This window comes from Gadus chalcogrammus, chromosome 1 (genome assembly GCF_026213295.1).
Source record: "Gadus chalcogrammus isolate NIFS_2021 chromosome 1, NIFS_Gcha_1.0, whole genome shotgun sequence".
Classification (NCBI taxonomy): domain Eukaryota; kingdom Metazoa; phylum Chordata; class Actinopteri; order Gadiformes; family Gadidae; genus Gadus; species Gadus chalcogrammus.
In genome coordinates, this window is record NC_079412.1 from 1984708 (window position 1) to 2128886 (window position 144179).

Sequence of the window (144179 nt, forward strand, 5' to 3'; positions counted from 1 at the left end):
AGGTAGTCATGTCACACGGCTTTTGAGCCATCGTTTCGATCAGACGGTTGACTTTCCCAACAACCCTGCCAACACGTGTCCTGACCACACCGTCTTCCTGCATAGGTGGTGCCTGGCCTACTCTGCCCCATTCCCCAACCGGTGACATTGCGTCAGGGATAACTGTTGGGACATGGCCTGCGGCAACCATCGGCACTGTGTCTGATGTGTCAACTGCTGGCACTGTGACTGGGTGAAACGACTGGACACTACTCGCGTCAATCACTGACGCTGTATCTGGTGCAGCCGACTGCTCCGACCCCGCATCAGACGGATCATGCCCCGCATCAGACTGATCTTCATCCGCATCAGCTTCGCCACAGGACCGGAGGCTGGCAGCTTCCTCCGCCCCACTCAGGACCCATGCGCTTGCCCTATCCATCGAACCCTCCTCATTCAAAGAGTCGATGAGATCCTCCATGTGGGACTCGTCCTCTGAATCACCAAGACTGTCCTCCGATCCTGCCAATCCTCCATCAGCAGACTCCACAGGTAGGAAGCTGATATCCATGATAAGGTTGCGATGTACCACCTTTGCGTTCCCTTTGTCATCTACCAACTTGTAGATATGAGTCTGCGGTTTGCTGTCCATGACAGTATAAACAGTCGGTTCCCACTTATCCGCAAGTTTCTTCTTTCCCCTTTCGCCTTTATTGGCGAGCAGTACTCTATCTCCCACGTTCAGGTAAGTCCCCTTGACCCTTCGATTGTAACCTCTCGCTTGCTTGTCTTGCTCCTTGATGGCATGCCTTTGAGCGATGCCTGCTGCCTCATGGAGGTGAGACATAAGCGATGTCACATAGCTGCCGTAGTCAACAACCACTGGGTCGTGCAGGACCTGTTTGAACATCACATCAACAGGGAGTCTTGGAACCCGACCAAACATGAGGTAAAAAGGTGCGTACCCAGTTGTCTCATGCACCGTCGCATTGTATGCAAATGTCAGGGTCTGGATTTGCTGGGGCCACTTGGCCTTCTCTCTCAGCGGCAGCGAACGGAGCATATTCCCCAGAGTCCTGTTAAATCTCTCAGTTCCTCCGTTCCCCATGGGGTGATAAGCTGTAGTGTGCGACTTGGAGACTCCCGATAGCCGAAGCAACTCTGCAATGAGCTCACTCTCAAAGTTGGCTCCTTGATCTGTGTGGATGCGCTCTGGAAACCCATACACACACAAAACATTGTCCCATAACTTTTTAGCAACCTGCTTCGCCTGTTGGTTTGTGCAGGGAAAGGCGTGGGCCAACTTTGTGAAATGATCTGTCAAGAAAAGAACATCCACGGAGCGCTGTTTGCTATCTTCTGCACTCCAGAAATCCAAACACACCAGTTCCATAGGATTAGATGTCCTGATACTTTCAAGCGGAGCTCTGGCAGAAGGATCTGGTGTCTTGGCCAGGATGCACCTCTGACAGCACTTGACATAGCCTTTAATCTGACGCTCCATTCCAGGCCAAAAGAAGCGCTGTCTCGCGAGGTGAATTGTTCTCGCCTGCCCCTGATGACCGGCCAAGTCGTGCACACCACGCAAGGCCTTCTCCACCAGGCTCCGGGGCAAGACAAACTGGTGTCTCTTCTGCTTGCTCATGGAATCCTTAGCGACTCTGTAGAGCACTCCATCAACGACTTTAAGTCTCTCCCACTGTCTGATAAGGACCAAGGCACTTGAGTCCAAACCATCCCTCTCCCGCCTTGAGGGCCTCCTCCGCCGATTCAGAAATGGCATAACCGTAGAGATGCCAGGATCAAGCTCTTGGTTTCGCTGGAGCTCTTCTACGGAGAAGGCAGGCAGCAGGTCTTGCCCTGGTGGAAGGAAGTGCTGAACAGACTGGATCAACCCTGTCGCCCTGGACTCCACAGCCGCATCCCAGTTGTTGTGAGAATCAAGGACAGCTTCTACAATGCTGTCACAGAGAGGTGGGGGACAACAGGACCGAGTCGCAGTATCTTGTTCCGTCCCCATCGCCTGATACTGGACTTTTAAACGAAAGACATCCTGAACTCCATCTTCTCCAACCCCATCAGATTCGGCAAGCAGATCTTTGTAGGACTCTGAGACAAGTCTACGCCCAGCAGTCTTCGCAAACGGGTCCCGGCTGAGAGCGTCAGCCACTATGTTCTTGGTTCCCGCAATGTGCTTTAGACTAAATGTGTAGGGAGCGAGCTTCGCAACCCATCGCTGTTCGCAGGCGTCGAGTTTTGGCTTGGTCATTATATATGTGAGTGGATTGTTGTCCGTCCATACTGTGAAGGAATTGCCCTTCAGCCAGTGGCTGAATTTGTCACAGACACTCCACTTCAATGCCAGAAACTCGAGCCGATGAGCTGGGTAGTTCTTCTGAGAGCTGCTGAGGGTCTTACTCGCAAACGCTATGGGTCGTGCTTTACTTTCACCAGCAGGGACTTGTGACAACACTGCACCGAGCCCATCCAAGGAGGCATCAGTCGACAGGATCAGAGGACGTGAAAAGTCAGGATGTGCAAGGACCGCACAGTCCAGCAGACGTACTTTAAGACCGGCAAAGGCAATATCACACTCTGGGGTCCAGTCATCAGGCTTGGGTTTCCTGAATGTTCCTGCCTTCACATTTATTTTTTTCCTTCCTCTTCTCTTCTGCCCAGCAGTCAGAGCAAAGAGTGGCTTGGCAATGGAAGAGCAGTTGGGGATGAAGTGCTGGTAGAAGAAAACCATGCCCAAAAAGGATTTGATCCTCCGCACTGAAGGTGTACATCCGTCATCCTCCATAAGATCAGACCTCGACATACTGGATATGACATCCACCTTCGCAGGATCCACAGCCACCCCGTTTCCATCTATGATGTGACCCAGAAACTTGACAGACGATCGCATCAGATGACACTTCTTAGGACTCAACTTCAGGTTGTTCTCTCGCAGGCGCTGGAACACGCCCTCCAGTCTCCGTAGAGCCTCCTCTTCAGTTGATGCGAAGACGAGCAAATCGTCTAAATAGCATAAAAGGCTGCTGAAGTTCAAATCCCCAAATATACTGAGCATCATGCGCATAAATGAGGCCGGACTATTGCACAGTCCCTGCGGCATCCTATTATACTCATGCAGGCCTAGCGGTGTGGTGAAGGCAGTGTATTTTTTGTCCTCTTCTGCCATGGGAATGTTGTACTAACCGGACGTTAAATCCATTGTGCTGAAGTAGGTGTTCCCTCCCAAGGCAGCCAAGCAGTCCGACTGGTGTGGAAGGGGATGGGCGTCCTTGAGTGTTCTCGCATTCAACCACCGAAAGTCGGTGCAGATCCTCAAGTTTCCATCCTTTTTCCATACCATCACTAGCGGTGATGCATAATCACTCACTGACTTCCGAATTATCCCTTGCTCCTCCATATCTGTCAACACTTGACGTAGCTTCTGGTAGTGAGCAGGCGGTACTCTCCGGTAGGGGAGGCGGAATGGACGATCATCTGTTAGTCGAATGCGGTGGACAAAGCCCTTTGCCTCACCGCAATCCATTTCGTGCTTGGAAAATACATCGTTGTAGCATTCGAGCAGCTGGACTAACTTCACAGTTCCTGCGGGGCTAGTCTGACAAGGCTGTATGTCAAGTTTGTCAAGGCCAACATCTCGCAATCTCTGTTCGAGACCTGAAGGACTGAGTGGTGTATGACGCTTGCCTGGAACAGCTGTGTCGATCTGGCTATAGCCTTGGAGGAGTTCAAAATCTTCCAGAGCTAGACAAGGGGACACATCTGCCAACTTACAGTTCCTCTTCAGTGTGACTGGTCTATCAGACAGATTGGTGACCTTCATGGGGACCCACCTATCACCCCACAGAGGTGTCACGACACGGCCAACCATGATGTTACGTGGCATGGACTTGGATGAGGTTGGTTCAACCAGCACAGTGCTTCCCGGTGACATGGGCGCATTGTTAGGCAGCTTACCCCAGACCAGGTGCTCTTGCATCGCTAGAAGAGTAACTGACTGTTGGAGCTTGACTGTGCCAATCTTGTCCGGTAGCTCCTCACCCCTCCAACGAGACGTGTTCGCCATGAGATCCAAGAACTGCTCACACTCAGGGGATGAAGAAAGACTGCGAACAGAGATAAGCCGCCAGTAATCATCACTGTTCTTCAACTGGCGCATGAGAAACTTGATCACATTCGTGCCAATGATGAGATCATCTCGCTGGCCTGGCACCACCAAAACTGGAACGATACAGCTCAACCCATACACCTTCAGTTCAACCTCATGCATACACTTTGGTTTGGTGAGCTTCCTTCCACAGCCCACTAAAACCACTTCCTGTGTCATCGGTCTTGGATCTGACAGCACTTTCTCACTCAGCATCCTCTCCTCTGCTTCTACACTGAAAGTACAGGCCATGGAACCTGAATCAAGCATTCCTTGCATCTGGAACACATTATTCACATCGACTGGAGCATAGAATAGCTCATCATATGGCTCAACTCTCTGTTTGTTCTGTGCTATTATCTTCACACCAGCCGGTGCTGCACTGCACACTTTCACATAACAGTTCAAATTCACTCCCACTTCTGAAGGTTTGATTGTCCTCACCCGCACATCCCCTCTCCCAATGCGGGCCAATCAGTTTAAATGCTGTTGCTCTTGAGGTAGATGTGTGGCCTGGTCCTCCCGTCCGGGAGTGTAACTTGAGCATTCTCTCTTGATATGACCCGGCTTGAAGCAAGACAAACACAGGCGATCTCGCCGGCAGTGCATTAGGGTAGTGTGTTCTGCAGACTTGCAAACCTTGCAGTATCTTCTCTGTGACTGGTCAGACGGGTGCTGTCTATACATCGGCCTGTTATTCTGAGCCATCACCTGGCTGTTCTGAGAAAGTGTGCGGTCAAGCAGGCCAATCAGGGTCTTTAGGCAGTTTTCATCAAACTGAGTGGTAGACGTGGCACTCACTTCGGCCTGCACAGGGAGTACCTCCGGATGGCTGGCCAACAACACCTCCTCAGACACAGGTGTTTGAATATGAACTGCCACATGTCTTGCTGGGACATGACGGTTTGGTCTGGTATTCAGCTGTTCTCTCATGTCAATCTGATAACGGTCAACGTGCTCCTGTATTTCACCAGCTGTCCATTTCTCTGGCGCCTTGAACCGTAGCACTGCAGCAAGGGAGGGATCGGGACAGTACTTGACAAACATCATGGTTACCTCTCGACTGAGATCATCAATATGCCGCCCCTGTCTGCTCAAACCCTCCTCAGCTGCATCAACAGCCTTGTTAAGGCTGATCCAGTACTCGACTGGGTTCTCTCTTGCTACAGGCACAGTGCTATAGAAGTCTGCAAGAGGCATACTGGAACACGCCACACCACTGAAATGCTGTTTCAGTATGTTGATAATTACTTTTGGGTTCTCATGAGGCTTCAGTGAAGGATTGCTACGGAGTGTTATCTTCACAATGTCCCTGGCTTTCCCCATTAATCTAGACAACATCTCCTGGTGCTGCTCTCCCAGCTCCACATGTCTTCTTCTCAAGTAGGTGAACATGAGCTCTTCCCACTCATGTACCGAAAGCTTGTCGGACCCATCCCCTCTGTACACAGGAGCCTCTCTCACATCGGACTGCATGACTAACTTCACACCAGTCAGGTTAAGTGTGGAGTCAACGAACGACTGGCCTGCACCTGAGTTCTCAACTCGTGCTTGAGCACCTTCATTCGCCTGACTCACTCCCTTCAACTGAGCTGATATAGACTGTCCTACTTGCTGGGCGATATGCGTGATGAGATCACTCAAAGCTGGGTCACTCCTGTCTGGGATGGCCGAAAGTGAAAGAGTAGGTCTGTGAGTAAGTGGTGTGTGACTAGGTAGACGGATGGAGCTGAACGCTGGTGACCTCACGTCACCTGGACTTGCAACTGGAGAGTTAAACAACTGTACCCCCCTCCCAAAAGAGTTCAATAGCTGTGTTCCCCTCCCAAAAGAGCTCAATAGCTGTGTTCCCCTCCCCGAATCAGCAACTGGAGAGGTGAACATCTGTGCCCCCCTCCCGGAAATAGAATCAACAGTACGAATAGCAGTCCCATTATCAACATTGGAATCCAAGTAAAAAAACAATGAAAATACTGACTCAATAAACCACGGAAAGTACTGTATTCCTTTCCTTCATTTGACACTGTACATTTCTTTTCTTTATAAGAAAATGAAACAAAAAAATAAATAAACCAAATCCCCCTAATGTCCTTGAACCGTGACAAAGTCACTCCAATGTAACCCTCTTAAGGAAACCTTTTTTTTCGTTCGTCGTTGTTCTGTCGTCCAACAACCTCCGGTGACCAAGCTGGTGTTGGTCCATGACGTCAATCCGGGTCACGGCACCAATGTAACCGGTCTGGCTCTGCGTTGTGTGTTGTGAAATGGAGTAGGACACAGGGACTTGGTGTGTCTCTTTGGCCGAACTGTAGCGACAGTGGCGTATTTATTTCTGAATGAAATAAATGCACAAATAATGCAGCAGCATTAGTACACAGGACACTGCAGCACGTCAATCTCCTCACAGCATTAAAACAACAAGTGAGCCTGGCCAGAAGTGCCTTACAATACATATATTCAAATATATGAAGTCACAAAAGTTCACAATACAGACACACAAATTCAAATCCACCTGAAAACTATACACCACCATCTAATTAATATTTTATATTAAAATAAAGTACAACACGGGAGCAACATTATCATACCTGAATGAAATAAATGCACAAATAATGCAGCAGCATTACTACACAGGACACTGCAGCACGTCAATCTGAAATGGCGGGAAACGAACAATGAACAGGCTGCCGTCACTGTGTGTGTATCCTCAAGTGCTGCTAAACAGTGCGCTAGCTAAATAGTTCGCTAAAACACTCAAAACTCTTGCAAAACAAATACACAGGAACACATGAACAACACCAACAAGCACAGAATCACACCATAACTCTATCTCACCGTTTAGACTGGTTATTTTCTCATTAACAATTTTAGAACAGAAAGCCGCACAGAGCAGAGGAAAAACACTCACCTCCTCACAGCATTAAAACAACAAGTGAGGAATGGCGAGCGCAACGGAAGAAAATGACGTCACGATCGAAACTTCAAAATAAAATAACAAAAGCTCCCGAACGATCTATTTACAGAATATATCACGAAATACAAGTAATAAATAAAACATGAGGGAATTTTGGTGGAATGCATACATACATCTTATGTACCTGCTACACAAGCTATAAGAAATGTTTCAAATGTGTACATAATATCTTGGAATCATTTTCTATTTAGATTTAGTACAAGCTATAAGAAATGTTTCAAATGTGTACATAATATCTTGGAATCATTTTCTATTTAGATTTAGTACAAGCTATAAGAAATGATTCAAATGTGTACATAATATCTTGGAATCATTTTCTATTTAGATTTAGTACAAGCTATAAGAAATGTTTCAAATGTGTACATACTATCTTGGAATCATTTTCTAATGAATCAGTTAATTAAACATTTTAATGCTAAGACAATGTTGTTTTGTTTTCATTACAAGATACATAATGAATGCTCTGATGATGATGAAGGTGTTAAAGGTGTGTTTTTGTCTTCAGAAGTAATCCAGCATACAACATGAATGTTAGATTGATTTAAGAAATTTTATTATCAGTTTTGGTTTTTCGCCTTTTTTGATTTAAATATATACAAAATGATAAAAAATATATCATTATATATACAAAATGATAAACTAAATTCCATCCTGCCATGTCACTCGACCAGGCAGAGATGAAAAATAGCAGTTGAAGGTCTCCCTCACTGCGACCGCTTCCCTGGAGGCGTTGTTGCTGCCGACCCTGGGGATGCTCTGCACTGCACCCTGTGATGGCACAGTTGGAGTGCGGGGGCCATCCTCTCCCTCACCATCCCAACGCATGTAGTTGTGGAGGATACAGGTGGCTTTCACGGCGCTCTCTGCCACCTCTGGAGACACGCCGAGAACCCTCCTGTAGAGCCTCCACTGGTTGGCGAGGATGCCAAAGGCGCACTCCACAATCCTCCGGGCATGGGACAGCCAAAAATTGAAAATCCTCCGCTCTCCCCCCAGGTTTTGGCCAGGGTAGGGCCGCAGGAGGTTCCTCCGCAGAAGAAAAGCCTCATCCCCAATGAATACATGCGGCTGGGGTCCCAGATGGTCTGCTTCAGGTAGGGGTCGATCAGGTGGAAGGTCCAGGTTCCCCAGCCGCAGAGCAGTGCCAAAGGCCGAAGACGAGAGCGTGCCTCCATCACTGCTCCTGCCGTAGGCCCCCACATCCACGACCCTAAAGCGATAGCGGGCATCCACCACCGCCAGAAGGACGATGGAGAATGCCCCCTTATAATTAAAATACTGGCTGCCAGTAGACGGTGGGGCCTGTATAACCACATGTTTGCCGTCTATGGCGCCGAGGCAGTTGGGGAAGTCCGCCAGCTTCTCGTAGTCCCCAGCTATCTTCCTCCAGTCCTCTGCCCCTGGCACAGGCATGTATGTGGAGACCATACACTGCCATATGGCCTCACACACACTCTTCACGATCCTCGCCACAGGGCAGAACCCCACCCTGTAGCTGAAGGCTATGGACCTGTAGGAGTCTCCAGTTGACAGGTACCTGCAACATAAACAAAGATAGCCTACATTATCTTCAGTTAATTAGAAAACAAAAAAGAACTGCACAGCTGCTAATAAAGGTTTGCCTTCTTATTAATTAAATATGAAAACTTTTAATTAATTTAATTTATTGAATTAATAAGAAGCCAAACCGTTAACTCCTATAGACCTAACGTCAGTTGGTATTTAACGTTAGGTCTATATAGACCTAACGTTAAATACCAACTGTTGTGTTAATTTACAAAGACACATTTCAGTTTATGCTACTCACCTCAGACAAATGCAAAGCCGTTGGGCGGGACTGATGCTCTCCCTATAATTGGTGTTCATCTTGGCGATGGTCGGCCCAATAAACGTTAACACTCCTTCAAACTGCTGCCGGTTGAGTCTAAAATAGACCTTGAAGCGATCCTCGTCCAGGCGGAGCTCTTGGCACAGCCGGTGATATTCCCCGTACTGCCCCCTGCCACGATTAATACTGTGGACCAGGGATGGAAATTAACACCCGCCACACGCCATTTGCGGGTGGATTTGTATGGTGGCGGGTGAATTGTGTCACTTCACCCGCCACTGTGGCGGGTAATACTTTCCAGTCAGGTCCGATCAAATTTGCAGATCTCATACATTCGTTATATACGGCGCTGCACAGTTCCACAACCATTACTGTCAACATCCGGGCCCCTTCTTCCTCTACGCCTCTTTTGCTGAACTGCGACTGTCAATATCCGGGATAATATCGGTAACAGGGCTCTCAAGTCTCACGCCCCGTGCCCACTACCTCCGTCAGTTGTCCGTTGCCCATTGACTTTGAATGGGGACGGTCGCGCAATGCATTGTGGATCCGTCCGTTGACTTGGAGCGTTCGCCACCGTCAGAAAGTTGAAAAATGTTCAACTTTTTCGGCAGCGACGGTTCCGTCATCCAATCAGATCGCGTATGCAAATTTAAGCACTGTGACGCGACTCGGGCTCTGACGATACTGGAAAGGGGGAAAGCGGGTCTTCTTGCCTCGCAACAAGCAGGAAGAAGCGGGAAGAACCCGGCGAAGCGATTTGATTGGCTGACGGTTGCCTCTGCAAAGACTACTCCCCCATCCGTCAGCCACGCCTTCCCACGTCCGTTGACTGACGGTGCAGTGGGCACGAGGCGTCACGCGTTCGGCGTGAGACACACGCAATTCAACCCATGCACACGCTCACACGCCACACGGTAGGGTAACCAGACGTCCTCTTTTGCCCGGACATGCCCTCTTTTTGACACACTTTTAAAAAATGTGTGTCGGAATTTCAAAATCGTCCGGGATTTTATTAAAGCCTCATATATGCTCACATTGAATTTGAGTTGCGTTTCTCTGGGTCGTTCACAAACTAGTTAGGCTACGCCCTCCCCTACTCAGTTCTGTTCGCTTCGCATTGGTGGAAGTGAGTAGGGGGAGTGGTTAAGTAGAGCCTTCAGATTGGACGGTTTGACCTACTCAGTTACCGTCGTGTTTTGTATTTATTATTTTACCATTATTGTTTTATAGGGAGAAACATTAACAAATTTCTCCTACAGGGGATTGATAAAGTTCTATCTATTGAACAGAAAGAAACACTTGGTCATACTTTACACACTTTACCACAGCATTGGCCTACTGAATGCCACAGATATATTTTCAGCATTGGACTGAATGCCACACATATTTTCTTCTGAATATTAGTGTTAAGGGCATATAATGCTTCCTATCATACGTTAGTTACCATGTCTGTGTGGACACATTTGTATGCAGTCACATGTAAATACAAAAAAACAAATGTTCCTATTGACTTATGATGGTGTAGCCATGCATGTTGTTTTATTATTAATATGTCAATTCGTTTTTTAATGAAAATACTTTGTATAGATGAATTATCCCCAAACTTGTCATCGTAACACCAACTGATGTGTATGAAAAACACTTTTCTTATCTATTGTTACTATTATATTGTTTAAAATGTACGCATATATTGAAAAATATATAGCGTATAAAAAGTGGCTGGTAAAAAAGATGAGTGGCTGGTAGATTTTTAAATCTACCTGCCACAGTGGCTGGTGGGCAAAAAAGTTAATTTCCATCTCTGCTGTGGACCCACACTCTCCTCCGGGCAACCACAACAGGCGCAGGGGGATCGTCCGCAACCTCCGCTGCCACGGCAAGAAGCGCTATTACTCTCGGATTCATTTCGCAAATTGTAGGAGTAACCAGGACGTTGGGGTGTCAGATGCCATATGATGGAGCCAACAGATAGAAGCTGTGTATCTATGGATACAAGCGATGACGCGTATTTAATGACGTAAACGAAAAACGCTTTGTGCGTCTTTTTTGAGCTGCGCGCACAAACGCGTTGAAAGCAGTGCACGGAGCGCTCCGCCTTTTAAAAACGCTTTTGGTGGACACAGGCCCTCACACGGGTCTTCTCAATGCCGTGGAACGCTCCGTTCTCTTGCATAGATAGTCCGGTAACTTGTCAACCCCAGCGTCTTCGTTTGCTAAGCAACGTCAACGTCTTTGAAGGACTATTTCTCTGCTGATCAACACTACGAATGCTGCTAACGAATACATTGTAAAAAGACACACCATGTGAAGTTATTTTTTCGTCTTGGCTAGTAGCCTTGTAATAAGCGGGATGATGTAGTATAGAACGTCGCCAGTCATTATCTAAAATAAGCCCCTTCAGGGTGAAGCAAGACACCTCCGCTGCGCGTCGGTCGCCTGTTCGCCCTGTCTGGGCTTATTTTCCCGATAGTGACCGGCGTTCTATGCATACTATATATTTATATATATTATATATATTTAGCAGGGTAGGCCTAAGTAACAAATGTCGGGTTGAAATCGGGCTCCGGCTCATAATTACAGGGCACAACGAGTAAACCCCCTCGTCAAGTGTCAGTAGCCGCGTTGACATGGACACATCTGTTCCGCATAGATTTCTATGCGGAACAGAAAATGATCATGTATACGCCTCATTCGGAATACAATTATCTGTTCGGCATAGATTCTATGCCGAATAGAAGGTGGTGTAGGTGGTGTAGTCCGTTTTAATCGCCATGTATGCACTTATTCCGAATAGATTGAAGTTTAACTTGGAGCAGCCGCAGTAGTTCGCAATTGGTCCACTGAGCTCCGTCTGTACTTTTAAGCACACCGAACTTCACCGCTGTCAAGGAAAGTGGATTTATTGCCTGATTCACGTCTTTGTTATCACTCCGTAAAAGTAGTCCGGTAAGCGTGTCCGGTTGCTAAGCGACGGGACATGGGTGTTTATTAATAATAATAATAATAATAATACATTTATTTTAGAGGCGCCTTTCAAGACACCCAAGGTCACCTTACAGAGCATATAGCAAGACAGAATAACACTCAAAAGAAGGGGGGGGACCTCACTAACCACCGCCAATATGTAGCACCCACTTGGATTAATGACGTGTTCGCGTATCGTAGTGTCCGCGCGCGTCCGAGGTAACTGTACATGAGTAGGCTACTAGTAGTACTTTTGCAGGCTGAACGTTAAAATACTTCTTAACTTAGAGAGATGGCAGCATTAGTGTTGAAATCTTTTTACGTTTTTTCTTTTAACGGTTCTTTATCGATAGTATGGAACTTACACCAGCTAGAGGGGAGGTGTAAAAGATAAGTTATAACTTAGTGTTGAAACTATCTGCTTGGTGCAACTGCTATTTTTTTAGTAGAGTGTAAAGTCGAACGTTTGGGTGATTTACGTTCAACGTAGCCTAAGTGGGACCTTACATTCTGCTGGTGCAACCAGCTGCAGCAGTCGGTTGCACCAGCAGAACGTAAAGCCGATCGTAAGTCGGGTGTAAAGTCCGCCGTAACCCTACGCTCGACGTAGCTAGTGTCAAACTAAAGGTGTTCTAAATTTTGGTTGCACCACCATAACTTAAGTTATAACGTTACTGGTAGTGCGTAAATTGTACTAGTGTCGCTTTTAATGACGTTTAGATAATTTCAAGCCAATCATTGACAGGTAACAATGTAAACAGGAAATACCGGCTTCCACCTTATCCGAGTGAAGACGCGTTAGCACCCAAATGAGAGGGCAAACAAAACAGTTTCAGTCATTTATTCTCTAAAATTTGCTTGGACGGTATAGGCGTGAGGTTAAGCTATTTGATGGCGGATTTTATAATAAATAAATAAATATAATATTCCGCCCGGCCAAACCGAAATCGTGCATATAATTCAACATCATCATAATAAAGAAATGGATCGATAGGGTCACGGACAATCCGTTCCCCGCGTTGAAACTCCTCTTCCCATAGCTCAAAACGAATAGCCATCTTTACCCTGCATTAGTGTTGAAATCTTTTTACGTTTTTTCTTTTAACGGTTCTTTATCGTTAGTATGGAACTTACACCAGCTAGAGGGGAGGTGTAAAAGATAAGTTGTAACTTAGTGTTACGTTGAAACTATCTGCTTGGTGCAACTGCTATTTTTTTAGTAGAGTGTAAAGTCGAACGTTTGGGTGATTTACGTTCAACGTAGCCTAAGTGGGACCTTACGTTCTGCTGGTGCAACCAGCTGCAGGTCACTAAATTCCTGTAAGACCACTCTCTCCCACCGGGACTCTCTAAATCGACGCCACTTCGACCTGGGCGGGACTTTACGTCCCACGTCACTCGCTATGGGTGTGCATGTGAGAAAGGTTTTGGCTTTAGTGTCTATGGGTTGGTAATAACGGTTCTGATGATTTTTCTGATGGAAAAGTGGTCTTTTATTTCCATAATCTTTGTTCAGTGAACGCATAAACCCGTTTGTTAGTTAGCAGTTAAACAAAATGCGATCTCTTTGTTTACAGTTACCAACGACCAACTGATGATTGGGGGTTCGATTCCCTAGTGATGCAAGGTTTTTTCTTTCATTTTGGACTGCACACACATCGCGAGTGACGGATACTCGCACAATGTACACACATCACTGTCTTTACAATTTCTAGGCAACCGAAGTTTAAAGATTGTCAAGTGGTTAACTCTTGAATCACACGTACTAAGACCTGATGGGTTAGTGGTCAGAGAACAACTCATTAACGCTGGGATAAGGGGTTCGATTCCTTAATGAAGCTAGCTTTTTTCTTTCATATTGGACTGGATGTTTGTATGCCATTTTGCGTAACTTGTAGTTTATGATGAAGAAATGTTACTGGGGTTAAGGTTAGGGTAACGCTAAGGGTAAGACACAAAGTGTTTTTGCAACACAATATTTCTTACAATAACAAAGTCCAAAGTTTTGATGACTCCAGTAGGAAACTTAAGATACCTAGAGAAATGCGCGAGTGCTCACAAAACATCAACAAGTCAGCAATGTGGTACAGGGTGATCATTTCTGATATACAGTACAAAAGCTGAAACTAGCAAAACCTCTTTTCAGCCACATGTTCTGCTCATAGACACCAGCTTTCTCCTGCATGCGGACAATGTCGTCCTCAGTAGGTGCGGCTTCAGGCATGGATAATACTGACTGGATTGCCCTGCAGCTGTCCGAAGCTACTTTTGCAGCCTCATCTGCAGCGTTATTACCTTTCGTGATATTATCAATGCCCTTTCTGTGCGCTCGACATTTGATTATCGCCACTTGTTTTGGCAGCATCAACGCCGACATCAATTCCACAATCTGATTACAATGCAATATGGGGGATCCATCAGTTTTCTTAAACCCCCTCATTTTCCACACTGCCCCAAACAAATGACATACGCCGTGCGCATATGCAGAGTCTGTGTAGATGTTCACCGATCTACCCGCTCCCTCTTGACAAGCCGCTGTAAGAGCCTTCAACTCAGCCAACTGTGCTGAGCATGGCTGTGCGCACTGCGAACTATGAACAACAGCGAATGTGTGGTCCGGATTCTGTCTAACCCCTGCAAAACCTGCATGGTTACCCAAATGATCTATCCACAAAGAAATCCTCTTCTGCCCCAACCATGGGCTCAGACAATAGATCGGGCCTTAGTTTAGTAAGAGTGAGAGAAATCCGCCACACAGTCATGTGGTGTCCCTTCAAAATCATGTGGAATTCTGTCTGCTGGATTCACCGTGAAACATTTTTCTATCGTTACATCTGGAAATGTTAGTAATGCCAAATAATCCAACAACCTAGCGTCCGTTAACACAAACTTTCCTTTCTCAATCAACTCTGTGATTTTGTGATGTGTCCGAATCGTCACCGGATACCCCATTGTGATGGATGAGGCCTTGTCATAGGCATATTGTACTGCAGCCAATCCTTGGTAACATGGTGGGTAGCCCTGTGCTACCGCATCCAACTTTGTGCTGTAGTATGCTATTGGTTGACTCCGCCTACCAACACACAAGTCCTGCATTAACACTGCCGATGCATAGCCCTGACTCCTATTCGCTACATACAACAGGAACGGCTTGGTGTAATCTGGAATTGCCAATGTGCTTGCCCCTTGCATTTCACGTTTTATGCTTTCGAATGCCGCTGATGCATCTATATTCCATGTTAACCGAGCTTGTAGGTTAGTTGTTCCTGCCTCCTTCATGATGTCTCGCAATGACGCAGTTTTTAAAGCATAGTTCTCTATCCAATCTGAACTAAACCCTGTCATCCCCAAAAAGGTCATCATGTGTCTGACTGTTTCCGGTTTGGGTGCTTTACCAATCCCTTCCAGCTGACTAGGAGCTATGGTTTTAGTTTGATGTGCTACCAACCTGCCTAGATATTCAACCTCTGTCTGACAATATTGTAATTTCTTCTCTGACACCTTGTGTCCGCCTTTTTCCAATTTTCTTAATACAGACATGGAGTCTTCGTGACATTGTTCCATTGTGGGGGAACATATCAGAAGATCATCCACATACTGTATCAGAGTTCCATGCAATTCTAATTCCTCCAAATCATTTTTCAGCACTTGATTAAACAAATGTGGGGAATGTTTGAATCCTTGTGGCATCCTTGTGTATGTGTATTGTTTACCTTTATACGTGAATGCAAATAGATATCTGCTTTCCTCCGCAAGCGGCACACTGAAAAATGCTCCACATAAGTCAATTACTGTAAAGTATTTAGCATCTGGAGGGATGTTGGTCAGCAGCGTGTGTGGATTTGGAACTTCTGCATGCATATCTTCAACAACATCATTTACAGCTCGTAGATCATGCACCAACCGCCACTTTTCTTTGTCAGCTTTTAACACTGGAAGCAGAGGAGTGTCACAGTTGCTTTTGGTCTCTATTAGTACTCCCGCTGTTATAAGACCTTCTATGGTAGAGGCTATTCCTATCTCTGCCGCTGGTTTCATGTAATACTGCCTTCGCCATGGTAGCTTAACATTTTGTCTAGTCCGGACTACCACTGGGTTAGCTGAATGTACTAAACCCACATCTGTATCGAACCTTGACCACACCTTTCCGGGCATGGCTGCCAACATTTCTTTTCTCATCTCATTCCGCCTATCACATGGTTCTTCTACTGTCATCTGCCGTTGTTTTTTCTGAACCACCTCCACTTCCTGTAAGATTCCTGTCATATGCGCATAACACAGAATCTTCAAAAACTTCCCGCAACATGACATGAGAACCAACGGATTCTCTGTGTTTTCCCAAGTTTGTTGTTTTTCATTAAACATAATTTCCCCCAGATCTTTTGCTTCAAATCCCCTGTTTATCAACAACGTTACATGGGCAGCTTTGTTAGTGTCTTTAAACCAATCCTTTATCGCTGATGATTGATCTGCATCTTGTATCATCATGGCTGCTCCTTGCGGCCCAATTACCATGTACTGAGACTCTATTTCTGCTGCTTTTCCTGTCGCTTTCTCCTGCCATTCGTTTTCCAAATCTGGGTCCTGTGTTGAGTCATACATTAGAGTGCAATGATATCCTATCCTTGACTCCCTTGCATTTGGGATCTGAGCCTTGATGTAGCTACCCCATTTCCCCACTGTCTCTTTTACCTGGTCTTGAATTCTCCCTATCCAATATACATTTGCAGTGTCAGGCTTTGATAGAGTCATTTGAGATGCTGTTCCTGCGGTTCTCTTTCAAGCAATCGTGAGGTATCTCACATATGGGTACGCCTCCCCGCGTATCCCTCAGAAGCACTTTATCACTACGCCAGCCGTGATTGGCTGGCCACGTCTGACGCACCCCGGGTCAGCCCCCTATATAAGTATCTGACCGTGCGTACAGCGTCATTCAATTACCTCTTCTCGCTCAGAAGTAATTGTTGACGATACTGCTAAGTGCCGAGGTTCTATGCTACTGTCCACAGAGTGAGCTTACCACTCGCTCGCCGGGCGCTAGTGCCTACTAAGCGGTTGTCGACGGATAGGCTTGTCACCAAACATCTATCTTTAACCAGTCTGTCTCCAAACAGTGGTTACTCGCTTCTACAGTGACTAGCTTGTATCCAAACATTAGTCACCGGGAACGTCTAGCTGCAAAGCTAACTCCGTCTAGCTGGAAAGCTAAACCGAATCAGCTGCAAAGCTGCAATAATAAATACAACTGGCCAGTCTCCAAACTGCAGTTAAGCCATGGCTTCTCCCCCTCCTGACACGGTGGATGGGAAGCCTGGACGGGTGTGCGTTTGTGGGAACCATATCTCGGAGAGAGATACACACCTCACCTGCAATGAGTGCCTCGGGCTGAGACATGCCCGAGAAGCACTGGCTCCCATGGGTACCTGCGACCACTGCGCACGGCTCCCTATGAAAAGTCTCCGACGTCGGCTAGCTCGCCATGTTAGCCTGACAGACGATGACCCGTTGCTGTCGGGGGCCCCCCTTCCTAGCGACCATATCCAAGTAGCCACAGCGGGCGCGAGCACCGACTGGGGTGAAAGGATGGAGCAAGAAGACCTAAGGGTGATGACCGAGTCCGAATGCCTGGGGGGCTGCGAGGCCCACGAGGAACTGGACTCGGTCGATGGCTCGGACGAAGCGATCCTATTTGAAGAGGACGGCGCCGACCCGTTCGAACCGGTCGAAGAGGCTGGATTGCGAGGAACCCTGCTTGACCTGCACCCAGAGGGTGCGAGAGGCGATGACAGCGGTTCCCCGACTATCGGCACGAGCCTACATGATGTGTGCAGGCGCGCTGCCGCCAAGCTGGAAATTCCATGGCCCAACGCTCCGCCCGAAAAGACCGGTTCCCGGTACGAAGACAAGCGTTTACCTCGGGTGAAAAGCGCGGAGAGGCAACTTCTCCCCTTGTTCCCCGAGTGTGTGGAAGAGGCTACCCGCACCTGGTCGCAGCCTTTCTCATCGAAGAGCCCGATCCAGGGGGGAGCCGCGCTGGAATGCGTGGACATGGAGGAAAGAGGTCTGTTCAAGTTACCACTTGTGGAACCGCTGGTCGCTCAACATCTCCACCCGGGTCAGAAGGCCCTGTCCACATCGTCCGCACCGAGCTTCCCGTCGAAGACGGACGGTTTCCAGTCTTCTATGACCGACAAGGCATACAAGTCTGTTGCTCTTGGTGTGCGGGCCCTCAATGCGTCGTCCATGCTGATGGCGTATCAGGCGGAGCTACAAGACGAGATGTCAGGATCGGGTGTCATGGACCGCAAACTCTGGGACGAGATGTGCGTCGTGACCGACCTATGCCTCCGTCTTCACCGGTGCACCGTGCAGGCTTCTGGAAGGGCTATGGGCACCATGGTGGCGCAGGAGAGAGCACGCTGGCTCAATTTATCCAGCCTCTCTCACCGCGAGAAAGTACAGCTCCTCGATGTCGCGGTGGATCCAAAGGGCTTGTTCGGCCCCGCTATGACCACCATGCAACGCCGCTGTGAGGAAAAGAAACGGGAGGGGGAGGCTCTGCAGACCTGCATGCCCAGGAAGACGCAGCCTCCTCCCGCTCCGACTTCTCGGCCATCCTTTGCACAGGCGGTGGCGAGGCCGCCGCCGACCTACAGGATTGCGAGACGCCCTGGTTCGCACCCCAGACCTCCACCTCAACCCAAGACTGAGGCTGGGGCTGCGTGGGCCAACAAACCAGCTGCACCAGTGGATCAGCGTGGAGGCAAGCCAGCGCCACTTCGCCCACGCCCGGGCAAGAGGCCTAAGCAGTCCGCCTAGCTCGCTGCCGGGAGAGGGAAAACGTGTCTGCCAGACGCACGCTCCTCTCCCACAGCAAAGGGGTATGTCCGAAGGGTCTGCCGTTGCGACTCAGGACAGTTTAAAGTTCCAGAACCCCTCCACTGTCGAAAACACACACATGTTTTCAGCAATAAAATTGTACCCCCTAGTGCATCCAGGCCGAGGGCCGAGGGCACTGCTTTTGAAAAAAAGACAAAAAATAAGCCATATGAGCTCTTTGTCGGAGCAGGCTATAAACAGGGGGACGCAACGCTCCCTGCCACAAGCGGGCGGCGTTGCTCCACCTGTGGCGCCGGTGCCGGCAGTGGGCTCACTCGCACAGCGAATGCAGCACTGGCGGCCAATTGTGAAATCAGAATGGATTCTGAAAACCATAGAAAAAGGGTACAGAATCCAGTTTATGCATTCCCCTCCGAGTTTCTCGAGAATAATACACTCGCAGGCAGTGGGGGAAGCGGCTCACTTTCTTGCAGCAGAGATAAAGTCTCTACTGGAGAAACGCGCCATTCAAGTGGTTCCACCAGCTCAAGCAATGAGCGGGTTCTACTCAAGATATTTCATAATAAAGAAAAAGGGAGGGGGCATGAGACCTATATTGGATCTGAGGGCGTTGAATACGCATCTCAGACGATACAGATTTCGGATGTTGACCCATTCAGCACTGCTGAGGTTCGTACGTCCAGGCGATTGGTTCACCACCCTGGACCTGGCCGACGCATATTACCATATCCGAATCTACCCCCCGCACAGAAAGTTTCTCAGATTTGCCTTTCAAGGGGTGATTTACGAGTTTTCGGTTCTTCCTTTCGGACTGTCACTAAGCCCGCGAGTCTTTGTGAAATGCACAGAGGCCGCGTTAGGTCCACTCAGTACGAAAGGGATTCGTCTGGCAACCTTTATAGACGACTTCCTCCTGGCTGCGAGTTCAGCACAGGAGGCAATTGCTCATACGGAACACACGATGGCACACTTGTCATCGCTGGGGTTCAGGTTCAACTTGAAGAAAAGTGTACTGACCCCTTCCCAGTCAATAACTTTCATCGGGCTGTCTCTGGACTCAGTCACAATGAGTGCTCAACTAACTCCGGACAGAGTGAAGGCGATACATGCATGTCTCGCTTTGTTTCGCAGGGGAAATTATGTCACACTGAGGGATTGCCACAGATTATTGGGTCTGATGGCGTCAGCTCTGATGGCGGTTCCCCTTGGCAGGCTGTATATGAGGGGTTTTCAACGCTGGGTGTCGAGTCTCGGTCTGGACCCACGAGTTCATGCACACCGACGCATATGTGTTCCAGTAGACTGCACGCTGGCGCTTCGTCAGTGGAAACATCCGTATTTCCTTACACAAGGCGTGCAACTTGGCACGATATGTGCGAGGAAGGTGGTTACCACCGACGCGTCTCTATGGGGGTGGGGTGCCACCCACGAAGGGCGATCGGTGAACGGCCGATGGAGATCGGAACTGCGCTCTGTTCACATCAATGTTCTCGAACTTATGGCAGTGTTCCTGGCGCTGAGACATTTTCTGCCGTATGTAACAGGCGCTCATGTTCTGGTAAGGACAGACAATACGACGGTAGTGGCCTACATCAACAAGCAGGGAGGCTTGCGCTCCCCTCAACTACACAGACTGGCACACAAACTGATCCTCTGGAGCAGCGCCAATCTACTCTCACTCAGGGCAACGCATGTGCCTGGAGTGATGAACCACGGCGCGGATTTACTCTCACGAGGGCACCCTCGTTATGGAGAGTGGAGACTTCACCGGGAGGTGATGGAACTGATTCGGAACCGCTACGGGTGCCCGTCAGTAGACCTGTTTGCCTCCAGGGAGAACACACAATGTCCCCTGTTCTTCTCTCTGAACGATCCAGAGGCTCCGCTCGGGGTGGACGCATTGGCGCATGCGTGGCCGCGCACACTCCTTTACGCATTTCCCCCGTTGGCTCTGATAACCCCGACATTAGACAGAGTAAGGACCGAGGGTCTAATTGCTATTCTGGTAGCGCCGAATTGGCCTCAGAAACAGTGGTTGGCGGAGATAACGCAAATGCTTTATTCACAACCGCTGCAACTCCCGCTGCGCAGGGATCTGTTGTCCCAGGCTCGGGGGGAAAATTTTCATCCCCACCCAGAACGTCTGGCTCTCTGGGCTTGGCCCGTGAAAGGATGAATCTTACGTCATGTGGCCTGCCACAGAATGTTATAATGACCATCCAAAGCGCGAGGGCGCCTTCGACGCGTACTGTGTATGAGGCTAAATGGCGTGTCTTTGAGGATTGGTGTACTTCTACTGATGAAGTCCCCTTCCAGTGTTCTGTTGATACTGTGTTGATATTTCTACAGTCTCTCTTTGACAAGGGGAGGGCGTTTTCTACGCTGAAGGTGTATCTCGCTGCCATATCAGCATGTCACGTGGGTATTAACGGCAAGACGGTGGGACAGCATCCCTTGGTCTGTCGTTTCCTACGGGGAGCACGTCGTTTGCGCCCTGTGTCAAAGCCTCTATCACCTGGGTGGGATTTACCACTGGTGTTGGGGGCTTTATCTGGGCCTCCTTTTGAACCATTGTCGGAAGTGGACGCGAAAACGCTTTCCCTTAAGACGGCGTTGCTCATGGCGTTAGTTTCAACAAAACGAGTTGGTGATCTACACGCTTTATCAGTGCATTCGTCGGGTATGCAGTTTGGCTCTGGAGACTCTAAGGTGTCGCTGCGGCCGAATCCGGCGTATGTTCCTAAAGTCATGGACACGTCTTACTCGTGCCTTTCCATGGAGTTTAGTGCTTTCTACCCTCCACCGTTCACCTCTGAGGAGCAACGGCGGATGCACACGTTGTGTCCTGTACGCGCTCTGAGAGCTTATGTGTCAAGGACTCTATCGTTTAGGAAGGAATCAATTGTTCGTTTCATGGTCTGGCCCTCACAAGGGTAAACCTATCACAAAACAGCGTTTATCACGCTGGGTTGTTGAGGCTATAGCTTTGGCTTATTCAGCAAAAGGGCTGGAGGCGCCTGTTGGTTTGCATGCGCATTCAACAAGGGGCGTTGCCACGTCGTGGGCCTTGTTTAAAGGGGTTTCGTTGCAGGAGGTGTGCGAATCCGCTTCTTGGGCTTCACCCACTACGTTCATGAGGTTTTACCGACTTGACGTTACTGCGCCTCGCTTGGCTCACGCTGTTTTGAGTGTGACCTCAGGGGGAGCGCAGGGCGCTCTGTCATGATTGGAATGGTCACGTATCGTTGAGGTTGGCTTGTCCGGCAATACGGGAGTAAACATATCCCATATGTGAGATACCTCACGATTGCTTGAAAGAGAACTTAAGGTTACGACCGTAACCCCGGTTCTCTGATAGCATGAGTGAGGTATCTCACCGGATTGCCCTTCTTGCGGTGAGCGAGAAGAGGTTGCTACCTTGAATGACGCTGTACGCACGGTCAGATACTTATATAGGGGGCTGACCCGGGGTGCATCAGACGTGGCCAGCCAATCACGGCTGGCGTAGTGATAAAGTGCTTCTGAGGGATACGCGGGGAGGCGTACCCATATGTGAGATACCTCACTCATGCTATCAGAGAACCGGGGTTACGGTCGTAACCTTAAGTTTCAATCATTATGCCCTGTGGTGTACATAATATCTGCAATCCTAATTTACACAATGCATCTCTTCCAATCAAATTAACCGGTGTAGTGTCTGATACCAAGATAGGTAGCTTGGCTGTACGTCCGTACAGTTTTAGCATTACTGGAGCTGTCATAGGTATTAACTGCGTGTGTCCCGAGAATCCTACAGTTTTGGCGAATTTTCCTGCCATGGGGAGGTGAGAGGCATATTTTGAACCTACGCAAGTGTAAGTGGCTCCAGTATCAGCCATCATTGGCGTGTCTCTATCATTTATCAGAACCTGCAGTATTGGTTCCTCATCAGCTTGTTTTGTGATTGCTACAAGCTGACCCTCCCCCTGTGGATTCTCTGGGCACCCCTAGTATCCCTGACCCATGAAGGGGCCCTGCTGTCCCCGGTTGTAGCTCCCTTGATCTTGCCTCCCCTGATAACCGTTACCCTGTCCTTGCTGGGATGGAAAAGGGTTAATCAAACAATGTTTCTTAATATGTCCTTCCTGGTTGCATCCAAAACATATTAAAGGACCTCTGCGTTGTCCTTGGAATCCCTGCTGTTGATTATTTTTATACTGTCCTTGGGACCCCTGCTGCTGATTATTTTTATACTGTCCCTGGGGCCCCTTGTTGTGATTCTGCTTGTTCCCACCCATTGGATTCCCATTGTTATGTGTGTGTATATTTATGGCAGGTGGAGTGGGTGACCATTGGCTCTGAGGCTGTTGTACTGGGGGGGAGAATGCCTGTTGAGGAGGTTGGGTTTGTGGTGCGCCCTGCTGGACGGCTTGCAATATTGTATCAACAGGTTCTGAAACAACCGCCTGTTTCTTCTTCTCTTTCTCTCTTCTTGTGAGTTCTTCCAACTGAAGCTGAGATAGCTTCCTCTGCACCTCTTTGCTTTGTTCCTGTATTTTATGTTCATTTTGCCGATATTTGTCCACTGCATGAACCACATGATCGCAAAAGTCTCTGTGAGATTTATTTGTAACCAGTCCAACCACATCATCCAGCTTAACTTTGACTGGGCTAGGTAGAATCTCTATCACAGAGTTTCTGAACATGACCGAAAACACAGGATGGATCTCAGGATCCTCATTCGTCTCCAAGCGCCATCTGTCCACTTGGGTCTGGAGGTAGGATGCAGGATTCTCTGTGTCATTGATGGGGAGGCCTCTCATGTTTTTATGATCGATATGGGTAGGGAACTCCCTTCTGAGTGTGTTCCACATCGCTACTCTGTAGCGATCAAGTGTAATCCCATCATGCATTACGTCCATTATATCCAACCCTCCATTCCTCAGTACAGACTCCAATTTAGATAACCCCAATACTCTTGCCAACAGAGCTTTCAGGTCCCCCACTGCCGTTAGCTTTCCCACTGTGAGTTCCTCAAATGTTCTAATCCATTTAGACGCCCCGTTGTGTATGTTAGGGAGTTTAGAAATGACTCCCTCCAAGTCCTGTGAGCCCCACGGTTGATAGTGGACCTGATGTCCTTTGACTAAAATAGGAAAAATTCCTGGGACGGTGTCGGGTGCCTTTTTTCCTCTTTGTGATTTCCTTAGTTTCTCATCTAACTCGAGTGGTGTGAGGCTTGGTAATGATGTACTGCAGCCAGGCTCCTCTGCCCCTTGTGTCCCACTAGACCACTCCTCCTTCTTTTCGTTCTGCTTCTTTAATTTCCTTTTAGCATTCTTAGTCATGTGTTTTACACATGGTTGTGCTGACCCTTCCCCAAAATGCTCAATGACATCCTCCTCCTCTCCTTCATTCTCGTTTTCACCCTCACTACAGCAAATGTCAGCATTGTTACACTCTTCCCTTTCTTTCCTAAGGCCCTCATAACAATCCATGTGTATGGGTGCAGCCCTCCTCTCCTGTGTGTTACATTTATTATCTCCTTCATCTAGTGTGACTTCCCCTTTAATTTCTACGTTGCCAGTTAACAGTGGATACATTTTAGTTGGTTTGTACGGCGGTGGCTCAAGCTTCAGAGGCAAAGGTTGAGCCTCCTCTTTCTTTGTGATTATTTTCCTGGCCACTCGTTGCAATGCGCGCCACCTCTCTCCCTCCTCTTCGAACAAAGCTAACACTAACTTTTCCCTGTCTCTCTTCTCCAAAGCCTTTTTACCACTTCTGTTTGGTTTGTAGTTCCTTATTACTACCTCCATGTCGCCACACATTGTTGGATCAAAAGTCCCTCCCGCGGGCCATATTGTGCCTGATTTAACAGTCCGCTTCTCCCACTTCTCAGAAATTCGTTTTATCTCATTTCTGAGGAGTGGGTTGTCTCTACTCAAAACTTCTACCGCTGTTGGTGCCATTTTTAATTAATACAATTACCTTGAGTTTATTCTACTAGTTAGTTTAAATACTTTATCTCTAAGCTACAAACGTGAACTCCCCCCCGGCGCTCGTCTCCCTTCCTGCTTTGCAGGCTCCTGCTCGTCCCCTGTGTGTTTGCTCGTGCACGTGCAGTTAGAGTCAGCGAGAAGATGTTTAAGTCAAAGAAGATTTACACATTTATTTAGTACTTCAACAAATTAACTATTCTCTATCCGTCTAATTTATTTATGATTATCAACTATTTTAAACAAATTAACTATTCTCTGTCCGCCTAATTTATTTATGACAGAATCAACAACAAAAAATGAACCGGGTCGTAAAAACCTCCGAGGTAACTTAATCCTAACACGACTTAAATACAGACAATAAGCCGGTTCATACAATTTCTTTATCTTATATTGAAAAATGTCTGAATTGTTTGTAATTAATTACAAATAAAAGGTTGACCAAGTGTAAAAACCGGCCTTTTGGTTAACACATGAACAGTCGGATGAAATAATGAATCAACCAGAATTTCAAACAAGAATGATTGCCACAAAGCACCAAGATCAGAATTAAAGACTGGCCCCACCTCCAGATCCAATATCTGCAGCTTAATTGAATCACGTTTAGGGCATTGAACTCATACAAACGATGCTTCGCACAACTATCGATAGAAAACTGTCTATTCCTTCAAAATAATGGCTGAACACAAACACTCGACCAGATCACGAACAAACAAGAGACTCCTCAAAATACCAACTCAAACGGTACTCCAATCAAGAAACTTATCTATTCAAAAGCGCGAGAGTCTGCTTTCTCAAAAATGCCAACATCGGAACTAGAAATTCACCAGTCGACATCCCAAGCAAACCTCTAAAATAAAAATGAATTCATCAACGGCAATGAATTCCAACTCAACTCTCTGTGATACTCTCAAACATCCAACAGGCACTTCAATCGACCTGCGGACCTGTTACTGTCCTATTGGAACTTTCCCACTAATTCGATCCTCTAGAATACAGCCACAGGACTTTATAATAGGTCTATTTGACCAAAACCTCAAAACTCAAAATAACAACAACTCGTATCAAAAATAGGGAGCCACACAGCGTCTTGGTCATTTAGAACCACAGCGCCTAGGGCTTATGTGCGCGCGCACGTCAATCTCTTCCGGAGCTCCCGTCTCTCTCTCTCTCTCTCTTTAGGTTCGTTTGACTGAAGAGACACTTTTACCCGTTCACCAAGCGTTCAGACGGGGCAAAAACAGATCCACCAACCATTAAATTAGTGGTAAGCCAACTTACCGGGAATAGTTTTGTGCGCTTGGTTGTGTGATTCGTCCGCGCCCCGCCTTGCAGCCCGGCAGTTGGGCTGTCTCTTTCCAGTCCTGGTCGCGACGCCAATATATAGAAGATTAACCGAGATATAAAACACTTAGACTAATTTAGGAGAGAGAGAGTAAAATAAAACGAGGGGTCCGGAGCAAGAATTGACAAAAGACTTTATCGTGCAGAAAAACAACAACGATAACAGCCGAGTAGAACTGCAGAGTCACTGGCCCAACATTGGGCTGCAGCCTCACTTTATACACATATAGGAATTTCTTTGTTTACAATGGAGTCACAACGGGGTTTCCGCCCGTCAATCTTCGTCCCAGCATGTTATCAACTGCCCAGTTCTGTGGTCTGCATGGATCAACCTCATTAGCCAAGATGACCCAAAGCTGAAAAGGCTGAGGTCAACTTTAGCTTGACCCAAGGCTGAAAAGGCTTGAGACCAACTTAGCTTCCCCCCAGTTCCCTATACATTCCTGTGCACCATCTGTACCCAGATTCTGCAAGCACAGTGCTTTCCACCATTTAAAATATAAAACCTATTAATAATCATGGTTTACCATAGAATATACTCACTAATTTCTACCACACCGTCCATTGTGTTGTTTTTGTTGTAAACTAGGGTCCGATGGTTAAAAAATAGACAGATATTCCAAGGTATCCTTAAAAGGCAGCTTGGATGTTTTTATTTTCTGCAGTTTAGACTTCTTCTATAACCTATTTTTGAAAGCAAAACACCAAGCTCAATGATTTAACGAGGCAGGGTTATTTGAAACAATTTATTAAATATATATTTGTGAGAGGTCATTCCTTCTCCTGAGTTTGCTTCCTATTTATGTATAGTGTACAACCCTACTGTCCACAAGCATCAACCCCCCCTCCCCATATGGATTTGGAAAATTGTTGCCACGTCCCAGTGGTGGAGGTATCATATATATGAAAGAGGGCATTCAATTATACTACAATGATCAATTAGGAGGCCGAAGCCCTAAAGGAAGTGATGCAATAGGTGACTGCAGGTCGACAACATTTAAGTAAGCTGTACTTTGAGGTCTCTTATATATCAAAGGGGGTCTCAAAGGACACATACGCTTCAACCTGTGGCTCCAGCCCTACAGGAAATGACTCAGCAAGTGCTCCATCTCGTTGCACCTGCACCCAGCGGCTCGCTTGCAAGATTTTGGCCTGAAGTTCTTCCCAGACCTACACCGTAGCCATCCAACCTGCATATCTGAGAATCAGGCCTCTCTTTAATAATGACAAAAAGTTATGAGAGAAATACACATTAACTTTTGTCTCATTAGCGGCGTGGTGCCGGCTCCTTTCAACCTTTTGACCCGAGACTTCTGGGCGAATAGCTGAATCAATTCATTAGTCAATCAGAAGCATGTAAATATCTTCCCGGTGGCGTGACGTGTCCTTCAACATCTACGCTTCCAGGCGATTACAACGATGCCACACATGAGCATATTCGAACATGTTTAATGGTAGTAATTAGCTGTCGAAATTGGAGGCCTTAATCAATAATGAGCAGCTATTGATTTGCTTCCCGATAGAAATTTGTGAAAAATGACATGTTATTTAGCATCTACACGTTGAGCTGAGTCCAATGACACCAAGAACGACACTCTAGCTAATGGTAACATGTATTTTACATGGTACACCTAGGTCTAGGACATGATCTCGGTGTAGCAAGAGGCCGAGCTTGATCTCATTGGACTCAGCTTAACGTGGATGCTAATTAACATGTAATTTGTCAAAAATCTCCATCGGGAAGCAAATCTATAGCTGGTCATTATTGATAAAGGCCTCCAAAATCGACAGCTAATTACTACCCCGAAACATATTCAAATATGATCATGTGTGGCACTGTTGCAATCGTCTCGAAACGTAGATGTCAAAGGACACCTTGTTTGCTCTGTTGCACCACCGGGAAGATATTTTCATACTTCTAATGGATTGATTCATATTTTAAGGTTCTCGGAGTGAGACTTTAAGTGGCTGCAGCAGAAGTGTTGGGACGAAAGATGATATCAAGAGATTTATAGAATATTCCCATTCACATTATGATTCTTCGTCGTAACATCCGACCAAACATCCTTTACATTCACAGAGAGAAGATTATGAAAGTCCAGGCTCAGCAAGTGCTCCATCTCGTTGCACCAGCGGCTCGCTTGCAAGATTTTGGCCTGAAGTTCTTCCCAGACCTACACCCATAGCCATCCAACATGCATATCTGAGAATCAGGCCTCTCTTTAATAATGACAAAAAGTTATGAGAGAAACACACATTAACTTTTTGTTATCTCATAAGCGGCGTGGTGCCGGCTCCTTTTGACCCCCGACTTCAAAAACGTGGCCACAGGCCAGCTGTGTCTACACACCTTTAGCCACAAATGTACACCTCCATCCCACAAAAACTGGGGACTATAAACTAACCTCTGTCTTACGTACATTTACTGTACTGTTGGAGGTCACGCCCCTTTGCCTACCTTTTCGAGATAGCTAGGGATGCTAAAATGTTTACACACATTTCCCGGGGCCCCGTGTACGACATATCCGAGATTTGGAGTTCTAGCCCTTAGAGAAAAAAAGTTTTCCCAAATGGAGTGTCATTTGGACAAAGCCCCTCAGAAGTGTAGCCTGCAAGACCTAATGGTTCAGAATGTGGTGGAAAAACAGTTTTTGAGATAGGAAGGTCCTAGTTAGTCCTAAGTTTCGGAGCGGAGGTCCAAGTTAGGCCCTAGAATAAGGTATTAAAATTTCAGGGCGGTAGGACCTTCCTATCTCAAAAACTGTTTTTCCACCAAAGAAAAGGGAGGATGAGCGACGGTATTCACCGCGCTATATACACGATACCGTGGGAAATGTGGGCGGTGCCCACGCTGATAGGTGCATAGTTTGAATTTTCAGCGCGCGCAGGCGCGCGCACGGGACAAGCCCATAAGGCGAAGCCTAGACGTTTTTAGAAATGATCGTTTTCTGTGATAAGACAGGGCCTCGGACAGGGGGTGTTGCAGCACCCCCAAAACCCCTACTTCCCGCGGTACTGGGTGCAATTTACAGCTGAATGTAGTGCCATGTTGTTAAACGAAAACCTACGCTAGCCTGGCTCGCTCTCGCGCATTGGCGTTTCGCAAATCGCGTACCTAACCTTTAAAGGTTGGGTACGCGATTTGCGAAACGCCAGCAGATTTTGAAAATACACAACTCAAATGGTCCTACCCCCTCTCCTTCAACGCTGACTCTGACTCCACCCATTCCAAGTACCTGGACGCGCAATCATGCACGAGCGCGAACAGAGATGCACGAGAGCGAGCCAGGCTAGCGTAGGTTTTCGTTTAACAACATGGCACTACATTCATCTGTAAATTGCACCCAGTACCGCGGGAAGTAGGGGTTTTGGGGGTGCTGCAACACCCCCTGTCCGAGGCCCTGTCTTATCACAGAAAACGATCATTTCTAAAAACTCTGGCCAAAGTGGAGATTTCTGAAAACGCCGGTTCTATTTCATGTGGGCTACGCCGTCTAGGCTTCGCCTTATGGGCTTGTCCCGTGCGCGCGCCTGCGCGTGCTGAAAATTCAAACTATGCACCTATCAGCGTGGGCACCGCCCACATTTCCCACGGTATCGTGTATATAGCACGGTGAATACCGTCGCTCATCCTCCCTTTTCTTTCAGCACTTGTGCTTATCAGCGAGAAATTGAGAACTACTATTAAGAAGAAGATGAAGACTTAAACACGGATCTCCCTAGCCGGTGGCAGCGGCTCGGGCGAGGCCGCGGTCAAACGGCCCCTTTTCAGGGCCACCTGAGAGCGCTCCTGGAGCTAGGTCCTTTTCAGGACTCCTATGCGCCTCCTGTCCCGCCTCCCTGGCACCGGGTGACGGGCACTTGGCGTGCTCTGTGTGCCTCGGCACCGACCACGCCGAGGCTGCTATGGCGGCCCCCGTCTCCTGTGTCGCCTGCCGGGAGCTGCCTGAAGAGGGGATCCTCTCCAGGCATCTCTTCTTTTCCCCTGCGGTGGACCTGACGCGATGGCATCATCGACGCCGACGACGACGCCTCCATGGACGGCGACTCGGCGTCCGGTTTTACCCGCTCTCGGGTTACAACCGTCGCGGGGAGATCATGGGTGAGGCGGCGGCCATCAAAGGGTTTCCCATGCCGGCCCCGCCTCTCGCCCCCGTATCTGACGATATGCAGGGCGAGTGCTTTCGCACCCCATCTGCTTCCCGGCGGGTTACCCCTTGTTCCCGCCTGTGCAGCACTTGTTTACTGCTGCAGGTGGGGACCCTTCTACCCTGAAGGCTCCGGTAAGCGAGGGGGATCCCTCGCCTGGAGCCTCCACTGGCAGCGCTTCTCTGTCCGGGCGCCGGATGGCGCCCTAACGAAAAGCCGCTGCCCCCCGACCGCCTCCAGAAGCAGATTGTCGGCCTAACGGACGTTAGGCCGACAATCCGCGGCGGCGGTCAACAACATCGCCCTGCTCTCCTCTGCCATGGTCTCCTTGTTTGCTGACAGGGAGGCCTACGGCCCGGAGGAAGCCGCGAGATGGCTGGCGGTTTCCCGCTTTTTCCAGCGCCATCCTCCAGCTATGCCAGCCGATAGCCGTTTCGGCCGGCCGGCATATGGCGTGGGCTACCATGATTCAAAGGGTCATATGGCTCTCCCACACTGCGGTGCAGGAACGAGAGCGGGCCAGCCTCGTCCAGGGTCCACTAGCGCCTGATGGCCTATTTGGTCCCCGGTTCTCCGAGGTGCTCGCGCACCAGCAGTCAGTCCGTGAGAATCGTTCCCGGTTCGGGGCGATTCTCACGTGCTCCTCCCACCAGCAGGCTGGGAGGAGGCGGGGTCCAGACCGGTCCCAGCGTTCCAGGGGGCCGCCTCCGACTCCAGCCCCGGTGCCGCAGCAGCCGGGTAGAGCAGCGCCACGGACCGGTAAGTTCCGGAAGCTTGCTCCTATTTTTTCTTTCCCTATTAAAAAAAAAGAAAAAGTAAAGACCGTTCGGCCGAACAGCGGTAGGCTACATGGTACCTAAAGAGCGATATTCCTCAGGCCACCTGCGTCCTACGCTTGTGGTGCGTTCCTCCATGTTGCCTCTTCCCCCCTCTCAGCCCTGTGGCTGTAGGGTGGCGGTCGGACGGCGTGTTCACATGGCCTCTGGTTCACCTGCTTCTAAGAAGCGGCGTCCCTTGGAGCCTTGTGGACGGATCAGAGACTCGTTGCACGAGCCCGTGGATACGGCCGCTTGTACCGGTCTCCCAGTTCCCCACATTATAGGTGAGGAGACGGGTCCGCGCGCTGTGGCTACAGCCTGCGGACAGCGCATGCGCACAGGTGCGGCGGCCGGACGGCTCGCTCCCTGTTGAGCGGGCACGAGCGCGATGTCTAGACAGCTCGTTGTTTTTACAGCGGCTGGATCTGGTACGTCTCCTACGCTCGCTGAGCCTCCTCCCTTTCATGGGAAGCCCCCCTTGGCTCACACGCAGTGTGGAGGCGGTAGGGGCAGAGGAATACGGGTTATTCCTGGACGGTCTTCCTCAGCTGTCGGCTCGCCCTCTCTCCGACCGCTATGCGTGTTGGCAAGAGCGGTGCGTTCTGCCATCGTGGTTGGACACCACGTTGAGATGGGGCCATCCCATACAGTTCAAGCGTCGTCCCCCACCCTTTATGGGGTTGGTGGAGACCACGCTACGGGACCCGGCTGCGAGCAGGGCTCTGGCAGCAGAGGTGACACGTCTCTTGGTAAAGGGGGCCATCACTGTCGTTCCCCCCCACGAGTCTCACCTAGGGTTTTATTCCCGTTTCCAAGAAGCCAGGGGAAAAGAGACCTATTCTGGATCTTCGCGTGTTCAACAGATCCGTTGCCACGAGGAAGTTCAGAATGCTCACTGTCGGAGCGTTGTTCCGGTGTGTGAGAGAGGGCGATTGGTTCACATCCCTGGATCGAAGGGTGATTACTTCCACGTCCGTGTTCGGCAGGCGCACAGGAAGTTTCTCCGCTTTGCCTTTATGGGGATGGCATACGAGTACCAGTGTCTGCCGTTCGGCTATTCCCTGGCTCCGCGCACCTTCTCGAAGTGTGTGGAGACGGCGTTGGAACCGCTCAGGCGTCAGGAAAAGAGGATTCTCTTCTACCTAGATGACCTGCTTCTTCTGAGCAACTCAGAAGAGACCGCGAGAAGGGACACCGTGTTGGTGATAAACCATCTCGCCTTCCTGGGTTTTGCCATCAACTGGGAGAAGAGCTCCCCGCTCCCCAGCCGGCAGACAGTCTACTTGGGGCTTTGCCTAGACTCAGCCACCATGACTGCGATGCTTTCGCCTCCTCGGCGAGACGCCATCCTGTCGACGCTCTCTCGTTTTCGCGTTCGCAGAAACGTGACCGCACTGTCCACCATGCGCCTGTTAGGGCTGATGGCAGCTGCCCACCCCGTGGTCCCCCTGGGTCTGCTTTTTATGCGCAGACTCCAGCGGTGGTTTGCTCGCCAACGGTTAGACTCCAGGCGACACAAGCTCAGGGGGCTCCTTGTTTCCCGTTCGGTGTCGCCAGACCTGGAATATTGGAAAAGACCCTCCGCCCTTCTCAGGGGTGTTCCCCTGGGCAGGGTGGCGTCCTACGTAGTGGTCTTCACGGACGCCTCATTGACGGGTTGGGGAGGAACGTGCCTCTCTCACTCGGTCGGGGACGAGTGGCGTACGCCCACTACAGCACACTTAAATGTGTTGGAGCTCGACGCTGTGAGGAAAATGCTGTTGCATTTCTTTCACCTGGTGCGCGGCCGCTCCCCTGCTCTCCACCGAAAGGCGGTCGAGCTCTGGCTTTGGGCTCATCAGTATCTCCTCAGTCTGAGAGCCCTGCATATCGCGGGCGCTCAGAACTTTGGGGCGGACCTCATGTCTCGAGGCGGTCCCCGCCGAGACGAGTGGCGGTTACATCCCGACATTGTCAGACTGATCTGGCAGAAGTTCGGGACAGCACAGGTGGACCTCTTCGCGTCCATGGGAGAACACGCACTGCAGGTGGTGGTTCTCCCTCAGCCCTCGGGATCTTCCCCCGTTGGGGGTAGATGCGTTGGCACACACACCTTGGCCGCGGGCTCTCTTGTATGCGTTTCCCCCGCTCCAGCTGATCCTTCCTCTTCTGGAACGGGTCAGACAGGAGAGTCTGTCCCTGATATTAGTGGCCCCGGAGAACCGTTCAGCTCTGTGATTTCCATAGCTGCATGGCCGCGCTCTTGCGGTCAGCGCCGTGGCCAGTACCGTTCAGGCCGGATGCGCTCTCACATGCCCACGGGACGGTACACAACCCGCCCGATGTCTCGGGACGGCTGTTGGTTTGGCTCCTGAGAGGTTGATTCTGCAGGGCAAAGGTTTGCCTGAGACGGTTATCAACACTATTCAGAGTGCTCGTGCGCCTTCTACTTCTTCCCTCTATGCGGCGAAGTGGTGCGCCTTTCTCTAATTGGTGTGAGAGGAACCACGCTGTCCCATCTCAATGCGAGGTGGGAAGCGTGCTTTCGTTTCTGCAAAACTTATTGGAAAAAGGTTTGGCCTTCTCCACTATCAAGGTCTATGCGGCAGCCGTTTCGGCTGGCCATGCAGGCTGTGATGGTGGACCGATCTTCAGCCATCCACTGGTCAAGAGATTCTTGCGTGGGGCTAGACGGGTTAGGCCTGTTTTCACGCGTGCTTACACCACGCTGGGATCTCCCCACCGTGTTGCGCGGATTGTCCAGGGATCCTTTCGAGCCTCTTTCTCAGGCCCCCTTGGATGCCTTGTCATTTAAGACGGCACTCTTGTTGGCCTTGGTTTCTGCCAAGCGGGCCGGTGAGCTAACCGCTCTGTCTGTCAGCCCGAGTTGCTTGTTGCTAAACGAGGACAGCTCCTTTGCGTTGCTCAGACCTAATCCTGCGTTCCTCCCGAAGAACATTAATAGTTATTTTCGGTCGAGGGATATTGTGCTTAAGGTTTTTCACCCCCCGCCTCATTCTGATGGGGTCGGAGGCGGAGTTGCATCTCCTATGCCCGGTTCGGGCGTTGGCTATGTACGTGAATCACTCGGCCGCGTTCCGCTCCACACAACAGTTGTTTGTGTGTTATAGCGACGCTAGCAGGGGCCGCGCTCTCTCTAAGCAGCGGTTTTCCTCGCTGGGTATGTGAGGGTGTTTGCTTAGCCTACTCTCGGCAGGGCTTGGCGCCACCGTTGGGCGTTAAAGCTCACTCCACACGGAGCGTGGCCGCTTCAACGGCTCTACTCAAGGGCGTTTCGGTGGAAGACATCTGCGCGGCTGCGTCTTGGTCTTCCCCCGGCCCCTTTGTCCGTTTGTACATGTTAGACATGTCCAGGGGCTCACTCTGCAACTCTGTGCTAGAGTCCGGGACCCCTTTTACGGCTTAAGAATATAGACATGTTCTTTAAAGCGGCGTGGTTGAATTTCCTCTCGCCGGCTGGCGAGTTGGACTTGATTACCAGTCTCACTCTCCCACCTTTTTTCAAATGAAAAACAGGCTAGGGAGGTTTTTCTATTGGCTCGCCAATTGTCAGGTGGCTTTGTTTGCCAGTGGCACTCCCGCCGTTTTTTCTTCTAAAAACGGCCGAGAGAGTCCCCTATTGGAGAGCCGGATTCTGTTGCTCCGCCCCCGGTAGTAGCGGACCTAATGGAAACGTGTTGCTCTGGTTTTTCTTTTCCTTTTCATGGGTTCCATGAAGCACGGATTAGAGCCGGAGTCTTTACAGACTCACTTTTTTTCTCCCTTGATCATTGCCTTGCTTGATCTAGGAGGAATTAGTTTTTTATTAAGCTGCTGTGTTTTACACTTCCTTGGCTTTTTTGAGTCTTAATGTGTTCTGGTGACTTAGGTCGTTTTGACTGGGGTCCAGCAGGAGTACATTGATCGGGCTCCGCTCGCAGCTTCACCTTAGCCCATAAGGCGAAGCCTAGACGGCGTAGCCTACATGAAATAGAACGATAGTTATGTTATTATAACTCTAGTTCTATGATTGTAGGCGTAGCCGTCTAGTTTCCCACCTTCTGTACCCTCCAAATGCTGAAAGAAAAGCGTGGAGGATGAGCGACGGTATTCACCGCGCTATATACACGATACCGTGGGAAATGTGGGCGGTGCCCACGCTGATAGGTGCATAGTTTGAATTTTCAGCGCGCACAAGCGCGCGCACGGGACAAGCCCATAAGGCGAAGCCTAGACGGCTACGCCTACAATCATAGAACTAGAGTTATAATAACATAACTATCGTTATGTGTTGTCGTATCAACGGGGAGAAACGGGATTTTAGGTTCTGAAGCGTCACATTATGCACCAGGAAATGCTTAACGTCATGTGAGCGTCCGCTGTACCGTATTGGTCCGAATATAAACACAAACCCCATTGTAATACGACCTATATTTGGAAAAAAGATTTGAAGACCAGATCTTGATTTCATGAATAAATAAATTGTATTAATTGAAATAATATACGAAAATAAAAAGGCATAGAATAAAACACTGCATTGCCACTAAACAGTAGTGCAAATAGGCCGTACTGATGTGTACACCAAAGACTTCCTGACACTCCTCTGCCCCGCTGTGTTCGCTCTGGCTGTGGTCGCTCCGAACTGTTTCGGCCCGTGGCAAAGCGAGTCATCCTCGCTGCTGTCCAAGGCATGTTGAGACGCAGCGTTTATTCAATGCTCATATGTCCTAGTGCTGAAAAAAGGTTATATGAAAAAGTGTGAGGGTAGCGGTGGTGCGCTAAACTTGTTCTGTGAGCAGCTGGATGTGAACCATGGTGTGAAGGAAGTGAACACAACGATCGATTTTCAACTGTGCGCGCATGCACTGGTGTAATTGAGCTGCGCTGCTATATATCTTTTTTTATCAATGTGACGAGTTGCGAGTCTAGTGCAGGCCGGGTTTTTTTTTCCAGCACCCCTCTGCTGAGAATACGTTCTCGCGGCTATGGTTGCACCAGATGTTATAAACATTAAACGGTCACATAAATCATTACTATTTTTAGAAAATGTATGTTTGTTTCATATAATTGTATTGGAAGTCCTGGTTTTCACTAGGGTTGCCGCGGTGTGGACATTTTCACACCGAGTAATACACTCGTCTCAACACCGGTATTACCGAGTATAAACGGTATAAACTTTGAAACTAGGTCAACCGCCACACAAGCATCGGTTTTTAGACCCTTCTCGTCCTTCAGTTGCCGCAAACGTTCAAAAGCAGCGCCTAGGATTATTCTTGATTTCAGTTTTTCTCTTTCAGCGTTTTTATTATCAATTACTCTCTGAAAAAGAGTTTTCCTTCTCTTTGCTGGTGGTGGTGGTGGTGGTGGTGGTGGTGGGGACGGTGGCGTCTTGTCTGCCATGGAAATTGTCTTCTACTGCTAGGTCCAAATGTGTATTAACTAGTTCCAGTAGATACCGCAGGATAACAACAAACAGGAGCTTGCTCTGGGTCACGAGCTCTGGGTCACGAGTACTGCACGAAGGGGTCGCGCGCGGGGCGCGGGGGAGGGGGGGAGGGGGAGTGCAGTACGACCGTTTGATTGACGTACTTACTGTCCAATGAAACTCGGTGGCAATGGAAATGATTGGCTGGAGTTTTTCGAGCCCTGCCCGTTCCACAGATGATTGACAAGTTTAATTTTCATGTCAGTACTTCTAACTCAGTGGCTGTAAGCGGGTTATGATAAGGATTTCAAGTAATTTTGCAAAAATGGCCAAAAAAGCGAATCACCTACGCAACCTTTAAGAAAATGTCAAAAACATTACCCAAGATTAGATTAGCTAAAATCTGTTAACTCACAAGCAGTCTGATCTCACCTTCACCAGCAGTCTTACCTCACGTTGGCCAGCAACTCACCTTCAACCAAACAACCAGAAGTGCCGTTTCTTCCTGGAAATGTCAATGAGACCATGTAATCACCATAAATATATTTTTTTCTCAGCAATTGCTTTATTATATTTATTTTTGTAAAATGGGAAATCATCAAATGCATATGAAAATCCAAACATTAATAACTGCACGTAATCCAAGTGTTCTGAACATTCAGAACACTACACGTCAATCTTTACTTACTTCCTAGCAGACAGATCTACTGCATTTAATGAAAGGCAATAATATTGTTAGGTAGCACTTTATTTAATCACTTAACCCATTTTTTGACGAGTGCCTTGTTTTGGTAATTTGACAGCAGACAGGCAACTGCAAATATTTCATTAATATTGTACGCATGTGACAGGGTGATGGTGCCATCAAAAAGCTGGTTCTCTTTTATCATCCGAATGACACGCTCCACGTGCACCCGCAATCTGGCTATGGCTTGTGTCTCCTTCACCTGGCATGCTGGCATCTGTTTGTGTTTTGAGAGAAAGGGTGGGCAGTAAACTTTGCTTTTGCAGCAATCACTGATTACGAAGCCTTTATCGACCATAACTGCCATGTTTTCTGTCAGCAACTCAGCGATTCCTGATTGTTTGAACATTTCCTTGTCGCTAACTGAACCACCATACAATCCGGAAATGAATGTCACTGCACCATGTGGGGCTATGCCAACAAGGCCTTTCATGATGCAGTGGGATTTGTACGTTGAGTACATCTCACTTTGAAGGAGGGGTGAGGATGGGGTTTGGCATCTAAGCTCGGTGCAATCAAGAATTACCTGGGTGTCCGGGTAATCACGGAATTCCTCCGGGAGGTAAGCCTGTACCTCTGCAGGTGTGAGCCAAATACAAATAGACCCTAGTGCTGTGGCCAGAAAACAAGTCCATGTGGCAATGATGCGGCTCACTGTGGACTGGTGAATTTTAAAGCGATTTGCCAGGTCTCTCTCCTTCAATCCAGCCGAAAGATAGTTCAGAAAAAGAAAGAGTTCATCTATGGGCTGGAGCAGCTGTCTCTGAGAGGAAAATAAAGAAAGGATAGCTCAAACAAATACAAATGCAATGAAATCGATGATGCACGTGCATCTTCTTTTTTCTGGGCAGCTGATTTGGCTCTGGAGACACGGACCATCTTGTATAGACAAGGCTCGATCAAAGACCAAAATGCCATCAGGTGGTCGTAGATGGCAAATCTATTCACAAAAGACACCACATAAACATGTTTAAAATCTTCAAAAGTATACATTGTTACCAAAATAATGTCAACAGTAACTACTAAGATTACATCATATATATATATATATATATATATGTGTAGCAGGGTGACCTGTATTTCTCCCATATACCTGTTTCAGCCTCAGTCACCTCACTTTAACCTGTATTGTGACTTGGGCCAGTACGCAACGGTTGCTCTACCGGATGGCACCGTAAATAATCCCTGGCACTCGGCTGACAGAAAGGTTTGTTTAGTTTCCTCTTTGGGTGCATTTTAATAACTGCCCCAACTTCCTATAAGACGACTGGATATCCAATGCCCTAATGTGGTCTCTGTGCTCTTTCTTTTTAGAGTAGTGTTCCTGTCCGGGCTGTATCATTGGGAGGCGCTGTTTGGTGGTTTGCTGTGCACTTGCATGCAGATATTCATTTTTTTTTTTTCATTTTATCGAGTCTCCTCAGGAGTAACTCGGGAGTAACGATGGGTCACCATCGTCATTCCTTTCGATAGCTTATACAGACAGGGGACGCCACACCTCTCTGCCCAGAGCAGTCAGGGTGGGGTGTCTCGCTCAGGGACGCCTCGACACTCGAACCAGCAACCTTCCGGTCACCAGCCAACCTGCTCTACCTCCTGAGCTACTGCTGCCCCTATGCATGCAGATAAGTAGGGAGTTACCTGCTCAATTCATACATTTTCACAATTGTTTAATAGTATTTTTGTTCTAGGACCAGCATTGGTGGAGCTGGAGACGGTCACATTCTGGCGCTGTCGCTTCAGTGCTCCTATTTTCCTCTCATAGAATAATAACTAATGACTTTTTCCAACTATTTAAAAATAAACTTTTGTAGACTTTAACTGGCAACACGTCTCTGTAAGTCTTTACATTAATCTGTGTTATAAATGTTGTTTTTTTCTGTACTATTGGTGCTGTCACATTCATATATATAAATTCTGATAAGACATGGACATTCCCAACCCGAATTACACCATCCCTCAACATGACACTACTTGTGTGCTATTTATCATTCACATAGACCTATTAAGAAATAATTTGGTACAGTACTATAAATGAATCTGTAACGTAAAGCTATTGTCCCTGCATGGCACATATCCCCGTCACTTAGGGACAAGGCTAAAATCACATAGGCTAATACAAAAAATGGTAATGACTTCCCTTGTGTAAAATCGTATGTCTGCATCGGAGCCAGCAAACCGTTGCAGTCCAAAATCTCGCTGGAGACATAACTCCTGTAGCTCCTTTCTCAGCTCCTCTACTTCATTTGTGACGCTTTCAGCAGCGGATGCGGCCATATCCATTGCAGCCGGCTCTGGGACAGAGCAGTAGTCGTGATCGTTGAAAAGTTGATCAACTTCATCTTCCGGAGGGGCAGCCTCGACAAACCGATCCACTCTATCCCACACGCCGCGCCTTGGGGTTGCGACCGTATATTGGTTCCACCCAAAAAGGGTTGGTACGGCACCTTTTGCAAGTCTCCTTCGACCCTGAGGAGTAGTTGGCTCAATCAACTTGTAGGGACTAAAGTGTCTGCTACAGACCTTAGAGTGAGTGGTGATGACATATGCATCCCGGCGTATGTTCACAATGCATTGACTCCTCACGTCAGTTTGGCTCAGAAAGCCATGAAAACGTAATACCCCGTTAAATTTTGCTGACGCAGTACAGTGGGGGACACAGCAGTGCTCTGCATAGGTTTTCTCCTGCCTCTGAAAATGTACAGTTTTTAGATGTTTGCGGTCTTGATTCATGTTTACAGTATCAAAGTCAGCTGGCTAGCGCGATAAACACACAGACCGGAACCGGCCGAGCTGTATTATTTGAAACAGGAAGTAAGCCACACAGCTTAGTGCATACACCCTATTGGCAATGGACATAAATAATTGTCTTGCTAATCAAATGTGAAATGATTGAGTGTAAATTAATAGTGTTCTTTTTAGTTGAAGGTATAACTTTATTTTGGAGGAGCCGCCGACAATCAATCTCCAATCATATCAAAGCAAAAGTGTCACGTATTCTAAATGTTACATTTTTGGAAAGAATTTCCAATAATAGGTTTCCCTGATTCTTGCACGAGACTCTGTCGGCCTGTGACTCCAGGGCGACTATGGAGGTGATTTTTCTTAAAAATTCTCACAGCTATAATATGAATTTGTAGAATAAAAAATACCTGGGCCTAATTGTGTCACTGACATAGCGGTTATGTAGGGATAATGGACAACACGGCACTTGACTATCCAAGGTTAATGTATGTTGAACGTGGGGCCACCTTTGGACTTGAAACACAGGCACACTGCGCAACAGTAAGTGCACGGCTTCTTTGTGTAGCATTGCATTGCCTACATACAGTCCAACAAGGACGATCAAATAACGAATACCATCTGAAGAGAATCTGTATCTCTCATAAAGAATATCGTCAAACAATGCCAAGGGATCAGTTCTGTCCCGAAAAACCCCCGCCGAGGTCCACGGGAACACCCGCAAATGGTGACGCCATTGTCGGAGGAGGGGCTAGGAAGCTGCGCACGCCGATTTAAGTAGCCGATATCCGGGTAGACTAAGCTGAAAACCTGCTCCCGACCAGGTTTGGTTGCGAGCATAAGTCACCATGGTGATACAGCGACGCTTAAAGAGATCGACTTTCGTGGTCCAGCTAACCCAGGCTTTGAGCTCAACATACCTCGCTAACCCTCTAATCGAGGTTCGTAATACAGGCCCCTGGAGCGAAAAATTACATTAATACATCTTTGGTGAAATCTGAACCAGACAAAACTCAAACAAAATAGTTCACAATATTAGGCCTATCAATAGCCAGTTTCCCTTTTGAAACAAAATATAATAAATATTTGTCACATCTGACCAATAAGCAAAACACAAGGTGCATTGAAAATGAATAGTGCACATTTATCTGAGGTTTCCTTTATTAAATAAATAAAATTAACATTTGTGTCTCATATTAAAACAAGCATATCTGGGATCAATATGCCAAAATGCATGAAAAAACAGAACTAGGCATATTAAAGGGACACTGTGTAAAAAATTACTCCCATCTAGTGGTACAATTGTATATTGCATTCAAACTAATAGTGCTCGCTTGATCAAAAACTACGGTGGGCAGTATGTGCTAAGAAGCTGTGTCATGACATCCAATACTACCTCATCGAGTCATTCGAGTGATGATGAGGTTCGTTATTTCAAACAAATTTCAAACTGCATTGAATCATTAGTGTAAGCTAATGATGTATGAGTAATTACTCCTCGAGCAAGATAGTGAATTATTTCAGTCATCATTCACGCTGGCTCAGAGTGAAAACGGGTTTGGATTTCCTGTACCACGTAGTGCTTTTTGTCCCTCTCGGCAGTTCATAGACCGGAAGAACATGGAAGCCTCCATGAAGCTTACCCGTCCTATGTAACTACATATTAATTATTCTTCGCTCAGGAGGATAAGTGCGATTTTTGGCAGAGATAATTTTACACCAATGAGGACTTATTTATGAATGAATATGTTGATTTGAGGTAATAAATGACTTAAAATGTTACACAGTGTCCCTTTAAAGCTTAGTAAATATACCCAATACAAGAAATAACTAAGCAGATAGATAGATAGATAGATAGATAGATAGATAGATAGATAGATAGATAGATAGATAGATAGATAGATAGATAGATAGATAGATAGATAGATAGATAGATAGATAGATAAAAACTTTAATAATCCCAGAGGGAAATTATTTTTGTCACAAACACCAGATATACATACACAAATAAATAAATAAATATTAAGAATAAAATATAATATAAAATATAACATATATATCCATATCCATATATATACATATACATACACACACACACACATATATATATATATATACACATACATACAACAGAAGTACACATACATACACAAAAGATAAAAGATACAACCTAAGAAAAACAAAATATACAAATAACAAATTTAAGGACAATATAAATATATATACAACACCATATATACATACATATATATATACATATACACACATACATACATATATACATACACATATATATATATATATATATATATATATACATACACATACATACACAAAAGACAGCACTGTACAAAAAGAATTGTACAGTATTGTGCAAAAGGTGCAAGAATTATAGTCCTTGTTTGAGGTCAGAGATTACAGAGAGGGACGGTGTCTGACATTCTAAGGGAGGCGTTGTAAAGTTGAATGGCCACAGGCAGGCACATACACATGAATAATTTGTTACTCACTTCGTTACACATCCTTTTGTTGCTATGTATGCAACAGTTTCACTGCTTTCTCAGTGGGAGAAGTGACATATTTTGTTCTGAATGAGAGCAGTGATTCTGGGCTCATGAGATGTCAATGCAATCCGAAGGCATTTCTGAAGTGTACTGTCAGACAGTGAGCAAAGAGAGCTGCTTTTAATTGAGTTAATGTGTGAGAAGCTTGATTCAAAAAATTTGAAATCTTCTCAAAGAGTACCTCGCTTGTTGTGTGTCCTTTTAACGGCAGTAAGCTGAGCAGTTCTTCTCTGAAGCATTTGCCGTCAAAAAAACGGACAAATATGCAGTTCGGCGGTATCCGTCTTATCTGTGGACTCATCTACTGCTATAGACATGACATCAGCTTTCTTCAGGTTTTCCAAAAGCGTTTCGAACACATCAGTAGCAAGAAGTTGAACCCTGCGAATATTTGAGGTGTCTGACAGGGGTACGTTTTTAATGGCAGAGGTCACGCTTGTTTTTACTTTTTCGTAATTTATAACCTCATTCACGACGGCCAGCATGCACTCTTTCACTTTTTCAGAGTCTGTAAATGGCATTTTATTTAGCTAGAATCCCTGTTGCTAGGTTACGCTGAGTGTTGCATTCATGGTCTGAATTACTGTAGGAATTTTTGAAGGCAGTGGTCGGTTTATTTTTTTTACCTTTCTATGCACTTTTTGCGGGACCACGGACTGGTCCACTCGGAAGGTGCTTCTGGGCCGGATGTGGCCTGCGGCCGGGCCGCCATATGAATAGGCCTGCTGTAGGGATAGAATGAGGTAAGCAAATCCAGAATGTATTCTAATGCATATCATATGTCAAATATGTTAAATAATTTCTGGTGTGCAAGTAACAAACAATTGTTATATTTATTGTTTGTCTTCAGGGCTTTCATGCAGAAGAAGAAATGGGGAACCTGTCGAGGTGCCTGTGCGACACAATCCCGCATCCCCGCCAGAAGGACACTACTTCCTGAAGGATTATCGTGTGCAAAGTAAGATTATGTGCCCAACAAGCATTTTAAACCTATTAAAAGGAAAATAATACAAGCACTACCATGTATTATTAAGTAGCAGAGCTGTGGTTGAAGGGTGGCAGCATGGAGTTTGAGGTGGATGAGGGTGCCATCCAACACATTCCCACTCCGAGCGCGTCGATTTTTGACGAACGGTCAGTGACTTTGGCTTCAGTTTCTGAAGCAAAAGTGTACCCTTGTGCTTCTTTTTTCGACACATGGGGTTTTCAACTCGTTACAATGTAACCCCTTCACGGGGGACCCGATGGCTGCACATAGAGACGCTATGAGCATTCATCCCATTGGCTAACGGAGGACCTTGGGCTTTTTTTTTCTACGCAGGGGGTTTTCCACTCATTACAATGTAATCCCTCTACGGCAATATATGAAGCTACGAGCATTCATCCCATTGGCTAACGGAAGAGCAGATGGCTGCACATAGAGACGCTATGAGTATTCATCCCATTGGCTAACGGAGGACCATGTGCTTCTTTTTTCAACGCAGGGGGTTTTCCACTCATTGCAATGTAATCCCTCCACGGCAATATATTAAGCTATGAGCATTCATCCCATTGGCTAACGGAAGACCCGATGGCTGCACATCAACGGCGATTTTACAGTGAAATCTGTGACATTCCTCAACACAACTACACCAACGTGTCCTTGTTAATTACACAACATGTATGGGTTAAGGCTATGGGCATCAGTTGTCCTGTTTTGTGCTTTGATTGAGAGAAACAATCGTTTTTTTGATCAGTGTTGGGTAGCTGAAGTCGTTGAGAGCAACCCTTTCTCATCAAAATTACGTTCCCAGAGAACTATTCGGCATTCTCAATTACGTTGGTCTACAAAACGTATTTTGTCCGTGATTAGGTTTTATTGAACATATCGTAAATACAAATTAGTTCTCAGCCTATTTTTTGCCATTTATTTACCGTGTTACTATGGCAGAATAAAGAATAAATTCATGCATTATTATTCAACTTGAACATGTGTTTTTACAGTATAGAGTGGCGGAGGGATTACGTATGTTGGCCAACCCGGAAGTGAGCGTCGCCCTGGGTTCCTTTGACAAAATGCCAACAGGTTTTTACATTGGATTTTGGATTATTGCAGAAAAATTTGCATCTTTCAAGCACCTCCACAAAAACTGAAAATAATAATAAAAAAAAAATAACTGTGCTCCAAAGAACGAAATGTAAACCAATGCATTCTGAATGGGAGTGTTTCTCCGATTTTTCCATGCTACACAGAACGAAATGTAATCCCATGCAAATAAAGACTTCATGGTCATAATAATTTAAATATCATTATTCTCCTCAGTGTGTAGGGTGGTATTCTATTTTTTTCAACGGGGTTGCATCCAGTCACTTGACCGTCATGGTTGCTATGGTGGTTGCTATCGACCAGCCCCTCTAATTCTTACATGGCTCTAAAATCCACGCGGCAAAGGAGCTGCCGTCCATTGTGTTGTTTTTGTCGTAAACTAGGGTCCGATGGTTAAAAAATAGACAGATATTCCAAGGTATCCTTAAAAGGCAGCTTGGATGTTTTTATTTTCTGCAGTTTAGACTTCTTCTATAACCTATTTTTGAAAGCAAAACACCAAGCTCAATGATTTAACGAGGCAGGGTTATTTGAAACAATTTATTAAATATATATTTGTGAGAGGTCATTCCTTCTCCTGAGTTTGCTTCCTATTTATGTCTAGTGTACAACCCTACTGTCCACAAGCATCACCCCCCCCCCTCCCCATATGGATTTGGAGAATTGTTGCCACGTCCCAGTGGTGGAGGTATCATATATATGAAAGAGGGCATTCAATTATACTACAATGATCAATTAGGAGGCCGAAGCCCTAAAGAAAGTGATGCAATAGGTGACTGCAGGTCGGCAACATTTAAGTAAGCTGTACTTTGAGGTCTCTTATATATCAAAGGGGGTCTCAAAGGAAGCATACGCTTCAACCTGTGGCTCCAGCCCTACAGGAAATGACTCAGCAAGTGCTCCATCTCGTTGCACCTGCACCCAGCGGCTCGCTTGCAAGATTTTGGCCTGAAGTTCTTCCCAGACCTACACCCTAGCCATCCAACACGCATATCTGAGAATCAGGCTTCTCTTTAATAATGACAAAAAGTTACGAGAGAAATACAAATTAACTTTTTGTTATCTCATAAGCGGCGTGGTGCCGGCTCCTTTTGACATTTTGACCCCAGACTTCAAAAACGTGGCCACAGGCCAGCTGTGTCTACACACCTTAAGCCACAAATGTACACCTCCATCCCACAAAAAATGGGGACTAGAAACTAACCTCTGTCTTATGTACATTTACTGTACTGTTGGAGGTCACGCCCCTTTTCCGGCCTTTTCGAGATAGCTAGGGAGGCTAAAATGTTTACACACATTTCCCGGGGCCCCGAGAACGACATATCCGAGATTTGGAGTTCTAGCCCTTAGAGAAAAAAAGTTTTCCCAAATGGACTGTCATTTGGACAAAGCCCCTCAGAAGTGTTACCTGCAAGACGCAAAGGTACGGCCACACCAACGCGTTACTCGCGTTAGGGGCGTCCAAACTCGGCATTTTTGCATAGGGAACCATTGGTATAGGCGCGTAGACGCGTTACATGCGTTGAAGCGTCGCGTTAGGGGCGTTAGGCGCGGCAGACGCACGTAATTACGCACGTAAACGCAGTAACGCGCCCAACGCACCAACGCCCGGAGTTCAGAAATGTGAACTTTCAACCCTCCAACGCGTGGCGCTTAGCCGCGATAGCCAATCAGCGTGGAGCTTGACCCGACGTCACTGGCAGAGAGTAGTGAGCTTGGACAGAAGCATACGGCCGACATCTTTCTTTATTCTGGGTTAGTTATTTAACCCGATTATTGTTATTTATATCAGATATTATTTAATCTAACCCGATCTAAACTCTATCACCCAAACACGGCGGCGTTTGGGTTTCCTACCTCGGACTCCAGCGCAGCCACGGCCGACAACTATCTTTATTCTGGGTGGAAATAGTAACATAGTTACGCCATTAAATGCGTTTATGGAAATATTTTTAGCGAGAAATGTGCATTTTACTTTCATAATGTTCGCTCGGTGAATGTGAAGGATGTTTGGTTTGATAGTTATGACGAAGAGGGAACGCTCTGTTCACTTGCATGGACATGGACTCATCTTGCTGCGTAGGCGCGTTGACGCGTTGGAAGCGTTGAACCACCACACAATGATCAAGCGTCAGGTTAGGCGCGTTCGAGTAACGCGGTTGGTGTGGCCGTACCTTAATGGTTCAGAATGTGGTGGAAAAACAGTTTTTGAGATAGGAACGTCCTACCGCCCTGAAATTTGAATACCTTATTCTAAGGCCTAACTGGGACCCCCGCACCGAAACTTGGCCCAGTCGGACCCCGAGTGCAGGAAGGGGGGGCCTGGACTTTCATAATCCTCGCTCGGTGACTGTAAAGGATGTTTGGTCGGATGTTATGACGAAGAATCATAATGTGAATGGGAATATTCTATAAATGTCTTGATATCATCTTTCGTCTCAAAACTTCTGCTGCAGCCGTTTAAAGTCTCACTCCGAGAACCTAAAAATATGAATCAATCCATTAGAAGTATGAAAATATCTTCCCGGTGGCGTAACGGGGCAAACAAGGTGTCCTTTGACATCTACGTTTCGAGGCGATTGCAACAGTGCCACACACGATCATATTTGTTTCGGGGTAGTAATTAGCTGGCGATTTTGGAGACCTTTATCAATAATGACCAGCTATAGATTTGCTTCCCGATGGAGATTTTTGACAAATTGCATGTTATTTAGCATCTACACGTTAAGCTGAGTCCAATGAGATCAAGCTCGCCCTCTTGCTACACCGAGATCATGTCCTAGACCTAGGTGTACCATGTAAAATACATGTTACCATTTGCTAGAGTGTCATGCTGGGTGTCATTGGACTCAGCTCAACGTGTAGATGCTAAACATGTCATTTGTCACAAATTTCTATCGGGAAGCAAATCAATAGCTGCTCATTATTGATTAAGGCCTCCAATTTCGACAGCTAATTACTACTATTAAACATGTTTGAATATGCTCATGTGTGGCACCGTTGCAACCGCCTGGAAGCGTAGATGTTGAAGGACACCTTGTTCGCCCTCTTACGCCACCGGCAAGATATTTACATGCTTCTGATTGACTAATGAATTGATTCAGCTATTCGCCCAGAAGTCTGGGGTCAAAAGGTTGAAAGGAGCCGGCACCACGCCGCTAATGAGACAAAAGTTAATGTGTATTTCTCTCATAACTTTTTGTCATTATTAAAGAGAGGCCTGATTCTCAGATATGCAGGTTGGATGGCTACGGTGTAGGTCTGGGAAGAACTTCAGGCCAAAATCTTGCAAGCGAGCCGCTGGGTGCAGGTGCAACGAGATGGAGCACTTGCTGAGTCATTTCCTGTAGGGCTGGAGCCACAGGTTGAAGCGTACACACACACACACACACACACACACACACACACACACACACACACACACACACACACACACACACACACACACACACACACACACACACACACACACAATGCATTTCGCTGCTAAAACAACAACTTGGGACCCAAGTTTGAGACCCCCTTTGATCTATAAGAGACCTCAAAGTACAGCTTACTTAAATGTTGTCGAGCTGCAGTCACCTATTGCATCACTTCCTTTCGGGCTTCGGCCTCCTAATTGATCATTGTAGTATAATTGAATGCCCTCCTTCATATATATGATACCTCCACCACTGGGACGTGGCAACAATTCTCCAAATCCATATGGGGAGGGGGGGGGGTGATGCTTGTGGACAGTAGGGTTGTACACTAGACATAAATAGGAAGCAAACTCAGGAGAAGGAATGACCTCTCGCAAATATATATTTAATAAATTGTTTCAAATAACCCTGCCTCGTTAAATCATTGAGCTTGGTGTTTTGCTTTCAAAAATAGGTTATAGAAGAAGTCTAAACTGCAGAAAATAAAAACAACCAAGCTGCCTTTTAAGGATACCTTGGAATATCTGTCTATTTTTTAACCATCGGACCCTATTTTACGACAAAAACAACACAATGGACGGCAGCTCCTTTGCTGCGTGGTTTTTAGAGCCATGTAAGGATTAGAGGGGCGGGTCGATAGCAACCACCATAGCAACCATGACGGTCAAGTGACTGGATGCAACCTGTTGAAAAAAATAGAATACCACCCTACACACTGAGGAGAATAATGATATTTAAATTATTATGACCATGAAGTCTTTATTTGCATGGGTTTACATTTCGTTCTGTGTAGCATGGAAAAATCTGAGAAACACTCCCATTCAGAATGCATTGGTTTACATTTCGTTCTTTGGAGCACAGTTATTTTTATTTATTTATTTATTTTCAGTTTTTGTGGAGGTGCTTCAAAGATGCAAATTTTTCTGCAATAATCCAAAATCCAATGGAAAAACCCGTTGGCTTTTTGTCAAGGGAAACCCAGGTCGACGCTCACTTCCTGGTTGGCCAACATACGTCATCCCTCCACCACTATATACTGTAAAAACACATGTTCAAGTTGAATGATAATGCATGAATCTATTCATGCTATTCATGACAATTATTTTGGCCATGGTGGATCCAGATCTGTTCCAGAGCATTTCTGCACCTCGGGCAACAGCGCAGGGTTGCCAGGTCCTGCCTGCAAAAATCGTCCTGCCCACATACCGTTCCAAATCCACCCAAAATGTCCTCGAAGCAGCCCAAGTTGTTGTTTTAGCAGCGAAATGCATTGTGTGTGTGTGTGTGTGTGTGTGTGTGTGTGTGTGTGTGTGTGTGTGTGTGTGTGTGTGTGTGTGTGTGTGTGTGTGTGTGTGTATGTGCTAACACGGTATTTCATGTTGAAATGCGACTGGGTTGGCTCTCAGATAAACGTGTTTCACGTCACAGGGTTTGGGAGGAAGGGGCGGGCCTTCTGAGAGGGGGTTCCGGGGGTTTCCCTCCGGGCGGGAGTTTTGGTTGTTGTAGTTTTCCGGTGGAGCTGTGCCTGCCTGTCCGATTGTGGAATCCAATAAACCTGCTATCAAGCTTACTTCGCTCAATACCTCGCCTGTGGTTATTACAATATCATTAAAAGTTACATAAAGTAACGGTTTAATAACACAAACACAGGAAACACGTGAGCTGCTAGTTTAGCGAAAGCAGCGTCCCCAACCTGACGTCGTTGAAACATGCGAGCGAGCCGATTAAATCTTCCTAATAACTATAAAACTAAAGATCAGACACAATCACTGACTGAAGATTATGCAAGTAAAAAGTATATTTCTCGCTAGAAATGTTATTAGAAACACGTTTAACGGTGAATCGATCCTAAAATATTGCATTTCCCATTCAGATAATAAAGATTAATAAAGATCATACACATTCACTGAGTGAAGATTATGCAAGGAAAATGTACATTTCTCGCTAGAAATGTCATTAGAAACACGTTTAATGGTGTATCTGTCCTAAAATATTGCATTTCCCATTCAGATAATAACGATTAATATGGCTACGTGACAATTTCACCAAATGCCCTGTTGGTCATATATGTGGCATACATACCTCCCGCGACCTGTCGAGGCGCTTGATACGCTCCAGTGGGTCGTAATCCGTGGCAGTACAAACGACCTATACGGTCATACAATTTTGCGGACTTGTTGAAACGTCACGTGTATCAAACTTGAACACGCCGATTAGTGGATGTCCCTCGGAGCGGCGAGGAAGACCACGGCTGCGTTTTAACTCGCATACTTTTTATTTTTACTTCCTACTTTGAACTGCAGTCACTCATTTTATTACATCTTATTTTACAAGCACAGAAGGGAACAATTCTTAGGCTTGGTTCCTCAGCAGCCACATCGAAACAACAATTCAAGATAAAGTAAAGTAAAAATATAAATAAAAATAAATAAGTAGCAGCATAGATCACAATAATAAATAATAAAATAATAAAGTAAGTAATAATAAGAGGAACTAAGATCGAAGGACTAAGAGAAACCTATGCAATTGGGATACACTACAGACTTCACTGTTTAAATTAGGATCATACTAAATATGTTTCTTATACCTACTTTGATGAAGCGGCCCCCAGCGGCAGGAATCACACGGGTCTCCTTTCAAAGTGACATCGATACCCCGTGTTCTTTTGGAATGGATTCGTCCGGGACAGGAGGGCTCCCCCGCCCCCTGGATGTACAGCTGTGTGAACACTGTGTACTAATGTACGTCTGTTTTCCCTCCCATAACATAGGCTGAAACAGAGGCTGAACCAGTTTTTGGCTCCACTTGAAGTGTTGCTTCCTTTGACAACATGTGGAGTTATAGATAGTTATAGAGTCATAAAGGGAGTTATCTGTTCATAGATGATCACAGCAGGCGGTCACACCACGAAGGACCTTGGGGAAGTTCGTTTTAGTTGGTTTTGGTTAGTTTTAGTTGGTTTTAGGTTGGGGACATGTAAGGGAGCAGACCATCAATAAATTTGCTATTTATTTGTTATTACCTTCTTGCTGACTAGCCCATATTAGAGAAAATGTTGATAAAACAAATGGGACCAAATGGAACTCATGTTGCAAACCTTTTTTGATAATGCTAACTTAAATTCATATTGTAATGCTAATGTTATGTAATATTGATACAATTATATTTTGATAGAAAATAATTACAGCTTTTTGCAAGTATTTATTTTTCTTAAATTGGATATTAGTGCTTTTCCTATTTCATCCGAATATAGTAGCCTAAATGCTTTTTTTTTTCTATAGCTTACATTTCATGTACCTATAGTGACTCCAAATTAATAACATACTATCTCCAAACTGGACTATAAGACACTTCATTAAATTGGATATTAGTATTTCTATGTTATCTGAAGTTGTAGCAGATAGTAGGACATTTCGCCCCACCCTGGTCGGATCCTTCGTCCACCTCACAGTATATTATCAATCTATTATCCAAAGCCCTGTATTCTTAAATTGTCCATTTATCAAAGTTAGTTTGTCCATTGTGCCACTTTCACATCGGATCCCTGGGGAACACCATAATTTTAGCAACAAATACATTTAGCATACTGTGCAGCATTGACATGTTTCTATATTATAACAACAACAACAACAACAACAACAACAATAGTGTTGAAGGTACTTCACTACAACACTTTTTATGGGTAAAACCCATAGAAAGCAAGCAAAAAATCATCTTCCAAGATTATGCAACGGGTCTCTGGGCTGAGGTGGTGGTTAGCATTTGAACCATGGTTGTATAATGATGACCTGAACCCATTGGCCCAACGTGGGACCCGCCCCCTCCACCCGATGTTGTATTTTGATCAGGAGCACATGAAGCACCACGCTGGGACGAACCATTCTCCGAGCCTGGCAGGGGTAACGGGGGAAAGTAAACACTAACATTGATTTGAAGGGTTTGAGAAAGACTTGACTCTATTTGATAAGGATTACATTGTTAAATGAAATAACAAAGACCAGATGCGAAGCTCTTATCAGAAAAATGTCATCAGAAAATGTGCTCATAAAAGGGGGTCTACATGGATGCTTTTCAATCGGCACGCTGTACACAAGGTCCTACAATTGCTGCTTGGGCAATAACTTTGTCGTGTGTTTAATCGTGTCTGTCACACGCAGTTAGTGACATCTAAACAGTCTTGAATTGACATCGATACCCCGTGTTCTTTTCTGAATGGACTGGCCCGGGACTGGAGTCCTTCCCAGTGTTGCCAGATTGGGCCAACTTTCTCGCCCAATCACAACCCTGTCCACAGCACGCTACAGCCAGGGTTGCCAGATTTGGCGGAAATGTGTCCCAATCTGGCAACACTCGTCCTCCCCTCCCTTCGATGTTCAACAGCGCGGACACTTTGTACTAATGTCTGTTTTTCCAGTCCCAGAACAGAGGCTGAACAAGTGTCCTAGCTGAACGAGTGTGGCTGCACTGGACCCGTCGCGTCCATCGACAACATGCGGAGCTCCGGTGCCCTTCTACCCGAGTCCTGAAGGGAGAACCCATGGAGACCGCGGGGGGCCCAAGGCCAAGGCGCACCAGGAGTGTGCGAGCATGCTGCAGACAAACCGCAACACAAGATAAATCAACCAAAAGGGAAATTACAAATGTGCTGAAATCGTTGAGCATGGGGAACACGGATGAAGACGACGACACGGAGATAGATGACACACACGTCTTCCAGAAGAACGGCGGCAGCAGCATCGAGAGGCGGGTCATGTCCCCCAGATACAACATCCTGCGGGAGGTGGGCCGAGGCAGCTACGGCGTGGTGTACGAAGCCGTGGCTAGGCGCTCAGGGGCCAAAGTGGCGGTGAAGAAACTCCGATGCGACGCCCCGGAGAATGTAGAGCTGGCCCTACAGGAGTTCTGGGCCCTGGCCAGTCTGGAGAAGCGCCACCAGAACGTGGTGCAGCTGGAGGAGTGCGTGCTCCAGAGGAACGGCCTGGCCCAGAAGATGAGCCACGGGAACAAGCGCTCCCGGCAGTACCTGCGCCTGGTGGAGACCTCGTTAAAAGGTAGCCTACTGTTCCGGGCGCTTTATCCCGGTGGTTCACCTGGTAGAGCGTACTTTCAAGGCCCAGTCCTGACCGCAGCAACCCTGATTCGATTCGTGGTCCTGCCAGTAGTCCTTTTCTGCATGTCTTCCCCGCTCTCTCCCATATCTTCCTGTCTTACTCGCTCTAGATGATTTAGATGTCAATAACGCAATGTCAGTCATGATTAAACACACGACACAGTTAATGCCAGAGAAGCAATTTTAGGACCTTGATATGTGTTGTGTTTCACCGTCGTATAGCCTACATCGAGCCGATTGATTAGCCACCATTGATAAGCCAGCAACGCTTTTAATGGCACATTTTTCTGATAATTGCTTCGTATGTTGTCTTTGTTTTAACTTCAGCAATGTAATCCTGATCTTAAAGTGAGTCAAATCTGGGTCTTCTCGAGCTGAGCGGTAACATTGCGTCCAAACATTGTTGGCTGTTGTTACGTCACTCGCCAGTTTACACGTTGGCTACTTTGTTGCTACCTCGGGTTTGTTATGTCATGAATAATTGATTAAACATCTCGGTTTAATCCACGATAGCGTTTCAACGAGTTGTGTGAGGTTTCCAAACGCCCTAACGTGGTTTGGTGTTTGGGGGTGGGGTGGGGGGGGGGGGGGGCGGGGGCGGGCTGTGTCCTGAGGCGAGGCAAGGCAAAATGGAGTCGGCTCCAGGCAGCCAAGCCTGATCTGGGATTGAACTCCTGAGCAGAACCGAACATCCCTGTTTAACTTTGGTCAGCGAGTTGGGTGTTAATTAGTTGGTAATGTGGAAAGGTATCTTGTGAAAATTATGAACTGTCAGAACAGAAGAACAAAGAACACCGATCCTGTTGTTGGCTTCAAATTACCCACAGCTGTGGCATGGGACCTACATATCTCATGGCTGTGTGTAATGTGCAGAAGAACTTAGTACTTTGCACTTCTAAACCATTTTTGTATTGACTTGAACATGCAAAGGAATCACACTAGCATTTTGCTTGCACACATAATGATCAAAGCAGGCCAGCACTACATTTATTACACAGAATCTACTCCTCAGGCCAGGAACCCAAGTCATTACTTCTCAGATGTTTAGCTGAGAGGGTTCCATGGAGAGAACAAAATAACCTGTGTTGTTCTAATTCAGCCTATTCTAGTTATGGAGGCACCTCTGTCGACCTAATCAGTTATCCAAATCGATGGCCCTAAACTCTAATGCCTAACCCAGGCCCTGGATGTGCCCCTGTCCTGCAGGCGAGCGGGTGTTGAGCCACCCTGAGGAGCCCTGCTACCTGTGGTTCGTCATGGAGTTCTGCGAAGGCGGAGACCTCAACCAGTTCATCCTCTCCCGGCGGCCGGACCCGGGCACCAACAGCAGCTTCATGCTGCAGCTCACCAGCGCTGTGGCCTTCCTGCACGACAACAACATCGTGCATCGCGACCTCAAGCCCGACAACATCCTCATCTCGGAGAAGTCGGGTACGCCCGTCCTCAAGGTGGCGGACTTCGGCCTCAGCAAGGTTTGCGCCGGCCTGGGCGGCTCGGCGGTGTGCTCGGGCAAGGACGGAGAGGACAACCACAACAAGAACCGCACCTCCAACATCAACAAGTACTGGCTGTCGTCGGCGTGCGGCTCTGACTTTTTCATGGCGCCCGAGGTGTGGGAGGGCCACTACACGGCCAAGGCGGACATCTTTGCCCTGGGCATCATTATCTGGGCCATGCTGGAGCGGATCACCTTCATCGACGCCGAGTCCAAGCGGGAGCTGCTGGGCACGTACGTGCGTCAGGGGGAGGACATAGTGCCGGTGGGCGAGGCGCTGCTAGAGAACCCAAAGATGGTGCTTCACATTCCGCAGCGGCGGCGCTCCTCCATGTCGGAAGGCGTGAAGCAGCTGCTGATGGACATGCTGGCGGTGAACCCTCAGGACCGGCCCGACGCCTTCCAGCTACAGGCCCGCGTGGACCAGGTGACCTGCTGACCCGCCCCAGGTGGGTGTGTTGGGAGTATCTCGACATACGTTTAATGTCCTTCTTTCACTTGAATTCATGGCATTTATCAGACGCTTTTATCCAAAGCGACTTACAATAGGTACATATGTCAAGAAGGTCAAACAATATATCGCTGTCGGTACAGTAAGGATGATCAAAGAACCAAGAGGCACGCTCTAACAATCTTAAGGTTAACCAATTCACTGTATACACTCAAGATAGAGAGGGTAAGATGCTATACAGCTAAGTACTGTAACTAAGTACGACATCTTTCCACCATTAGTTTCTAAATATTTAAAGATGCCAACTTGGTGAATACCAATAACCTAACCAAACTTTTAACCCTACTCTCCTGTTCCGGCTCATTATTGTTATTATATAGGGGATTGACTCATTCAGGTCGAATATATTAGGCCTAGTATATGTAGTATTGAACCTTTTTATCAGTCTATTCCTCCACAAATATGCTTTGTAAAAACCACTGCTTTGGAATTATTGCTCTCCTCAGACTAATCTAAGGAGTTAATTCAGGAGGACTGAACACCGTAGGTTTGATGCCAAACTTCTTTCTTGATGCTTGGTGGAAGGCTGCAGTCAGGGGCCCTTACATTATCATCATTCAATACGTTTTACATCTAATGCCCAGTTTTCGGGCATTACGCTCTAGTTTGGGAGAGTGGGTCAGATCCGAAGATTCATTAGTAACAATAACGCACATTCATTCTGGGTCAGTTTCTGGTCGAACAGCAAGGTTTTAGAGCGTGCCTAAAACAATACCATACATGCGTAAACTACTTCGTTAATGGTTTGAGAAGTTAGTCGGGAGTCGCATCGCTGTTTTCCGTAGCTACCTGGTAATTAAATTAATTAAGGGCTCTTGCTGTTCTCGATCTAGTACAAGAAAGAAGAAGCCGTTGCAATATAAAATGCACAAGACAACGAAAGACTTCTGGAATTATGACTAAAATGGAAACTTATCGTACTCGAGCCTTGCATGGATGTACCTATAAATGCCGTCAGTTGTATGGACGTTGGTCATTGCAGAACCTTTTGGACACATCTTGACCGTCTGTAGACAACAAATGTGTTGATGTGAGATAGCTTACAAAGCTGTATGGGCCAGAGTCATGGCAGGCGCTCGTTAACCCCTTCATTTATGTTAACCTGTACGTTTCTATGGAATTACCTACCTCAGTAAGGCTATTATACCTACTAGATTGTTACCGCCGGGCCAAAATAAGCTGTGTCAGAATTGTTTGTCCTCATGCCCTCGCCCAACCGCTGTTCCAGACCCCCACAGTCCCCCTCTTGGCTGACTACGGTCTGTGTCCGATGGTATTCTCAATGTTTGTTATGACCAACGACGTGCTTTAACCATTATTAAACCCGCCCAGGTTACATTGTTGTTGGAAGTACGCTCGGCGACGCGTACTGGCTAGTCCACGTAGGTGGGAGTTCTCCACGGGAGACAAGGATTACAATAATGACCGCTCCAACAGGAACGGCTGACATCAAAACCAGTATCTCAATAACAGCTTTTGTAGTTATTTCTAATATTGAACATATCGATCTGCCATTTGGAGGTACAGCTGCCAACACTGGTGTGTGTCTTAGCGGTGTGTACCTGCTCCAAGCAGTTGCTAGACTAATAAAAGGTGTGTGTGTGTGTGTGTGTGTGTGTGTGTGTGTGTGTGTGTGTGTGTGTGTGTGTGTGTGTGTGTGTGTGTGTGTGTGTGTGTGTGTGTGTGTGTGTGTGTGTGTGTGTGTGTGTGTGTGTGTGTCAACAATGTATCACGTGTCTCTTCCTCTAACCATCCACCTCATTAGTCTTCTTCAAATCGCACTAGCTTACAGCTGACCTGGTTACCAGTGGCCCTGTCGCTGTATAAACTCTCCGGTGATGAGGTTGTTTTCCTCTTTAATTGATCCCAACAAGCTTAAATCTGTTCCTGAAACCTCTCTGCTGTGCGCTGCCCATTTGCTGCTGTCAAACTAAATGGGAGTGGCAATTGTTCAAAATGGACGTGCGTTTGGGATGCTCCACCATTTTGCTTCGCAAGCGCAGTCCATCAATCTCCTTGTTTAATGATTTTAAAGGGGGATTATGTGAACTATTTGGTTGGTTTTAGGCTGAAGTGGGCTACCTACCTACCCTTGGAAACACCCTGGCTGGTTAGAGCTGGTGTTGCTGTAGCTGTGTACACCATCTGGTTATAATGTTAATGCAGGGGTTGACAAACAAAAGGTTAACCCAGGGTATTAATTCAATAACCCGCCCCCCCCTGAAAATCCGCTGAGTCAGCGCAGGCTATCACAACATGCCGCGCCTCTGCCTCGCTAACGTAAGCTCCAAATCCCTCCCCATGGCTTAAGTGTCTTACATAACAGCATTGTGGGAAAAATCCCTGACAACAACTGGCATATCAGCCTATGTGGGTCAGACAGGCCCAACACGAGCGCGTCAGACAGCAACATTGCCCATTAGTTAGTATTGGAAGATCTTCACTATATAAATGTCGTCTATAGTTGGTGCCCAGGCAGCCTGTGCAGGAGCAATTGAGAGCCAACGACTGCCGTATCCCTCTGGCTCTCCTTCTGAGGCGACTGAAAGCCAGGTTTTCCTTGTTTGAAAATACATTAAAAAGGGTTTAATGTATCAAGGCCTGTTAAAAAACGTGGCTGACTTCTAGTGGTCAGCAGACCAGAGCCACCACCACCTATCACCACAGTACTCGCAGCATTCAGTAGATTGGAAGCAGTTGCTGCCTTCTAAATAAAGTGCTGAGCTTGTGGCCCACCCCCTGCGGAGGGTGGGCTGCAAAGTGAGTCAGAGGGCAGACTGCAGAATGCGCCAGCGGCTCCCTGACTCAGCAGCCTGCAAACAGCCTGCGACGTGGCCCACGGTACATGTCCAACACACTGGAGCCACAAGGGTATCTGTGTGCACGAGACCTTTCATAGACCACTTAAATAGACAACATAGTCAACTTCATGTACACACTTATTGTATGTCGTACATATAGTACTTGGTTGTGTAGCGTGTTATCCTAGCTATCTTTGTTCTATGAACATCCTCACTGTACCAACAATGATTTTTCGTGTCATCTTCTTCTGACTAATGTGCTTTATTGTAAGTCGCTTTGGATAAAAGCCTTTGCTAAATGCCCTAAATGAAATGTAACAATGGATCAAACATCTTGTATTCAGAAAAAAAGTGTCTCATAGTAAGTAACGGTTGCACTAAAATAGAGGCACAGTTTACGCTAAAAAAAAGGGCCTTTGGTCGGCCTCTGTTGGCTCAGGCGGCCTCTGTTGGCTCAGGCTGCCTCTGTTGGCTCAAGCTGCCTCTTTGGCTCAGGCTGCCTCGGCGCCGTTGGTCCGAGGCAAAGTTACACGGCCTGTTATGCATCCAGGCGGGAGCAGCAGTAGAGCTTAGTTCACGGCTCTTTGGGTTCCATTGGAGGAGGCTTTCATGGTTTTTCTCTTTGCTCCAACTTTGGTGGACACCGCGGCTCACCGGCTGCTGTGATTTGCCTCTCTCTCCCACCAGGCCACCCAATAGAGTGCCGAGCGAGCGACTTCCTGGGTACAACTGAAGACTGTGAAACTCCTGTCCAGACCGAAGACATCAAGGGAACGTGTTATTGAGTTTGGATATTTATGCTACAAGTTGTCTGCGGTTGGTTCTGTGATTTGCTGCCCCCCCCCAAAATAAGAAATCTTAATCGTTGGCCTAAAATATTCCAAAAAATACATTGAGAAATGTCCCTTTTTTTTAAACAAATATCAAGAATAGTTGTTCTGCACTTTAAACGACAAAGCCATTTCAGGGTCTACTAGTGCAAATCCCCAGAAAGGGGGAAATTGTTCAAGATTAGCATATTAAATAAATTGATTGTTTGGTCAGTATTACCGTCAAAATGAGTTCATTAGCAGATTTCAATCTTGTGGCAATGGTTTCCTTTTAGTGTTTTCACCTGATACAGAAGAAGGAAAAAGGGTATTCTAGAAGTCCAAGGCCACTAATAAAGTCCACTAAAAAGGAGTGAAGTCGAACCCCTGGTCACGGCCAAACCCAACGCTGCGCTTCTCGTGCCTTCTCATTCACAGCCCCGTCGTCACGTCTCCTCCGCTTAGACTGCATGTTCTGACCTATTCTCTGACGGATAATCAATTCAACTATTGGTTTTATCTAATCATGTCTTTGTTTGGGGAGGGGAGGAGGATTCAAATAGAATACAATTGAACACCATTAAAACAACAAAAAAACACTCTTTGCATTTTCTAACGATTTGCCCTGATAATCACCTCCTCAGCCGACTGTGCCTTGGGTTGTAATCAGATGAAATGTACATTGTTCTCTGGTTCTTGACGATAAACCATGTTAATGTTTGCCACGGTTTAGTTTCTTTAATCTAACACTACGATGACCAGCGAGAAGAACCATGAGTAATGCCCCTAGAGCTAACAGGGCCTTCTCAAGGCAGGGCAAAGATATTTCGGTGAATGTTACGCTTTGTTCTTCTACTGTGCTTTCGTTAAAGATAGACTTTTGATAAGGAAGGCAAGAACGTTATAGTTTTTTCTTTGGTATTCAGGGGGAATTGCTTATTTTGATCATTTAAGTTATTTTTAATTGTGTGCCAAGTTTTTTTGTTTTTTACGCCATTAACGCCTTTTTTTTTGATCAATTGTCTCTTGTGAATTAAGTCATTTGGGTGTGCATATGTACAGAGTTGTAGTATCAAAGCAATGGTGAAAACAAATGCAGGGTAACTTGAAGAGATCCTCATGGTCAGGTAAACCCAGTACTAATATCTTCAGATTATACGATTTGGTTTCATGCTTTCACTTGAACATGGAATCAGATTAAGTACACAGAACAATGTGGAAGCAGCAGTTTGTTTATGGTTCAGGCTTGAATGTTCTAGATTTCCCTTGCCCAGATGGTTGTACATCTGAAGAGTCAACATTGTTACTCAGCGTTAGTAGCTAACCTGCGGTAGTCTTCCGGTTTACAAACACTAGGATGTTATAGATGTTTTTCCTTTTGTATTATACTACCTCATGTCTTCTACACAACGTATGTACACGTTCCCATCGTTTCTGTTTGGGCTGTTTGTGGTTCCTTTTTCAATGGTTTTGTTCTTTTCTCAAAGGTGGACATCTGATTACATTCCCTGGTAGGAGAAACCATGGTTCTTCTTATTAGATCTTCTGCCCGCCTCAAATCATAATAGTTTTTGGTTTTGGACTTTTATGCTGGACCGATTCGAGATGCATATCATGCACATGTTGCCCCCCCCCCCCCCCCCCCCCCCCCACTACATAGTTTCTCACCTTTTGTCCTTAGACATCTCAGTTTGCTTGTTTTATTTTTCAACGACATTTGCAGGCGTCTTGTCAAGGGGGTTACAACACAGGTTGTGATGTGATTGGTGTCATTTCTCAACTACATAAGAGCATACCTCAGTTTTACAGACACTCTTCACTCACTGAGCATAGAAACAGAGCTAGCTGAGGACGGGCGGCAATTGATACAAACACGCCTGAATCACCATCAGGTGAAGCAGGAGAGAATGAGCCGTGCTCAGGATACAGAGGGACGTTGTATTTTATTATTTAAAGATTGTGTGTTTCTATTTTTGTAGACTGACATCCTGAACAGTGTTGAAAGTGGTATTTTGAAGGGTTGGAGCACTGCAGGGTCATGGATGATGTAGCGGCCGGTAACCTCTTGACGCTCAGTGTTCTATAGTTCTCGTATCTCGGGCCTCTATATAGGGGACTCACTATGGTGGTGGAGACGTGTACTAAACTGTTGATTTATAGTCACCTTTACCATACACTCAACCCTTCTATGCAACAATGTTTCACTAGATGCACTGTGCAAATGTTTTTGGCTTTGGTTTATCACTTGTTTTTTTGTCCTGTGCTTTACTCAAGGATTGTAGTAGGAACTTGTCTCGTTTGTCCTGTGCATTGCCTGTTGTCCTTTCCACAAAAATATGCAGTTCATTACAGATGCTACTAGGGACTTTAGCATCACCTTGTTTTCTCTTTCTTTTTCAATATTGACTTTGTACATCCACTCCAATAAAGAATGACAAGTGTGTCTGATTGCTGTCTGTCATCAGTGCTGGGCTTTGAAGGACCATTTAGGTATTTGGAATGAACAAAAAGGAAACCCTTCTGTTAGTGTATGTGGTCGATTATCTGTCAGCACAACTGATTGTATAGGAACATCACATGCAAGGGCCGAGTCACTCAACCACTAATCCAACTAGATAGATAGCGACTGAAGGAACAAGACATTCCCCTGCAAGGGCCTGACTGACATGTCAGCACATGCAGTGCTTCGTTTACAAGCAACGGGCTGTGTTGGGTGGCCAATGGCTATATTTACACTCCCAGCCTGACAAATATACTGCCTTATATGAAATACTCTTCAATTCCTGAAAGTTGTTGTTAAATATTAGTTCACTGAAATAACATTGTTTCAGTGGCCGTGCTTGTAGTGAAGATGGATTGGGGGGGGGGGGGGGGTCTGTGCCCACTGACGCTAAGTGACCCATGATAACTCCCTGTGTGACTAGTGAGTGGTCACGGCCTAATCAAAGCAGATTGATCAGACCGTGCCAGAGGAAACAAAGCCCAAGTTAACCTGATCAAGTAAAGGGTTGTGCACTCCCACGGGGGGAGGGGTAAATGTATGATTGACTCGTGTGCCGTTGTCCTTGAGCTGCGGGGCCACACCCACTTCTCTGACGCTTTTTAATAATGTATCATTGCCATATGGCTCCAATAGAAATAGAAACATCAGATGTACATACATGATTTCCATTATTTTAAATGATTAGTGGAAGCACCTAAATGTCTATACCTGTGTATTCCCACTATATATAGGTATAGATGTATATAATGGAGAGTAAAGTTACATCATAACAAAATAGCAGAGGCTGAACTATCCTGTGCATGGGGTGTAGGCGTGCGAGTTCTGTAACGTGCCAGCTAAGTGCAGCGCTCTGGCGGTCAGCAGATAGGAGCAGGCAACACTGACCGGGGAACACCATCTCAGGTTACACTGTTTGGAGCTCAGGTACATGGTATATACAGACCTCTGATGGCTCGCTGACCTCACCAGACAGGGAGGTTCAAATTAGCAACATAATGCAGTCAACTTTCAATGAAAAGATGCAGGGGGTTATGGATAAAGATATCCATGTTTTAAAATATCATCCACATGTTTTGGGTTTACCCGCAACAGCATTTCTAATGTTGATAACTGAGTTGTTTAGGAGACATTGTATAAATTTAATGAGCTCCTGGTTCATAGTTGGCTGGTAGTGCTGCCAAGACCCGCCCACTTGCTGCGTTTCAAACGTTACCTCAAATCACATCTTTACACATCTTTACACATCTTTTAATGTATAGTAGCCTACTTAGTTTTTTCCCCTCAGCCGCCAGGCTGGTAAACGACTTTGTCTACCAGCCTCCCCTCCCACGTGATACCTTTCCAGGACTAGAATCACATTGGACTTAATTATGCACTTGCACTTTATTATCTAGTATGTATCTCATCACCCATTGCATTGTTTTGATTGTCCTGTCCTGTCCTGTTGCACTATATTTGTTGAAACACACACACTAGGTGCGTTTCCATCCCCCTGATTTTATGCAAACTATGAAGTATCGAATCAGTAAACGGTGATGGAAACACCAACATTTGCATAAAGATCCTCTAATTCGCCAAAAAGTTTACCCGCTCGCTTGAGGTGGTTTTAGAGAAATGCGAAAGAGAGTAAATTCGCAAAATGGGAGATGGTACGAAAGTTACAGATGTAACTACGGTTCTATGAATCCTGGATGACCGCCAGAGGCACTGCTTAAAGCACTGGATATATCCATATCGCGCATGCGCATTTCGAGTACCTAATACCAACATAGTCACCTGTGACCCCCACATGACACCGGGAAAGCTATGACTTCCGGTGGCGTTAGAGGATCTGTTCCTAGAATCTTCTCGTGAAAACACAAGGATTCTGAGTGACTAGACACTCTGGCGGTCATCCAGGATTCATAGAATCGTAGTTACATCTGTGACTTTCGTTCTGTTTCATCCTTACTGACCGCCAGAGGCGGTGCTTAAAGCACTGGATGACCATACCAACAAGGTCACAAAGAATCCAACACCCACCTCACTCATTGGAGGCAGCAGAGCTTGGCCGTAGGACTGCATCCATTGGATAGGGGCCGGCGACGTTGACCCATGATGCCGCAGCACAAATTGCCTCCAGGGGCACCCCTCTCAGTGCAGCCCATGAGGTTGCAACGCAACCTGGCACCTCACACCGGATGGTGGGGGGCAGCCACTGGCCCCATAGGCGTTTGTGATGGCGTCGACAACCCAGTGGGACAGTCTCTGCTTGGTCAAGGCACCTGTTAGGACCATCGTGACACACAAACAATTGCTCTGACTGTCGAATACTCGCAGTCGCAGCAATGTAGGCCTTGAGCGCCCGTACCGGGCAGAGTAGCTCAGATCTCCCCTCCTCAGACGGGGAGTCAAAGCGAGCGAGCAGGATAGGCTGGTTGAAATGGGTGCGTGAGAGCACCTTGGGTAGGAACGCCACATTCGGCCATAGGACTATCCCTGAGCCATCAGGGTTTGAACGCAGGCATGTCTCTGCCACGGATAGGGCCTGCAATTCCCCGACCCGCTTCGCGGAGGTAATGGCAAGCAGGAAAGCCACCTTCATGGACAGCCACTTTAACCCTACCTGGGTCAAGGGCTCAAACGGAGGTGACGACATGGCCTCCAACACCAGGGGCAGATCCCATGCTGGGGCCCTCAGGGTCCTAGGGGTACGCAGCCGCAGAACCCCTCTAAGAAAAAGGGACACCAACCCAGGCCCGGAGTGGCTAATGGGGAGGACCGGGACAATTCCCGATGGGCCGGTCCTATTTTTGGGCCACGAGGGCCGGTGTAGGTGTTTATTATTTTCATTTATTTTGTGCCGGTGTTCAGTCATGGCACTTAGTGGGTATCACGTGTATGCTGTTATGTTACCGCTGTCGCTGGTCCGTCTCCACTTGCGGCACTTTTCTTTAGTCATCTGTCATCATATCAGGGAGCTGGCGGTCTGTTTGATTATGTCAATGAAACTGGGACGCGGACGCAGGTTAAGGGCACGCCCACCAACAAGAAACAGACGCAGACGCAGCCTGACGTAACGTCCGTGCACACCGCACACTTTCAGTGGTGTTTGTAGCCTAGCTCCACCCCAGAAGTGCAAGAAAAATAATAATGCAAAATGGAAAATAAAAAGAGCAAGGGTGGCGCAGAAGAAGCGAGGATTAAAAAGAGAAAAGCCCTGGAGACACATGCAGCCAAATGTGCATAAGTCGACAAGATATTGGACAAAATGCAACTTTACCTGCAAGTGAATTAATTAGCCTATAAAGTCAATGAATTGCGTGGCGTTGTAACATACAGCCTTTCTAACCTAACGTTACATAATTTAAATAATATAATGATGCAACGCCACATAACTGGCCATAAACTTTGTCTTGTAGCCCCTCAGATACAAGATGCATCAGCATCACCAAGCACCAGCCATGAGCCCACAGGTCCAGAGTGTGCGGATTGCTCATTAAGTGAATATTATTAAACTAATATAATGAAGAGTATTGTGTAGACCTAGCCTGGTCCTACCAGACTCCTACTTCATTTCATTTGCACAGAGAGTCTGGACCTACTCAATTGACAAACGTTAACTCACTTGAAGGTGGGTGTCTGTTAAAGTTTAAAACTATTGGATCTGCCCAGTGCCACTCTGGATCTCCCATAACCAATCGCTAACGTTTGGCCGGGAATCACGTTGCGCGCAGGCTGTAAACAAACAAAACACTGTGCATGAAGATGTCCGTAAACGAGAGCTGACTTGAAGGATTAGATATCTGAACACTAATTTGCTTGATATTTGATATTGCAGAAAAGGACATGCTGATGTTGTATTTGTGAAATCTAAGTTCTGATTATGTTATTACAGAGTGCAACCCTTTTTATTTTTTCAAATTTAATATTTAATATTTTATTTATTCTTTTTATAATTTGTTGAAAAGGATTTTGTGTTGCAAAGAATAATGGTGGAGATGTGCACTCATGTTGAAATTAATCCCCATTGTGAAGCAACCATTACTTCCACTGAATTGGAATTATTTTAGAAAAAATACACAGAATTACAAGGCTTTAGAGAACAGTGCGCTATTGTATGCTCAACATGTAAAGTTATCATTACATTATTTTAATATGATAGGTTGTGATCTAAAGTGGGCCGGTCTGAGGCATGAAACTCCACGGCTGAAAATGAGTCCCACTCTGGCCCTGCACCAACCTGTGGCACCCCAGCGTGGCTCCGTCTACCCTTTCGTGCTGGGATGAAATAGCCGCCACATAGACCCTCAGGGTGGAGTGGGAGCGACCACTATCAAGGAGGGACTGCAGGAACTCGAGAACGGTGGCCACTGGGCAGCGTACTGGGTCTACTGCCTTCCCGTTACATCAGTCGGAGAACAGTTTCCACCTATTCTCGTACTGTGCCCTAGTCGATGGCGCCCTGGCATTCAGGATGGTGTTCCTGACGGTCGCCGTACAGACCACTGGGCCCTGCAGTGGCCAAGCCCAGAGCTGGAGGCGGCGGGGGTCTGGGTGCCAAATCCGACCCCCCAGTTGTGATAGGAGGTCCTTTCTGTAGGGGAGGCGCCATGGAGAGCTGCAACAGAGCCTGCGCAGCAGTGGAAACCAGAGTCTCCCTGGCCAAAAGGGGGCCACCAAAAGTAGCCTGTGACCCCGCAGGAGCACCCTCTGAAGTGTGGGAAGAATCAGTGGCAGCGGTGGGAAAGCATACAGAGGACTCAGTGGCCAGTCGTGAGCCAAGGCGTCCTGACCAAGGGGGCTGGTCACCTCCGTCCAGGAGAACCAGAGGGGGCAGTGGGCGGATTCCTCTGAGGCAAAGAGGTCCACTTCCGCCCTGCCAAAGAGACCCCATATCCTCTCCACCACCTCCGTGTGAAGCCGCCCCTCGCCCGGTGGGGGCTTCTGTCGCGACAGGAAGACGGCGACCTGATTCCGGTCCCCTGGGATGAAGACTCCCCGCACGCTGGCCAGGCAGGGATATGCCCAGGTCAGCAGGCTCCGAGATACCCGGAGAAGCCGTGCGGACCAAGTGCCCCCTTGATGATTGATCTGGGCAACAGTGGACTTGTTGTCCGATCGGGCCAGCACGTGCTTGCCTTCAAACTGAGGCAGAAAGTGGATGAGTGCTAGCTACACCGCACGGAGCTCTAGAACGTTGATGTGTGAGTTGCTCTGGGCCGGCCACTGCCCCTGGGCAGTCCTGCCCTGCCACACCTCTCTCCATCCCGAGAGGCAAGCGTCGGTTGTGACCAACTCCCGACGGGATGGGATGTCGCCCATGGGCACACCGGCCGACAAATATGGCCTCCTTCTCCATGGGGACAGAGAGAGGAGGCATCGCTACGACACCCTGACCTTCCGGTGCCTGTGCCGCTTGGGGTCCAGATGGAGGCTGTTTAGCCACATCTGCAGTGGCCGCAGGGACAGCAAGCCGAGATGCACCACAGTTGAGGCAGCTGTAAGTTTGCCCAGTAGATTGTGGTTAGAACAACAACGCACCAAACAATAAGGGAGCAGTGAGGCCCACGCGTGCTGGGAGCGGGAGAGAACACACTGCCTTCACCGACAAGCGCCGACCACCTACCTGTCTCCCGATGTAACCCGCTAGCCACAGCCTCTGGAGGACGGATTGTCCGCGGCTCCGACAGTTGTCGCGAGGCTGCACGTAAGTTAAATTCTAATCCTTTTCTCAGTCAAAACGGTTCCTGCACTTTAGCGAGAAGAAAAAAAGGAACAGATCCTCTAATGCCACCGGAAGTTATAGCCTTCCCGGTGTCACCTCGAAATGCGCATGCGCGAGGTTGATATATCCAGTGCTTTAAGGTCAGTAAGGATGAAATAGAAGCACACTTTTCGAAACAGCTGTGACGTAGCGAACTTTGAACACACAGGACTGACAGTCTTTCCGATTTCCGCATAACGACCGGCCATAGCAACCCTGCCGACATCAACGTGTAATGTCATCACCCTATTGTGCTCTCCCATACGCAAGGCACTCGACGTCGTCCTCGTATTTCCCTTGCTATCGCTGTGTATACTGTAATTTCTCTATTTCTTCGTCTACGGATGGAAGTTTAAATAGCCAATGATAACTTCACTGAAAGAACAGTTATGACTTGCCCAAGGGAAACCAATTGCTGCTGAATTCCTCTCTCCATGTTTGTGGTTTGTTATTACTCTTCTCTATTGGTGGACTAACTACTTCTACCATTTATTACAGCCACGTATTCGGCACACATTTTTTGCCTACAGCGCCACCTCCAGGCAGAACTAGTGTAGTTACCCGCTCCAACCACTTGATGGAAACGCACCTAATTCGAATTACTTTTTATGCAAACTTTCTAAAGATTTGCATCACCTTTTAGATGGAAACGCAGCTACTGGAACGCTGAGACAAATTCTATGTTAGCATAAATGTCTATAAATGATTCTGATTTTGATTCTGAAAAGGCACATTTTAGAATTGATTTGGTGTTTTCACATCACAAAAATACGTACAGAATCCATCCCTGCACCGAATTCCTGTATTGTCCTGTATTGTAAATTTCCAAAATGTTTTGTAGAACTGATCATGGCAGACATGCTGGAGACTACATTAACTTTAAATTATCAACATTGCTCATTATATTACCAACTCCACCTACAAATATACAGAACTTCTTTTAAACCTGATGCAGAACAGCATATCATGAACTCCGTGCAAAACAGCACATTGTGAACTCTGTGCATAATAGCATAGCATGAACTCCATTCAGAACAACATGCAATAAGTATTTAAAAATTAACCTCTTTGACTGGTGAAGGGGTTTACCATCCATCATCACCAAATCTAGCAAGTACTTCCTAGCCTTTGACAGGAACTCAAACTTGTAACACCAATTGAGGTTCCCAATCGGTGCTTTGTATCCTCTAGCATGAGGGTTTCGGCTATTCAATACGTCAAAGAGCCTGTCAATCATCTAAAGAAATGTTTGGGTTTATTCATATATCTTAATCACTGTAACAAGTTATTCGATGCTAGAGCTTTGGCAACCAGAGGGAAAAATCAGATGATCTATAGGTATCAGATATCCAACTTAATTGCCTTTCAGTCAAAATTCAATACATATTGGCTTAAATGTGGTGAACATATGAGGCTGAAAGTAGGAAGTGAGTGGGAGAGGCCTGCTTGTCAATACACTAATTACGTTTTGTATACTGAAAAAACATTGACATGCTATACTGCCATGCAAGTATAGCACGGAGTGACAATTGGGTTCAAGGGATTCATAACCTAGTGTTGCAGTACCTGAAGGAATTCCACTGTGGCTTCACAGTCATTAAATTGTTCGTAGCCAAGATCTTTCAGTGTCCGGAGGGCCACTGCAACCGAGTTGCTTAATGTCTGTGCCGCCAGGGAAACCTTAATAATAAGAAATGTATTTTAATTGTATTGCATATTACATTTAAAACAAATCTCAGTATATGAACCCCCCCAACACACACACAAACACACCTTCATTTTTTGGTTGTTGAAACTGACATGAGTATCTGTCAGTTTGTTGGCTGCATGCAGCCCTGCCTTTTTTTGCACATTGTGGAGCTCAACAATGTGCTTCCACTCGATCCTGCCACTGCCACTCTTGATAGTCCGGTATGACTACAGAAATTAAATCAGAATTATTATTTATTATTAGTCGCACAAATACAACCACGATGTAAACGTGGTTTTGGCAGCTACAGAGGGATACGCCCATCAGCAACTGCATGAAGATATGCGAAAGAATAGTATATGATATATGATGATAGTGCATACAGAGGATGGGAATATAAAGACCACCACAAATACCAAGAGAAATGTATTACCTCAAGCATATTGCGTGCGAGCTTGAGCATGTGGCACGCATCCATTATGACAAATACCTCATCACCTGAAGAGGGATGGGTAAAGCTGGTCTTCAGGGGGTCTTTCGGGTTTCCCTTAAGATTAGTTCCAAGCAAGTTGCACATACCCAGGTTGGTGGCATGTCCATCCATGGTAACACTCACTACTTTGATGGAACGGTCATGTAGTGCCTCCAAAGCGTGGACAACAAGCTCTTTTTGTGTGTCTGCTGTGAGTGTTGCAGTAAAGAAGTAGCCTATCGGTGCCTTCCAATGGCCTTTAAGGCCAACGACCATCAACACTAGAGCCTCTGTGGCAGGATCCGTTTCGTTACAGCCGTTGCCTAGGTCCACATATCCTGACATCCGTTTAGTCCGAGGATTGTACTGCAGATGCTTCTTTATGGACATGGCATCCAGCATTAATGTCACATGGCCATGCTTGTCAGGGTCTTCTTCCAATTTACGCCCCAACATGTTGAGCATCATTATATTCAGGCCCGGCCTCTCATCCAATGATGACAACCACCTTTAAAAAAATTAAAAAGTAAAGTACCTATCATATTATCAGGCCAAGGAATCATCACTCATTTTCCTCAAGCAATTCATTATGATTTTAGATTTTGACTACTTGGCAATTCATTTTAACCTCTCTAGCCCGGACCATATAAAATTGTTGTTTAGAACTAATAGAGGTTGGTTTTATTTCATTCTCGAAGAAAACATACGATACCTTTGCAATGAGCGTGGATGAGGGAGAGGAAGTTGCAGCGTGCTTCTGAGGTAGCGGTATGCCTTGGGTCCATGCAGGTGTAATGTGATGGCAAACTCCCTCTGTTCTTTGCTGTATTCACTGGCCTTTTTCTCGAAAAGGTGCAGTGGGAGATCTAACAATGAATAAAGAATTATTTCCACCGGTTATCAAATAAATTACCAATATATATTATGATTGGTGTTGGTATTCATAGCCTAGTGTAGATGTCATCTCGCCCAAAGTGTAGAGCAGTTAAAAATGAACAAATACAATTTCCAAACAAATCGGCCACATGAGCACAAATTCTACTTTGAACACATAGATTACACATTAATATAACAGGGACATGTTTCCGGGACATACTGTAGACATGTATCCAATAAGGAATCAGACCCATACGTCATTTTACCTGCATACAATCCAACCCTCTGACTTAGTTCTTCAGTCATCAAGTTTTTCTCCCTCAGCTCCATCAGCTCCATCAGCATATCCTGCAAGGAACTCTTTGCCCTCAATTCACGCTTCCTTGTATTCGCCTTTTCCCTCTGCAGTCTGCTTACATTGTCCTTTGCCTTAATGTACCCCTCCTTAAGAGCCAAAGGGCAACTGGACAGAGCATAAGTGTGGTCCTAGTAAAAGGGAGGGAAAAACACCTGCTGTCATACTCCAAGTGTTATTTCTGTTGGCTCGAAAACTCCCCATTGTATGTGAAAGTATTTATTACTACTACCCCAACACATGTTAAAATAATACTTTTGGAGTTGAATTCAACTGGGAAATGTTTAACCCTGAAATTTTAACAATGTTGTCATAGGCAGACATCAAAGCACAATAATACAATTAAAAACAGACAGATTTATTTGTAAGTAGAGCTTTATCAAGTTTTGATTATTTTATGAACAATGAATAATGTCACTGAACAACAAAAAGATGAATGTTGAGGTAAGTATTACTCATCTGCCTGATCCCATCTATTAAACATCTAGTAAAATGTCAACCCCCCAACCCCATGTGATGAAGGAATGCACAGTGCATGTAGGGGGCGTAAATAATCGTTCGAACCCTACTCACAACAAGCTGAGACTGAGGCAGAGCTGCAGGTTCAACAGGGGCATATTGAGGGATGTCCATTGGTAGGCTCTCCTTGGCTCGCCTTGAATTCGAGGTGGTCCGGTCAGTGCTGGCTGTTGACTTTAGTGAAATAACATAATAAATGAATAAGTTTCACTGACATACAAGAAAGCCTAAATAGTATACCTACTTTTAGAAGATGAGCGGGGAAGGCAAAGATGGATGGAACAACACCAAGTCTGATCCTGACAGTTTGACCAGTCCGGTCAAAATGCTCTGGCTTGAAATGTTTACTGCAGAGCATGGTATCGACATTGGCAGCAAAACCCTGTCTTTTAAGAGCGACTTCCCATTTTCTTCGCTGGTCACCGGCTTTGGGAAACCTTAAGGAATAAGAAAAAAGGCAAGAGCAGTTACAATTTAGGTGATGGCATTTACCAAAACCAATTTACATTTAAACTCAAGCTAGGGTTAAGGGGGGGGCAAATCATTTCACTCTCACTATTGGCTACTTTTGTCTCTGTGAAAGCGGGAGTCTAAAGTCAGATGATCACTTTGAAGTCAAACAGTAAAATTAATAAATAAAGATCTCTCGGTCTAACTCTGTCTATATGTCTGACTGTCTGCCAGACGAAAAAAAACATCGCCCCTGCCATACGAAACGGTTGAACGTGTAGGCCTATATGAAAACATTGCAGTCGTGTAACCGTTAGACGAGTTTGTAAACGATCACACCCCTAAACCCTAAATAGTTAAATTGGAATAAGGTTACCAAACTTAAGTTACAGGGGAAATTGAATTGTGTAAATAGTAGAGTAAGCAGACGTTTAACCAGCGATAGTGTTACTAGCGCAAACGATTCACTTTCACCGTAGTCCTCCTCCACAATGTAAGCTAGCTAATGATGACTATAAAATGTATTAAAAAAATATATCTCACCTGTGGAAAGTGATTCCCTCTCGTCTGGTGTGTACTGAACGTCGGTGTACACACCCGAAAGCAGCACAATGAACTGGCATTTTTTTTGAGCTGAGAAATTAGCTGTGACCATATGTATTTGTGGCTGTCTGACAGTCTGAGAATGCCTACTCAAGACCCACGCAAGATGGCGGCTCCGTTTGCCGCGGCTGAGAGGGGCGTGGCGTATCTAGTGTTCTATATATATCTATGGGTTGGACGTTGACGTGAGATGCGATGGCTTTATCTGAACCTGAATGACCTGACAGACGAGTTTAAAACAGGAATGTCTTCCATGGAGCTGTAGTGATCTCACACACCTGGTAAAGGTGTGCACTTTGTTGACATATTCTGGCTAATTATAGGACCTGCTGTATCCATTGGTGTGGAAAAACCTGAACATCGACTGTATGCTAAATTTGTTGTAAGCTCTCTATTTACTATCTCAAACGAAAGTGGCATTCAGAAGGATGATAACTGATAAGCGTCACAAAACAAGATTCCTTTCCTCAAAAGTTCTCTAGAGAGTCGGTGCCTCTCAAGTCCCACCTAGACTCCCACCTCCTCTATGAGCCTTTTCAGTCTGGTTTCAGCTCAAAGTATAGTCCTGAGCCTGCTCCGATCAAACTGGCCCTGCCCACTCCTGGTTGCAGGCCTACCTCTCCGACAGACACACAGCTCCGGTCCCTCAGGGTTAAGGGTCCCTGGGCTTAGTCCTTTACCTGCTCACACTCGGACGGAGCCTCCACCACGAGTGCCTCCAGCTTCACTGTTAGGACGGTGACACTCCACCTCTCCTCCAAAACCAGCCAAACTGCCCCTTACTCCACCCTTACCTCCTTCCTAATGAACATCTAAACACAGATACGAAGAAACTTTCTATACCTTCCCCACTCAGGACGCGGCACTCAATATTGATGGCTCCACCTTAACTACCTCCAACCAAATCCGTAACCTTGGAGTTGGCCTTCACCAAGCCCTCTCCTCCACCAACACAGCCTTCTCCCCCCTCTGTCGCATGGCCTGCCTCAACCCTAACTGTCACTTCCAGCTGTGGCAAACACTCATGCATGCATACGTAACATCCAGGCTGGACCACCGCCACAGCATCCTCTATGGTGCCTCAAAAAAAAGTCTGGAACAAACTCCAGCACGTACTCATCTGGCGTCCTCTGACCGGTAGGAGTGAGCACATCATATTTACATTTACATTTAGGGGATTTTGCTGCCGCTTTTATCCAAAGCGACTGACAACCATTCATTCACACATTCACACACCGACGGCAAAGTCGGTCAACCAGTTACAAGTCAACCCGCTCTGCCTCGTTGGCCACATGCCGCCCACAGCGCTCCGTGAACGCCACGGAATCCCGGATAAAAACAGGATCAACTTCCTCCTCCACGGGTTCTCTACAACCTGCTCCACCCTTCCTCTCCTCCTCCTCCTCCTCCTCCTCCTCCTCCTCCTCCACAGAGCTCTCTACAACCTGCTCCACCCTTCCTCTCCTCCTCCTCCTCCTCCTCCACAGGGCTCTCTACAACCTGCTCCACCCTTCCTCTCCTCCTCCTCCTCCTCCTCCTCCATAGGGCTCTCTACAACCTGCTCCACCCTTCCTCTCCTCCTCCACAGGGCTCTCTACAACCTGCTCCACCCTTATTCTCCTCCTCCTCCACAGGGCTCTCTACAACCTGCTCCACCCTTCCTCTCCTCCTCCTCCTCCTCCACCACAGGGCTCTCTACAACCTGCTCCACCCTTCGTCTCCTCCTCCTTCTCCTCCTCCCCTCCTAGATGTCCCCACACTGGTATAATTTAGAGGAAAACCCAGCTCTTCTTCAGACTTCTTTATTAAAGTGAACTGCCTATTTTGATTCTGCTGTATGTAAACCTTCTTTGACAACTTTGAAAAGCACTTTATAACTTTGATGCATTTTTACTAACGTTGTTATTACCATTATCTTCCAATAAATCAGCCTACTCTAGCTGTAATGTCCCAAAGGATTAATATTAGATCAAAAGCTCATCAACAACGCCCCCTAGTGTTGGCATACATCAAAGATTAGAAAAACGGGAAGTTCAATGCTGGGATCGGAATCAAGTGCTGCTGAACGATATCTTAATTGGCATTTTATGGTATAGAGTTTATCTATATTCTAAACAGTGATTTGATAAAACTGTTTTTTGCTAAATAAGTGGTGCCTACCACCTAAGGTAGCTTATGTAATGTTGTGTTACCGTTGCCATTTGATGGTCACTTGACAGTGATATGTGGCAGGATTTCTTCGTTTAAATAAATGTAAAAGAAAATACAGACTGCACTTCCCTCAGGGAACATTAATGGGAAGTAGTGAGAGCAAGCAACCTCTAGAGGGCACCATTTCACTGGGAATAAATAATGATAAAACTGCCACATGATGACAATTAAACAACATAAACAGCAACGTAGGTTCCTACACTGCTGGCTTACGACAAAGAATGTTTGAACTTTTAAAATAGGCTAAAAAATGTGTGCAAAAAAAGCATTTTCATAATAAGGTTAAATTAATTAACCATTAAATGACATTAGTTAATGTCAGAATAAGCATTAACTAACAGTTAACTAATGGTCTAGTAATAATTTACTTATGGTGGTCATGTTTACCAATGGTGTTCAACCATGGTATTGAAGTTTATCATCAAGTAAATCTAACCCCTAAGTTGATGCAATGTAATGCTTATTACTGCATTAACTAATGCTAATAAATTGTTAGCTAATGAACCCTCGTGGTAAAGTGCGACCTAAACGGTATAAAGTGGTTATTTTTATTATTATTATGTAATTTATTGTTTTGTATATGTCATACTGATTACTCATAGGACCATGTATTATTGGAGGCAGCTTTGTGCTTTCAAAGATATGTCTAACACAATATATTTAGATATCAGTCAGTACATTTACATGACCCCCAAGAAAATCGAATTATCGGGTTAGTCCAACTATGATTGGATTATTAAGATGCATGTATACACCTTAGTCAAACTATAATCGAATCGAATCGAGTTACTCATAGTCGAATTAAGACACCTAGATTATTCGATTGTTAGTCGAATTAAGTGTGCATGCATCGGCTCGGATCGCATTGATTTGGATTTTGCGTTCTGCGCATGCTCGAGACTTTTCCCCGGGGTCGTGATCCGGAAGTATAAGGAGACGATAGTCATGTTGTTGCCGCCGTCGGAAAATGAGAGACGGCAATTTACTTAAAGAGGTGGCAAAGACGATGGAGGAAGCCGGTCTCGTGCAAATGTAGTTACCCCCTATAAGAAGTGTATCATCATCAACATGCATTCAGTACAAACTATGCTTCTGTTATGAGAGTAGCGTATGTGTGTGAGCGAGAATGGCAGTGTGTGTGTGTGTGTGTGTGTGTGTGTGTGTGTGTGTGTGTGTGTGTGTGTGTGTGTGTGTGTGTGTGTGTGTGTGTGTGTGTGTGTGTGTGTGTGTGTGTGAGTGACTTCAGCGTGAGTGGAAGAGCGAGGAGAGCGAGTGGTTGCGCATGTCAGTTTAGTGAATGAACGAGTCGGGTTGTGTCTTTTCTTTGCAAAAGACGTGTACTGTTAAATTAGTGGAACTACGAATAAAGTACCCAGCCTGTCAATAATCGGTGGCCGTTTCATTGCGACCTGTAAGCAGACCCACTGCCGGTCAAAGTGAAGGGTGTTACCCCCGAAAGAACATCGGCCCTGGAGGTAACGACTCTCCTGTGCTCCTCTACTACGGTCTGGGAGCCGACAGCAGGAAACGTGTAACGCTTCAATTCCACCCAAGGCTGAATTAAAAGTAGACCTACATGCCTTCCTAAATGTTGGCCATCAACGAGGTTGTTAAGTAGTAACTTCGGGCACATCTGTCAAATGAAATATTTTTTTACGATCTTTATTCATTCATTGCGCCACAGCCGAAATGATGGGGATATTCTCTGATATTATGAATCTTAAAGACTACGTCAGGTTCTCCAACTCTCTGGTATTTCAGCAACAAGTAAATACTCGTAGTGAGGGTTATCTCAGCCATGGTAGAGAAGGGATTGGGGCAAAGGAACTTTGGCTTTGACTCTCTGAAGTCCATATTGAAACACGACATAGAGGAGAAAGGGATTGTTGCCGTACACGGGACAGCTGTCAGTTCCCTTCGGGTCCATTTCTCCAACGCTCCATTTTTCCGTCCTCGGTCGTATGCGGACTCCTCCGGCTGGATTCCTCCCGCTGCTCCGCCGCAGGAGGAGTCCTCATATGACCGAGATGTCGGAACAATGGAGCGTCGGAGAAATGACATGGACCCGAAGTGAACTGACAGCTGTCTACTGAAAACATCTTTCTCGAATGCTGCGGCCGCCTGAGTTTGTTGTTGCTAGTGACGTAAAGAGGTCAACCGGTGGCTGTATTACTACTAGTTGAAACGGGCACAGCGCCACCTATCGTACCGGGGAAAGAAATACTTAAAAATTAAGGAACTGATAGGGTTGATGGGTGAGCCACGTCATGTGGCCCCTTACACTTCCTCTGACCTTTCAGAGGAACCTCACACCGCACGACAAGAACCTGACATCCTGCGAGGACACTTTCTCACACCTGAACAAAACAAAATTAGAAGCAACGTACCTGCTTCTAATGTGTCTCTTTAACTGAAAACTATCTACCTACGAGTACAAATAAAGGAACCTGACCTATAACCTAATGTTATGATGTAAAGCATCATTCATTATTTGAGGCTGGGATATCTTGCTACACCCATACATGGCCCTGGCCTCATTAGTCATTGTCAGGGAGACCGCGGTTCCAGTCATTTAAAGTTGATCCCTGAACCTACTGGGTCCGGGCAGGATGCTGGAGAACAGTGGATTTCCGTGGACTGATTAGCTGATGATTAACAGTCCGTTTTATTCAACGGTTCATGATCTAGAACCAAAATAAAGTATATACAAAATATATATTTAATATAAGATATATAACGTGACTTAATATGTATACAGAAACTACTCATTTTACTTGGTTTAGAAAGGTCAACTTTCAATGCTTTTCATGCAGACAAACTTCAGCTCCCCAGGTTCCTCTTATTTGTATTCTTGGCCCCTCCAAAATGGCGGCAACATTGAAGTACGATCTAAGGGCCAATGCGTTTTGAAGGATGGCAGCCCGGCTCCTTCCAAGCAGCACAGCGGCCCAGCAGCCGAGGGGAGAGGTGGTAGACGCAGTATACCGTCCATCTCCCACAGCTGGCGCCTGTGAGCGCCGCGGGAAACACCTGCAGCGGAGGCAAAACTATCAGTGCTTTTTCGTGTGTTGCAGCGAGGAGAACACACCCTAACACATGGATAGTTCGTCGGCCAACAGAAAAACACATGGATAGGTCGCTCAGCACAACAGAAAAACATCAAGGTGCGCGTTCCACCCTGTCGGATCGCCACCCGATAGAAGGTCACCAAGATGCTCCAGCTCTGTATTATAAAGGAGTTGGTCACCGCCCAGTCTAGACCAGTTATCATGGTCCCCAAACCCGACAGGTCCTGTCAGTTTTGCAATAACTTCAGGAGTCTGAACAAGGTCTCGGAGTTCGATTCCTCCCCCATGTCCAGGGTTGACGAGCTGATAGAGGGGGCTCGGACCCGCCCCCTACCTCTCCCCCCTGGCCATCACCAAGGGATATCGGCAGGTCCCCCTGACCAAAGCTGCCCGGGAGAAGTTGGCATTCTGAAAACGAGGGGTTTTTCAGAATGCCAACTTCACCATCCTCCCCTTCTGTTCCCCCACGATGCCTACGCTGCAGCATACCTCAAGGACGTCATACACAGTGCCAGGTTGGACGTCCACATATGGCACCTGCGGGCGTTCGTGGGGGAGCATGGAAGGCAGGCCTCACCGCCATCTCAGCCAAGTGCCGCCTGGGCCTAGAGGAGGACTCCTATCTGGGCTGCCACCGGACGTGGGCACGTCAGACCCCAGGAGTCCAAGGCCCAGGGGAGTGGTGGTAGAGAGAGAGAACCGCCGATTTCCCCAAGCTGGCACATTGGCGCTGGCCCGACTCAGCACAATGGGAGGCGGAAGAACACGAGCAGACACAGGACTCGTGTGAGGTATTGTAAAGCCATTTTGCAAATGTAACCCTGTTGGAAATTGGGCCCAGATATATTATTTTATTCCCATATAATCCCCTTATTTCTCATAAAGTTTCCCCTCTGTTCTTTGTCTGTTATATTCCCTTAAGCCTTATATTGTTAACCTGTTGGGTTATTAAGCTGTCAATCAGTGATTTTGCTTATTGGCTGTATCTAAGAATACAGACCTCCCAATGGTTAGAGGGAAGTAAGCCCCGCCCCTTCATGTGCTGTCGTCCATGCGCAGCTAGAACGCTAACGCAAGCAGACGAGTGAAAAACGAGCTGAGAAAACGAGTCAACTATAGAGAGGCAGTTATTAAACTATATTAAAACTGAGTGGAGTTGAAGGGAAACTAACCCGAAGTGAGAGAGAGGGAATTGATGACCGAGCGCCGGGAGTTTTATTGTTTTCGGCTGGTTATTCTGATGGTTCTGCAACCATTTCTGGGTTTTTTGGTGGGTGTGTCATTGCCCCATGTCACCTCTCCAAGGAAAAAGCGCATATGCAATTTGCTCTGTTCGGACCGACACAATCCGGATGTGACGCAGCGGAAGTATCCAATCGCGCCTCGAAAATGTAGTCAGATTGTAGTTTCGAAAATGCTTTACGGCACAGACACACACCCAAACATGGCACCGGCTAGATATAAACAGCCAGTTGCGAGGCAATTGTTGCATTCATCATGGATCAATCGACTGATAAGGGACCCAAGAGGCGACTGTCGGTGGAACAAAAGAAGAATGGACCAGAAAAGAGATCAGACACGAGTGAAAGGGGAACTATGCAACTTTTTTGGCTTGATTTACCTTAATATAACAGGCTAAGAGTCATTGCGATGGTTCTATTATTATTTATGTTTGATTGTTCGTTGTTTCGACTCCCCCTTGCGCATCTTGGCGGAGAAAAGGAATATGTTTCTGCCGGCGACCCGCCGCCCACTCTCGCGGGAGTCTCGGGTCTCGCAAAGTAACAAATTGCTTTACGGCACAGACCCCCAAACACGGAACCGGCTCGATATAAACACAAGTAACTAAGGGATTGTTACATTCATCATAGATCAGCCGACTAAAAAGAGACAGAGAAACCCAATGTCGGAGGAACAGAAGAAGAGAAAAGGGAGACTGACCGACAGAGAGGCCAGACACGAGTAAACGTTGGGCAAGCTTTTCAGGAATAGCGTGAACTGAAAGAAAAAGAAGACTGCAAATCAGACGCCGACTTGGCCGTGTTGCTTTTGAAATTGAAAGTACCCTTGGGTGAACTTTGACTTTGTGGTATTCTTGATGTTGATAGTCTCTGTACAAATGTGTTTGCTCAACCATTTTGTTGTGAGCCCTGTAAAAAAATGTTCTCGACCGTTTTGTTGTGAGCCCTGTCTGTTTCTAGCTTGCTTGGTTGCAACCATATAAACACCTTTGTTTCCATGGGTGTTTTGCTGTTCGTTTGTCTCATCCCCCAGATACAGACTGAACCCCCGAATCCAGGTTCTTGTTTATTTAGATTATTATGTTGGCCAACACTCTTACACAGATTGTTCTGTTCAACCTAAGATAAAACAATTATAATCTAGGGTATAAATTCTCCCCGTCAACTATAAAAAATTATGGATTTATGTTTATTGCAATACAAATACACCCTTTTAAAAATGTATAACCTTGCCTACACTTTATGAACATCTACTTCGGACATGGCTCCACGCATTCGCCGGCTTCTTTGAAAACAAATGCACATGGCTCGCGTAGAAGTGCATGGGGAAGGGTCGTCAACGAGTTGTTACGACAGTGTTGTAAAATATCTACTACGAAGCTGTAGGGGGCGCTGTGTAGAGAAATGTGCGTGCCAAAACCAAGAAAACCGAAGAAATGCCAGAAGTTGCATAGTGGGCCTTTAAGAATGCTGGTATTTTACCGCTGTGTGTGAACCTGACTATGTTAACTGTTCTGAGCTACAGTAAAAGCAGCACATTATTTCACTGATAAGCTGATGGAAAATAGGAAGCTAAGCCATTTTACTTTGCTGCCCCATTTGTTTGCACTTTACTTTTGTGGTGTTTAATGTTTACAACTCGAGCATGTATGCTCGGTTATGCACTACTTGTGCTAATGGTATGTAGCATATGTTTAAAAAGACTGTTCTAGATGCACTTATTATAGCCTTGAATTGAATATGTTGAGGTGAAGCCTGTAAGATGTTTTTTGTGTTGCATGTTAACTAAGGCGTATTTAATCATATTTCATGGTTAAAAGAGTTGAAATGATTTGTAATTCATGATATAGTTAAAAAGATAATTCTGCATTACTGCAATACTACTGTGTTTCAACAGTATGTTTTTGATGGTATCCATTATGGCCATAAAGAGTGTTATTCTAAGACCCATGTATAATAGTCTGTTTTTATATAGGCTAGGTTTTTTGGAATCCTTGGAAACACTTTGAGATCTGGATCGAATTCCCCTTGACGAAGGGGTGGCGAGCTAGGGAAGAAGATACATCCTTATCCAAAGGAGTGGACCGAGATCACCTGTGCCCAGGAGGAGCATATCCTTCATTTACCTGCATCACTTGAGTATCTCAGGTGAAAGCGCTCTGAATCGCCACACATGACCCCTGACTTTTGACTTCTGACTTGACATTTCCCCTTTTGACTAACGCATGCTGAACTGGCCGAACCGAAGAATCGAAGGAACACTTGCAAGGAATTTATCTTGTTTAAACATTTAATTTTTTCTAATGGACATTTTGCAGCCATTCTATGGTGGTTAAAGATAATTGTTCCTGACCTAATGTTATGGTCTAAATTGTGAAACATTGGTGAATGTTATTGATTGCACTGAAATCCATATTGTTATAATTTTTCCGACCAAGAATACAGTCAATTTAATAGTTACCTGTGGCTCCAGTTGATCATTGTGTTGTCATTGAATTCTTGCCGACCGATTCATCGACCTGCCGATTTAATCGGCCGATTATAGCCTTTTTGAAAATAATCGGCATCGGCCAAAAAGACGCAGAGTACAACCGATTATTATTATTTTTTATTTTTTTTAATGTTATTGCGCTTAGTATCCTGCAGATTGCGCTCCTACTCGCCTTGCTAACTAACAACTTTAGCTGGAGTAAAAAAGAGGAGATTGAATTTTACCGTACAACATGAAAGCACGCTCAGTTATTTATTTTACATTTTACATTACACTCATTTTTGACTGTAAATGTATTCTAAAACACTCAAAGGTTCTGCATTCAATTCACATATTCGTCAAAAGTGTTTAAAGTATATTTAAGGTATCAAAAACTACGTTTTATATGCTTTTAAAAAATAATAATAATAATAATTTTAATCGGCCGATTAAATCGTAATCGTAATTTTTCTCTGAAAATAATCGGCATCGGCACTCAAAAATCAATATCGGTCGGGCCCTACTCCTTACGAACCTAGACACTAGTCCATATCTAGATATTCTAATGCCCCACTAGGGCTACACAAACTATGATGTGTGTTGTGTGTTGCAGAGAGAAGAACGCACCCTAACTCGGGGATTGCTCAGAAACCTAGAGAGGCAGTCCGCGACTGAAGAGGATTGTCCTCTTCTAGAGACAAGGGCTGTTTCCCAAAGTGAAGGCTGTAGCCTTGCTAGGACGCGTCCTTGCTAGTCGCGTCCTATGGAGATGAGACTAGAGTGCTAGCTCGAGTGCTTCCTAGCGTTTGTAACGTTCAGACTTTGTAACGACTTGGTAGTGTGGAAGCGCTTCCGCTTCCGCTTTTTAATACTGCGTGTCCGCTTGTAAACACATGTGCGCTTATGAATAAAACATGGCAGCAATCAAGCTTATCGATATTTATTTGACTTTTGTCTGTTATGAATGCGGTCATGTCTCCTTCGCATGGAGCCTCTTTGGGGAAGTCACAAAAGCTTTGTTGCGGTTGATAGAATCGTCTTTATTAAAAGGAATATCCATTCAATTTTTATAAAACTAAGTGAAATTGTCTGAGAACTTAATTCATGCATCACATTTACAGTACGTTTGATTACTATTATGCAGGGGGGGAAAGACAAAGAAAGAGATGATAAACATGTATTTATTTGGATATATTATTTAACTGATCTGATTCATTCATTCATATATGCCTACAATCTACCAGTGGTTTGAACACATAATATATCATATAAAATACAATTATATACGTTCATTAAAAATTACAAACGATCGGTTGTGCATTCATTTTACAACATTGGATAGTGGCACTATCCCTTCCACCAGTAAACAAATGTTTGCGTGCCACCCGGCGCACAAAAGCCTCCGTTTGCTGGACTGACCCTAAAAAAAACGATTCAACACAAACATAAATAGGTATACATAAATAATGTAATCTTGTGAGCGAGTAAATTGACATTGGTGACAGTGGTGTTTAACACCAGCTACGTCCATGCAAAATATAGCAACGTATCATTAAGTTGCAAAAACGTTGCACAGGTCTTTAGGCTTGATTATTAACATGATGAATCTATAAAAAGCAATACGGCACAAAATATTTCTGAAAACTAATATAACTTCACTTCATTTGAACGTGTACTGCGCTGCCATTTTCAAGAACCCGCCCAGTGAACGCAGAGGATTGTGGGTAGTTTTGGCTCGTCTAGGATGCAGCGATGCATCCTTGAAAAATCTCGGAATTCTCAAAAACAAAGGACGCAAAAATGGCGCGGCTTTCGAGTGCCCTCAACATTGGAACAGTGCTTGTCGGCGTTCTATGACGTAGCGTCCTTAAAAGGGCGGCCGTTGAGCATGCTTCCTTGACATTGGGAAACAGCCAAGAGCTGCGGGGGAGAAGGAAGTTCGGGCGCAGGAACGTTTACCGGTGATACATCGAATTCTGCGACCCACCGAAAAGTGTGACCCCAAGGGGCGCTGTTGCACATTTTCTGCAACATGCACGTTAGGGCTTTGACTCCGAACTTCGTGATTCTAATATAATTCGAATCTCAAAAAATAAATCAAAATTCGAACGAATATTAGGCAGCCATTAATATTCGAACCTGTTATGGGCAGGCCAAGAGGGAGAGACGTCGGAGAACCCGACGCAGTCTATTCATAATATTGTAATGACCACGGAATAGGCAGTGAATGAAGTATTGATTAGACAGCGATTTATTAGAAACCTAATACACCGTTGGAACACGCAACGCCGGTGAACAAACCTCGGAAAGCCCAATCCAGGGCTGAATCCGAATACTCATACTTATAGTATGCATTTTGTAGTACGCCACAAATATAGCTCGTCCGAATGCTCAGTACGCATTGTGTAGTACGGAAAACGTTTCCCAATGCGTACTACCGCCACAGTATACAATGGTAGGTCACTACGCTATCCCACAATGCAACCGGAGTCTGGTAACGAACAAAGAAGTGATCGCTGACCCGACTCTACCAACAGCGGCTTAGAAAGACGTCGTAGAAAGCGGCGCAGAAAAGAGACATTAAAAAAAGTAAAGTAAGTAATTAAGTAAAAAGAGACATTTTTAATTTAATAGCAACAATGACAAGACGGACAACTGGTAACTTATCAAGGTAATTTTCCCGGCATCTGAGGGGAGATACGTCATCTCCAAACATCCGGTGGAGTTTCGGCGGTTTTCTGAAGCGTTCGGAGGCGTTCTACGCATAGCTGTAGACCGTACTACACTGTCAAGTGTAGTACGGTCAAGTAGTAGACACTGAACAGAAATAGTATGTACTAAGTATTCAGATTCAGCCCAGGTCTTACTGAAGGCATTTAATGGTCAAAATATTATTAATAAATATTCGAATATATTCGAATATTAATAAACAAACAAACTTCGAACATGATTTTTGGGCAAAAGTCAAAAAGGCAAGGCAAGGCAAGGCAACTTTATTTATATAGCACTTTTCATACACAAGGCAGACTCAAAGTGCTTCACATATAAACATTGTCATACAATAAAATAAAATAATAGATAAGTAAAAGAAAAATATATGCAAAGAAATGGGTAAAATAGAAAAAGGCATTTTAGTATTAAAATAGAAAATAAAGGCAAAGTTAAAAAAGCTTTTTAGAAAGTGCAATGTATTTAAGATTTAGCAGAAAGCTATAGCAAACATAAATGTCTTCAGTCTTGTTTTAAAGGTGCTCAGAATTGGGACAAGTCTTAAATCCTCTGGGAGTTTATTCCAGCTAGTTGTTGCATAGTAACTAAATCCTGCTTTCCCATGTTTTGTGTTTACTCTGGGGATAATTAACAGATTGGTCTCAGAGGATCTTAGTGGTCTAGAAGGCTGAGGTAGTGGAAGCATATCAGTTAAATATTTTGGGCCTAAACCATGTAGGGATTTATAGGTTAGCAACATGATTTTAAAATCAATTCTCTGACCTACAGGAAGCCAATGTAACGATTTCAGAATTGGTGTAATATGATCACATTTTTTGGTCTTTGTTAGAACTCTAGCAGCAGCATTCTGAACAAGCTGAAGCTTCCTCAGAGTTTGTTTTGGGAGACCTGTAAGGAGACCATTGCAGTAATCAAGCTTACTAGTGATAAAGGCATGTACAAGTTTTTGTAAGTCTTCGGTGGACATGAGCCCTCTAAGTCTTGCTACATATTTAAGGTGATAATATGCCGATTTTGTAACTGATTTGATGTGACTGTCAAAATGTAAATCTGAATCCATGATAACCCCTAGATTTCTGGCTTTGATTGAGGTTTTCAGGGACAGAGAGTGAAGGTGTTGGGTTACTTTAAGCCTTTCCGTTTTAGAACCAAATACAATTATCTCTGTTTTGTCCTCATTTAGTTGAAGGAAATTTCGGCACATCCATTCCTTCACTTGCTCAATGCACTGGTACAGCAGATCTATGGGCCGATAGTCATTTGGTGATAGCGATACATAGATTTGCGTGTCATCAGCATAGCAATGATGGTCAATATTGTTATTTTGCATGATTTGCCCTAGTGGGAGCATGTAGATGTTGAATAAAGAGGGTCCTAAGATCGAACCTTGTGGGACTCCACATGTCACGTTGGTTGATTCTGATACAAAGTCGCCAATGGAAACAAAGTAGTTCCTATTTTGTAGGCAGGACCTGAACCAATTTAAGACAGTGCCTGAAAGCCCCACCCAGTTTTCGAACCTTTCCAGAAGTAATGTATGGTCTACAGTGTCGAATGCAGCACTGAGGTCAAGTAGCATTAGTATTGAGGTTTTGCCAGAGTCTGTGTTAAGACGGATGTCGTTTACAACTTTAATAAGGGCGGTCTCAGTGCTGTGCAGGGGTCGAAATCCTGATTGGAAGGTGTCATAGCAACCAGTTGATGCCAGGAAGTGATTTAGTTGCTGGAGGACAACTTTCTCAATGATTTTACTTATGAAGGGTAGATTTGATATTGGTCTGTAGTTGTTAATAATAGAGGCATCTAGGCTCCTCTTTTTTAAAAGGGGTTTAATAACTGCCGTTTTCAAAGCTTTTGGGAAATTGCCTGACTGGAGAGAGTTGTTAACTATCTGCAATATGTCTACTGCTAGGCAGTCGAAACCATTCTTAAAGAGGTTGGTAGGTATAGTATCAAGGCAATAGGTGGATGGCTTTAGTTGTGTCACAGTTTCCACAAGATTTTGAGAGTCTATAACATTAAAGCATGCCATCCTTGCCACGTAATTTTTGCCTGAACAGGGTGAGATATTGATGGCGCGTCTGATACCTTCAATTTTATCAATATAAAAAGCTGCAAACTCATTGCATTTCTGCGTGGAATGGAGATCAGGTGGAATTTCTGTTGGGGGGTTGGTCAGTCTGTCAACAGTTGCAAATAGGGTTTTTGCATTATTAGTGTTGGTTTTAATGATATTGGAGAAAAATGTTTCTCTAGCATTTTTTAAGTCTAAATTGTAGGCACGGAGGCTCTCTTTATAGATATCATGGTGAATATGAAGTTTAGTTTTACGCCAGATGCGTTCAACCTTCCTGCATTCCTTTTTCTGTGCTGTTACAGAAGCAGCTTTTCTCCAGGGTGCCTTTTGCTTTCCAGAAATCGTTTTAACCTTATAAGGTGCAATGACATCTATGACTTTCAAAATGTTCAAATTAAAGTTTTCTACAAGATCATCAGCAGAACATGGGTTTAGAGGTGGTAGCAAGGAGATGGCCTTCTTAAAAAGTACATTAGAATCTTCATTGATATACCGTTTTTTGACAGTGTTTGATTTTGTCTGTATGTCGGGAATAAAAGATATGTTAAAGAAAACACAAAAGTGGTCAGACAAGGAAAGATCAGTCACAGAGAGATCAGAAACATTGAGGCCCTTTGTGATAACCAGGTCTAGAGTGTGCCCCTTGAGTAGCCTCTTTCACATGTTGAGACAGTTCAAATGTGTCCAGAATGGCAAAAAGTTGTTTTGCACACTTGTCATTCAAATCATCAGTATGAAAATTGAAGTCACCAGTTATAACTAGACAGTCAAATTCTGTGGAGTTGCTAGACAATAATTCTGTGAAGTCATCGAAAAAATTTGCAGAATATGTGGGTGGCCTGTAAATAATTAATAGGAGAACTCTGGGGGAGCATTTCAATACAGCAGTAAGTTATTCGAACGATGGAAAATCACCAAATAACATCTGTTTCCCCTGAAATACATTTTTAAATATAGCAGCAACCCCTCCACCTCTTTTTCCAGATCTACATGCATCAAAAAAATTATAGTTGGGAGGAGCTGTCTCTATCAGAACGGTTGCACTGTTAATTTGTTCCAGCCATGTTTCAGTTAAAAACATAAAATCCAGTTTAGAAATGGTAATAAAATCATTAACTAAAAATGATTTGTTATTAAGAGACCTCACATTAAGTAGAGCCATCCTGATGGTGTTGTTGATAGGCTTTAAGGTTGGTTTTGGTTTGGAGGCAATAGATATGAGATTTGTGAGGTTAGCAGTGTGTCTAAGTTTCCCTTTGTTTACTCTCTTAGTGGTTACAGCATGAATGCGAAAGTTGCCCTGCTTTGACGTAGGCAACCTTGGGTTCAGCAGATTATGTGAAACTTCCTTTATACTGTGTCTATGGCTGAACCCTTTTTTGTCTCAGTAATACTCAGGACTACAATCAGTATAGGGGGGGGGGCGCCATCCTCTTGGGAGTTATCAGCCTGTCGCCAGGACATGGCGATGCTATCAATGACGCAGATATTCCAACATATTCCAGTCTCTTATATTCGGCTGGAAAATCGCAAAGGGAGGAGACATTGGGGCTGGAGAGATAGCTGTGGGAGAGATGAGGCTGGAGGTCATCGTCGGCAGAGGAAGAGGAAGGGGGTGGTCGTTCCCCGCCAAGCCGACCAAGCCGGCCACCCCCCTCAGCACAGTGTTGATGGCGTCGGGCGGGCTGTTGTCTCTCTTCAAGGTCAAAAACATAAATAAAACATAAGATCTCCCCCCACCGGTGGGTCTTTCTTTTCTTGATACTAACATCAATTCTAAACAGCGTTTTACACAGTAGCCTATAATAGGAAATGCTCAAAGGTAAATCAGCGTAATTTAACACTGACTGTAGCTTTTTATGGGTAAAGAAGCGACGGTGAAGTACTAAACGCCCTATCATTGTATGGGTCTGTAAAATGCTAATGAAATCAAAACAAATGTGTTTATTAAGCACCTTTTAATAAAAAGGTCATTGGTAGGGGGGAGATCTTATGTTTAATTTATGTTTTTGTTTTATGTTTTATGCCTGTCTACGCTTCAAACTTTGCAAAAAATAGGCAACAGCGCCCCCTGGGGTCACACTTTTCGGTGGGTCGCAGAATTCGGAGTAACACCGGGATTAACCCCTCGAGGCGGGAGTGAGACAACACTAAAGAGCGCTGGACACTAAAGGAGCGCTGGGCCGGGGCTCAGGGAGCCAGAACTCTTTTCTTTTTCTGTTGGCTAAAGCTAACCTTTCTTTGAATAAAATTAACATTGCGGATTAAACGGAAGGCTGACTTGTGTTCAATGGAGGAAGACGAGAGACACTGTGTTCAATGGAGGAAGACGAGAGGCACTTTATTTATACAAAACCTTATGACAGAATTGTGATATTTTCCTCCAACATGTCATGTTAGTGACAATGATGTAGTAACTATAGCGACGCCAACCATCACAAAAAGAGAAGAGGTCTTGCGTGAGCGCTGGGTGTAGTGCGGATAAGGTCGAGGATGTAGCATGCCTCTACGGTGCGCTCATCCTCCCTTTGTTTGTATATTTGCAGTGGCCCAGCCTTTGCTGAGAGCAGTGTGTGTTAACATTCTTGTTAACAAAATATTTGAGAACATCAATTTCCAGATGTGCCAGACCGTGGCCGTTTCAAGGAGCTGGTCAGAACTCGGGGAAAGGCAACTCTTTTGCTTTACTCAACCTGAGAATAATCTCAGAAAAGTTAAGGCAACTCATGCAGGGTACCTGGTACACATTTATCACTTGCAAAAGCCCATGTGGATCCATGTGGAAAACATGGGGAAACTCACCTGGTCTTCCTCCAGGACGCTGACCCCCGTATGACCCCAGATGACCCCGCCCATGACTGTAGGTCCAGCGTTTTTCTAGATAACAGGAAGGTAAACTCAATAATTTCATAACCAAAACTATTGTATCCCAAGGCGCATCGTTTTCCTTCCTTGAGTCTATTTAATCAATTTAGTCTAAATAATCCTTTAGCTGCCTAATTCAATAGAACAACCAAACATACCTTGACCTGTCTAGACTGAAGCAATAGACAATGTCTAATAGCCCATTCTCTTAATTACATACTTCAATGTGTGTTAAAGGGGCTGTAGGCAATATTTGTATGTGAAAATAAATGTTAATTGGTGATAGATAATCTATATTGCGGCAGCCATCCCTGACACAGGCTGTTTGGTCACATGGTCCTCCTTTCCCACCTCTCTGCAGTCAGCAAAACAAATGAACTCCGCGGCGAGGCAGTCATCCCTGTGCCTCACAGTCATGCAGCAGGATTTCAATGTTGAGTGACAGTGGCGGAACAGGCTATGCTCCTAATCCAGCGGACCCAGGAAGGATTTACACATCCAAACACACCAACCGCAAGAAGACAAGAAAGAAAAAGGATGGCTGCCAGGATAGAGAGACAGGAGTCATGCTAACCCCATTTATGGTATCAAATTCACCGCTTGTTACATGAACACTACTTATTATATTAAAATGGGGTAATCTAATGTTACTGTTATTTACATTGCCATCAAGTTAATTAATGTACTATAATGAACAGACTAAGTTGGCATACTGTTAGACAATGAATGACTCTGTACATAATGTTGCATTTATACCAACCGACTTCCATTCAGTATATAATAGTATATATACGTGATACACTTCCTATACTTACTGTACAGTAAGTGTACTGTAAGTACGGTCAATCCGTAATCCCTTTTCCCTTTCATGTGGAGGCTTGGCCACTGTGTGTGATGTCACTACCAACGGAGTGACATCACACAGACGACACGGTTTGGATCTGCAAGCCATTGGAGTGATGTTCATAAACACACCTGCTACCACCTCTTATCACAATAGGATCCCAAAGAGACTGAGACGTCTCCAGGAGGACCCCTTTAGATTCCCCCCTCGATGGATTGAAGTTGGTCCTTGAGATTTGAATCAGCAATTTTGGAGGTGCTCCAGGGAAGCACGCACCTGAGTTCTGCCTAAATCCAACGGATCCCAACCTGCTGCTTGGAGCAGTGCCATATCCTCAGATAACAAGACAAGAGACGGTTACTGGAAGTGTTTCACACCCAGCCAGTGAATGTTGACTAGACCAGGGGGGGAACTACACATCCTACATTCATCAAACAAGAACACACATCATAAAGTGCTCAGGGACTCTGTACGGTTCAGCAGCGTGGTGTGAAGCTCTGGAGGAACACACAGGACACACAGTACAGTGCGTTGAGGGTGAAACCCAGTTTCACCCTGAAACTAAAAACAGAAGCGATACCTTAGCAATACTACTGTTGACACTGTTGACTTATTCTTGGATTAGTTTTGAATAGTTTCAAAATTATTTCTTAGTCATGCATTTGGCAGAAAATGTATATTAATATTAACCGAATCGTTTTTTAGTTTTACAACAATGTTTCATTGTGGATTATTTTCTTACCGACTCAAGGCCAGACCGTTGTTGGAGCTGAGTTTGTGGTTCCTGTTGTTTCCTCACCAACACCCTTCCTCTGAGAACAGTCATAACACACTCTTACACACACGTGGTTACAAAAGACATGCTTTTATTCATGAACACACACAAAAGCACATTTCAGGCCCTTTCTGAAAGCTAACTTTAAGGTCACTTTAACTCTTCATCATCAGCGCGGGGCCAGGTGCGATGAACACACAAACTTATCACACCATGAGCCAGATTAGGCGAATGGTTTTGCTTTATACACACAGCTTGACAAGCTATAGCATGGCAAGGTGTAGATTTACAGTCGTACACATATATACAAAGGATAACTTACATGAACATTGAGTACATTAAGCAGTGTTAGGACCAGGGGACAAGCTTAAGTACAAATATTAGCCTTCAGTTACAGCAGTAATACACATAAATCAGAGTTCGATCTATGCATGGCCTGACTGCCAGACAACTTGTGTTTGTGTATGACACAATTTAGAGCAGTATCAAATCTGTGGTAGTACATTTGAAGCTTTTATTCCAAATGGTTTTTGAGGGACATCCATTAGTTATGTCCCAAGGCACTGATTTATTTACGCAAAGTATCTCCTTAAGCACATATATTATCATGAACTAGATTGTAAACAGCACATACTCGACCATGATAAATGCTTTAAGGCCAGAAAAGACAGGGAAAAGAGTTTGAGATACAGAAATGCAAAAAATGTATGGTTGTAGTTTGTAAGTTCTCCAGTCTCAAGACTCTTCCATCCTCGAGGTTTTGCGGTAAAGGACGGCGGTCTTCCAACCGGCCAGAGACAGTCTGGCTTGTTGGTTCAGATTATGTAAATGCATCAGAAAATCATCATTTGCCACTAAGTACATGAGAGGGTTCAGGGCGCTGTTGAGGCAGGCCAGACCCCGGCCCACCTGGTGGGCGATGTAGATGCTCCTGAAGTTGGCGTGACAGACCCCTTGAAGCTTTGATCTCCTGCTCTGCAGAATCAGAATCAGAATGACTTTTATTACATCTTATTGTACACACAAGTACAATTCTGAGGCTTGGTTCCTCAACAGCCACATAGCAGCAACAATACAAGATAAAGTCAATATAAAAATATGTAAAATTAAGTAGCAGCATAGATCACAATAATAAATAATAATAATAAAATAAAATAAAGCAAGTAATAACAAGAGAAATTAAAACAGTGGTAATAAGTTATGAGCAATAATAAGTAATGAGGTGCAGACCTGCAGGTTGAGATAACGGAACACGTGGTAAGGGATGAAGCAGATGGCGAACAGAATGGTCAGGATGATCACCAGCTTCAGACACCGTTGCTTCAGCAGTGCGTTCACGTTGGCGTTCGTGGCGAGGACAACCACCACGTGGCCGTAGCAGGCCAGGATGATGAGCAGCGGGACGGCGAACCCCGTGATGCTCCAGCCTAGGCTGTACGACAGGTATCCGTCGATCCGGCTGTCCTCCGTGGTATCGTAGCACGACTGGGAGGAATTGCTCGGAGTTTTTTCAAAGGACATATCTGGGAGGATTTGGATGAGAACCAGAGTCCAAACCACGGCGCTGATTACTACGGAGTGTCTGGTGCTGATCTTCCCCATGACCCTCATGGGGTGGACGATGCCCAGGTATCTGTAGATACTGATACACGTGAGGAAGCCGATGCTGCCGTACAGGTTGAGGTTGAAGCAGAATCTGGTCACTTTACAGAAGGCGGCTCCAAAAGTCCATTTGCTCTTTTGCGCGTAATAGTGGATCAAAAAGGGCAGCGTGAAAACATACAACAAGTCCGCTATTCCGAGGTTCAGCACAAACACGTTTATGTTTCCCATCTTCTTCCAGCCCTTGTACACGCCCCGGAGACCCCAGACATTGAAAACCGTCCCGAAGATGAAGACCAGGATGAATACCGTGGGTAAGAAGGCGTGCGTAAAATTCAGATTTATCGCACCACACGAGAAATTACTCGGGACTGGTTCAATCTTCACCATCTTTGATCAAATAGAGTGAGTCAAGACTCCCTCGTCTTTAGACTACATACTCGCTCTAAGGTAGCTACGCATCTGCTTACTTAAAAAAAAATTGCTTTCAATGTGAAACCAAAAGAGAAGACCACGCCCACTTCTTAACAATGTCATCATTGTATTGTAGACCTATCTTGATTTATGTGGTTTTAATAAAAATGATTTGCTAAATATAAAAATATTATTGTGGAATAAATATCGACAAAAGGTGACTGACATGCATTTTCAATACACCAGTGTGTATAGACGTTGAAAATGAAGAGTTTACACAAATTTCATTCGTTTATTATATCATTTTTAGAATTATTATATATATATTTCTTTATTCTATTATTATATTATATTTTATACTTTTTTTTCTCTTTTCGTACCTTATGCTATATTTATTTTAATCTATGTCTTAAATAGCTGTTAACCATTGACTGGCCTATAAACCAACACTCAACCCTCCAGATTTATTTGTGAGGTCAGCGCCACCGCCCGGCCATACTCCTTCTGACCCGACTGTCAGTGAAGGAGTAGAATACCACGGTGTTATATCCTTTACCAACACGGGCAGATAGGTTGAGGCAAGCATTGGCCAGTGTTTCCCTGCTCCGGGAGGAGGTATTCTCTCCCTACTGTAAGCCTCACTCGGTTGGCTGCAGCAAGCTCTTCTGACTGGCTTGCTCCAACTTGTCACAGGGTGCCGCGGCAAGTCAATGAAGCAACTTGTGAATACCAGCGCTAATGTAGGAGCTGGCACCGTGCGTTGGTTGCCACATGCTGGGACGTGGGGAGATTGATGATGTGTGAGGATCACTATGCAGACCACTGGAAAGCGGGGGAGAGGACACAGGCCCTACTGGACCCCCTGGTCCCTACGTACACAAGAAATGGGCCCACGGGCGGAGCTGGCATGGTTCAGATGCACTGCAGGCCTCACCAGCAGCCAACCGAAAATAGTCATGTTGTTACCTTCAGAAATAGCATAGAAACTGGTTTAGTAAACACTTGGTAAACCACTTTGAAAAACTGCCATATGCAGTCCAATGTGTTTGTTTGTGTGCTTGTGTGTATGTGTGTGTATGACAGCTAATGGGGATCCCTTTAAACAATAAAAAAAATAAACCCTAACGGAACACACTTAGAGCCAGGGGCAACAGCATCTTAACCCTAAGAGAACCATGACAGGGATGGGGTGTAGCCAGATCAATATGTTGTGATTTGATAACCTTATTAATTCTGCTAATAATGATGGATATTTGTGGTCCATCCCTCCAGGCTGAAAAGCATGACAGACTGAGACTGTAGAACGAGCAGACCCTGTCTGAGGTCTGGTCCGTTCAAATACACCTCTGCCACAGCTTCTTGATTTCACCGCAGCTGACCACAAAAAAGAGCTAATCAATCTGTTGAAAATGTTTGTTTTTTTCTGCAGTGAAAAATGCCAGGAAGGAAATGTAATGACAGATCTGACTGAGATACACAGCCCAGCATTTGTGTTTCAGATATAAACATTGGCTACAACCTAGAAAACCTGCTTCCTGCACACTCTCTCTCTCTCTCTCTCTCTCTCTCTCTCTCTCTCTCTCTCTCTCTCTCTCTCTCTCTCTCTCTCTCTCTCTCTCTCTCTCTCTCTCTCTCTCTCTCTCTCTCTCTCTCTCTCTCTCTCTCTCTCTTTACTAAATTCCCCCAGTGGTTCCAATCCCAGCAGACTGGTCGGGGGCCTAATGAAGTGGGTGGCAGAACAGATGGCAAACCTTAATCTTTGAAGTCCATCAATTATCAATTGAATAATGGATCAATGGCTTTTGCATTGAGTTTAGCCCTAATTGTTGCAGCCTTTTGTTCGCTCATTGTCTTTAGCAATGCCTGAAAGCATTGTCAATTACTGCAATACAAGTAAATCATTTTTTCATGAACTAACAAACCATGTGGGTTATGAGGTTTGACAACTTGAGAACCACTGAAATACACGACACACACCACTAGAGGGAAGAAACAACACGCTTATGTATTTTCTATGCTGACGCTGTAACAAAATATAGAAATTATTATTACAAACGCTCACACAATAATTATTATATTTGGTTGTGACATCGTTACAACAGTGTTACAAAAAACTGTTGGCATCAGATACACCATTTGGACCATAGGCTAATCAAATACATAACCAATTAAAATGTGATTATTTTAGAATAATAAAAGTCCAATGTGTGATTAGCAGATCTTGGTGGTGGTAGCAGATCTTGGTGGTAGTAGCACCAAGAATTTAAGCAACATGTGTGTGTGTGTGTGTGTGTGTGTGTGTGTGTGTGTGTGTGTGTGTGTGTGTGTGTGTGTGTGTGTGTGTGTGTGTGTGTGTGTGTGTGTGTGTGTGTGTGTGCGCGCGCATGCATGTGTTTGTGTGCCTGTATTCATGCGCATGTGGATCACAAGTGATCCAGATGCCACGGGCACCAGCCTTCCGAGGTGCAAAGCGAACCGTTTGTCTTTGTGATTGGGTCATGAAATTGGCTATTCGTTATTTATTGTTAGCTACATTAGCCTCTCAGCAAACCAGCCCAAAAAACAAAAGACAAAACTTAACATTGTATTGCACGCATTAACTGGTGACCGGAATAAAGCAGCAATATAAAACGTTAAGATGACCAACGTGGTACAAATACCAAGAAAATATATCTCTTTACGGGCGCAACCATTTTTGTTGAGATGAAGACAAAAAGGGGGCGGTGCCTCCGAGAAATGCCGCAAGAAAGCTGGGAGATTTCCCGACTTGCCCCTCGGAAGGCTGGCGTCCGAGGAATCTGGAACACACCAGTTAGTGCGTAATGACATCAATCGACGCCTGGAGGAGTGATTGACAGTTGGACTGAAGAGAAACAGTGACAGACAGTGCATATTTCATCACTATCCGTGAGACCTCATATATTCAGATATACCAGATATTTGGATAAAACATCTCATTCACGTGGTTTAGTAACACGGTTGTAAACCCAACCTGGAGGGCAAGATAAGGAACGGGGTTTACTCCAGTAAGAGAAGGACTTCATTCTGCGCTCCAGTGCGCTGACTCCACGGGGATGGCAGCTGTACTGGCAGCTCTCTCATGCGCTAGCTGGGTGAGTCAAAGTATTGAATATGATCTCATGTTGTGTTTCATCTTCCCATTGGCCAGGTTTCTGCTATTATTGTGCTGTAGGCTACTAGCCGTGCGTCATGGCGCATTAGGAGCGGTGGCGCGCAGTCCAACTGGGTCAATGTGTGTGAAGATCACCTCTATGCGCACCACTAGTGCGTCTCAAGAGTCACATTTGTTGGATAGGTTCTCCGTGATGTGTGATACCGGTTCTTTACGCGCTGTTCCTCCCGTTAGCAGCCGGCTGGGTTGTGTTTGTCTTTTGGTTGTCTAAAGGGCATAAGGCCATGACCGACATAACACCGACAGACATGTCAAAAGAAGACACTTTGGTAGGCCAGTCTCATGACGCCAAACGAGAACGCACTCAACACACGTGTTGACCAAAGATTCCTCCTGATGCACAGGTCCTCCGCGTCCACGTGATCAATGGATTAACGTGGTGTCCTGCTGGAGCCTAATAGGCTTCCAGCACTCCTGCATCCTAGAGGCTGAAGGCTGAAAGGAATAACAGGATCAACCTGAATGGATGGCATATTATAATTACATAAAGTTTTTCTTATTCTATAATCCTAATTATGAAAACAGTGATGTATGCTACAACTGAGATTCATAGTAGGGCTTTTAAAATGGTATTTTTCTAATAATTTCACTCAGCTCAATAATTAAACTCAATACAAATCATTGTTTTGTTGATGGAAACATTTAACTGAATTATTTTCGACAAAAATGAACGATGAATTCAAGTGAAATAAAAAGTTGAGCTGCTCCAAGCGACAGGTGTGTTGTGGGCCGGTAGGCTGCTTGGTGGCTGTTATCGTGTTGACCTACTGGCTTCCTTAAGCCTGTCTGCCTGTTTTTCTGTCGTTCTGTCTTCCATTTTCTCTTCCTAACATTCAGCTGCACACCCCAACATATAACTACGTAGGATTATTTTGGAATAGGGTTTATTTTATATAAGAATACATCTTTATACATTTAGATCTGAAACTATAAGTGTGATATCAGTGTGATGAACGTGGAGCATCAGGCCTGTGTCATGTGATGGTCGAGGCCTGGGGAGGTGAGGTGGAGGAAGGACCCACCAAACACACAGGAATAGAAAAAGCAATATGTTCTCATCAGTCATATTTTATAAAAGGGAGATTATTACTTTATATAATTGTTTATCAATATTTTCCTTTTTCGGTCTTCAAACATAATGGACAAGTGAAGGTCCAAACCTACAAGACATCTAGTGTTTGTGTATGTGTGTGTGTGTGTGTGTGTGTGTGTGTGTGTGTGTGTGTTTGAGTGTGTGTTTGTGTTTGCGTATGTTTGTGTGTGTTTGGCAGATGGCACTATGCATGCATTTTGTTTGCACTTCAGTGAAACCAGGGTTTTTCTCTGAAGCCTCAGTCAGGTGTCTATGGTACAGGCTTGTACCACAGACCAACGCGTGTTGGTAAGGTCCCCCTCTTCACCACAAACAGACCATCAGTCCTATCCGTTTCAAACTCTCAACAGACAGTTAGTCGGTCACGTCTGGCCCAACAGGCAAAGCATAGCGTTGTAATCCAGCTGCACACTGCTTAGAGTTCGTAAGTTTGTTCATAATAATGAACCAGACTAAATAATTTCAGCGCTTCTCAACTTTAGCTCCACAGTGACATTCTACTGCATTGAAACATGATAGATATTCTATTCATGGGAAGTATATTAGATACCTAGACTAGAAGTTGTGTTGGTTGTGTGAGGCCGTGTTTGTGTGTGTGTGGATGTGTGTGTGAGACTGTGTGTGTGAGGCCTTGTGTGTGTGAGGCCGTGTGTGTGTGTGTGTGTGTGAGAGACTGTGTGTGTGTGTGTATGAGGCGGTGTGTGTTTGTGTGGCTGTGTGTGTGTGTGTAATATGTGTGTGTGAGGCCGTGTTTGTGTGTGTGTGTGTGTGTGTGTGTGTGAAGCTGTGTGTGAGGTGGTGTGTGTGTGTGTGTGTGTGTGTGTGTGTGTGTGTGTGTGTGTGTGTGTGTGTGTGTGTGTGTGTGTGTGTGTGTGTGAGGCCGCCTGTGGGAGGCTGTGTGCCTAGTGTACGAGGCTGTGTTTGTGACCTGTGTGCCAGCCGTCTAGTGACCTCAGCCCTCTCTGCCCGGCCAGGTGCCCTGCCTGTGCAGCAGTGCCTCCTGCCTGGTGTGCAGCTGCTGCCCCAACAGCAGGACCTCCACGGTGACCCGGGTCATCTACGCCTCCATCCTGCTGCTGGGCACTGTGGTGGCCTGCATCATGCTGGCCCCCGGCGTGGACCAGCAGCTCAGACGGGTCAGGAAGATAGCGCCCTGTGACTCTGTCCGTCTGTCTACCTGTCTGTCTGTCTGTCTGTCTGTCTGTCTGACTACATGTCTGTCTACCTGTCTGTCTGACTACCTGTCTGTCTACCTGTCTGTCTGTCTGTCTGTCTGTCTGTCTGTCTGTCTGTCTGTCTGTCTGTCTGTCTGTCTGTCTGTCTGTCTGACTACCTGTCTTTCTGACTACATGTCTGTCCGTCTGTCTGATTACCTGTCTGTCTACCTGTCTTTCTGTCTGGCTGTCTGACTACCTGTCTGTCTGTCTGGCTGTCTGTCTACCCGTCTGACTGTCGCTCAGTCTGCCTGTCTGGCTATGTGTCTACCTGTCTGTCTGTCTGTCTGTCTGTCTGTCTGTCTGTCTGTCTGTCTGTCTGTCTGTCTGTCTGTCTGTCTGTCTGACTACCTGTCTGACTACCTGTCTGTCTGTCTGTCTGTCTGTCTGTCTGTCTGTCTGTCTGTCTGTCTGTCTGTCTGTCTGTCTGTCTACCTGAGTGTCTGACTACATGTCTGTCTGTCTGTCTGTCTGACTACCTGTCTGTCTGTCTGGCTGTCTGTCTACCCATCTGACTGTCGCTCAGTCTGCCTGTCTGGCTATGTGTCTACCTGTCTGTCTGTCTGTCTGTCTGTCTGTCTGTCTGTCTGTCTGTCTGTCTGTCTACCTGTCTGGCTGTCTATCTGGCTGTCTGTCTACCCATCTGTCTGTCTCTCAGTAGGCCTGTCTGGCTATCTGTCTACCTTTCTGTCTGTCTACCTGTCCATCTGTCTGTCTGTCTGACTACCTGTCTGCCTGTCTGTCTATCTATCTTCCTGTCTGTCTGTTTCTCTGTCTGCCTGTCTGGCTGTGTGTATGACTTGCCTGTCTGTCTGTCTCTGTGTATTCTCTGTCTGTAATGATGCATCAGCTGGCTTTGCAGACCATGTGACTCTGATCAAGCAGGATGAATCAGGAGGCCTGGGTTACTGAAGCTAAACCTTATTGAGGCCATCCCTCTAACTCAATGTTCTCACATGCAATAACGTGTGCGTACGTTTACGTTTGTGTGAGTGTGTGTGCTTGTGCTTTTGTGCGTTTGTTTTTGTGTGTGTGTCTGCGTTGTGTGCATGTCTGCCTTGTGTGTGTGTCTGCCTTGTGTGTGTGTGTGTGTGTGTGTCTCTGGCGGCGGTAGGTCCCTGGGCTGTGTGAGGGTGGGGCGGGCCCCTCGGCCCCGGGCCTCGGGGGCCCGCTGAGGTGTGACCTGCTGGTGGGCTACAAGGCGGTGTACCGCGTGTGCTTCGGCATGAGCCTGTTCTTTCTGCTGTTCGCCCTGCTCACCTTCAACATCAAGAGCAGCCGGGACGGCCGCGCCGCGCTGCACAACGGGTAGGGCCTACTGGAGCCGCGTAGACTAGAGTACCTGTGCCTCACAGTATATTAAAGTGTATAAATGCGACCCATAAGGAACAGTTCTGGATAACATTAATATCCTAAACCAAAAGCACAAGGCCACGTCTGGACCGCTGCAGTCTGCGGGCGGACAGACGCACAGTAATGGCTTTGGATCTCCGTGTCCTGAGAAGACAGGAGTCTTACAAAAAGCGAGCAGAGAATTGCCTGCTCCATTAGAAACAAAATGATTTTATTTCATTTCTGATTCAGATTCTTTCATTCAAACATTGTATTTAAGAGGCTACTTCTTACATTTTTGTGTCTTCCTGCAGCCCCCTGAGAAGATGTGAACCTCTCCCTGGTCACTTTGGACGCATAGCTCAAACCTAGTGTAGAATGTTGGAGTATTCTATTGTCTCTCTGTGTTCACAATTCTTAGTGTTGTGACAGGCCAGTGCCTCTCCAACTGATACAAGGTGTTATTTCCAACAATCCTCCATTTGTTTATTTCCTTACAAGGACGAAACAAAGGTCCCAGGCCTTCTAGGTCAAAGCCAGGGTCATGTACCTTATGAAGGGAGGGACTGCATCTGTTCCTTTGTGATTCATGCTTTCTTTTGTATTATCCTAGCTCTGGGGTGAGAAGAGGGATCAACAGCTAAGGAGCACGTCTGGAGACTGCTCCTACCACCTTCACTATAGAATATTCAACCTAAATCTGTCCCTTGCTGAATTACATCCTGCAATAATCCATATATTCGATCCTCTGATCCGACCTCAAGAATTACTGCTATGACGAAAATACGCAGAATCCATACGAACAGCTTAGAAATAAGAAATACGTACCCTGATCTCTCTCTCTCTCTCTCTCTCTCTCTCTCTCTCTCTCTCTCTCTCTCTCTCTCTCTCTCTCTCTCTCTCTCTCTCTCTCTCTCTCTCTCTCTCTCTCTCTCTCTCTCTCTCTCTCTCTCTCTCTCTCTCTATCATTAGGTATACTCTTCTACAGTATACAAGCCAACTTCCATGTATTTGTGAGATGCTTACGCTTATATGAAGCTACGCTGACTAAATCTCCTCAATCAATAGGACTTCCATCAACACGGAAGTTAGTTGTAGTTAGTTTGAGGGGGCTGCTCTTGAGCTGACAGATGCATTCTGACCCTCTGCCTCCCTGGGTCTGACCGGACTGTGGGAACATGTCCGCATGAGTCTGATCAACTCGGTTAAATCGATTATCTTTCTTGCATGAATACTAACTCTTCAAACCTGTGTGGTGTGGATGAATCCTTTAATGTGCAAATGTCTCACATTAGGTCAGATTGGACACAGCTGAAACATCCTCAGTGGTGTGGCCTGGAAAAGATGTCACTATGTTCTGTTAGTCTGTAGTGTCAAAAATGAATAGTTTTCTCTGTGCTCCTCCCAGGTTTTGGTTCTTTAAGATCGCTGCCATCGTGGCTCTCATAGTCGGTGCCTTTTACATTCCTGATGGGGCTTTCACTAGAAGTAAGGAATCAGATTCTGGAAGAAAGAAAAATGATTCAGTCATTATTCAGTTACACTTTATTAGAAAAGGTCATCAAAGATTCATATTTCCCAGGCTCTTTTTTCCTTTTTTTGCAGACACAAATACAACCTTATTTCTTGAAAAACTTTTTATATTTTTCTTTAAACAAGTGCTTCTGTGTGTATCCTCAGTGTGTACATTGCATTTGTTAAAACTAAATACATTGAAATTACCTCAAGATTAAAATGACACATGAACATATTTGGTATTAAATGTGTGGTGCCTCAGTTTGCTGTCTTATTGGTTGGTATTCCTCTACTCGTAGCGTGGTTTGCAGTGGGCACATCGGGAGCGTTCTTCTTCATTCTCATCCAGCTGGTGCTGCTGGTGGACTTTGCCCACTCCTGGAACGAGGCCTGGGTGGACAGGATGGAGACGGGGAACCCCAGGGGCTGGTACGCAGGTCAGCCACCCCCCCCAGTACAGACCACTGGGTCACCGTTCATAGGAACGAGTGTTGCACATTTGTAGTGGCTGATTGATTGTTAGATTCTATTCAAGATTATTGTAGCAGGTTCACAGAGCGCTTGGACACCAGGTTTGCTTCTTCCAACTGAAAAGTCATTTTATTTAGCTCGCTCAGTCCAACAAAACATAGTTCCTTGGATGTAAATCATAACTCCGCTCCAAGCGGTCACAGGATGTGTTCCAGGCGATCTCGGGTGGCGATCGCCTCTGCCTCTCTCTCTCTGCTCCCCGTTTTTTTTCACTAACCACAGAGGAGGCACATATATACAAACATTCCTGATTGGCCTGAGTGCTGACACCTGCTCACACTCAGGTCCAACCCCTCCCCCCCCAGCCAATCCGGTGCGCTCCCAACCTGCCCATACTCCCCCTGCAGGCTAGACGTCACACGTCCCCCCACAATTATATTATTATTATTATTATTATTCTAGGATGTAGGAGTCTAGGATGTATTGTAGATTTGTATGTATGTGTTTGGATTTAAAACTCTTGGCTCGAGGCTTGAGATAGACATGGGACCCAAACAAAGTGGACCTCACACCGCTTTTTTTTCTCTCTCTCTCTCTCTCTCTCTCTCTCTCTCTCTCTCTCTCTCTCTCTCTCTCTTTCTCTCTCTCTCTCTTTCTCTCTCTCTCTCTCTCCTCTCTCTCTCTCTCTCTCTCTCTCTCTCTCGCTCTCTTTCTCTCTCTCTCTCTCTCTCTCTCTCTCTCTCTCTCTCTCTCTCTCTCTCTCAGTGTGTGTGTCTCTGATCGGTCCATTTGGTTTAATGGAGGAGGATCATCAGAATACTCTCATGCAGTGTGTACCAAGCATCTCCAGAGAGACAGTAGGTCTCTCTGGGGACCCACTATCGGTCTCAGTGGGTCTCTCTCTTTGTAACAGACTTGTAATAACAAGTCTGTTACTAAGACTTGTTGTTACAAGTCATAGTAACAACAGTTATACCAAAGGACCAAAGTAATCTGCTCGGTTAAGACGGCGGGGCACGGTATCAGACTCTGAGGCAACAGGGGCAGGGGGATGGCTCGCTATCTTAACGCCTTTCCCTTGGAGAGAGGTAGGGATTCATCTCCAGGGCTAGGAGAATGTATGTAACGGCATCTTAAATGAACTAATATCAAAGTAAACAAGGTTGTATATTTTATATTATTATTAGGATAAACTTTTCAAGACATGTGTCACCATTAATCCAGCAGTGCTTTTGTTTCCCAGTGGTTCAAAGGAGGTCGTACAATGGTTTCCGCACTGTGGTTTCCGCACTGTGGTTTCAGGGCTGGTTTAGACTTGCTGTAGCACCAAGCGTAAGCTTATGCGACCTGCTGTGTCCTGTGTGCAGACTGCTGCAGCATTACGCGGCGAGAGCGCCTGATAGTTGAGGTCTCCACTTGGGGCAGACCACAGTAACATCCGATCCGGAAATCGTGCAAAAGCACCTGTATTGCGTCGTCATGTAAATAAACAACATAGAGACGCTGGTAGAGGAAGAACTGAACGTTTTACTACTTTTAAGACGGTGGCAGAATTTTTCTGCCACCGTCTTAAAGTGTTATCATACACGTGTGGGAAATTGCGGACGGGGTCTGACAGTCTCTCCTCGAAACTTTCCGCCATGCTAATTATAACTTCCCAGACTCTGACCTCGTGGTCACTGTTTAATCTCTCCATCGTCCCCAACTTTCGTGTCAGTATTGCATCTTGCGGACGTGTGCGTCAACGTGTGTGACCGACGCACCAAACGGTCACAGAATACACGTGGCAGCCATGATCCGTACACGTACGCGTTGTCTGGCTAGTTCACATGGCTCTGCCCCGTGTGCCCCTGCAGCGCTGCTTGGGGTGACGCTCTTCAACTACGTCATGTCCCTGGTGGCTGTGGCGCTGTTCTACTCCTACTACACCAAGCCGGACGACTGCACTATCAACAAGTTCTTCATCAGCTTCAACCTGTGTCTCTGCCTTGTGGCGTCAGTCCTCTCTGTGCTTCCCAGGGTGCAGGTACGCAGTCTGACCTCCGTGTGGATCCTGATGAACTGGTTCATAACACTGTGGTACGGTTTATAAACGCATCCCTACTTCCTCTCTTGTGTTCCCAGGAGTCTCAACCGCGGTCTGGTCTCCTTCAGTCGTCCATCATCACCCTGTACACCATGTTTCTGACCTGGTCGGCCATGACTAACGAACCTGGTGAGGAGCAGCACACACACACAAAAGGCACACACGAACACATGCATGAACCACAAATACTTTCACACACACATAAATATACAAATACGCACACACCCAGACACATACGCAGTCACACACCAACACACACACAACACACCTTCAGATCATTCACTAATCAGGCCCACAACAGAACTTGTGTGAAGCTGCTTACATAATGTATTTCGTCTTTCTTGGTGGCTCATCAGACGAAGCGTGTTTATTGAACAAAGGGTCCGTTCCCTCTGCCCCTCCCAGACCCCGTCTGTAACCCGGGCCTGCTCAGCATTTTCCAGCAGATTGCGGCCCCCAGCACAGCCCCCCTGGAGCTGGAGAACCAGACATTGGTGATCATCGTGGGCACGGAGGAGCCCGTCCTCACCGCCCCCCACCTGCAGTGGTGGGACGGCCAGAGCGTGGTGGGTCTGGCCATCTTCATCCTCTGCATCCTCTACTCCAGGTAGGGACGTCCAACCCCCGCTGGGCCCTGTAGCCATGGGTGGATCCATAAGTATATGTGTGGTGTATATATATATATATATATATATATATATATATATATATATATATTAGGGCTGCTCGAAAAAAACATATTATTTTGGTCAATATAGAAATCCCGATTATTCAAACGAGCTTGAAAACATGATGTATTTATTCAGCATGTCTCTCCCAAAAATACTTTGTAACTGAGAACTTTGAAATTTCTCCTTAAAGAAATACACAAAATGTTCAAAAAGAAATGTTCAAATCTAAAATAAAGTACAGATATGTATCCAGTAGGGATGGGCACGAGTAATAAATTCCAAACTCGAGTGATCGAAGGAATTCCTCGAGGATCAATCGAGTACTTGTTTAATCAAATCTATTTTTAGAATGCAACGCATCTGCAGCAGAAATAGGCCTGATGATTAAAGGCAATATTACCAACCAAACATGTAATGCTTATTCTCCATCAAAACAGTCAGAGTTATCAGAGTATTCATTATTTATTATTGCAAACGTTCAAAAAACATTTTCCTCAAAAAAATAAATATACGTCTCACAATTTAAATCACATCGAACCAAGGCATGTAACAGTTTAAAAAAAACAAAAACAAAACAAGTAGCCTAACCATTGCAAATAATTTAAAGCTGCAAATAAAACGGCAGCAAATGTACTATAGAAATACTCAGCGTTGTGATCTTCTCTACACGGCCGGGATTAAAGCTGCGTCTTGTGGCGGTGAAAATAGCCGACACACTTGGTTGCTGCGGGTCTGCTTTCCTGAACTCACCGTTGTGTTTCAGGAGCATATGTTGCCGCATAGTACTTTCTGGTAGCTCGATTTCGCTTGGCATATTTTACATTTCACCTTATGATCTCCTATTTCTTTAATGTATTTCAATTCTTCGCTGCGCTTTGCTTTAACCGCCATCTCTTAACTTTTTGAATTCTGGCGTGCCTGCACACGGCACTGAATGCGCCACACAGAAATGGATACATTTCATTTGCTTTGTGCCCACGGCATGCGTTAGTGGCGCCGACAGAAAATTGATACATTTGCTTCAGAAAACTTTGTGTGTGTATATGCAAACTCGAGTTTGCCTGTCCACCAACCGAGTTCATTTGTAACGAGGAATACTTGAGTAATCGATTCCTCACGCCCATCCCTAGTATCCAGCTGTTCGTATTCTTCAAAACATAATTTTTTTAAATAAAATCAAAAAATCGATTACATTAGTTTTGTGATCGTTTGACGCTAAAATCGAAATCGAGATTGAAATTTGATTAATCACCGAGCCCAAATATATATATAAATTGATGTATGTATGTATGTATGTATGTATGTATGTATGTATGTATGTATGTATGTATGTATGTATGTATGCATGTATGTATGTATGTATGTATGTATGTATGTATGTATGTATGTATGTATGTATGTATGTATGTATGTACGTGTGTGTGTGTGTATTGTTACGGTGTCCAACAAACATAAAATCAACACCCTTTGGACAACCGAACATAGAGGCAGACGACAGGGTTTTTGGGGAAAACGATGCTTTATGGTTGACAATGATCGTAAGGTTTCCCACAAGTAAAACCAGTAACAGCAAACCAAAAAAAAAACGTCGGCCAAAAAAGGCCTAGGCGATTACCACATAACAGAAAGGGAAAAATGCAAAGGAAAAACCTCACGCTAACTGCCTGGGAGGTTCAGCTTATCTAGCTTCCGTGCCCGACAGCGGACAAAATAAAATAGTGGAAACTATATAGCTACGCTTGCTCTTACCTTAACGTGCAGAAAGTAACCACCAAGAGCAACAACAAATATGATATTTTTAACAGAATTGACAAAAGGTACAAGTGTGCCAGCGTCTGTGCTCAGAGGAGAGAGAGTGAGCCGCCATCTTCCACTTGGCTTAATATGTGTGGGGGCGGCGCCAACAATCAGGGCGAGCCAAACAGCAACCTGCAGCCACAATGCTCCGGCTCCAGGAGGGGATTGAAATGATTGAGTGCATGAGGCAAAAGCAAGACATCAGTGCAAAACAAACAAAAACAGCACAAGACCCAGCACTACCACGTAACAGTATATATATGTATATATTTCTGGGTATATATGTATGTATATATATATATATACATATATATATATATATATCAGTGGCGGCTGGTGGTTTTTAAAGTGAGGGAGGAAGGACTGCGCGCTTGGTTGCCATTGGCATGCTTGCACTGTTGGTGTATGGTGGCATAAGAATGTGAGACTCAAGTTGTTTCAGGGTGTTTTGGTGAACTACAAAATAGCAGGGAGGGAGTTATGTGAACAAAATGTATACAAAGCCACCAGTGGCATCACTGTAATTTGAGAAGGAAAGGATGCAAAGCATATTAGTCAAATCAGGCCTACTATTGATTTGTAAAAGTAAATCAAAAAATCTGGGCCTATCATTGGGCCTATTTTTGCCCTCACTGACTGAAGTTATTTAGCTATGTTTATTTTCAGTTACAATTGCTTGTAATGCTACCAGTAAGTCATGCGTACCTAGCAAACCATGTAGCACTCACAACACTGAGGTTGCCATTACTTCTGGTGACCTTGATTTTGGGAAGTGGTCTACCTCTTTCTTTGGTCGCTAACTTAGCACTGTAACTGAATGAATGGAATGCTTTTTGTAATAAGACGTTAACAATGTCCTCCGTTTCCAATGTTTCCATTGTGCATTTAGGATCGCGCTATCGCAGATTTCACTTGCTCTGCGTCTTTCAGACTGAACACCGCGGCAATGCAGACCGGGTTTGCTATCGACAGCGTTGCCAGATTGGGCAGATTTCACGCCCAATGATGATCTTTCCAGCCTAACATGGTTAAAAGTAGCCCAATTGGGTGGGAAATCGGACCAATCTGGCAACACTGCTCAACATCCAGGGATCCTGCTTATTGGTTCATAGCGCAGACGGATAGATTTTTGCGCGAATCATACCCCTTAAGGTCCCACCCACTCAGAGGAGGATTTTCCTCCTCTCTCCCATTGAAACCCATGTTATCCACCGGCCGCCAGTACTTTCGGGAAAATGAATGGGAGTGGACGGCGGCTTCCGGAGGACGTTCCTCCCTGAAGTAATTGTCAATAGGCGATAGGGGGTGCTAATGTCCCTTTACCCAGGGAAACGAACATTATATATTCAAAGGCAATAAAGTAGTCATATTTAAGGGCATTAATTCATTACAATAGTCTGGGCAATCTACATTTTTTATTCTCAACAATGTTAGGGAGGATCTTCCTCCCTCTCCTCAATGGAGAAGCCTCCACTGATATATATATATATATATGAATATATATATATATATATATATGAATATATATATTGTGGCATCCCGCCACTTAAACCTCGGCCCGGGCTGGTCCGAGGTGGGGTGATTGACGGCGTATACCGCCGCCACCCACTTGAGTGGTGACGAAGAGCATCACTCTCTTCCCAATCAGCGAGATTGGGGGACACCTGGCCGAAAGCTGAGGAGCCATTTTAAGAGGAGCACGAGGACTGACATTTGGAAAGACAAGGAACGGGAGCGAGGAAGAGGCTAGAGGCCCACGGAGGCCCTAGAGACCGCGAGTGTAATGTATTGTCTCAGATATATGCAATAAATGCCGAATGAGGCTTTAACCCTCACTGCCAAGCGTGGTTTATGCTTGGAACCCGGCGACATCGAGGACCGGGTTGCCACATATGGTGGAGGATGCGGGCAGTGAACCCGGACGGGACAGAACCCGGACGGGACAGACGCCGCCGCCGCCGCAAGAGACACCGCCGCCGCCCCGAGAGACGCCGACGCCGCCGCAGCGAGAGACGCCGACGCCGCCGCAGCGAGGGACGCCACCGCCGCAGCGAGAGACGGCGCAGCCGGAGACGGCGCAGCCGGAGACGTGGCCGCAGCGGCAAGAGATGCAGTGGCCGCCGCGGCAAGAGATGCAGTGGCCGCCGCGGCAAGAGATGCAGTGGCCGCCACGGCAAGAGATGCGGCAGCCGACCCTGCAAGGGACGCCGCCGCCAGGGACGCCGTCACGGCAAGAGATGCGGCAGCTGACGCCGCCAGGGACGCCGCCGCCAGGGACGCCGTCGCGGCAAGAGATGCGGCAGCTGACGCCGCCGCCAGGGACGCCGCCGCCAGGGACGCCGTCGCGGCAAGAGATGCGGCAGCTGACGCCGCCGCCAGGGACGCCGCCGCCAGGGACGCCGCCGCCAGGGACGCCGTCGCCAGGAACGCCGTCGCCAGGAATGCCGAGATACCTGCCGGGGCGGGTCCCCTGTCTACCCGAGGCTTGGACAAAGGGTGGAGGAGTGTGGCATCCCGCTAGGGATGCCACACAGGGATGCTTTAACCCTCACTGCCAAGCCTGGTTTATACGTGGAACCCGGCTCATTGGGAGAACGGGGTGCCACAATATATACACACTACAGTCTTCCCTAGTGAAGATAAATGTTTATATATGGTTTAAATGTATACGGTATATGTATGTATGTGTATGTATATGTGTATGTGTGTGTGTGTTCTCTCTCTCTCTCGCTGTGCCTCTCTGATTAGCTGTGCCTGTCTTAAAGGGGCAGTAGGTAAGCTTCAAGAGCTCTCATTTCTTAGATTTCAGTGTATATCTAAGGTGAGAGACTGCTTTGTGTATTTTCGTCGTAATACAGCAACGTACAGACACGGGTGGAACTATGGTGAGGAGCAGTCTCCAGACGTGCTCCTTGGCTGTTGTTCCCTCCTATCACTGAACCAAAGGTTTGGGGGCGAGTATTACACAAAAGAAAGCGTGAATAATAAAAAATAAAGAACAGATGCCGTGTCTCCCTTGATAAGGTACATGACCCTGGCTAGCTCCCAGAAGGCCTGGGATCTGCCATTTGGTTTGTCTTCTTGCAGGGAAATAAACAAATCGAGGATTGTTGGAAATAACACCTGGTATCAGTTGGAGAGGCACTGGCCTGTCCCCACACTAAGAAATTTGAGTGTTTTGTTAGGATTGCCAGGATGTAATACAGCTATGCTCAATCCTCTGTGATATTATCTGTTCTAGCTGACTGCCTGCCTCTGTATGACACCATTTTTATTTTACCTTTATTTTACCAGGAATAATCCCATTGAGATTCAGTATCTCTTTTACAAGGGAGTCCTGGCCAAGATAGCAGCATATAGTTCAACATAAAATATACATTAAAAAGCAGACAACATACAACAAAAAAACAAACAATTGGCAATTTAAAATCATCTCAACATGATCACCAGCAATGTTCAATATTTGCACATGTGCCTTTAGTACTCAAATAGTCCATTATCATAGTTTTAAAGTGCATGAGTCCTCATCCCTTCCCCAGTGGTCCTCCTCATCCCTCCAGCTCCTAAACGGAGCTCATCCCTCAGAGTGGACAGTGGGAGCTCCCTGCTGCCCTAGCCCCCCCGCGCTCCTCCCAGTGGACAATGGGAGCCGGGCGTGCGTTATGTACAGATAACACAAAGATAAATGAATCAGACATTTTAGCTGTGATTCCTGGCCTGTAGAGATGAATAGGACCTTCATAAAATGGAGTTCCCTCCATTTTGTGGACCTTACCTTCTGTCCTTCACCCTCCTGCAGCATCCGCTCCTCCAACACCAGCCAGGTGAACAAGCTGACCATGGCGTCCAGGGACTCGGCCGTGCTGGCGGAGAGCGAGGGCAGGGCGGGCGAGCTGTCGGGGGAGGAGGGGGAGGGTCCGCGGCGCGTGCGGGACAACGAGCAGGACCTGGTGCAGTACAGCTACTCCTTCTTCCATTTCATGCTGCTGCTGGCCTCGCTCTACATCATGATGACACTCACCAACTGGTACAGGTCAGTGGGGCCGCGCTGAGACACACACTGCATACACACACATGCCTAAACACACACACGTGCACACATAGACAGACCAACACACACAAACGCACATGCACACAAACACATACACACACAAACCAACACACACACATGCACACACGGACACACTGGCTGGGAAGTGACTTAATGTGGACCCCAGACTTTTTGATAACGTTGAGGTACTTTTGTGTCCTAGGACCCACTAAATGTTTCACGTTGTTTTTTTACCATGTCACAAAAAGTGAGACCATTAACATATTGTTCCGCTTTAAAGTGTTTCTCTTTTCTTCTTCTTCGAATATGTCGACACATATTAGTGATCAATTAAAACTGATTTGATGTATTTTTGATTAAAAAATATATTTAAAGATAGTTTGTGCCCATCCTACAACCCATCTGGGTCTCACCTCTGAACCACAGTTTGAATGTCACTCTTAGTCCAATCCTAACCTTTCGTGAGGAAGATTAGGAATGCCTTCATTTTGAGTGTCTGTGGCTCCTTAATCATGAGTCATAAGGGGTCGTTAAGCGTGGATGTTCCTTGTTTGTGGCACCAGCCCTGACGCAGAGTACACCGCCTTGACCAGCAAGTGGCCCACGGTGTGGGTGAAGATCTCCTCCAGCTGGGTGTGTCTGGCCATCTACACCTGGACGCTGGTGGCCCCCCTGGTCCTGTCCAACCGAGACTTCAGCTGAGGCTGCTCTGATCGCCATGTTTGTTATTGTCCTGGTTTGGACATCTCAGAGTCAGTGTTGTCATCGTTCTGCTTCTTTGTTTGTCATATCCTTGAGCCTCAGTATAAGCCATAAATAGAGAGATATATTTTTAAAGAGTTTATCAAAACCAAAGAATGAAGGACAAGGTCCACTCCAATATCTGGGAGCTGATCGTGGGGTAAAGTACTCGTTTATGACCATGTTGTGTATTTAAATGACCTATTCTAAAAGGGTCCGAGCGTTGTGTTGCTTACTTCAGTGTCTAACTGTCTAAAAACCGATTACATTGCATCACAGCAATAAAACCACACCTTATTTTCGTATGGACCTGTAGCAGTTTACAACATGAATATTGTCAACCAGTCAGTCAGTCTGATAAGCATGCTTAATAGAGCTGTATGCTGTGCCATTCAGTGCCTTAGATGTTCTAAAAACAAGTTTCTAACGGAAATGTCATGTAACTCATAATATAGATATTAGCTACAATTCTCTTAAAATATTTGAGGGTTTTTTGAAGGGTTTGTAAAGTACCAAGACATAATTCACCATTATGTACGCTAATAATATTAAAGATTATATAATACAATTAATACCATAACTTAACATCTTCAACTTGAACAATAATAGAATATTGTTCATATTCCAATTGTAACGGGAATATAAACTAATAGTATGATCCTAAAATACATATAATTAATCTAAAAGATTTTAATATGATTACAAAAACCTCTAAAATAACCATGGTTTGTGCTTCCAACTTGAATTATATGAAACGTTGATAAAAAAATGCCTTTACTTGCCTTGCATGCATTTGCTGTATTAGTTTATGCTGTTGGATATATCAAATGCTGCGGTTGACCTTTGCACCATATTGCATTAAACCAATGTAATTCGTTTATTTTACATGGAAATGCTTTATCTAAGCTTTTTGAAAGAATAAAGATGACTTTGGTTACTTATTCAAATTTTGTCCTTACTCGACCGCAAACGTCAGTGATTTTGTAGTTTCCTCTGCATAGACAGGATGGAGCGCACTAAGTCTGATACACCAGACGTCAGATTAGCTTTCATTAGCAAACTTATGTTTATGTTAACCGGCCAGTGGGTTAGTATAACATACAATGTGTTTTCTGTGACATCCCTTACAGATATAAACAGGGGAGTTGGAATCTCCCTGTGATAGGCTGTTGCTCTTACAAGGCTGAATGCAAGGTTCAGATGGAATGGGGCTGGTTCCTTCATAATCATCATTATGAAGCTCTGAATCCAGACTTTGTTCCTGTAGAGGTGATGGGCCCCAGGAGAACTACGATGAGCTGAGGTAGAGCGGAATAATGTTCCGGCCATACTGGTGGTGAACCTCTCTGGGTCAGGTGGTTTTCACTCCTCACAAGGCCCACCGACTAGCGTTACTGAAACAATACTAACTTTCTTACATTAAGAATACAATGTTGGATTATGTGACTGTAATATCCTCTTGGATATGAACTGAAGAGTTACAGTATGTGATCCTATGACAAATTTGACTAGTGTAATAACGTTAACAAACATAATTACTAAATGTCACATGGGTAATGTTTACCTTAAACAGCATTTTATATTATGTATTTTATATATATATATATATATATATATATACACACACACACACTCATATTCAAGCATATTAATATATCCTGAACATTAAATAGCACAGAATGTGGATTTATAAAGCATGGTGATGTACGCTGCGTGTCCGGTGCAGTAGGGGGCGGTATGTACCTTTCGTATGAGAGCGGAACCTCTGCAGCGGGCCTCAGGCTTCCGATCGGCTCTATTTACCGAGCACACCGTCCACTTCAGAGCGCTGACGCCGACCTCATACAACAAGCTACTATATACTATTGCATCCTCCTCAACTACCTTCTAGATAACGACATTGCTTGAGATTACCCAGCTCCTGGTGAGTATGAAGATGCCTGTTATTAAGTATGAAAACGTCACCTCTGATTTGTTGTTATCGTCCATCAATTGCAGGTTAACTTTCCAAGCTTTCACCCGGGTTACTTCAGCCTTGCATAGCGTACAACTTACTCACCATCCCTACTAATGTCTGGCAGGTTGGTTCAGAAAGCTGACCCATGGAGCCTGCCTGCCGGAAAGACAAGCCGAAGCTGAACTCCACCCCGACCAGAGGAGACCGCGCCAAGCAGAGGTCCGCCCAGCAGGAGGTGAAGCAGAGGCAAAGGGCCGAGGTGAGCTCACCCCCACCATCCACACTGTTGGACACGATCCTACTTACCAACCACACTGTTGGGCATGTTCCTACTCGCCCCCACTATCCGCACTGTTGGATAGGATCCTGCTAACCCCCACCCATCGCATTGTTAGACATGATCCTACTCATCCCCTGACTGTTATACATGATCCTACTCACCCCCATCGACCATGTTGTTAGACATGATCCTACTCACCCCCATCGACCATGCTGTTAGACATGATCCTACTGGGCTGATGGCATCCCTTAGTTTCTTTGTGTTGTAGAATAATATATAACAAGACAATTAGAAACCACGGGATATGTTATTGTATATTGTTATACTGTTCTGCCAGCATCCCTTTGTTTCTAAATGTGTTTCATATTATTATACTGTGCTTCCACCATTCATTAGTTTGTAGTTGTGTTATATTAAAGGCCTACGTGCAAGTTAACTGGGAGTTTTGATTAATGGGTACAAAAATAACTCAAAATATATATTATTTATAAAATGTCTCAAATAGTGTTAAAGTCCAGTTTTTGGCGTTTTTGGCAGTAACGGGTGTTATCTAACGCCATTTGGCGATGACGTCACGTTGGGGAGGCGTGGTGGAAGGTAGCCTCAGTCTAGTACTAGAACTATGGCGTCTTAAGAGGTGGCAAGAACCACAAACAACATGTATGATGGCCCACAGCAGTATCATTTCGAACCTGTCGGACGTGAGAGGGCGAATGAGGAATTGCCGAGAACTGATGGCGGTCCAAGCAAATTAAATGCATGGTAAGAGGAGAATGAGTGGAGAGTTGCTATCATTTAGCAACGAGCGCTGCAGCTAGTCAATGAACAGCAATGCATACCAACTTATCCAACTCCAAGGCTAGGCAGCTTCACTACGACCATAACTAACCACAAGGCCTTCATAACCATGCAGTATGCCGAAGCCGGAAAGGACACACGCACACACTCATCTTATGCAAAACAATCCGTTTTATCATCAACCTTCAGTCACTGCAAAGATTTAAAGGCCCACTATGCAACTTCGGGCATTTCTTCGCTGTTTTCTTGGTTTTGGCACGCACATTTCTCTACACAGCGCCCCCTAGAGCTTCGTAGTAGATATTTCACAACACTGTCGTAACAACTCGTTGACCCTTCCCCATGCACTTCCACGCGAGCCATGTGCATTTGTTTTCAAAGAAGCCGGCGAATGCGTGGAGCCATGTCCGAAGTAGATGTTCATAAAGTGTAGGCAAGGTTATACATTTTTAAAAGGGTGTATTTGTATTGCAATAAACATAAATCCATCCTTTTTTATAGTTGACGGTGTGAATTTATATCCTAGATTATAATTGTTTTAGCTTAGGTTCAACAGAACAATCAGTGTAAGAGGTTTGGCCAACATAATAATCTAAATAAACAACCCGGATTCGGGGATTCAGTCTGTATCTGGGGGACGAGACAGAAGAACAGCAAAACACCCATGGAAACAAAGGTGTTTATATGGTTGCAACCAGGGCTGTAGTGGAGGGTAAACGCACGTAAACGACGTTTACGCACCTCTGGAATTTAGGAAATAGCGTTTACGCACCTCTAAGTGGCGATTACGAACTTCAAAGTTCCCTGTGCCTTGTATTCTGCCATTGGAATAATCGGAAATAAATTTAGTATCATTTTAAAACACCTAAAACAAAGTTTCAAATTGTTGAACAAATAAACGCTGTAATCTGAATCATTTTCATCTGCGCTGTAGGCCTATGCTATTATGGTCTGTGACCCTCCAATCAGTGCCTTGCGGCTGCGGCGGCGACACCAATCAGGATCCAGGAAAATATGTAAACAGGAAGTATGTAAACACATGGCCCTACGCGTTGTGGATTATCATGCCTGTCTACCTGTCATTGATAAGCCATGGATATCAGGCGATTTTTGAAGAGACCTTCGAGTGCTCCCACTCCCACAGAAGCCCGAAAAAGGCCTCAAGTACAAAGTAAGACTGAAGATGATCAATTCACATGAGTTGTTTTTGTGATTTATAAATCAATTTTACTTGACGAACTATTAAATGACTACGAGCATTCAGATTGGCCAATGCGTAGTCATGCTATCCGTGTACTGCCCCTGTCAAGGTGAGCGAAAGTCAGTCAGAGTTTTACTATCCATATCAAACTTCGGTTTTGGCGTATCAACTTCGCTATAGCTCGGTCGCTATGTTAAAGCCTCAATTTGGAGATGCGAGGTTGGCGGTTGCAGCCGTGGACTCCGCAGCTGAACCGTGGATCGGGCGGATGACGCGACAAAAATATATATTTTAATTAAATTCGGGCGGTTGGCGGTTAAATCGATACAAATATTTATCAATATTTTTATTTTATTAGTTATTTTCCCAGCAAACTGGCCTGTTCCCCTAGACTAGAGGAACTGTATGGGGAATCCAAGTTGAAACAACTTGCCCAAAGGTTCAGACTTGATGACAGAAAAATTCTTGAAGGCTATAGGGATTTTAAGGATAACTCAAGCATCATTCCAGAAAACCTTGCACCACTCCTGAATATCGACCATCTCATTCCAGTTAGCACTGCTGAGTGTGAGAGGGGGTTCAGCTTAATGAACATCATAGTGTGCCCCCTGAGATGCAGTCTGCACTTCATGGTCACAGTGTCGTCCTTGATGTTTATTCAACTGAATGGCCCACCACTCAGCCACCACATAGTTCAATCCAACACGTATGTGAAGTCCTGGCTGGTGAAGCACAGGGGAGCCATGAACCCCAGAACACGCCCCTGCAAGGCAGGACCTGACGTGGAGGACATGAGGACCTCTGGGCACTACTGTGAAAAGCATGCATACTAATACACACACATACACACATGCCATAGATATAGTTCTTAATCTACACATACCTTTCTTTACTGTTGAAATTTGAATAACTTGAATAAACTACAAACACATTCATTGACTGTCATTGATTGATTTAATATGACTAATTGATAACATAATGGAATATAGCCAGGCTAGCCTTACAGAATCGCAACACTTTGCGTTGTGTCGAGGTCGGTCTGATCACAAAATTCATAGTTTACCCACCTCTAATTTGACCACCACAGCCCTGGTTGCAACCAAGCAAGCTAGAAACATACAGGGCTCACAACAAAACGGTCGAGAAAACAATTTTTACAGGGCTCACAACAAAATGGTTGAGCAAACACATTTGTACAGAGACTATCAACATCAAGAATACCACGAAGACGAAGGGCAACCAAGGGTACTTTTAATTTCAAAAGCAACACGACCGAGTCGGCGTCTGATTTGTAAACAAAGTTTACTCGTGTCTGGCCTCCCTGCCGGTCAGTCTCCCTTTTCTCTTCTTCTGTTCCTCCGACATTGGGTTTCTCTGTCTCTTTTTAGTCGGCTGATTTATGATGAATATAACAATCCCTTAGTGACTTGTGTTTATATCGAGCCGGTTCCGTGTATGGGGGTTTGTGCCGTAAAGCAATTCGTTACTTCGCGAGACCCGAGACTCCCGCGAGAGTGGGCGGCGGGTCGCCGGCAGAAACATATTCCTTTTCTCCGCCAAGATGCGCAAGGGTGAGTCGAAACAACGAACAATCGAACAAAAATGTATAATAGAACCATCGCAATGACTCTTAGCCTGTTATATTAAGGTAAATCAAGACAAAAAAGTTGCATAGTTCCCCTTTCACTCGTGTCTGATCTCTTTTCTGGTCCATTCTTATTTTGTTCCACCGACGGTCGCCTCTTGGGTCCCTTATCAGTCGATTGATCCATGATGAATGCAACAATTGCCTCGCAACTGGCTGTTTATATATAGCCGGTTTAATGTTTGGGTGTGTGTCTGTGCCGTAAAGCATTTTCGAAACTACAATCTTACTACATTTTCGAGGATACTTCCCCTGCGTCATATCCGGAATGTCCCGGTCCGAGCAGAGCAAGTTGCATATGCGCTTTTTCACTGGAGAGGCGACATGGGTAAATGACACACCCACCAATCGACCCAGAAATGGATGCAGAACCATCAGCAAAACTCTCAACCTGCATACTTAATGTAATTTTGGCTAAAAAAGTTGCATAGTGGGCCTTTAAAGAATAGCATATTTTACCATAAGTTAGAATGGGCCCAAATTATGTGATTGATAAAGTCTGGTTTAGCTTTGGCTTGCTATCTGTTTTTAGTATGACTTCTCAACATTACGTCGTTCTTGTGTTAGCGCACATGGCTAATATACATACGTGCACAGGACTGGCTGGCTCCGCAAGGCAAATAAAAGCACATATTTAATTATCTATCTATCTATCTATCTATCTATCTATCAACACATGTGTCTAGTTTTAATAAGATGTATTTTGTGTGTGTCCAGTCAGACTTGTTATCTACCTTGTTCTGTGTGGTTTTGTAGGCTATACTGTGTGAGCCGAATCACCTAAATGAATTTCCGACGATTTGTGTGGTTTTGTATTAATAAAGACTTGACTTGGCTATTAATTAACAATTAATCGCCGAAGGCGAAGTGAATACTGGGGAATAGCCCCCGAGACCGAAGATTGAGGGGGCCATTCCCCACTATTCACGGAGCCTGAGGTGAATAATTGTTAATTAAATGTTTTAGTATATACTACAAGTGAACACTTTTCGCCGGGATTTATTTGTTTTTATTAGCGGCTTATTAGTTATTAGCGGACATTTTGCGATGAAAACATTATCGAGTTTGAGATGTCAATCATGTGATGATGCCCAATATCCCGAGATAGCGAACCAATCAAATTGCGCCATCTTAGGAGGTTCACGTGTAGCATATACTAACTATATATAATATCAATGAATCTGTATAATCTGCTGAACACTGTCTTACTAGTCTCTATTCTCAAGGGTCTCAATGCGGGTCCGTCTCTCCCCAATTCTGGAGGAAATGAGAATCAATAGCAAACCGCTAAAATAGTACCTACTTTTTCGTATTACATTCCGTTTTGTGATACCAAACAACATTAATACAATTAATAACAGTTGAAATCTTCACTACCAACAAGCAAATTGCAGAAATTTGTTGGAAAATATACCCTGCAACACTGCTTTTAATATACTGTGCGGCCATCATTTCTTGGTGTCTAATGTGTTCACACATTAATTTCTTGCAGTACATTTGTATTGGGTTTCTCTGTTGTGTGTGCGCTCTCATCTCACTGTATTGCTGTTTCCTCTGCTTTACTCCAGATCTACGCTCTGAACAAGGTGATGACGGAGCTGGAGCAGCAGCAGTTTGAGGCCTTCTGCAAACAGATGCAGGGCCAGGGGGAATGAGGGGCGAGGGCTCTGCTGGGGCCAGCAGAGGGCCGGTGAAGGCCTACATGCCATCCTCAAGCTGTTCTACACAGAACCCCACATTAAATCAGTGTGACATGTGTCCTCCTCCTTCCTATGGTAGTATGACATGTGGTCCAATAGTTAATAAGAGGTTCAATCAGACAATCACTAATAAAGCACTTATAGCAGCGGGCTGGCCAGTCCAAACATGGACGTTTACTATAGTACAGGAAATGTCAGTTGCAGGCCCAGTTGTAAAAGTTGTCTTAAATTGGTAAATCATACTTTCTTGTTCAAGTCACTAATATTTAGTTTATGTTCATTTTAATAATTGAAAGGTTTGCCAAAATACATGTTTTTTTCTTGACTTCTGTAACATATATTTAAATTCAGGAAATGTGTTAAACGGTGGTTTGTTCCTGAATCAAGGGCTATGTTAGCTTTTGGAAAGAAGAGAGATTTGGTTGTCAGCAGGTGAATGATGTTCTTTCATTGATCATAGGAGCTCAATGACAATCAATGTGTTGTTTTTTGTTTTGAACTTGTTATGGCGGTGTTAATGGTGCTCACCTGAATATATTCGAAAATACACAAGGTATAGCAAGATTCGTTGTACGTATTTTCCAGCAGCATATAAGTAAAATAACATTTTACGGATGCAGTACTTTTGGTACTAGCAACCTTAGTCATAGACAGCTGTAAAACAATGTCTCAAAGTGTTCCAGTTTCAGTAAAAATGTGGAATGATTTCTCATTTGTTTGTGTTTCTTTTAGTATCACCAGATTGTAATGGGTTGTGTACTGGGATTTATGCAGTAGCTAAAGTAGTAATTCATGTAGTGTACAGCACAGCCCATTGGAATGTTGTACATTTTTATATTAGTGAATTTGTCCTGTATTGAAGGTTTAACTTTTTTATAAACCGATACAGTAGACCGTGTATACAATTATTTGATATGTTTGTGATAACGTTCCTTCTTCCTAGAGAAACTTCTAGTCCAGATAAAGAGCAAATCCGAGCAAATCCTACTTTGATCATTTGAAAGACAAGCCATCATCACCCAATCAAAATTTTGAAGTAATAAATCAGTCCTTGATATAAAAAGTGGGGGCATTAGGGCGTTTAGGAGACGATTTCATCCAAACGTAGCAGTCAGGGTTAAGTGTCTTGTCAGGAACACATCAACAGCTGGGAGCACAAATCCCCTAGCCATAATGCAACTAGTGAAGTGCTCCGAAAATGTGTTCTGTTTTACTGCACCTGCCTCTTAAGGAGACTTCTTGGATTTTATCCTGCTCCTGGATTATCTCATCCCTGATTGGTTTGTGGATTCCACCTTGCCTGTCGTCGTTCAAAGTTGAGTGAACGCAACACGTTAATGGTGGTCAAACGCCTGGAGGGAGGGAGCAAGGGTTCGTGTGTGTTTAATTTCAAAATCATGCTATCTTCTACTCAGAGGTGGGTAGAGTACTGAAAATCTATACTCAAGTAAAAGTACAATTACTTCCTTCAAATTTACTTGAGTAAAAGTAAATATTCCAATTGTAAAAACCTACTTGAGTAAGAGTAAAAAAGTACTTTGTTTTAAAGTTACTCAAATTACAAGTTACTTTACATTTTTGTATTGCAGTGCTTGGATCAGTGAAAAAGACCTAACGTGTGTATGTGTGAGAAAGATGCACTCTCAAACATTTCTACACAAGTTGCTTCATTCTGTATTGTTCATTAAACAAACATAGGCCATCAAACAAATTTACACTAAACATGGAATTTAACTTCAGCTTTGACAAAAGCATTGTAGGAACAGTTACCAATTAAACACTAACCTGGCTGGGGGGGGGGGGGGGAAGAGAGAGAGAGAGAGAGAGAGAGAGAGAGAGAGAGAGAGAGAGAGAGAGAGAGAGAGAGAGAGAGAGAGAGAGAGAGAGAGAGAGAGAGAGAGGATAGGGTACCCCTTAACAGTGGTATAATGAGCACATACCACAGCCTGTCGTGATCTAATGCTTAATTATAAATAGCTCTGGTTGTTTCTGTTCCACGACATTTTGTATGTCATGTTTGTGGTGTGGGATGAAGAGAGTGGTAATGAATCAGATGTAGTGAGTGTAACATAATTCACCTACAGTATTTTGTTATGTGTTCTTTCAATTGTGCTGTCGTTTACTGCATGTCATGTACTGTTTTGGTGGTTCAGGGATCGCTGTCCCTTTAAGGATTACGGCGTCTCATGACGTCAGAGTCCATGCGGGATTTGTTTACCTGCAGCACGTTTTGATTTCCGGCTTTTCTCTTTGACTAAAGGCTGCATCCGAATACCTAGTACATACTATTTCTGTCTAGTGTCTACTACTTGACCATACTACACTTGACTGTGGCCGTTTCTCAATTCGCGTACTTGTGCGTGCTCGTGTGCTCGTGGACTCGTGAAACGTCATCAGTCGTTGCCCGAGCACTGTTCCAATTCGAAGCACGCATCAAGCGAGTACTGTCGTAAAACCCGGAAGTGTTCTGGATGCGTGCTCGATATCGCCGTTTCACCGAGCATGCATCGGAGGTGGCTCGTGTGTGCTTGCTCCCGCTATAAATCCCAGGATGCATTTCGCACTCGCAGCAGTACGAGGGCGGACAATATGGAGAAGACGCACAAGTTACAACTGTAGCTTAAGTTACTCTTAACTTATATATATATTTATATAATATATAATATATAGGCCTAATATAATAATAATAATAATATATAAATATATATATGTAAGGTCGTGTGTGTGTATAGCTTATAGCAGGGGTGCCCAACCTTTTTTGACCCAAGATCTACTTTTCAAGTAGCCAACCTCCCGAGATCTACCAGCAAACCTACCAACCTACCAACCTACCTTCAAGCGGGGGGGGGGGGGGGGGGGGGGGTGTAGAGAACAATTGTTGAGGGGGGGGAGGGGGGGGGGGGGGGGTTGTATCGTGAACCTACGGACTTCAGTGGGGGTTTCATTCCGTCTGCGCACGGCACCTTCTCAACGATAATCAATAATCTTCCTCCCACTCAGGGTGAAAATGGTAGGTCTTAGCTCGTTTCCCCTCAGCCATGCCAACGTTTAGGAGTGTGTAACTACTGTTGACGGCTTTCCACTGCTGTTGACAGCGCATGTGCTACCGCGCGTATATGTCCCGCGCTAATTTTATTTTAATTAAAAAAAAAAAAAATTTTTTTTTTTTTTTTTTTTTTTTCTTCACCCCTCGCGATCGACTTGGGATCTGTCGGCGATCTACTGGTAGACCGCGATCGACTGGTTGGGCACCCCTGGTCTACAGACATGCGTAGAACGCCTCCGAACGCCGACGAAACTCCACCGGCTGTTTGGAGATGACGTATCTCCCCCCAGATGGCGGCAAAATGTACCTGTTTTCCGTCTTGTTATCGTTGCTATTAAATAAAAAAATGTCTCTTTCTACGCGAATGGCTCTTGAAATGGATATCTCTGCTAGAAGGCGTCGTCGTCGGTCATCTCGTAGAGCGACTTACCGGCATGTTATGTTGTATATATGTAACAGGGTGTGTTATATCCTTTAAATTATAATTACACAATTGCCTTTGTTTTTCTGTATTACCTGAAGTTTAGCTTTCCATGCCGCCTTAAGCTCTATTTTATTTATTTATTTGATTTGGCTCCACCTCCTTCTATACTCCCGCCCACATTCCAGAGTACCCGATAAGTTTCCCGCGCCCCCTGCCCTCTTCCCTTTGTTTGCGATACCCTTGGGAAGAGGTGTGTACATTTATATTGTAATCAAATCTTTGACCATCTTATAATTTATCATTATTTATATTAGTTATTTTGATTATAGATTGTTTAATTGGAAGTCTGGGGTTTATAATCTATCCATAGTTATTAGATAGATTTCTGTGTTATGGGGAACTTTGTGTTTTGTTGCGATGTACTAGCATATAACTGACCCTCGTGTAGTCATGCTAGTTTCCCTTTTTCCCCCCCCTGTGTGTTTCGTAGAGTTGGAGTAAGGGCACAAGGGCTAAGGAAGCTATTTGTATATGTGTGTATTCAGGTATGTCTTTTATTCCTTTTATTTCAATCATTTCTGTTGTAATATTGTATGTAGGGCCCTTTGTTGCGATACCCTTGGGAAGAGAGTTGGAGTAAGGGCACAAGGGCTAAGGAAGCTATTTGTATACGTGTGTATTCAGATCGAATAAATGGACGTCGGAGTGCCCGAGTCCAGACACATCGTGGGTCACGTCATTCATTGCTAGAAAGAAACACAACGCAGAACGAACCGGTCACACTTGGTGCCGTTTGACCCGTCGGATCGCCGACCATCATCGCCTGCCTGGTCGTCGGGGTGCGCCCGTCGCTGCCTGCCCTGCTCTGCTGCTCGGCCCTATCTCCTTCGTCTCCTCGCCGTGTTCGCCGCTGTCTGCCCTGCCCCTGGTATTATGAGCGCTGAGTGCACGTGAGGTACACGGTAGTCGTTAAGAGTGCTTAAAGGGGAAGAAAATACTGCGCTATTTTGCTATAGTTGGGTGCGTAAGAAATAAATAATTATATATATATATATTTTTTTTTTTATATATATTTTTTTTTCTGTCTTCTGTTTTACATTGGGGTTATTCTTTGGAAGTGTATTGTCGTGTTTAGTCTCTCTTACTGTGTGTATTGGGGAAGGGTATTGATTGTAGAGGTTTTTATTTTTATTTTTATTTTGTTATGTGTTTTGTGCAGTTGTTTTAGTCACCAAGACTATTATTTTCTGTTAGATTTATTTTATTTATTTATTTTTGTCAGAGGGTCAAATATCTCGTTTTGTAAGATGTCCAGTGGGGATTCTTTCAGTGCAGATATTTTGGCTGGTCAGGGCCCTGTTGGGCGTAACGTCACTTTTGGGTTGGGGAGGGGCCAGAGGGTCACTCCATTTGGGTTTGGGAGGGGTAGGCCGGTAGCCCCTGGTAATCAGGAGTACTCTGTTGACCAGTCAGAGTTTAGTTTACCAGTAGGTCCCACCGCCAGCTCTACACCCATGGCACCCATAGCCCCTCAGCCTACCCAGGTTGTTACCGTAGAGTCATTGGGTGGCCTAGTAGCTGATTTGGCCAAACAGATAGGCGATAGCATTATAGCCAGCCTCAACACCATGCACCAGCCCAGTAGTACTCTGCCCCAGTCCCCGGGCCACCAATCCCTTGGCATTACTGATCCATCACAGCTGAAGGTGATTGTTCAGTCAGACCCTAGAGCTCCACCATACTTCAGGGGTGACCACACGGATACATTCTCCATTCATGAATGGGAAGACATGATGAAGTGTTATCTGGGTAGGATGAAGTGCAATACGCGCACTGAGGTGGTTGATTTGATTATGGCGAGACTGACTGGTAAAGCGAGAGACGTGGTGAAGGTATCTCTTCGCAGCCACCCTGAGTTAGATTCTAGTGAATTCCCGACAGCTGTATTTGACATTCTAAAGCGCAACTTCAGTGAGCTTACTTTTTCAAGCCTCCCTATGAAAGACTTTTACAGCACTGCCCCGAGGGCTGGTGAGGACATGATGGATTACTGGATCCGCCTTAACAAGGCTGTTGATGTCGCTGATGAGTGCCTCCGTAGGCGTGGAAAGGGCGTTGAGGACCCTAGTACTGAGGTGGTCATGATGTTCATTACCCACTGCTCTGACCCCGGTCTCGCCATGTCGTTTAAGTTGAAGTCCCCTGAACTGTGGACCGCAGCGGAGGTTCAGGAGAGACTGGATGATCACATGACGAGTCTGAGAAGAAATTCAGCTCATGCCCAAAATGCAGTGAATGTGTCGGTGTGCAGCCAGAGTCCTGTGGCTGTGTCTTCTCATCGTCCCCAGCATAGTGAACCACATCAGGCCCCTTCGGTGATACACCAATCACTGCCTCATCCTGTCTCTATCGCTCCTGTCTCTGCCCATTGCCAGCCTCAGTCAGCCCACATGATAATGAACCCGCCCCAGGCCCCTCCTGTGTCCCCCCTCTATCCTGCTCCAGCTACTGTCCCTGTTCCCGTCACTGCCAGTTCCTCTGGTGTTGAGCTTGGTCCTCAGCAGGTGGTCGCTATGTTTGACAGAGTCCTCTCTATGTGTACTGCTTCTCTTGCCACTGGTCAGAGGGGTCCTCGTCAGAACGCCCGGCCACAGAATCAGCAGAGTTCTCTGTGTAGAGTATGTAGCTCTGGGGATCACACAACCAATGCGCACTGCAGGTTTCATAGGCTGTGTCTCAACTGCTTCAGACCGGGTCACTTCAGGCATGAATGCCCCAATGCCTCCCAATCTCCAGCTGTGTCGACAAGCCGTCCTTCCAGCGCACCTTTAAACTAGCCAGCCCACGTAGAGAGAGGGATAGCGTGGGCAGTGATGGAGTAACCCTCATTGGAGAACGAGATTTGCAATCTGTCTATGTAAATAGTTGCAGCCAGCTTTCCGAGGACAAGACGGTCATAATGGTGGGGTCGCAGAGAGTGGACAGAGCTAGTGAGTTGTTTTATGCTCCAGTGTCAGTCGGTGGCCAGTCTATATTGAAAGGAATGTTAGATTCGGGCAGCATGTCATGCACGCTTAATGAGGAGGCAGAATCCAAATTGAGAGCTGCCGGTGTTCTCCCTTGTCCTCATCCTGTGCCTGGTAATGTGGTGCTGATCGGTTGTGGTGGCCTCACTACACGGCCAAAGTGTATCTACGATCTGGATGTTGATGTCTATGGATTTAAGTTCATTGTGCCGTCATTCGTTGTTCCTGGACAGAGAGATGAGTTCATACTTGGGAGCAATGTAATCAGACCTATCATACAGGAGATGAAGTCCACTGAGAGATACTGGGAGCTCATCTCCTCCAGTAGCAGTGACCCAGAGTGTGAGCAATTCCTCCAGCTCCTGAGCTGCGTTTCACGGTGGTCGGGCCCTGAGCTGCCGAGTAAGATAGGCACAGTGAGGCTGAGGCAGGCCGTCACTCTCCTTCCTCAGCAGGAATATGTGGTCTGGGGGAAGTTGCCGAGCAACGCTCCTGTGTCCCCAGGGAGCACTGTGATTGTGGAGCCCACCTCGGCGCGGTCAACCCCAAAGAACATTCTGGTGGGGCGTCTCGTGACACCCATGTGGGGGGATCGTTGGATTCCTGTCAAGGTCCTGAACCCCACACACAGCCCTGTGACGCTCCGCCGCAATGCCAAGCTGGCTGACGTCTCTCCCTGTCTGGCTGTTGAGGACCTGCCCATCACTCAAGGTCTGTGCGAGACACAGTCTGATGTTTGTGGTTCTCCTACTCCTTCGAAGTCCATGCTTGATCCTGTGCAGCTGCTGAAGGATCATGGGTTAGCAGACATAGACATTGGTGGCTGTGAAGTGTCTGCTGATTGGAAGAAGGAGCTGGCTGAGCTGTTGTTAAAATTTCAGGATGTCTTTTCCAAGGGCAAGCTAGACTGTGGGGAGGCAAAAGACTTCGTCCACCGTATCCACCTTTCTGACGACCGCCCCTTCCGACTGCCCTACCGTAGAGTCCCTCCTGCTCATTACCACCACCTGAGAGAAGTACTGTCTGAGATGGAGATGAAAGGTATCATCAGCAAGTCTCTGAGTGAGTACGCCTCTCCACTAGTCATGGTGTGGAAGAAGAACGGGGACCTGAGAATCTGCACTGACTTTCACTTGCTCAATGCAAAGACCGTCAAGGACGCCCACCCACTGCCCCATCAGGGTGAATGCCTTGCCGCCCTTGGGGGAAATGCCTTTTTCAGTACCATGGATCTGACATCAGGGTTCTATAACGTCCCTCTCCATGAGTCTGACAGGAGATTCACAGCCTTTACGACACCTCTGGGCTTGTATGAATACAATAGGCTCCCCCAGGGCCTGTGCAACAGTCCAGCGTCCTTCATGCGGATGATGCTTAGCATCTTCGGGGACCTGAACTTCTCCAGCCTCCTTTGTTACCTGGATGACCTGTTAGTCGTTGCTCCCTCTGAAGGCGAGGCCCTGAGTCGTCTGGGGGAGGTCTTCTCCCGGCTGAGGGCCAACAATCTGAAGCTGGCTCAAAAGAAGTGTCACTTTCTAAGGAAGTCTGTGAAATTTCTTGGCCATATGGTGGACAGCAGTGGCGTCTCAGTTGACCAGGAGAAAGTCAGAGTTATCTCTGGTTTCAGTAGGGAAGATCTGATGAAAGCTGATGGCTGCACACCATCACAGAAGAGGGTGAGATCTTTCCTCGGAATGGTCTTGTACTACCAACACTTCATCCCTGGGTGTTCCTCCATCGCAAAGCCCCTTTTTGCCCTGACAGCGGGCCAGAAACGCAAGGGGAGAGGCACTGGTGGTACCAGGAGAGCTGGCACCTTCCGTGAGCTGACTCCACAGGACTGGACCCCTGTCTGTGAGAAGGCGTTTGATGATTTGAAGAGGGTGCTCCTCGATTGTGTGGTGTTGGCTCACCCAGATTTCGATAGGCCATTCATCCTCTCCACCGATGCTTCATTGGATGGCCTAGGTGCAGTCCTTTCGCAAGTTCCTGCTGGCGAGGAGAAGGCCAGGCCCATAGCGTTTGCCAGCAAGTCCCTCAGTCGCAGCCAAGCAAATTATCCTGCCCATCGACTAGAATTCTTGGCTCTGAAGTGGTCTGTGTGTGACAAGTTCAGCCACTGGCTCAAAGGTCACAAGTTCACTGTCTGGACTGATAACAATCCTCTCACGTACATCATGACCAAACCGAAGCTAGACGCCTGCGAGCAGCGCTGGGTCTCTAAGCTTGCACCATACTCTTTCGAGATCAAACATATTCCAGGGAGACTGAATGTGGTGGCTGATGCCGTCAGCAGGGACCCCTTTGTGAAGCCTCTGAGCCAACGTCTTCTGTCTGAGCCATACTCCGGGCTGCTGGAACAGGTGTGTGAAGTGGAGGAGGGATGTGTGCAGGACTCATTCCGCCTGACATGTCAGCCTCAATCATTAGGGAGCGTTGCTCCTAGTGCGGCCGTCGATGTGTCCATGTCAGAGGATGACGTCTCCTCTCTCCTCTCCTCTTGTGATGACTGGGACTCCGAGGCAGAGGGCTGCTTCTATGAGTGACCGCTTGAGCTCATTGATCCCTCCTGGCCAGGATTTGTTCTCCTCTCTCTCACTGGCAGACCTGCAAAACCATCAGCAGCAGGATTCGGTCGTTTCGAGAGTATTCAGCTATGTAGATAGGAAGCAGAGACCCTCCAGGCGTGAGCGCTGCAACGAGAGCCAGTGTACTCTGAGGGTTCTGAAACAGTGGGAAAAGCTCACTATACTGCATGGAGTCCTCTACAGGGTTACCAGGGATCCACTGACAAAACACAAGAGGTTCCAATACATCCTGCCTGAGTCCCTGAAGTCACAGGCATTGTCTGGTGTTCATGACCTGGCTGGTCACCAGGGTCAGCCTCGTTCTCTCTCTCTCGCCCGTCAAAGGTTCTTCTGGGGTAATATGGAGAAGGATGTACGCGATCATGTCCGTAACTGCCACAGATGTGTTCTCAGCAAAACCCCGGAGCCCGCAGCAAGAGCCCCTCTGGAGAGCATTAAGACCACTGCCCCTCTAGAGCTTGTTTGCATTGACTTCTGGTCAGCCGAGGACAGTAACAACAAGTCTGTGGATGTGCTAGTGGTCACTGACCATTTCACCAAATTAGCACATGCCTTCCCCTGCAAGGACCAGACGGCGAGGAAAGTGGCGAAGAAGCTCTGGGACAACTTCTTCTGTGTCTACGGCTTCCCTCAGCGTCTCCACTCTGACCAGGGTGCGAACTTTGAGAGCGAGCTCATCGCTGAGCTTCTGGAGCTGGCTGGTGTCAACAAGTCTCGGACCTCCCCATACCATCCCATGGGGAACGGCGGCACAGAGAGGTTCAACCGCACTCTGGGCAACATGCTACGGTCTCTCCCTCCCAGATCCAAACAGAAGTGGCCCCAAATGGTCCAGACGATGACGTTTGTCTATAATTGCACAGCACATGAGACAACTGGCTTTGCGCCATTCTATTTGATGTTTGGGAGGGTCCCCCGGCTGCCGGTTGACCTCCTGTTCAAGAATGTCCTCCGTGACGAGACAGTCTGTGACTATGATGCCTATGTGAAGTCTCTGGCGAGCGACCTCCACTCTGCTATACTCCTGGCTCAGAAGAACTCTGCTATTGAGCAGAAACACCAGTCTGACCAGTATAACAAAAAGGTTAAGGGTCTGCCTCTCTCCGTCGGTGACCAGGTTCTTGTAGCAAACAAGGGTGGCAGAGGGAAGCGTAAGCTTGCTGACAAATGGGAGCCGGTTGTTCACACGGTTGTGGCCTCCAAGCCTTCTCTCCACGTCTATAAGATCAGGGATCGAGTCGGACATGAGAGGGTGGTGCACCGGAATCTCCTGCTCCAGGTCAGCTTCCTCCCCTTGGATGAGAGTCTGGATGCCCTGGGCGTCGGCAGTCTGAATGATGGCTGCCCCAAGTCAGACTTACCTGAGTGTGAGGAATCAGCAATTGAGACGGACTGTGGTGCAGCTGATCCCACTATGGCTGATTCGCTCTCCTGGTCAGTGACGGTAGTGATGACCGTACAGCTTCGTGGGTCCGTGAACAGTCCCCAGTCAGGGATGAGGATGACAATGGCAGTCGTGACTTAACCATTCTGATGGTCCCTCCTGCATTGGATGGGCTTGCTGGTGCTGTTAGTGTTACCCCGTTGTCATCCCCCTCCTCTGAGCCCATGTGTCTCCGGTAATTGATGCTCATCCTCAGGGTTCTCAGACAAGTGATCGCCTCACTTCAAGATTTGGGAGAGTTATCAAGCCGGTCTTTAGGTTGATAGAGTCCATGGCACAACTGGAAACGATTCTGGGTGTTCGGCCAGTATCCACTGTGATCCATGTTTGAGCTTATGTGACAGGTGTCTCCTGGTATTACTCATGGCGAGTGAATTATTAGTGTTTTTATTTATTTGTTTATTTGTTTTATTTGTTATTATTTGCCCGGTCCGAGTATGGCCTATGTATGTGTGGTGTAAATGGCACTTCACGTTGTCTATAGTGTTCCCAGGGGCTTAGCTAACCTCTGGGTGCTCTTAACTCTTTATTGGGTGGCACCTATTGCCGAAGTCGTGGTTTTCTGGTGGTCGGTTTACAGTCCGGTCTGGGCAAGTTTTATTTATGGTTCAAATGTTTGTGTAATTCTGGGGGTGAGTGTAACAGGGTGTGTTATATCCTTTAAATTATAATTACACAATTGCCTTTGTTTTTCTGTATTACCTGAAGTTTAGCTTTCCATGCCGCCTTAAGCTCTATTTTATTTATTTATTTGATTTGGCTCCACCTCCTTCTATACTCCCGCCCACATTCCAGAGTACCCGATAAGTTTCCCGCGCCCCCTGCCCTCTTCCCTTTGTTTGCGATACCCTTGGGAAGAGGTGTGTACATTTATATTGTAATCAAATCTTTGACCATCTTATAATTTATCATTATTTATATTAGTTATTTTGATTATAGATTGTTTAATTGGAAGTCTGGGGTTTATAATCTATCCATAGTTATTAGATAGATTTCTGTGTTATGGGGAACTTTGTGTTTTGTTGCGATGTACTAGCATATAACTGACCCTTGTGTAGTCATGCTAGTTTCCCTTTTTCCCCCCCCTGTGTGTTTCGTAGAGTTGGAGTAAGGGCACAAGGGCTAAGGAAGCTATTTGTATATGTGTGTATTCAGGTATGTCTTTTATTCCTTTTATTTCAATCATTTCTGTTGTAATATTGTATGTAGGGCCCTTTGTTGCGATACCCTTGGGAAGAGAGTTGGAGTAAGGGCACAAGGGCTAAGGAAGCTATTTGTATATGTGTGTATTCAGATCGAATAAATGGACGTCGGAGTGCCCGAGTCCAGACACATCGTGGGTCACGTCATTCATTGCTAGAAAGAAACACAACGCAGAACGAACCGGTCACATATATGTGGACATTTGGTATAATAATAATATAATGGAATAATAATAATACATTTACAGTTATTTGTTACTCCGTGAAAAAGACGATTGAAGTTAATTTTTCCTTTTTTATTGAACACACACACACACACACACACACACACACACACACACACACACACACACACACACACACACACACACACACACACACACACACACACACACACACAAATAAAAAGCCGCTGTTGGTGGTGTCGGGTCAGCCATCTCTTCTTCGATTGTTACCAGACTCCGGTTGCATTGTGGGATAGCGTAGTGTGGTCCGTGGTTCACTTTGGCGGTAGTATCAGAGAATGTCTAATATGAGGAGAACTGGCACTCGCGGGTTAGTTCCGGTTTTCTGGACTGGTTGCAGTAATAATCTTTGACCACGCGGGGCGCTCGTAGGCGAGTCCAGAATGAATGGGAGCCAACGGGGTTTTATCCTCAGAATCCACTTTTCTCACGATGTAATTTTTTGTCAAGTAATTTTAAAGTTGCTATCAAACGGTGGGGCTAAGATAATAAACTCAGCTGAATATTGCATTTTTTAAGGTCACGTATCTGTTCTAAAAAGGCGTTAAAAACATGCGATGACGTCACACACTGTAATACTGTCAGAGGTACTGCTTTACGGCAGGTTCTAAAGCTAACACCAGCTGTTGGAGGTAAGGCTTTTTTTTTTGCGCTAGTTACAGAGTTTTAGTGAGCTAATGTAAAAAAAAAGAAATGCGCGAATGTTTTACATATGTATGTTACTTACAGAGTGTGTTTTTTCTAATCCTCACTAGTGCCGATGATAAAGATTTTTTTTTTACTAACGATTATGAGCCATTTCTTTCTCCTAAAATAGAAACCTGGATTAGAATCATAATTTTAAGACTGCATCAATTTAGTTTACATTCAGTAAACAATCTGCTAGAGAGCAGTGTTCTGTTGTTCTCCTCATGCCTCTTCCTTTCTTGATCTCTACAGTCGGACCTTGATGCTGTGACAACGGACAAGTCTTCTTCCTCTGTCCTTTTCCCCTGCCTCTGTTCAGTATGTTCAGTGTTGTTAAATCATTTCTCTTTTTTTTTTATTAGTTACTGTTGTTATTGTGTTCTTGTTAGTGTGATGTTTGAATAAACTTGCCTGTTGCAATGTTGGTATAATGTTTGTATAATTACTGTTATACAACTGTTACTGTTTCAATGTGACCCAGACCATATTTCTCATTTCACAAACATGTGTAGCTTATAATGTGTTGCATGGCAGAGCAATTACGGTATATTCAATGGCTTAAAACAAACCCATCTGTAAAGATCAGTGAATGCATAGAAATCAATGACAAGTGGTGTAGATGGTAGATGGTAAAAATAACGACTGTAATAGCAGATGTTGAAGCTGTTAAATCGTTAACTAACCATTTGTATGGAACAATCGGTTAAGGTAAGTTAAGTGCTTGAGTCTCGACACTTTAGAGAATGTCTGGCGCGCAACTTGAATAAGCCATGTGCGATATTACTCGGGCTCCAGCGCAACTTTCCTTACCAGGTGAAGCCTCAGGTAGCCTAGGACCATTCATACAGGTCAGGAGCAAGCAAGAACGTTACCTTTTTCTGTCCTTGGGAAACGAAAAGACGGACAATCCGTTTCCACTGTAAGTGCAGTTTATCATTGCACATTTACGAGGCATTTCTTTTTAAACTATCTTTATTTTCGAAAAATAGACAATGACAGATTAAATGATATTGAGCGGGATATTGACTGGATTATTTAAGGTGGTCATACCGTACCTACCATGTATATAACACATTGAACATTGAACACAAGAAATGGAAGAAATTCCATTTATGCCCATGTACTTTCACCATACATACTATCTAAAAAATAAAAGGACCTGCAGGAAAATATAAATACAGTACTCAAAAATTGAGTTAACACGTTTCTGATTGCTCTTCAGCTTCAGATGCCGTAAGAGGGGTCTCTGGTCGTAATCAGTCGCAAGTCCGTCCCTGACCAATCAGCATTCATTAGCAGAATGCTAGCGTATATGGCCAACAACGGCCCAAACTGTAAGAAATCGAAAGGCCATAAGTACTCACTCATTTGACTTTTGAACCATAATCTATATTGAACTTGCGGAATCTACAATAAAATTTGCGATATTTCAACGACAAGCAGGTGAAAGAGGCATAATTAGCCGTTTAGCCCCATAGACTCCCATTCAATCTGGACTCGCCCGCGATCACCCCCAGTGGATGTCTCATGGAACTACAACCAAAATCGGTACAATGGGGCGTATAGGGAGTGCCCAGGCTCTTCGTAGACGGGCTCTGGTAGTATCAGAGAATGTCTAATATGAGGAGAACTGGCACTCGCGGGTTAGTTCCGGTTTTCTGGACTGGTTGCAGTAATAATCTTTGACCACGCGGGGCGCTCGTAGGCGAGTCCAGAATGAATGGGAGCCAACGGGGTTTTATCCTCAGAATCCACTTTTCTCACGATGTAATTTTTTGTCAAGTAATTTTAAAGTTGCTATCAAAGGGTGGGGCTAAGATAATAAACTCAGCTGAATATTGCATTTTTTAAGGTCACGTATCTGTTCTAAAAAGGCGTTAAAAACATGCGATGACGTCACACACTGTAATACTGTCAGAGGTACTGCTTTACGGCAGTTTTCTAAAGCCCTTCCCTTGTCCCGCAACGATAACACCAGCTGTTGGAGGTAGGCTTTTTTTTTTGCCCTAGTTAGAGTTTTAGTGAGCTAATGTAAAAAAAAGAAATGCGCGAATGTTTTACATATGTATGTTACAGAGAGTGTTTTTTCTAATCCTCACTAGTGCCGATGATAAAGCTTTTTTTTTTTGTAACGATTATGAGCCATTTCTTTCTCCTAAAATAGAAACCTGGATTAGAATCATAATTTTAAGACTGCATCAATTTAGTTTACATCAGTAAACAATCTGCTAGAGAGCAGTGTTCTGTTGTTCTCCTCATGCCTCTTCCTTTCTTGATCTTTTCAGTCGGACCTTGATGCTGTGACAACGGACAAGTCTTCTTCCTCTGTCCTTTTCCCCTGCCTCTGTTCAGTATGTTCAGTGTTGTTAAATCATTTCTCTTTTTTTTTATTAGTTACTGTTCTTATTGTGTTCTTGTTAGTGTGATGTTTGAATAAACTTGCCTGTTGCAATGTTGGTATAATGTTTGTATAATTACTGTTATACAACTGTTACTGTTTCAATGTGACCCAGACCATATTTCTCATTTAACAAACATGTGTAGCTTATAATGTGTTGCATGGCAGAGCAATTAGGCCTACGGTATATTCAATGGCTTAAAACAAACCCATCTGTAAAGATCAGTGAATGCATAGAAATCAATGACAAGTGGTGTAGATGGTTTTCCCTCTGTGCAAGGTCATTAGCCCAAGTCCTACAAAAAAATAACGACTGTAATAGCAGATGTTTAAGTTGTTAAATCGTTAACTAACCATTTGTATGGAACAATCGGTAAGTTAAGTGCTTGAGTCTCGACACTTTAGAGAATGTCTAGCACGCAACTTGAATAAGCCATGTGCGATATTACCCGGCCGGGCTCCAGCGCAACTTTCCTTACCAGGTGAAGCCTCAGGTAGCCTAGGAACATTCATACAGGAGCAAGCAAGAACGTTACCTTTTTCTGTCCTTGGTAAACGAAAAGACGGACAATCCGTTTCCAATGTGAGTGCAGTTTATCATTGCACATTCACGAGGCATTTCTTTTTTAAACTATCTTTATTTTCGAAAAATAGACAATGACAGATTAAATGATATTGAGCGGGATATTGACTGTATTATTTAAGGTGGTCATAGCGTACCTACCATGTATATAACACATTGAACACAAGAAATGGAAGAAATTCCATTTATGCCCATATACTTTCACCATACATAGGCTACTATCTAAAAAATAAAAGGACCTGCAGGAAAATATAAATACAGTACTCAAAAATTGAGTTAACACGTTTCTGATTGCTCTTCAGCTTCAGATGCCGTAAGAGGGGTCTCTGGTCGTAATCAGTCGCAAGTCCGTCCCTGACCAATCAGCATTCATTAGCAGAATGCTAGCGTGTATGGCCAACAACGGCCCAAACTGTAAGAAATCGAAAGGACAACTCACTCATTTGACTTTTGAACCATAATCTATATTGAACTTGCGGAATCTACAATAAAATTTGCGATATTTCTACGACAAGCAGGTGAAAGAGGCATAATTAGCCGTTTAGCCCCATAGACTCCCATTCAATCTGGACTCGCCCGCGATCACCCCCAGTGGATGTCTCATGGAACTACAACCAAAATCGGTACAATGGGGCGTATAGGGAGTGCCCAGGCTCTTCGTAGACGGGCTCTGGTAGTATGCATTCGGAAACGACTTCTGTACTACAGAATGCATACTGAGTATTCGGACGCGCTAGATTTTTCGCATACTACAAAATGCATACTATATAGTATGCAAGTACGAGTATTCGGATGCAGCCAAAACGAGTCACACCACTGTGTGCTCAACGTGCAAAATTGTATCTTTCACTTATTGCAATTTCCACACAGATTTGTTTTGACGCAATTGCGATTCAGCCTACGCATAGCATGGTCTGGCTCGAGTCCTCAGCCCCAACGTAATTGTGAGCTGTCTCCCCGGCAATGGAATCGCTACAATATTGCAATCTAGGGAGGGGGCGTCGCTAACGTGTACGCTTGTATTACAGTCAACGAAGATAATATGTTTATCAAAATACTAATTTTAATGAAGGCACGATGGAAAATGTAATTGAGTAAAGAGTAGAATTCTAAATCAAATATTTACTCGAGTAAGAGTAAAATTACAGACTTAAAAAAGGAACGTGAAAAGTACTCAACCCTCCCGTGAACGTACGTACTCGTTTACTCATTTGCGTTACTTGTAACGCGTTACTACCCACCCCTGCTTCTACTCTACAGCAACAACACTAGTGCATAAATAACATGTCAGTTGAGTATATAAAATTAGGATTTATTTTGGGACACAACAAAAATAATACCTACAAACGCATGCACCGTGTTCCATCGAGCTCTGCGACCCACCGAAAAGTGTGACCCCAGGGGGCGCTGTTGCACATTTTCTGCAACATGAACGTGTGCATTATAACAAAAACATAAATAAAACATAAGATATCCACCCACCGGTGGGTCTTTCTTTTCTTGAAGCTAAAATTCATTCAAAACAGCATTTTACATAGTAGCCTATTATAGGAGATGCTCAAAGGTAAATCAGCATAATTTAAAACTGGCTGTAGCTTTTTACGGGTAAAGAAGCAACGGTGAAGGACCGTACTAAACGCCCTATCCATTGTATGGGTCTGTAAAATGCTAATCAAATCAATTAAATGTATTTATTACGCACCTTTAATAAAAAGGTAAATGGTTGTGGGGAGATCTTATGTTTTATGTATGTTTTTGTCATGCCTGTCTACGCTTCGAACTCGTGCATATTGCAAAATATATGCAACAGCGCCCCCTGGGGTCACACTTTTCGGTGGGTCGCACACACACACACACACACACACACACACACACACACACACACACACACACACACCACACACACACACACACACACACACACACACACACACACACACACACACACACACACACACAAACAGCTCCCAATATGGGAGAGGGATGAATTCCAATTAAATAAAAGTTATTTCTTCAGCATTCCTGCTTGGGCATTTGAGTACAGCATTTAACAACCAACAAATGCAAATGTTGCGTACATACTGTGAGATGTATAGATAAAACAAAGATAAATGAATCAGACATTTTAGCTGTGATTCCAAACCTGACTGGACAAATGAACAGAGATTAACCTGGACTTTACCTGTATCTGAACAACCTCGGAATGCGATTCTGTGGCCATTGTATTGCAGTGCTACATATCAAATATTCCAGTGGTAGCCGTTCCAATAATAGTCCCTTCATAAAATGGGGTTGCCTGTATTTTGTTTCCATCAAATGCAAACGCCCGGAAATTATAGGTCTTTCCAGTTCTTTTAAACAGTGGCTGAAGCGCTTCATGTGTTGGGTTGGGGTTCATAGGTGGGGTTGAACCCTAGGCCTCTGAAGAGGCCTGCGGTCGGAGCTGCGCCTTCTCCATGGTGGTGCCGTAAGGGTCTGAGCGCTTGAAGAAGCCCATCTGGAGCAGGAGGAACAAAAGCAGTCACACGGTGAGCTCAGAAGCCTTGGTTCAAGACATAATAGCACGAATTACATCAAGCAACAGTCTTTAAAATAAGCAGTGTTTGGTCAGAAAGCTGGCCGGCTGTAAGGTTCCTGCTTTTGGTGAATCTTAGAAAAGGCATCTTTGTTAACGTACCTGACATTTAAGAGATATTTAAGATATTTAAGGGTTACTTTCAGCCACTTGACCACAGTAACAGTATCATAAGTCATTAGAAAATCCAATTGGTTGGGCCTTGTAATGCCATGAATTGATTTAGAATGTTTTCCTGTTTCATCTATATTAATACTTATTTGCATACTGCCTTATTTTATAATAATTAACACATTTTCTAATTATAATTTGATGGCTGTTTTGACAGTTAAGGAAAGGCTTTTTGTTATCTGCAAATTTCTGAGCGTCATTTCCGCCATGGTTGCACTGTCTGCACTGTCTGTGTTAAGCTTCCAGACAGATCTTTTTCCAGACAGATTTGGTTTAGAGTGGTTCCAGACAGATCCGTTTCAGAGTGTTTAAGCTACTAGACAGATCCGGTTCAGTGTGGTTCCAGACTGATCCGGTTCAGTGTGGTTCCAGGCAGATCCAGTTGAGTGTAGTTCCAGGCAGATCCAGTTCAGTTTGGTTCAGAGTGGTTAAGGTTCCAGACAGATCAGGTTCAGTGCGGTTCAGAGTGGTTGATGTGAAGACAGCCCTGTTGGTACCTTGTACAGCAGGTAGATGAGCAGAGCCAGGAGCAGCAGGCCGGCCAGGATGGCCAGGATGATGATCCAGACCGGGACCAGGTACTGGTGCGCCGGTTTGTTCCAGACCACAGTGTTCATCACCTCATCACCAGACAGAGAGCAGAGGACTCATGGGTACAGGCCATGAGGACCAGACGACTCATGGCTACAGGCCATGAGAGAGCACAGGTCCCACAGGCAGACTGGGGAGATGTGGATTATATCTTTAGACTCTCCCATCTCTAACGCTATGCTTTAGCTTTTCAGCTAACAGACAGTTCACCAATAAAAGCAATAATAAACACTGAGATCAAGGACACCAGAGGGCTTCATACCCTCTGATATACCCCCCCCCTCCTAACATTAACATATGTTAGTTATGATTGATACCTTTTTGTATCCTGAGGGTTTGGATTTAGGAGTGATTGAATATGGCATCTTCTCCACCCTGTACTCAACAGTACACTCCAGAAAGAACTGCTTGTAAGCCCGCTGAGAGAGAGAGAACAGACAAAGGGAGCAGTGAGTGAAACATTTGCTGACCACATTGCATCCTCCACAGGGTCCACCAGGGGGCAGCATGGTGGAGCAGCAGAGCAGCAGCAGCACAGGATTGGACTCTTAACTGGTGACACTGAAGAGAGCAACCAGTGTGAGTGTGGATAGATGAAGCTACTGAATGGTTGTGTCTCCTGCTAAGTCCCGCTACCCGTACCTCGGCGAAGGTTTCAGCCCAGAGGCGGGATCGAACGCTAACGATGGCGCTGGCTCCCCTCTCCAGCAGCCCCACACTGCAGCGCAGCCGCCAGCACTCCACCGCCCCACACGACTGGGGACAGAACACACAGAACACATGGTGTGAAGCGAATGGGGACACACAGAACACACAGAACACATGGTGTGAAACGAATGGGGACACACAGAACACATGGTGTGAAACGAATGGGGACACACAGAACACATGGTGTGAAACGAATGGGGACACACAGAACAAATTGAACCTGTCTGTCAAACGACTGGGGACACACAGAACACAGCTCTCTGCAACACTTTCTTATTATGTTATCAAATCGTTTCTTTAAAGAGCACAATTTTAATAAGTTTCCACCTTAAACCGAGGAATTGGATGTATTCACTCAATATTCTAGCAAGTATTAAGGTTCAGATCTAAGATGTGTTCACGGGAGGGTTGATAATAAAGGGTGAAGTACAGGGGAGGTGAATTTGGAAGACTCGTACGTCAAGGCTTGTATTTCTACGGGCGTAAAATCTCCATGCTGCCGCCTCCTCATTTGTAATTGAGTTTGTCCCGGAGGCAGTTATGCTAACTGAACTATGAAGGGAGCCAGATCTCCGGTGTGCACCAGTTCACCATTTCCTCTGTCCTCCATCTACAGCCCCTCATCATAACTCTGCCCTCGTCCGAGCAGACCAGACCCAGCTGAGGGGAGGGGGGTGAGAGCCCTCTTATTGGTGCTGAAACTACGACCCTGGACTCATATTTTCCAGGGCTTTACTTGGAATTAGGAACAGTACATTTAGAGCCGTGTATTGATGTATTTATTATTGATCACATCTGGTACTCTGACTGGGGACTGCCTTGAAGAAGCATAACATGGGAAGCAAAAGTAATGGTTTTACAGAGAGCCAAAGGGCTCTGCAGACAGACCAGGGCTGGGAACCGAAGGAAGTGGAGAAGAGAGACATTTCACAAATCCCTGTGGTGTCGACATTACGATCAGATGGACTGCCCTGAACACCACTGAAACACAGATGCTGTGTGTGCGTGTGTGCGTGTGTATGTGTGTGTGTGCGTACGTGTGTGTGTACGTGTCTGTATGTTTATGTGTGTGTGTGTGTGTGTGTGTGTACGTGTGTGTGTGTATGTTTGTGTGTGTGTGTGTACATGTGTGTAAATGCGTGCATGTGTGTGTAATCTGCCGGCTGCAGCATGCTCCGCCATGCTCAGCTTGTTTGATAAGCTCTCTAGTAGCCGTTGGGACTCTGGTGTTACCAGGTTGAGGGGGTGTGTACGTGTGTGTCTGGTGTTACCAGGTTGAGGGGGGTTTGTACGTGTGTGTGTCTGGTGTTACCAGGTTGAGGGGGTGTGTACGTGTGTGTCTGGTGTTACCAGGTTGAGGGGGGTGTGTACGTGTGTGTGTCTGGTGTTACCAGGTTGAGGGGGTGTGTACGTGTGTGTGTCTGGTGTTACCAGGATGGGGAGGTGTGTGTACGTGTATGTCTGGTGTTACCAGGTTGGGGAGGTGTGTGTACTTGTGTGTCTGGTGTTACCAGGTTGAGGGGGGTGTGTATGTGTGTGTCTGGTGTTACCAGGTTGAGGGGGGTGTGTATGTGTATGTCTGGTAATACCAGGTTGGGGGGGTGTGTGTACGTGTATGTGTCTGGTATTACCAGGTTGCTCAGGCCGGCCAGAGGGTCTCTGTGGAGGTCTCTCCTCTGGACCCAGTGCTTTGGGAGGGGGCTGAGCAGGCCGGGGTTCTCGGTCCTCCGAGGTAGGACCTGTAGGCACAAAACAACTCGTTAACAAAGCCTAGAAACACTGGGAACGTACTGACCACACATACCATAATAACCACGTTTGTGTGTGTGTGTTAGTATGTGTGTGTCAGTTTATTTGCGTGCAGGTTAGCACGTGTGTGTGTGTCAGTCTATATGTGTGCGTGCTTTTAGATTCACAAAGCCACAATTAAGGGTCAGGATGTTCAGAAGGAGAACTGGAAGCAGGAGTTCCCATGGCAGTCGTAAAACCTTATGAAATCCTTCTGCTGTGACTCAAGAGTAAAAGTCCCGTTTCCAAACCGCTCGATGAGCCGCGCTGTCGCTCCTCCACCCCCCTCCACTGTCTTTGGGTTACTATTGCAAACCTCCCAGTATCCCCCAGTGACCCGAACAGCGTATCACCTATGGCTAAGAAAGCATAACAAGAAAGGAATTTCAGGTTTATTTTTATTAGTGTGTGTGTGTGTGTGTGTGTGTGTGTGTGTGTGTGTGTGTGTGTGTGTGTGTGTGTGTGTGTGTGTGTGTGTGTGTGCCTGCGTGCGTGCGTGCATGACATGTGTGTGTGTGTGTGTGAGCATGCACATGTCTTTATGTGTGTGTGCGCGTGTTTGCATGCATGCACGCATGTGTGTGTGTGTGTGCGTGCATGGTGCCTTACCTTAAGCTTTAGTGCGTTGAGGGTCTGGTTGGAGGAGCAGCGGATCGGGCCCTCGGCCTGCAGCTCCAGGGGGTACAGCAGCCCGTGGCCCTGGGCCCTCAGCGGACAGCTCACCTCCAGGCTGGTCTGGCTGATGCTGCTGGGCCCGTTGTTCACCAACTAGAGCCACAACCACAAGGGGGGACCTTGACTCAGAGATAGTCAGGTACCCGGTTTGGGTTCTATGCTCATTGTGAAAGTGCAATGCCCACATGTTTGAATGTGATGTTCAGTGGAGATGGAAGCCATGCTGGTGTCATGGGAGGCGTCTGATTGTGTTTCTGGTAACATGAACATATGAGGTGCACCACTGAGACCATCACAGCTCTGTACCTCGTAGACGTGCTGGATCTCTGGCCCAACGTCCTTCTCCTCACGCAGACTTTGACTGGCCCTCCAATCAGGGGGAGGGAAGAGGAGCTTCTCTGGGCGGCTCACACTGCAAGCAGGAAGAAACCGTCACTGAGGATGAACTGCAATGATGGTACTGATGCTTTGGTGACTAATGGTAATGGTGCTTTGATGGTGAGGGTAGTGGTAGTGATGTGATGGTTTTCATGGTGAGCCTTGTGATGGTTGTCAAGGTGAGTGATGTGATGGTAAGGTCATGGTGAGTTATGTGATGGTTGTCATGGTAATGATGTGATGGTTGTCCTGATAGTGATGTGATGGTGGTCATGGTGAGCGATGTGACGGTTGTCATGGTGAGGAAGGTGATGGTTGTCATGGTGAGGAAGGTGATGGTTGTCATGGTGAAAGATGTGACGGTTGTAATGGTGATTGATGTGATGGTTGTCATGGTGAATGATGTGACGGTTTATCATGGTGAGCGATGTGACGGTTGTCATGGTGAGGAAGGTGATGGTTGTCATGGTGAATGATGTGACAGTTGTCATGGTGAGTGACTTGACGGATGTCATGGTTAGTGATATGACGGTTGTCATGGTGAGTGACTGGATGGTTGTCAAGGTGAGTGATGTGATGGTTGTCATGGTGAGCCATGTGACAGTTGTCATGGTGAGTGATGTGTTGGTTGTCATGGTAGTGATGTGACGGTTATCATGGTGAGTGACTTGATGGTTGTCATGGGGAGTGATGGGATGGTTGTCATGGTGAGCCATGTGACAATTGTCATGGTGAGTGATGTGATGGTTGTGATGGTAGTGATGGGACAGTTGTCATGGTGAGTGACTTGACTGTTGTCATGGTGAGTGATATGACGGATGTCCTGGTGAGTGATGTGATGGTTGTCATGGTGAGCCATGTGACGGTTGTCATGGTGAGTGATGTGATGGCTATCATGGTGAGAAATGTGATGGTTATGTCATGGTGAGTGATGTGATGGTTGTAATGGTAGTGATGTGAAGTTGTCATGGTGAGCGATGTGATGGTTGTAATTGTAGTGATGTGATGTTTTTCATGGTGAGTGATGTGATGATTGTTATGGTAGTGATGTGACGGTTGTCATGGTGAGCAATGTGACGGTTGCCAAGGTGAGCGATGTGACGGTTGTAATGTGACGGATGTCATGGTAAGCGATGTGATGGTTGTCATGTGAAGGTTGTCATGGTGAGCGATGTGATGGTTGTTATGGTGATTGATGATGAGATGTTGAGATGAGGACTGACCCCTGTAGGATGACACCTGCCACCACAGCCACCTCCAGGCTAAAGGTCACTACGTCACTCTGGGAGTTGATCTCGTTCTTGCTGCAATAGAGAGCATTACATTGCGGTGTGGTTATGTAGGTATGGGTTATTAATTATTATAATTAATTGTTATATAGCTTAGCTGTTTGACTTTAAAGGGATGCTATATCACTTTGCCCGCTAGGGGGCCTCTCATCGCCGCTGGTTTGGCAAGATGAGGATGTCTCTGATACAATTGCTTATCAACTCTGTCTAGTGAGATTTGTTGCTATGTTAACAATAAAACAATGTATTGATTGTTTCTATTCTTTGGGCACTTGAGAAAAATAAAGTTACTCACATTTGAACCAAATCAAAAAGGAGAGTTCCCCGTGGCGCTGTGGGAGGGGCCTACCTGCGTATCTGGAGCTCAAACTGGACCATCTGGTGAGTGTCTTTGAGTCGTGGCAGGGTGAAGCGGAGCCCCGCCCATATCTGAGGAACACAACGTGGTCAGCATTCAGCTCCGTAAGTTCATCAGCAACCTGACCAGCATGCAAACTGAAGAGCAAAGCCGTGTTCATACAGCACTTTTCTAATCGATGGCCACACAAAGCATGTCATAATAAGAGCCCCACATTCAGCCATTCATACACCCTTAATAATGTGTATGAATGGGTGAATCATGCAAGGCTAGCTCGTCAGGAGCAGTAAGGATAAGGTGAATTGCTCAGGGACACCTTGACACTTGGCTATATTAGGAGCAACCGGAGATCAAACCAGCAACCTTATGGTTAGCAGACAGCCTGCTCTACATCCTCAGCCACTGACGCCTCACTTACAATGTCAGGAGGCCAGTGAAACAGTCTAACCTCTATAACATAACTCTATAACTCATATTACATCACACACATACTTGCAGAAACACACACACAAACACACACACACACACACACACACACACACACACACACACACACACACACACACACACACACACACACACACACACACACACACACACACACACACACACACACCGTGCTGTACCTACACTGGCACCAGCCTTCATGGGGTTGCCCAGGTCACAGAGCAGGTAGCGTGTGAGGTTCTCTGCCTCGTAGCTGCAGGGCAGCTGGCTCAGGCTCTGCAAGGGAACCCGCATCAAATTCCAACAGCGGTTGATTTCTTGCAATCGATGCAGTCATAAGATTTCACACAATGCTTTCTTATAGCAACTTCTTACTAAACAAACTACAGAAAGCCAGTCTAGTACTCGCTCAATATAAGGCGAGCAGGAGTTGAGTTAAAGAGAGAGAGGGAGAGGGAGAAGAGAGAGAGAGAGCACTGTTGGTTCAACAGGTTCACACATACACACACACACTGCAGCCCCCCACCTACAACACACAGATTGCAACCACCATAAACTATATGTCTATGATAACAAGAAAATGTTGCAAAAACCTGAAAAACTGCCTTCTAGGCAGCAGGCTGTTCCTCCCTTTTTGGTATCATAGGAAATATTGAATGTAATTATCCCATTAAATATGAGCAGCTATAAGCAGGCATGAGAAGGTATGAACTCACTCCACACCATGCAGTGCAGAGTAGAAGCCTTCCACTCACTGTAACGCAGAACAAAGAGACCAGTGGCTTCTTCTAGAAACACGCCCACCCCTTGGACCCCTCAACAGACCTGAAGTCAGCCTTACTGTCCTCCACCTAATCCTGTTAAAGTTAATAATCCCTTTAAAATGAATGATCCTTCTATAGTTAATAATCCCCGTAAAGTTAATAATTCCCTTAAAATTGTCCGATGTTTCATGGAACCCCCTTATGGGAGCGTCCACGGACCCCCGCAACCCCAACCCTGGAGCTACGGGGGTCAGCGGAGGAGTTGATGGATCACTCCTACTGGAACGCCACCACCACACCCCGCCTGGTCTATCAGTCCTAGAGGAAGTGATGGAGCACTCCCACTGGAACACCACCACCACGCCACCACCGTCAGCTCACCGCGTTGCCGCGGGCGATGCCACTGTAGTCGGCCTCCGGGGGCAGCGCCACGTGCAGCTCCGCCTCGTAGGCCCCGCCCTCGCCCTGGTTGCGGGCATTGAAGGTGAGGGCCAGCGGGTTCTCGTCGCCCAGGCACACCGCCTCCCGGTCGCTGCAGGACAACAGCAACCCCCCCCCCCTCACGGTTACCACAGACTGACGTAGCACAGAGCAGGACGACAGCACCATGTGCTGTTACCACACAGACTGACGTAGCGTGTCGGGCCTCCAGCACAGACCAGGACGGGGACATCGAGTGTGACGGGGGTTCTAAATGATATTTGGGATCCTTTTGGTTTTGTTTCAAAGTGATGAAGAGGCCTGGACCATATAAAGAACATGCAGCCATTGCATGTCTGCCGCCATTTATTTGCCAAATGAAGCAATTGTT

At 45.7% G+C, this 144179-nt stretch overlaps 6 protein-coding genes across 10 annotated transcripts in view; 3 read left to right on the forward strand and 3 right to left on the reverse strand.

Moving 5' to 3' along the window:
• Positions 1 to 7588: 7588 nt before the first annotated feature.
• LOC130390535 (uncharacterized) lies at positions 7589 to 9118 on the reverse strand. The gene is made up of 2 exons (XM_056600544.1): positions 8923 to 9118; positions 7589 to 8652 (listed from the first exon to the last, which is right to left on the reverse strand). The coding sequence occupies exons 1-2, from the start codon at positions 8979 to 8981 to the stop codon at positions 7755 to 7757; spliced, it is 957 nt and encodes a 318-aa protein (XP_056456519.1). The 5' UTR covers positions 8982 to 9118; the 3' UTR covers positions 7589 to 7754.
• Positions 9119 to 52316: 43198 nt separating this feature from the next.
• LOC130395366 (serine/threonine-protein kinase 35-like) lies at positions 52317 to 97517 on the forward strand. Of its 5 annotated transcripts, XR_008898579.1 has the most exons (4): positions 52317 to 53050; positions 54316 to 55053; positions 77703 to 78009; positions 92064 to 92080. XR_008898579.1 is itself a non-coding variant. In XM_056604774.1 (3 exons), the coding sequence occupies exons 1-2, from the start codon at positions 52537 to 52539 to the stop codon at positions 55041 to 55043; spliced, it is 1242 nt and encodes a 413-aa protein (XP_056460749.1). In that variant the 5' UTR covers positions 52317 to 52536; the 3' UTR covers positions 55044 to 55053; positions 97497 to 97517. The 5 variants fall into 5 exon arrangements, 4 of the variants coding, with proteins under 4 accessions (XP_056460749.1, XP_056460748.1, XP_056460747.1 ...); XM_056604774.1 differs by lacking the exons at positions 77703 to 78009; positions 92064 to 92080 and adding an exon at positions 97497 to 97517; XM_056604773.1 differs by lacking the exon at positions 77703 to 78009 and having other exon boundaries at positions 80435 to 92452.
• Positions 87847 to 92298, reverse strand: si:dkey-78k11.9 (P2Y purinoceptor 1). Its single transcript, XM_056604776.1, has 2 exons — positions 91451 to 92298; positions 87847 to 91195 (listed from the first exon to the last, which is right to left on the reverse strand). The coding sequence occupies exons 1-2, from the start codon at positions 92210 to 92212 to the stop codon at positions 90956 to 90958; spliced, it is 1002 nt and encodes a 333-aa protein (XP_056460751.1). The 5' UTR covers positions 92213 to 92298; the 3' UTR covers positions 87847 to 90955.
• Positions 94689 to 111902, forward strand: LOC130395200 (serine incorporator 3-like). Its single transcript, XM_056604771.1, has 10 exons — positions 94689 to 95349; positions 97497 to 97658; positions 98851 to 99044; positions 100477 to 100556; positions 100883 to 101020; positions 102911 to 103080; positions 103179 to 103269; positions 103546 to 103747; positions 109408 to 109641; positions 110223 to 111902. The coding sequence occupies exons 1-10, from the start codon at positions 95311 to 95313 to the stop codon at positions 110359 to 110361; spliced, it is 1449 nt and encodes a 482-aa protein (XP_056460746.1). The 5' UTR covers positions 94689 to 95310; the 3' UTR covers positions 110362 to 111902.
• A 221-nt stretch (positions 111903 to 112123) lies between these two features.
• Positions 112124 to 118605, forward strand: svbp (small vasohibin binding protein). Its single transcript, XM_056604777.1, has 3 exons — positions 112124 to 112324; positions 112482 to 112616; positions 117850 to 118605. The coding sequence occupies exons 2-3, from the start codon at positions 112503 to 112505 to the stop codon at positions 117934 to 117936; spliced, it is 201 nt and encodes a 66-aa protein (XP_056460752.1). The 5' UTR covers positions 112124 to 112324; positions 112482 to 112502; the 3' UTR covers positions 117937 to 118605.
• Positions 118606 to 135533: 16928 nt separating this feature from the next.
• LOC130396251 (integrin alpha-5-like) overlaps positions 135534 to 144179 on the reverse strand; it is a 33525-nt gene continuing 24879 nt past the window's right edge. The window contains exons 20-30 of the mRNA XM_056604778.1: positions 143750 to 143900; positions 142788 to 142880; positions 142149 to 142228; positions 141734 to 141814; positions 140439 to 140544; positions 140067 to 140225; positions 139301 to 139408; positions 137604 to 137717; positions 137279 to 137380; positions 136868 to 136990; positions 135534 to 136121 (exon numbers count right to left, since the gene is read on the reverse strand). Of these exons, the coding sequence (XP_056460753.1) occupies positions 136038 to 136121; positions 136868 to 136990; positions 137279 to 137380; positions 137604 to 137717; positions 139301 to 139408; positions 140067 to 140225; positions 140439 to 140544; positions 141734 to 141814; positions 142149 to 142228; positions 142788 to 142880; positions 143750 to 143900 (1201 nt within the window). The 3' untranslated portion in view covers positions 135534 to 136037. The remainder of the gene's footprint in view (positions 136122 to 136867; positions 136991 to 137278; positions 137381 to 137603; positions 137718 to 139300; positions 139409 to 140066; positions 140226 to 140438; positions 140545 to 141733; positions 141815 to 142148; positions 142229 to 142787; positions 142881 to 143749; positions 143901 to 144179) is intronic.

Bases quoted from the DNA above. Each gene is read 5' to 3' on its own strand.
- svbp (XM_056604777.1), top strand. From the start codon at position 112,503: ATGGAGCCTGCCTGCCGGAAAGACAAGCCGAAGCTGAACTCCACCCCG. The intron at 112,617-117,849 runs GTGAGCTCACCC...GCTTTACTCCAG, and splicing joins AGCAGAGGCAAAGGGCCGAG to ATCTACGCTCTGAACAAGGT.
- LOC130395200 (XM_056604771.1), top strand. From the start codon at position 95,311: ATGGCAGCTGTACTGGCAGCTCTCTCATGCGCTAGCTGG. The intron at 97,659-98,850 runs GTCAGGAAGATA...TGGCGGCGGTAG, and splicing joins TGGACCAGCAGCTCAGACGG to GTCCCTGGGCTGTGTGAGGG. The intron at 103,748-109,407 runs GTAGGGACGTCC...ACCCTCCTGCAG, and splicing joins CTCTGCATCCTCTACTCCAG to CATCCGCTCCTCCAACACCA.
- LOC130390535 (XM_056600544.1), bottom strand. From the start codon at position 8,981: ATGAACACCAATTATAGGGAGAGCATCAGTCCCGCCCAACGGCTTTGC. The intron at 8,653-8,922 runs GTGAGTAGCATA...TTTATGTTGCAG, and splicing joins CGGCTTTGCATTTGTCTGAG to GTACCTGTCAACTGGAGACT.
- LOC130395366 (XM_056604774.1), top strand. From the start codon at position 52,537: ATGGAGACCGCGGGGGGCCCAAGGCCAAGGCGCACCAGGAGTGTGCGA. The intron at 53,051-54,315 runs GTAGCCTACTGT...CCTGTCCTGCAG, and splicing joins GGTGGAGACCTCGTTAAAAG to GCGAGCGGGTGTTGAGCCAC.
- si:dkey-78k11.9 (XM_056604776.1), bottom strand. From the start codon at position 92,212: ATGGTGAAGATTGAACCAGTCCCGAGTAATTTCTCGTGTGGTGCGATA. The intron at 91,196-91,450 runs GTCTGCACCTCA...CTGATTCTGCAG, and splicing joins TCCGTTATCTCAACCTGCAG to AGCAGGAGATCAAAGCTTCA.